The sequence below is a fragment of the Urocitellus parryii genome, chromosome 3 (genome assembly GCF_045843805.1).
Source record: "Urocitellus parryii isolate mUroPar1 chromosome 3, mUroPar1.hap1, whole genome shotgun sequence".
Classification (NCBI taxonomy): domain Eukaryota; kingdom Metazoa; phylum Chordata; class Mammalia; order Rodentia; family Sciuridae; genus Urocitellus; species Urocitellus parryii.
The window spans coordinates 159,677,294-159,821,472 of record NC_135533.1 but is presented as its reverse complement, the minus strand read 5'-3'; the positions used below and the strand labels follow the sequence as shown (position 1 = coordinate 159,821,472).

The 144,179-nt window shown below is 36.5% G+C and overlaps 1 protein-coding gene across 1 annotated transcript; it reads left to right on the top strand.

The window, feature by feature from the left end:
• Positions 1–47,034: 47,034 nt before the first annotated feature.
• LOC144253807 (uncharacterized) lies at positions 47,035–120,833 on the top strand. Its single transcript, XM_077796470.1, is given in 7 exon segments — positions 47,035–47,174; positions 58,411–58,532; positions 63,094–63,275; positions 109,029–109,155; positions 113,949–114,027; positions 118,074–118,784; positions 118,786–120,833. Coding segments are annotated over 7 exon segments (1,584 nt in total). The 3' UTR covers positions 119,009–120,833.
• Positions 120,834–144,179: the final 23,346 nt, after the last annotated feature.

Here is a 144,179-nt window from a genome sequence, read left to right as displayed (position 1 = left end):
CCTTTCTTCTCTACTTTTGTTCAATTTAAATGTGAAAAAAACAAACTTCTGTTGTTTTGAGCCATCTTGTTTGTGGTCATCTGTTATGTCAGTTCTAGGAAAACAATACAACATACGTTACCATATTGCTATGGTTCAGTTTATAATTTCGTGGTTGCTTTTATGAATCAATGTGACTATGTTAAGAAATGCCCTAATATCTTGCAAGGTATTATTTTAGAAAGTTTCTGTGAGGATGTTTCCTGAAGTGATTAACAATTGAATCCATAGTCTTAATAAATATAATGTGCTTTAATAAAAATGGAAACAGAGAAGCCAGTTAAAAGATAATGTAAATTGTCAGAAGAGAGATGATGGGAAAGATTCATTTGTTTGTTAAGGGAAGTGAGAGAGTATGAGGATTGAAAGGATAGTAGAATCAGTAAGACATTATTACCCTGTATGTACATATGATTACATGACCAGTGGAATTCTTCATCATGTACGACTTAAAAAAAGAATAGTTATACTCCACTTGTATATGATGTGTCAAAGTGCTTTCTACTGTCATGTATATCTAATTTGAACAAATAAAAAACTAAATAAAATGATTGTTTGAACTCCTATTAAAGTCTGTCTTAAAAGTTCATCTGAATCAGGTAATGTTGTTAAGTGAGCAGTATCAAACCACAAGATAAAAGAATAGTTTTTCTGTGTTTACAACATGGCAGACCTGTCTGAGGTGTGATAAATCATATTTTCCTCAAGAGCTGAAGAAAAGTGGTAGAAGGAAACAGAGAAAGGCTTAAAGTCCCTTGAGAAAGGCTTAAGCCCTCCTGTGTCTGACTACTCTAATTAGCCTGGGCAAGCTTTAGGTGAATGGTTCCAAATATAATGCATCTATTTGGTGTTTGGCAATAGCTCATTTCATGTTTTCTTTACTTGGAAAAGTAATTCCTGAAGTGTTTGGGTAAAATAAAAATGGTAACAATGAAGAAGACTTTAATAGTTTTTGAAAGAAAAATCTAAACCTTTTAATGTTTGCTGCCCTTTTATTTTAAAAATCAGAACATGTACCCCCACTGAGTTTCTTTTCGGAAATTCCCTTCAGCTGCCTTCAGTCACAGAAAGGTGATAGTGGACAGAGGGGAATAAGAAAAGAATGCAACACTGTGCCATGCCCCCAAATAAGAATTAACCTGGTAGAGATAGCCTAATCATTCTGAATTCAAGACTCTTTTTGTAGTATAGCAACCAAGTTGCCCTACATGTCTGAGTAGCCCTACTGACCCCAAATCCCATATTCAAGGATGTAAAAAAGGTTAGCACCAGCCTCTTAACAATCAGTAGACACAAATCGTGTCTTGCTGCTTGTAGACAGAGTATTTGCTACACCGGAACACCACAAAGTACAAACTAGCTGAGAACCTACTGTTATGTAACAGCCACAGTGGCATGTGTTGGAGATACAGTTTTTAACAACAAAATGATGTGTGTCTGGACCCCTAGAACTCATTTTCCAGCATGAAGAACTTGAGAAGAAAAAATCCTCCACAAGCAATCTCATACAAGCTCTTACACCCCCTGCAGATGAAACCACCTCATAATGTCTAACCCTGACACAGTTTGTGAGGTTATATCCTGATCATCCTGTCCCCCAGCACTAACTGGCCTATTGCCTTTAGTATGCAGTGCCTAGAACCCAAAGCCACTGCCAACCTTACTCATCTTCTCTACTGGGTTGTTCCCAAAATATCCAAAGCTGGTCTAAATTCTTTCCATGTTTTCTCAGACCCTTGGCCCACCTAGGTGTTGCTTAATTCAGGGCACCTCATCCTTACTCTGCCAGTTTCTGACTGGATATCAGAAAACTCAGGCTGTACAATGCTTTCCACTTGAGCTTACATTAAACTAGTTTTGGAAATTAATTACCATTTGTCTTAACTTGACCATAAATCACCCACCCACCCTTTGTTGCTTAAAATACTAATAGTCTATCTATGGTTTTCTTTGTAACAGCGCTTCTTTTCCTAAATGAAATTTGAATAGGTACTTCAGCTTTCCCAGCAGTATGTCAAATCTGGCAAGATATTTAAAACACCTGGTGAATATTATAGAATAGTGATTCTTAGACTCTACCACAGAGTGATTGAGGATTGCTGGGTGTGAAGAGGATCCAAGATTTTTGTAGTGCTCCCAAGAGGATCTAATATGCACCAGCCTACTGAACCACCACCTGAAGATCCCAACTTCAAAAAGTGAAGGGTGAAGGCTATCAAAAATGTTGAGTACAGACCAGCCATGGATTGTATAAGTGCACCAGAAAGAAACCAGCAATATAGCCCAGAGCCTGAGTTTATAAAGGAAAATATGTTATCTTATTGATAGTGATTTGTTTGGGGCAAAGATATTATAGAAATGCAAGCATAAGAAATCATTAAATTCTATACAAGAAAAGTAGAGCTTTTCTCTGTGATCTAGGCCAGGGTCCTCACACATCAGAAAGCTCCAGAATGTATAAACATGAAGTGAGAAAGAGGAAAATGAACTCCTTTCTTCTCCAACATTTTCCACACCCCAAAAGATGATCAGCTTTTTTATGTAGAGAGAAAAGGTTTCAAATATACCACAAATGATTTCATAGTTATTCTGTATTTTAGAGATGGAATGACCTCAGCTGTGATAGCCTGGTATGTGAGAATTATGTCAGCACCTGATCATGAAACACTTAGTCAAAACAAACAGACGCAAACCAGGTTTTAAAGGGCAGAGATTTTTTTAAAATCTGAATGTATGTGATAGAAATTCCAAATGTTTCATTGACTATTGGATAAGTTTAGGATTTAGATACCATGCATCTTTTATAAAAGAGGGCACTAATTGTTGTTATTGCATGTATGAAACCTGAATATCTTTTACTCTAATGACTTTTGCATAAATTTAGACAGTGTTTAGACACACAGCATAGTGCATTTGCTCTCAGAGGTACACAAAATTCTAGTGACAGATATATAGGCTCGAATTTTGGAATTATAGTTCTTATTCCAGTTGTCAAAAATAAAACCATGCCTTATGTTCTTATATTCTAATATGCATGTATTTTTCCCTTCTTTCTGTGTTTTCCTGTGTCTACCATTGAGTGCTTTGCTGTTTTGTTTAAACACTCAATTTTGTTAAATTTCAATTAAGTTATAAAATATGCGTTCATTTATTATTTAGTAATTCTAATGTGCAATTTTATTGTCTCTTTAGCATTATCTTGGCCATAGTTACCAGTAATTATTTGTGATAAATATTTTTATTATATTTTTTTTCAATGCTGAAGATTGACAATAAAGCTTTCTTTCAAACACATAGCAAAATGTCATATGTGAGGTCTAATTTTGTGAGATCTAATTTTGTTCTTTTTTTAATTATATGTTTCAATAACAAAATGATGATTGTAGAGTTATTTGTAACACAATTTTTTTGGTTGTTATTTATTTGGAGGGTGCACTGGGTATTGAACCCTGGGGCATTTTATATCATTTTTTAAATTTATTTTTACTTTGAGACAGGTTTCACTAAGTTGCTGATATTTTTATTAAGTTGATGAGGCTGGCTTTGAACTTGTGATCCTCCTGCTTTATTCATCAATTGCTGAGATTTCAGGTCATAACCATTATACCTGGTAACTAAACATTTTTATAATTATATAAATGTGGCAGAGAAACCACATTAGATTAAGGTAGTTAAAAATAAATTCATAAAGCTTTTTGTTGTTGTTGTTGTTGTTGATATATGTATGTAACTAAAGGCATCAGGAAGAATAAATATTTCAAGGAGAATATTTCTTGGTAGATACAAATCATTTAAAATATTTTAAATATTTTAAATTTAAAATATTTTATTTTGTTCAAACATAAAAAAATTGGTCACATAAAAGGTCTGAATTCTAGAAAAGGAATAAAAGGGAAAAAATTTAATAATAATGCCATTTTGTAATCTCAAATTTTAAAAATTGCACTTAAATATATTTGAAAAATGTGGCATAATACAAATTGGGATATATTTACAAAGGATTAAGAGATGTAAATAAGGTGGCTTTAAAATGATTTGCTGCATTAGCAGGAACTTAGATGGAGTGCAAGAATGAGGAAATGAATGTCTGTAGGACAATCCAAATCATGGACATATTTGTAAATGCTATCACCATTTTGGTTTTTCAGTTATAGCTTATTGATGCTAGATATCAACCTCAGGGATATCTATGTGTAATCATGGTAGGCAATCACTCTACCATGACTCTAATAATAATTTGAAATATGTTCACACTCATTGTGTATAACAAATTTCAGACTATAGCCACCAAAATTCATTGCTCCCCAATCCCTAACATGAATAAAGTTATTGTTCTCCACTTTTAACTTTTATTGATATCTCAATGCAATTTTAAGATATTGACATTTTCCCCCAATATCTCTGGTTTTCTAAGTGAATAATTTCAAGATTGATAATAAAGTACTTTTCATCATTTCTAGTAAATATGTAATTTATCTTTATTTTTCCTTTCTTAAATATTTCTTTTTTCCATTTAAGTAGATTTGAATAGTGAATTTTAACTTAATTACTTTTGAATATAAACAGCAATAGCTGACATGCTTCAGGTTTATGATTTTAATTGAAAAAATAAGTGTTGTTCCATCTAAAAACAGTTCTGTCTCTTGCTTTGCAGAAGTGGTACTCATTCTTTCAACATTCATTGCTGTTTTAATTAGAAATACTTACTAAAGTGTTCCTTCATCTATATTACTTTTTAAACATGAATTCTCTGAAAGGGATATCTTTAACTTCTGGATTTGTATATCTAGAAAGTATTTTTCTTATTTGTAGATTCTTTTTACAGATGTTCTAATTAGATTTTTTTTACTTCCATTCATTTTTGCTATTTTTGTGCCATTTTTGAGATTTTAGTATTAATTTTTTATAATTAATAGAATGAAACCCTAAGATATTCATGTTAGGTTCCTGTAGTCCAGAATATTTTTAAAGTCTTAGAATCTAATGATCTGGTTCTTAAAGTTAGCTAGGACCCAGCTATTAGCCTATGTAATCTGCTTGTCTTTCTAATAGTAGCTTATAGTACACTTGCTGATATGATAATTCATTCATTCACATTTGTCACCTACTGAGTAACTTTTAGCAGTATGAAATTCATTTAAAGAATAGTCCTTCTTCTTGATTCTCAAATGAAATGCTATTAATCACTGATGTCATCTTTTCTGATTTTTTATTAATTTACTTAATAGTATAGGACATTGAACTGAGGGGTACTTTTCTGCCAAACTCCATTCTTATGTTTTTTTTATATTTTAATTTGACGCAAAATCTCATTAGGTTGCTTAGGGTCTTGCTACATTACTGCAATTGGCCCTGAATTTGTGATCCTTCTGATTCAGTCTTCCAAGTGAAGTCTCTTGGAGAAAATGCACATGTCAATTCTCTAGCCTTTTTGTATGTTAATTTTTTTTAACTGGGCTATGGTTATTATTCTTTCTTATTACTAGTATTATAGTTCAACTTGCCTTCTTTTTTTCCCCTTGATTTGATATTGAGAAGCTGGGCAAAGTGGCTCTTGCTCATAATTCCCGCCCTTTGGAAGTGGAAGGAAGCAAGAGAATCCCAAATTTGAAGACAGACTGGGTACTTTAGTTTCTCAAAATTAAAACTTTTCATTTAAAAAATACTGTGTGTACAGCTCAGTTATGGAATATCCCAGTATTATATTCCCTGTACTGTGAGTAAGGGTGATTGACATCCTCAACTTAATAGTCACTTGTATTTTCAATTATATATTTGATAGATTTATCCCCAATAATTAGATTTACTAAGTCATTATTCTTTCATTATTATTAGTATATCAGAATACTTTTAAAACTGCAGTGTTTTTGTTGTAAGAAAAATAAAGGGAGACACTGAGACAAGATGCAGAGGCAGGAAAAGAAAGAAAGAATGGCTGGCTCTTCAAGCAGCCTCATTTATTTGTCACAAAAAGTTACATTGGATCATCAGTGCAATCATTACATTAATATTTTGTTTTACTTTAATCCCAGGTGTTCAAAGTTCTGAGTGATAAAACACAGAACCTCTTCTTGAAGGATATTACCATAGTAAATAGATATTGAACATGTGTTAGTTATCTTAATAGCTTCACAGAGAAACTGCTGAGCATTCCAAGCATGGGAAACAGAGTGCCAGTTACCCCCCATGAGTTTTCTCACCAGAGGAACATTTCCCTGTACAATTCCACAGTCAGAATACTTACACTTTGTCATTCTTTATTTCTTAACAGAAAAACTAAATAGTCTCATTTTCCAGGTCTTTCAATTTTTAAAGGATAGCACAGCTCTGTTTTCTTCTTTTTATTGGAGTACTCCTTAAACAAATTTTTCTGTGGCTGAGAATTTCAGTCTCTCTCCTGAGTGGCTTCATACAGTGGAAAAATTTCACCAGTTAAATCATTTATGTATTTAAGAGCCTCTGTGACATTTGCGTGGATTTATTTTCTCTAGACACTTAGCTTTCCAGGCAGAGAGCTGTGTGTTTCTCTCAGAAGTGTATAACTTCTTCCTCCACCTGGTATTCAATGGTTCTTCCTCATTCTCAGTGTGCCTAATTATCCAAACTAAAATCCAGAATGTTGGAGTTGCAATCTCCTCTTTTCTCTGACCCCCCCCCCCACCATAAAAACTGAGAATTGGGCAGTTTCTTCTGATCATACAACAGTGTTTCCTCTGACACCCCCCCCCACCATAAAAACTGAGAATTGGGCAGTTTCTTCTGATCACACAACAGTGTTTCAACTTGGGAGAAAAGCTCATCTGCAGGAAAGATAACAGCTTTTCTTCCCCATTCATTTAGGCTGTCCTTCGTTTTGCCCTCTATTCCCAGTTTTTATTAGTTTTACTACAACTAATTAGATAAATTCGGAGGCTGTGTATATATTTAAGTGAGGTTGTGGAAAAGAGAGCCATTTTGTATAATTTTTTGTGCAGAGTCTAAACTCTCTTCAGCAGGTTGGACATTCTTGTTTTTAAAGTGGAAATATTTCATTGCTCAATGACTATTTGTAAAATTCAGTGCACTAAATTACATTTAGATGTGCTAATTTGAAGATTAGTGGTAATTTTGGGAATACCAATTCTTTGAGGTGTGTAGGAAGAAAATCATGAGTGATCTTCAGGAATAAGTGTAGTGCCTGGGATATGGCTTAGTGGTAAAGCATGACCTGTGTTAGATCCATATCACCAAAAAGAAAAGGGAAATGTATTTTTAAGGGAGAACAGACCATCCTTTGAAGGACATGATATCTAAGTGACATAATAGAGAATGCTGTGACTTTGTTCTTCTTTAATTCATTTTTTAATTTTTACAAAATGATCATAGGTTTAGAGCATTTTGAAATTGCATATATAGAACAAAAAAACTAAAGAAAATATAAAATAATAAATTTTAAAAAAATGAATCTAAGGTAAAACAAGGCTCCTTGAACATTTCTTCTTGATTTATTAGATAAGCAATTATCAGTTTCCTCATACTTACAAATAACACCAAGAATAAGTTTCAAGGGCAGCTACTTCATGCTGCATAAAAATCCTCTAATTCTTGTATATTGTTATCTATTAAATATATGCAAAGTAATTTTTCATATTGAAATGGTGACTTAAGTAACAATAATAAAACAAATAAAGGTAAATTCAGAAAACAAAATTATTTAATAAACATAATTGTATAGAAAGTCCTTGTAGAAAAGTGGTGTGGTGCATAATAAAGTGTATTGTATAAAGAAAAATTACATGCATGCAAGAAACCACTGAAGATTCCCTACACTAGTAGACATTAGGTTTAACATGGAGATTGTTAAATAAGGGATTATGGGTCAACAATAGCACCACAGCCTGTTTTTCAAATGAAGTGTTTGCATTATTGTTGTTGTTTTGCAGTGCTGAGATTGTATCCCAGGCTTCATAAATGCTAGACAAGTACTCTACTGCTGAGTTACACCCCCATCTCCTGAAAACATAGTTTTACTGGAATGTCAACTGGCATACAGTTATTATGTATTGTAGATTTCAGGCTATGATCACAGAGAACTTTTGGTTGACAAAGCCTAAAGTCTTTATGATCTGACCCTCTGAAGAAAAATTTTGCAAATTCAATTGATAACCTCTTTTTTAAGAGAGGAGGAAGAGAGAGAGAGAGAGAGAGAGAGAGAGAGAGAGAGAGAGAGAGAGAGAATTTTTTATATTTATTTTTCAGTTTTTGGCAGGCACAACATCTTTGTTTGTATGTGGTGCTAAGGATCGAACCCGGGCTGCACGCATACCAGGCGAGCACCCTACCGCTTGAGCCACATCCTCAGACCTCAATTGATATAATCTTAATGCCACCAAATATATTGAGGTTAGTGGAATATGAATCCCTATGCACAATCTACCAGCAGCATTCAGGTTAATTTAATTTTTTTTAAGAGAGAGAGAGAGAGAGAATTTTTAATATTTATTTTTTAGTTTTTGGCAGAAACAACATCTTTGTTTGTGTGTGGTGCTGAGGATCGAACCTAGGCCGCACGCATGCCAGGTGAGCGTGCTACCACTTGAGACACGTCCCCAGCCCTCAGGTTAATTTAAGAGTCAAATGTCACAGCATTTACCCACTAGGAATTAAAATAAAAATTTAATCATTAGTAATTTCCTTGTAACCAGGTAGAGTGCCAATGTGGAAGGCAGTTTTCTTCTGCAATTTAGCAGGGGCTAGATGTATTAAAAATAATGAAGTTAAGATATATTTTCAAACTAAATGCTTTAAATATACTTTATGTGTGAAATAATAAGTACACTAAAGATCTCACCTCATTCTCAAAAATTATTGCATACTAGTTTTCAGATATAGAAATACAATTTTGGGGGGCTACTGGAGATTGAACTTAGGGATACTTGACCCCTGACACACATCCTCAGTCCTGTTTCATATTTTATTTACAGACAGGGTTTCACTGAGTTGCTTAGTGCCTCACTTTTGCTGAGGATGGTTTTCAATTATCAATGCTCTTGCCTTAGCTTCCTGAGTTGCTGGGATTACAGGCTTGTACCAGAGCACCTTCTGGAAGATAGAATTATTAATAAGGAGTATTTAGAATATTTCTACTTTATAAGACAATTTTATAATAAATATACTTAAAGTACATATGTGTATATGTAATATATCAGTATAAGTATCCTATACACACACCAAAAAAAAAAAAAACTCAACAGTTTATATAAACTATTTTTCAATATGCATTGTGTGTGTGTGTGTGTGTGTGTGTGTGTGTGTGGCCTGAACAGACCCCTGTGAATCCATTAAAAAAGTAATTCATGGGCTGGGGATATGGTTCAAGCGGTAGCGCGCTCGCCTGGCATGCATGCGGCCCGGGTTCGATCCTCAGCACCACATACAAAGATGTTGTGTCCCCCGAGAACTAAAAAATAAATATTAAAAATTTTTATTTATTTATTTTTTTTTATTGGTTATTCAAAACATTACAAAGATTGCAGAATCACATCGGTTACACATCCACATTTTTACATAATGCCATAATAGTAACTGTTGTATTCTGCTACCTTTCCTATCCTCTACTATCCCTCCTCCCATCCCCTCCCATCTTCTCTCTCTACCCCATCTACTGTAATTCATTTCTCTCCTCATTTTTTCCCATTCCCCTCACAACCTCTTATATGTAATTTTGTATAACAATGAGGGTCTCCTTCCATTTCCATGCAATTTCCCTTTTCTCTCCCTTTCCCTCCCACCTCATGACTCTGTTTAATGTTAATCTTTTCCTCATGCTCTTCCTCCCTGCTCTGTTCTTAGTTGCTCTCATTATATCAAAGAAGACATTTGGCATTTGTTTTTTAGGGATTGGCTAGCTTCACTTAGCATAATCTGCTCTAATGCCATCCATTTCCCTGCAAATTCCATGATTTCATCATTTCTTAGTGCTGCGTAGTTCTCCATTGTGTATAAATGCCATATTTTTTTTTATCCATTCATCTATTGAGGGGCATTGGGGTTGGTTCTCTATAGGTTCAATGCAATGCCAATCAAAATCCCAATAGCATTTCTTGTAGAAATAAATAAAGCAATCATGAAATTCAAATGGAAAAATAAAAGACCCAGAATAGCAAAAGCAATTCTAAGCAGGAAGTGTGAATCAGGAGGTGTAGCGATACCAGATTTCAAACTGTACTACAAAGCAATAGTAACAAAAACAGCATGGTACTGGTACCAAAATAGGCAGGTAGACCAATGGTATAGAATAGAGGACACAGAAACCAATCCACAAAATTACAACTATCTTATATTCGATAAAGGGGCTAAAAGCATGCAATGGAGGAAGGATAGCATCTTCAACAAATGGTGCTGGGAAAACTGGAAATCCATATGCAACAAAATGAAACTGAATCCCCTCCTCTCGCCATGCACAGAGGTCAACTCAAAATGGATCAAGGACCTTGATATCAAATCAGAGACTATGTGTATGATAGAAGAAAAGGTTTGCTCCGATCTACATATTGTGGAGTCGGGCTCCAAATTCCTTAATAGGACACCCATAACACAAGAGTTAATAACAAGAATCAACAAATGGGACTTACTTAAACTAAAAAGTTTTTTCTCAGCAAGAGAAACAATAAGAGAGGTAAACAGGGAGCCTACATCATGGGAACAAATTTTTACTCCTCACACTTTGATAGAGCCCTAATATCCAGAGTATACAAAGAACTCAAAAAATTAAACAATAAGAAAACAAATAACCCAATCAACAAATGGGCCAAAGACCTGAACAGACACTTCTCAGAGGAGGATATACAATCAATCAACAAGTACATGAAAAAATGCTCACCATCTCTAGCAGTCATGGAAATGCAAATCAAAACCACCCTAAGATACCATCTCACTCCAGTAAGATTGGCAGCCATTATGAAGTCAAACAACAACAAGTGCTGGCAAGGATGTGGGGAAAAGGGTACTCTTGTACATTGCTGGTGGGACTGCAAATTGGTGCGGCCAATATGGAAAGCAGTATGGAGATTCCTGGGAAAGTTGGGAATGGAACCACTATTTGACCCAGCTATTGCCCTTCTCAGACTATTCCCTGAAGACCTTAAAAGAGCGTACTACAGGGATACTGCCACATCAATGTTCATAGCAGCACAATTCACAATAGCTAGACTGTGGAACCAACCCCGATGCCCCTCAATAAAAAAAAAATTCTAAAAAAAAAAGTAATTCATTAGAAAGTAATCCAGAGCCTAATTCCATATTGTCTTTTTATTTATTTTTTAAAATATTTTATTTTACAATATTTTTAGTTGTAGATGGACACAATACACAATACCTTTATTTTATTTGTTTATATTTATGTGGTGCCATGGATCGACCTCAGTGCCTCATGCATGCTAGGCAAACCCTCTGCCACTGAGCCACAACTTTGGGCCCCAAATGTCTTTTTCTCAGTACAGAATTCAGCTATATATTTTTTAAAAAATAATAAAAATGCATTTGGACAGATGTGTTTTCAGAAAAAGTTATTTAATAAAAGAACTGGAATGGGCAGAGCTCTTAGCACTGAGAAGAATGAATTACAATTCCATGACCTGCTGTCAAATTTGATCTCATTGCTTAGCAATTATTACCCTTCTGGAGCCTGAGAAGAAAAAAAATGAGTTGAGAAGATTACATTTGAAATCATAACCACTTGAAAGAGCCAAGAAAGAGGTATGCCATCTGTGGAACATGTGAATTTTAGGTTTTATTTACATGCACTTTTCCAGAATAAAAAAATATATATACAATTTTTCAGATTATAGTCTAAGCCCCAGCCACTAAAAATAGGGCAAAAAACTTTAAGTGACTGCAACTGAATAAATTCACTTATATTTAAATGAACACTGTTGCTACATGTGTATGACAGTTGACTATTCTTTTTTTCAGTGCTTATTTTATGTTATTTGATAACTAAATGAATTGTCTATATCTTGACTAATATTTGAAACTTCTGAGGTTTTTACTATATTTACATAATTCAATGTATTTAAATATATATATATATACACACACACACATACACATATATTTATTTATTTGTATGTTTGTTTGTTTATTTATTTATTTTGCACAGAGCTAGGGCTCTAGCACAAGGCTGTACACAAGCATGGTAAGTCCTTTACCACTGAGCCACACCCAGATTTAATCTATCTATATCTCTATTCCTGATTTCTTATCTCTTTTTGAAATGTCATCTAATGCCACATTTTTCATTTTTAGTGTGTGTATTTCTTATAGTTGAAGTGAACCTATGTCACCTCCTAGTAACATTTTATGTTGATGGTGATGACTGCTTCTGTGGCTCTTTCCTTGAGGGAATTGAAATTTCAGTCACCATGACCTTGCACTAATTCACATGTGAATTTTGCTGTCTCTGTATTTTCTCCATAGTTTCCCCCACAAATCAGGGTGCTCACAGCTCACACTCACCAGCAGCTCAGTTTCCTGGCTACCTTGCACTCCTGGCTTCTGCCCTTGCTCTCTTACTTGCACTAGTGCACAGGACATGTGATTGCATCGAGCACACCAGACATGGGACTTTCTTTGGAATGATGAGAATCCATCTTCTTCTCATAACTGTGTTTTCACAGAGAAGCAACTGAGACAAAGGACAGTCAGATGCATAAAAAAGGAGCAACAGGGCACTCACTGTGAGATAAATACAATCTGAGAATAAAAACCTGAACGTAAATAAGACCCAGCACTTATATCACCTTAATACTTTTTTATTTTATTTCCAATTCTGCTCTCTTAAAATCCAATATCTTTATCAGGTAAGATGGAACACACCTGTAATCCTAGCATCTCAGGGGGCTGAGGCAGGAAGATAGCAAGTTTAATGCCAGCCTCAGCAATGTAGTGAGGCCCTAAGCAATTTAGCAAAATCCTGTCTCCATGCCAGATTCTCCTGGTTCTCTAGGCTCACTTTAGATTTCTTCCTCTGTGTGACTGGCTAATTTTGCCTTTTTAAGTAAAAGTTTATTTGGCCATATAGCCTCTGGGTCACCCCAAGACAGTCTGTGTGTGGGGCCACCCCTGAGCTATTCAGCATCTTCTCTCAGCCTTGGGCCAAGGAGGTTTTAGTCTGGCATTGCATGGTGTTTTGTGGTCCCTCATACTTGATAGATTGCATGATGCACATGGCCTCTACCTTTACTTAGCTAAGAAGCCTGCTTTCTCATAGATCCAGACTGTTGTGATGGGCAAAAGGTGTGACTTATGCAGTCCAGGGAGAGAAATAAAGAACCTCCATATGCTTCTGACCTTTCCAATGCTTTGTGAACTCAAATCACTCAATACAATTTTTCACTCTATAGGTTCTTAATTAACAAAATGACAATTCTTAATGCTAGGCACTGCAATAGACAAAATCAATTCACAGCAAAAATTCTAGATTAATTCTAAAAACTGCAAACACACTTAATCATGACAGGCTCATGACAGATATTCCCTCTGTATGCTAAGTTCAAGTGTCAGATCAAAAGTCTCAAGCCTTAGGTTTTAAGTCCAGCAGATGCACACTCACTCAGACCACTCATCTGGTTCCTCAGATCAGGAACCAAGGCAGGCTTCTCCTGCAGTGGAGCAGATGGCTAGCTGAGAGAGTTGTAGGGAGAAGTTGCAGCTCTCACCAGGGTCAAGATGTGGATGTAGAGTTTGAGAGTAGTGAGGAAGATGTAGAGGAATCAGCAAATGATGGCAAGTGATGGGATGTCAGTCCAGGTCCAGTCAGGCCCTTCAGCTTGTGTATATCAGTATCAGCTGGCTGAATGTCTGTTCATTTGCTCTATTATGTGTACTAAATTTTGGGGCTTTTGACCCCCCTCTTTCAATCCTTATCGGCTGCCATGGGATTTCTCAGTGGCATCTTCTGGTCTGGTGGTCCCCACCCTGATCTTTTCACTTTTCCCTCTTATTAGGCAGAGGCTTCAGTATGAGTTTATCAGGGTCAGAAAACTTGTTTGTGCCTTAGGGCCATACTGGAGGGCCCCCTTAGGTGTGCCTGGGGTGACTGAAGGTTTCAAACTGGAATTTTTAAAATGGAGTTGCTTAGGCTCAAGCCTAAGACCATTCTTACAATCTCTTATCTTTATTTGCTTCTTCTTAATTTCCTCATGTCCTAACTTTCTTCTTTTCTTCCCTCCTTTTTTGACTCCTGTATTGTAAGATGAATCTTACTGTGTACATTTGGATATATAACATGATGTTATAAGGTATGGATTGAGAAAGTAAAATAATTACTATAGAGAAACAAATTAGAATATGCATTGTCTCACATAAGAGGTTTATTTTGGGCACCAAGAATTGAACAAAGAGGCACCTAACCATTGAGAAATATCCCCAGTTCTTTTCAATTTATTTATTTATTTATTTATTGACAGGATCTTGCTTAGTTTTAGACACTTGTTGTGTTGATTTGGAATCTGGTGTTGCTTGATGTCTCTTAAGCCTTCTCAATGGGAATATTTTTATGGTTTCAAAGATTTCCAAAAGATGACATTGCTTGTCATAGATATCCAAAGGATGGCATTGCTTGTTGTAGCAAAAGCTGATCAATCAGGTAGCATTTTCTGAGCCTTCAATGTTCTTTATCTCAGCCTTGGCCACATTGCCTCAGCCTGTTTCTGCAATCAGGTTGGTTAATATAAAATTTCATCTTTTTGTGTAGAGGGTGAGCTGCAGCTGCAGAGCCAGCCAGAATGCTGACAGCATCCCAGATGTCTGTACTTCAGGGATGATGCTCCCTCCTCAGCTCAAATATCCTCCTCCAATTTTTCTGCAAATCCAAGCTTACAGCAACCCTTCTGAGGAACTGTTGGCTCCAGAGAATCATTTGCTGGCACTCTGGGTGACAGCAGCAGATATAAGAGGACAGAGAATGGCAGCTGGATTCAACACCCACAATTCAACACCCACACTGAAGCAGAAAGGGTTAACTTGTTTACTCACTGATTTCCTTGCTGAGCATGGGTGTTATTCAAATGTACTCTTTGCAGAGTTTATTGAGCTCTGGAGCAACTTTTAAGCATACTGGTCACTTGGTCTACTATGCTTTTAATGATTTAAAGAATTTCCTCTCACAGAAAATCACCAAGTAGCATTACCAAATGCCCAGAGCTGCAGGAAAGCTTGTCTCTCATTTGGAAAACCTCATTGAAGAGCTCAAAGAGAAAAGAGCAGTTCCCTCACTACAGATAGCAAATTGGGTTTTCTGGAAACAAACAAAAAAGTTTTATGTTGTTGTTTTGTTTTTGTTTGTTTGTTTGTTTGTTTCCTGTTTGGAGAAGAGCACAGGGAGAGCCCCATGAAGGTAATTACTAAAGTGCAGCATTTTGAATTCTGGGAAATGAAGCCATCAAGTGTCCCTGCTGAGAGTGCATTCTACTGAAAAACCTGCTTTTCTTCATAATAACTCCCAATGTAGCAGTAATTAAGAATATTATAAAGTTTAGAAAGACCTGCTGGAATTCCTCAACTGCAGGCTTGAAATTGGATTAAGGTGAAGATCAACTTAAACATTAAATCTGTTGAGAAAATCAAGAATTGTGTAGCAATGCACACATTGTGGGCTATTTGAGTGGGCCAGGTTGACGCCCTGAGGCTAATCTTGCTCTATATATTTGGGAACAGTGGTCCACTTCACCTGTTGAATATAGGCCCAGTTGCTTAAAGGGATGTTTTTGTTTTTGTTATTTAATATGTATTTTTAGTTGTAGTTGGACACAATACCTTTATTTTATTTATTTATTTTTATATGGTGCTAAGGGTTGACCCAGGGCCTTGCACATGCTAGGCAAGTGCTCTACCATTGAGCCAAAACCCCAGCCCCCCCCCCCCACCATATGTTTTTATCTTTTCCAATTTTTCCTCTCTCTCTCCCTAACCTGGGGGCAAAAATCAAGATTACCTTGAGTTATCTGTCCAAGAGAAGAATCTGTCACGAGAAAGAAGTAGGGGGTGACTATCTCCCAAATTAATAAGTGAATATTAATACTCCAAAAGGCCTCACAAGGGATCCACTTTAAGTCACCACTTTAAAAGCCCTCTTTTCCTGCAGCTGGACAGAATCACAGCTTTTGATACAGAAGTCACCTATGTTTTTCCTTTGCTAGCAAAGCAATGAACCTTTTTTTTTTTTCCTCAAAAACCATGTCCTTGTTATTGGTGTGTCTGGCAGGGTGATAAACCCAGTCTAATCCCCTCTGAAGATTGGGCAGCATCTCATCAGAAAGGCATGAAAACTAAATTTCTGCTTTGCTAAATATTACTGTGATTTCTAAACTTGCTTGGAATGCCTGACTGTGCCTTGAACTCACTTATGCCTGGTTTTCCCTGACCAGATAACAACCCTCTATGAATCCTTAGTGGTGCCTCATAAATTCTGATGTTGGAATCTAAATTTATTCCCTAAGTGCTGAACAATTTAGACAATTAACCTACTACCTGCCTTTGTGTTATGCTTACCAAAATCCTGTTATCTGTAAGTTCTAAAGAGAACCCCTTTTACACAATTTTTGTGCTGTAAAACTACACTCCTAGAGAGCCGGGATGCTGTCTTCTATTCCCATGGGGTTTGGTAGAGACAGCCCCAGCCAGTCAGAATTTACAAGCTTGCTTTTATTTGATTTAAATTGGAGTCAGTGGTTATTTCTTCATGTCATGTTTTAACACAAGGCACAACTAGAATGTAGTCTTTAAATAGCTTCTTTAAAAGCCCTCTGATTTCTTTTTTGTAAACTTATTTGTATTTGTAGATGAACAAAATGCCTTTATTTTTGTTTATTTCTGTATGGTACTGAGGATCAAACCCAGTTATTCATGAATGCTAGGCAATCACTCTGCCTTTGAGCTACAGCCCCAGTAAGCCATCTGTTTTCTATGTCAAAGTACATTCTACTATTATTACTGCTATTTACAGTGATGAGTCCTTGCTTCCCTGAATGCTGAAGTATAACACCAGAGAAGCACTCTGAGAGAAGTGTAGAGTGGAAAGTGGAAGGCTTTATTAAAGAATGGCAGAAAAAGGCTTCCTCCCATAGGGAGGAGACCTGAAAGAATCCATGAAAAGAGGAGGTCTTCCCTATTTTATATCTAAGGTTTTCTTTTGTCCTCCCACATTTCTGTTCTTTATTTTCCTCTATCTTTCCCCCCATGTGATGGGGGATGCAGGTGGGAAGGCCAAAAGGTGGGAAACAGGTGAACTGATGGGGCAGGGTGGAGTGATCTGGGCTGGAAATGTCTAGGGTGGTTTGATTAACGTCTCCCTGTTTTTCTGGGAGATACTACATTAACAGTCCTTTAGGACAGGCTGGGGCCTTGGGGACATTAACTTTTTTATTCCTCAGGTGTACTTCTGGTATCTCTGGCTCAGATCAAACACCATTTTCTTTATGGACTCCATTTTTTATATGGTCTCCATTTTCTTTATTGGACCCATATTAGATCTGATTTACCGAACCACACTAACTACCTTTCTGTAAATTTAGCTTCACTATCAAAAACCTAAGAAGAACAAATACAACATTTTAAAAAAAGGAAAGAAAAAAAGCTTTCTGTATTCCCTGTTTGGCAGACTCACAGCCTCTGGGATAGGAGTCTCTTGTGATTCTCTTTTGCTAACAAAGCAATAAATTTTCTTTTTTCTTATTTCTCAAAACCTTATTATTTAATTGGTATCGAGGACAAGGACTAAGCTCTTGGTAACACAATGACTAAACTTTCAATAACATTCAGTTAAGCTGAGCTGTTAGAAAAGGTTGCTAAATGGCATCAAATATATCTTAACCCTATTCCAGATTTATTTATTTGTTTTTCCTAAATGAATTTCTGTCATCCATTTAGGCACATGCTGTGACTATCTCTGTGAGATACTTACCTAATATTTATTTCTCCTTTTTCACTAAAAGCATTTATTTTTTAAGGGAGACAATATACAGACCAAACAACATCTAGACATATATTGGCATCTGAGGGGGGATGTTTACAGTGTTAAAGAACTGGGGCTGCTGCTGAAGGCTGGGTCATTTTCCCTAACACCAGTCCAATAACAAGAACATAGTTTTTAGGAAAAAATGAAAGGGTTTATTGTTTTGGTAGTAAAGGAGAAACACAGGAGACTCCTGTCTCAAAAGCTGTGATTCTGCCTGTTTTCAGGAAGAGGGAGTTTTTAAAGTGGTGACTCAAAGTCTACCTTACCTATGTTCTCTGTCTGGAGTTATAATTCACTTGCCAATTTGGGAGATAATCATTTCTGAGATTTTATGGTGTCATGCCCATAGTCTGGATTACTTCATTACTATGGTGGGTGTGTATTCAGGGACAAGTGACTCTGCCTAGGATGGGGAGGAAAGTTACCCTATTTCTCCTGAAATCATGGAGCAGCAGAGAGAGAGGAAGAAAAATATGTCCACTACATCCTGGGAACAAATTTTTACTCCTCACACTTCAGATAGAGCCCTAATATCCAGAGTATACAAAGAACTCAAAAAATTAGACAATAAGATAGCAAATAACCCAATCAACAAATGGGCCAAGGACCTGAACAGACACTTCTCAGAGGAGGATATACAATCAATCAACAAGTACATGAAAAAATGCTCACCATCTCTAGCAGTCAGAGAAATGCAAATCAAAACCACCCTAAGATACCATCTTACTCCAGTAAGATTGGCAGCCACTATGAAGTCAAACAACAACAAGTGCTGGCGAGGATGTGGAGAAAAGGGTACTCTTGTACATTGCTGGTGGGACTGCAAATTGGTGCGGCCAATTTGGAAAGCAGTTTGGAGATTCCTGGGAAAGCTGGGAATGGAACCACCATTTGACCCTGCTATTGCCCTTCTCGGACTATTCCCTGAAGACCTTAAAAGAGCATGCTACAGGGATGCTGCCACATCGATGTTCATAGCAGCACAATTCACAATAGCTAGACTGTGGAACCAACCCAGATGCCCTTCAATAGATGAATGGATAAAAAAAAATGTGGCATTTATACCCAATGGAGTACTATGCAGCAATAAAAAATGACAAAATCATAGAATTTGCAGGGAAATGGATGGCACTAGAGCAGATTATGCTTAGTGAAGCTAGTCAATCCCTAAAAAACAAATACCAAATGTCTTCTTTGATATAATGAGAGCAACTATGAACAGAGCAGGGAGGAAGATCAGGAAGAAAAGATTAACATTAAACAGAGACATGAGATGGGAGGGAAAGGGAGAGAAAAGGGAAATTGCATGGAAATGAAGGGAGACCCTCATTGCTATACAATATTACATATAAGAGGTTGTGAGGGCAATGGGAAAATTAACAAGGAGAGAAATGAATTACAATAGATGGGGTAGAGAGAGAAGATGGGAGGGGAGGGGAGGGGGGATAGTAGGGGATAGGAAAAGTAGCAGAATACAACAATTACTAATAGGGCATTATGTAAAATTGTGGATGTGTAACCGACGTGATTCTGCAATCTGCATTTGGGGTAAAATTGGGAGTTCATAACCCACTTCAATCTAATGTATGAAATATGATATGTCATGAGCTTTGTAATGTTGTGAACAACCAATAAAAAATAAATAAAAAAAAAGAAAAAAAAACAACAACAACAAAGCAAGTTGCAGCAGCAGAGCAGTAAGGACTATATTCAAAGCATAAAGTGCAAGGTAGAATATGGTGAGGGAGTTGCAAAGAGAGACTATGAGGGTGAAAGAAGAAGCTAGAAAGCAACCAGGGAGAAAAGAAAATTAACAAATGTGGGATCTCCATCTCCAGAGAGATGAAGGTTTTTGTGTTACCTGCAAAAATAGCATTCTATAATTATATTTGTAGAAGGAAAGGGGAGAGATCTCAGGCAGAGAGAGAGGAGAGGTTGTATTTCCTGAAAGAATAGCATACAGCAACTGTGGTGCTGGGACAAGAAGAAGGGTAAGAGATGGCAAAAGGAGCCCAGGGACGAGCACTTCAGGAAGGAGGCCTAGGGATGTGGGTGTCTTGAGCATGAGAACAGGGGTCTATAGCAGGCAGGACAGAGGGAGAATGTGGATGAAGAAGAAATACGGAGAAATATATGGAGTTTGGGAACAATCTGGAGAATTGGAAGAAAGACTGACAAGAGGTGAATAAAGTTGCAAGGATGGGTAAGATCAGGTGGAGATAAGGAACTGAGGGGAGAAAGGGAGAAAAGCAGGAGAGAAGAGGGAAGCAAAATGAGCAGGAATCCAGCTGGGATAAAGAAACAGAATAGAGGTGAGGAAGGAAATTGCAAAACTGCTGTCTATGAGCCTTATACATGTTTATGTTATTGGTTTAAGAGTATAGCTCTCTTATCCAGCAGTGGATACACTCCTTTTGTCAAGGACTGCACTCATTGTGTTGAGTGTCACCATACTTCATTTTCCTGAATTGTGGTGGTTTTTTTTTTGTTTTGTTTGTTTGTTTGTTTGTTTGTTTTATACTGAATGCACCAGTGGCTACTCAGCAAAGAGTAGTACTACTTCACCCCTTGCCACCTAAATATGCGTGAATTTTCCATATCAGCAAAAGGTTTCTGTGTTACCTGCAAAAATAACATTCTATATTTATATTTGAAAGGTGAGTGACTCACCTGAGATGGAGATTTGACCAAGAGATTTTGTTGGGGGGCTGCCCAAAGGAGAGGCAGAGAACAGAGAGGAGAGGAGAGGAGAGGAGAGGAGAGGAGAGGAGAGGAGGAGAGGAAGGAGAGGAGAGGAAGAGGGAAGAGAGCAGAGAGAGGAGAGAAAGAAGAGGAAGAGAGTAGAGGGCACACAGGAAGAGGGCAGAGAGGAGAGAGAGAGAGAGAGAGAGAGAGAGAGAGAGAGAGAGAGAGAGCGAGCTTACAAGCTTGGGCTTAAGAAGGGTTAACCTAGGCAACATGGGTGGTGCTGATTGGCAGGGTGACTCAGGAACTGCAAGCAGACACTGTGTCTTGTGGGGATTGGTTGAGGAAACCTTTGAATTTGGTGTATTTCTTCTTGGAACCCTTTAGAAAGGAGGAGGAGGGTAAGGGATTCCATGATGTTCTCTGGAGAAGGAAGAGTCTCCCACACACCCAACAATATTAATATCTGGCAGTCATGACCTAGAGATAGCATGCCACAGCATGCCACAGGCAGAGAGTATTCTACAATGCTGCCCCCACTAGGTATGCAAGTCTCATGAAGAACTTGGAACCCCCTACTAGTTAATTTGCCAGAGGGGTTCACAACCATCACGGTAATATTGTACTTTTGTTTCTGGGGTTATTATGAAGAAAGTGGTAAAGGTTACAGAGAAACAGGTGGATGGAAGAGCCATCATAAAGATTATTTTAACCCAAGAAGGGGGTTTTGGGAACCATGAGATATAAGAGAGGATTCTGTCAGAGAACTGGTCATTACTGGTAAAACCCCACATGCATTTTGGTGAAGGGAGAGAGGGTATTGTGTGTTGAATGTCAGAGCAGTTAAAAGAGGGTGGCTTGTTCTTGAATTAGTAAAGGAAAGAAATCCTGTCCAACCTGCCTTCCTCTCCCTCAAGGCCTGTGTTCTCACTCACTGCTGCCTGAATTAGATGTGCCTTTGCCCCTGGCTGTAGCAGAACCTGTGGGCCTGCCCCTGCCAAACCCTCTTGCACTCAGTGTGAATGAAGATAATGTGGCATCCCTTCCTCTCTGTACCATGAGTATTCCCACAACAGAATTACTTTGGTCATTATCAAAAGACACTGGTATTGAGCATTTATACACATGCAAAATAAAGCCTTCTTTTGTTTCTATTCTTCTGTCTGTGGAAAATAAAATACTCTATTAATTACATTTCTCTCAATAATAGATATGTCCATTGAAAACAACAAACAACAACAAAACAAGTTGCAGCAGCAGAGCAGCAAGGACATATTCAAAGCATAAAGTGCAAGGTAGAATATGGTGAGAAAGTTGCAAAGAGAGACTATGAGTGTGAAAGAAGAAGCTAGAAAGCACCACGGAGAAAAGCAAATTAAGAAATGTGGAATCTCAGTCTCCAGAGAGGTGAAGTAGAGGGAAGGAGTAGTTAAAAGAGGGTGGATTGTTCTTGTATTAGTAAAGGAAAGAGATCCTGTCCAACCTGCCTTCCTCTCTCTCAAGGCCCACCCTGTTAGTCAGTTTACCTGCTGAAAACTTGTTTATACAGTATCTTCTAATTCTGGAGTAATCTCCTACAATCAAGCTTTCTCCCACAGCCTAAGCAGATGGTTTAATTTTCATAGTCTTTGTAATCTCAGAATTTCTAAATACATTTTAAATGTCTTGTCTTCATATCTCTTTTTCTGTCCATAGCATATTACCCAGTTGATGACTCCTTCTTTTTTCTTAGCTCTGAGGACATCCTACCTATCTAAAAAAATCTCCTTGCTTTCATTTTTTCTCCTTCCTGATTTGCATGGCAATGCCTCTGTTGGTGGGCCCCACACCCTCTTCTGTGAATGAAGGACAGCCTTCCATTTGAGCCTTGTAACTCTTCTCACCCTGTCTGTGCTCTCTGTCTCTCCCTATTATTTCTCTCTTGGCTTTGACATCATTTAAGTCTCCATTTTCAAGAGACCTCTCCAATAAACTTTAGAGTCCCATGTCTAGTTTTATTCTCAATACTATGCTGAGGGGCTGGGGATATAGCTCAGCTGGTAAAGTGCTTGCCTCAAATGCACAAGACACCAGGTTTAATCCCAAGCACCACACACACTCACACACACACCAAAAAAAAAAAAAAAAGCCCACCATACTGGGATGTTTAAGAGGCCTTTTCATATCCATGGTCCACCTATGACCTCCTGAACTTCCCAGAAAACTTTTCCTGTGGTTTTCAGCATCTCAAGTAGGGTAATACTGTACTTGGGGACTTAGGTGGACACCTTCACACATCTTGAAAGTGTATAATAAATTATGACATTGGTAAGTTTTATATTTTAAAGAATAAAGAAAAAATCACATAATATTATTATATAAATTATTATATAATTTATTAAATGTTATATAAATAGCATATAAATTATTAGATGGTCAAGGAAATTAGTCTACACTGATCTTTTTTTTAAATGTATTTTTTATTTATAGGTGGACACAATATGTTTATTTAATTGTTTTAATTGGTTTTATTTTTTTTTAAATTCATGACAGTGGAATGCATCACAATTCTTATTACCCATATAGAAGAATTTTTCATACCTGTTTGTATATAAAGTATGTTCATGACTTCATACATGTACTTTGGATAATGATGTCCATCACTTTCCTCCATTATTGCTAACCCCCTCCCCCCTCCCTTGTTTATTTAATTTTTATGTAGTGCTAAGTATCAAACCCAGTGCCTCTCGCATGCTAGGTGAGCACTCTACCTTTGAGCCACAACCCCTGCTCAGTTTACACTGCTCTTTAGGCTTGGGTGAAAGGTGTGGAAAGACTTGGGTCCTGATCAATTTTCTACCCCAGGGCCTCTGCTCTCATCTCCTGTGACTTCTCTACTCACTCACCTCTAGACACACAGGCCTCTCTCCTTTTCCCAGTACTAATTTGCTCTAGCCTCAGGGCCTTCACTGGGTCTTGTTCCTCTTCAGAGCCATCTGTGCACCTGCGCTTCAGGTGACTCATACATCAGGCTTTTCTTCTGTCATCACCTGCTCCATGGAGACTCCTGTGACCTCCCCAGCTCCTGTGAAAACTCCCACCACACCCTGCCCCACCTCTGCAATACCTCTTCACCACCCACTGTCTGGATTCTGTGAGAACAAGATCCCAATAAGGGGGCAGAGCAAGGTGGGATGAGCCTGGTTCTCTGGGAGCTGCCCAACTGTGGCTTTCCATTAGCATTCTGAGGCTTTTTGCAGTAAGTCTGTTTCTCCTTACTGGACATTACATTCATGGGGTGATGTTAGTACTTCACGTTAATATTATTTAAGGTCTGTGTGTAGCTTGAGTAACCTACTCTGTATCATCCATCCTGAGGCTTGAGAATAGCCTCAGATCCCAGGAGAGGTGAGGAGGGCTTTGCTTGTAGTTCATTCTGGTAGGAGCAAGGCTGTGCCCTGAAGGGGAGACCATCACACCCAGCTTCCCACTGCTGCAGCCTGTGTGTGGGCTTCATAAAGCAAAACAAATCTAAAATGAGTCATAGAAGTCTCCTGTGGGCCTTCCTACAGGAGTTTACTCTCCCTTTCTTATCTTGGTGCAGTGGGTTGGTGAGGACCATCTTCCTACATGCTGAGGTCCCTGTTGTGGCAGGTTGTGGCTGTGGTACATGAAGGGGGTATGTTTCCACCATCCAGGAATAATTTCAATGACTCATGTGACATAAGGAAGCAGCCCTGAATAGGAAGAGGAAAGAAATGTGGTTAAGAATGGCTGTCACTGAGTCAAAGTGATGTTCTCAGGTGATCCTGAGTCTCCTTCATTTTGCAGTGCTGGGTGTGGGAGTGCCTGGCCTCCTGTGACTGACCCTGAAGCCTTTCTCTTGACAGGTGTGTCTGCACTCTCCTTGTAACTAATAAAAAAAAAGAACTCAAAACTCAAAAACCTTAACACCAAAAAAATAAAAGTAACCCAATCAATAAATGGGCTAAGGAATTGAAGAGACACTTCTTTTTCTTAAAACTTATACAAAGGCTCAACAAATATATGGAAAAAAATGTTCAACATCTCTAGCAATTAGAAATGCAAATAAAAACCACTCTATGATTTCATCTTACTTCATTCAGAATGTCAGATATTAAGTATACAAGCAACAATAAGTGTTGGTGAGAATGTGGGGAAGAAGGCACACTCTTAGATTGCTAATGGGACTACAAATTGGTGCAACCTATTTGGAAAGCAGTATGGAAATTTCTTAGAAAACTTGAAATGGAATCACCATTTGGCTCAGCTATGCCACTCCTTGGTTTATACCCAAAGGATTTAAAACATGCATTCTACAGTGAAGCAGTCACATCGATGTTTATAACCACACAATTCACATTAGCTAACTGTGGAACCAAATTAGATGTCCTTTGTTAGAAGAATGGATAAAGAAACTGGCATATAGACACAATGGGAATATTACTCAGAATTAGAAGAGAAAAAAATCATGGCATTTACTGGTAAATTGATGAAGTTGGAGAACATTATGCTAAGTGAATTAAGCCAATCTCCAAAAGCCAAAGGCTGAATATTTTCTCTGCTAAGTGAGTGCTGATCCATAATGGGTGTAGGAGGAAGGAGCATGGGAGAAATGGAGAAACTTTGGATAGGGCAAAGGGAAGAGAGGGGAATGAAGAGTGTATGGGGGTGAAAGATGTTGGAACAAGGTGGATACATTACCTAAGTACAGGTATAAAGACACTAGTGGTGTGACTGTACTTTATGTACAATGAGAGAAAAGAAGAATTGTGCTCTGAGTACTGTGAATTGAAATGCATTCTGCTACCATGTGTAACAAATTAGAATGCATATTTATTAATTTAAAAAATGCAGACTAGATATTTATGTTCCCCTACTTCTCTCTTCTCTCTCTCTCCTCTCTCTTTCTCTCTCTCTCTCTCTCTCTCTCTCTCTATATATATATATATATATATATATATATATATATATATATATATTCAATATATAACAAGCACACACACACACACACACACACACACACACACATATATATATATATATTACATAAACAAAACTTTTTCATATACCTGATTGGTTATGAGGCTCCCTTTCAAGGACCCAGCAAAGTTCTGGTTCAGTTTCTATCAAGGACAGATATCAGTCAAAAGTATTCTCAACCCTTCTTTACAAATCAGTCATTTTCTAAACATAGCTAAACAAGGGCAATAGAGGCATAAAGCAGAGAATTATATTATTGGGCACACAGTGTAAAAGGAAGACAAAGAAAAACATAATTATTTGCACCACCTTGAATCCCAAGAGAACTAAAATCTGGAATTCAGAAAAGGAAAATTCAACAATTTACATTTGCAAATGTGAATAACATGGATGCCTACAGTGAAAAGATTATTACAAGCTTTTAGGAGAAAATTTATTAGAGTGGCAGATAATGGCTAAACAATTAGTATCAGCATAGTGTCTTCCAGGTGCTTTGTCAGCTGTGTACTACAGCACCTGCAGGTATTAATGGCCTCCATGAAGACCATTATTCATCTGTGTCCTCTAAAATTATTCTCATTGTAGAGATGAGAAAACATGGGTTTCTGAACACTAAATGGCAATTCAGCAGCACCCAGAGAACTACCCAGAGACAGAACTGAATAAGATCCCTTGAGGGCCTCTCAAAGGCTGATTTGCTTCTGATACAGGGATGTCAGTCTGGAGAAATATTATTTTCTCTCCATTTTGAAGCGAAAGCATGGAAAAGACATTCCAAGAAAAACACAAATGTGTTTTAATTCTTTCATGTTAAGGAACTCTTCAGGAACAGAGCTCTCAAGCCAGATTCCACAGGAGGCTACATGCTTGAAGATAACAGGGTGCAAAAAACACATCAGAGGTCTTGAGTGACTCAGTAAAGAAATTAATCTAAAGGGCTTATCAGAATTTGAAAAAAAAATTACATAACTATTTCTAAAAATTAATGTCTTTTAGTTGCTATCTCCACAACATTTCATTAAGTAAGCAATAAATTATGTATGAGTATTTCTAGAATTTGCCAAAACATATAAACATAAATATATATATAAACATAAAATATACATATACAACACTATATATATATATATATATATATATATATATATATATATAATTAATAACTAAGAGTAAAAACTTTTTTTGCTTGAAATCAAACTCTCTCTGCCTATTTGGATCTATTTTCTTCTCCTTGTAGCCAGAAACCACACACAGAAACACACACACACACACACACACACACACACACACACACACACACACACAAATGCAGGCAAGAGCCTTGAACTGCCCATTTATAAAGGAGATATCTAAATGTTTATTTATCATAAAAAATTCAACATCATTAGAAATTAGAGAAATATAAAATAAGCCACCATCATAGACAAAATTAAGTAGTACTGATGAAGATATAAAACAAATGAATACTCATAAACTTAAGAGGAGTTTAAGTTATCTATTTGTGGAAACTATTTTGCTATTGAAGATACATGATACTAGCCATCACAGACTTACTAAAATTACAGCATGTGTGACCATGATAATATGTAAGAACACAACAGTATTCATCTAAACAATTAAAATCCAGGGGAATAATTCAAAAGAATGTACATCTTAGAGGAGACAAATGATAATCTTTGAGAAAAATGGTCACTAGGTCCAATCACATTTTGGATCATAGTATATCCAGTTAAAAATTAGTATAAACACTATGTATAAGTTTTATATATGTGCCATTTTCATGTGGTATTTTACATGTATACATGTTTAGAAAAAATATATAGAACTTATGAAATAATATAAATAATCAGAAGCAAATAAAAGGCTCAATTACACATCCCATGTGTAGATGATAAAACTTCTCATTACAAAGATGACAATTTCTCCCAAATTAACCTATAATTTATTCCACCAAAATTTTCATGTACATATATGAATATATACAGTGAAGTCTATATTTATGTGTATTCTATAAAGAAGTAATTTAAAAAATCTATAAATAAATGGCAGAGATGTGAAGGTAGAAACTTTTGGGTACTGAAGTGGAGCAAATTATATTTTATATTTGTATGGTTATGTTAAAATAAACCTGAATATTAAGTATAAGTATATTGCAATAATTAAAAAAAAATTCAACATGCTTTACTTTAAATGAAATAAGGAACCAAATTTTCTAATAAGTCTACACAATACACTCACACACACAAAAAAAAACTTATATATAACTTTAGCTAAAAAAACTTTTAAATTATAAGAAGTAATTAAAAGTATTTTTATAATTTATTTTAAATTAATTATTTAAAGTAATTAAAAGAAGTAACTATAATTATCTGGAATTTGTGTATATTGCAAGGTTATACTATTACAATAATCATGAAAGCATCACAATATACACAAAATCCACATATAAATCCATTATATAGTTCATTGCAATAGAAAAGTCTGGATAAATCAAATATAATAAGTTCAATCTCTGCAACTTAGCTGGAACCAGTCTCAAAATAAAAATAAAAGCACCAGGGATATAGTTCAGTAAAGTATCCCTTGGTTCAACTTCCATTAACAAAATAAATAAATAATAAACAAGTTAAAAAATAAAAATAAAAAAGAAAGTAAGGAAACAATATAGAAAAATGAAAATTAGCTAGCTCAGGAGAATGTGAGGTCCCTCTAGACCTCAGCTCCTCACCTGCAGGAAAAATGCCTGTGAAGATTTGATTATGATAATCATCCCACCTGTCAATCACCAGCATCTGGTAATACACTGGGCTACAGATACATACTTGCCAGATAGTATTTTAGGCAGGGGATGAGGATGTTTTCTGAGGATAAGGCAGTGAGAAGTCTCTTTCACTGACATGCTCCCCACTTGGATGGCCAATAGAACTGAGGGCATACTGTCCCATTGGAGGGCTTAGGTGTGAAGTCTCCAGAGACTCCTCAAAGTCCCATGTGCTAGCTTCTGTTCCCACCAGAGCCACTTTTGCAGTTCCAAAAGTATTCCTCCCACAGCCTTCTTTCCCAGGACACTGCACCCTCACCATTTCCTGGTGCTCAAGAACCAATCCTTCTCCCAAGGAAGGTTCACACCTGCACAGCAAAGCAACCCTGGACTCCAAAGAATGAGAGTGAAGTCCAAAGCTGAATAGCAGAAATGGTAGACTCAGTAGAAAAACAGTGATTGAGGAAACCTGCCTCTTTCTCTCTGGCATCACACAAGATGGGACTGTTCTCACTAAGTGTTGCTGATTGGACATTGCCCCTCAAATGTGAGGCCAGTGAGCCTTCTTTTTAAGTGACAGGGAATAGTATCCAATGCAGGCATGAATAAGGTTATGACAGGTTGTTTGTTGCATTTATTTTTTTCCTTTGAGGTCTGGGAATTGCACCCCAGAGGCTCAGGCTATTCCTATTTTAAGGCAAGATTTTCTTCCAGAAGTGAGATCTAGCCCAAATAGCAGAACATTTACATTTAATCTTTCATACAAGGTAATTTCAATTTATAGATTATATATGCCTGCATATTTCAGAAATAAACATAACATAATGACAATTATTATAAAATTTCATTTAACATTTTTCTGCTCTCTGTTCCTGTTTATTTGTTTATTTATTTATTTAGGTACTAGAGATTCAACTCAGAGGAACTTTTCACTGAGCCACATCCCTAGCACTCCCAATTTTATTTTTTTAATTTTAGTTAAACACAAGGTGTCGCTGTGTTCCTTAGCACCTCGCTTTTGCTGAGGCTGGATTTGAACTTATGATCCTTCTGTCTCAGCCTCCTGAGCTTCTGGGATTACAGGCATGTACCAACATGAGTGAATGCTCTCTGTTCTTGTTAGGGGAGAGATTGATCATTGAGCTATGAAGAAATACCCTAAAGCAAAAATTTGCACTGAAAACAACACATAATGCACAAGGGTAATTTAAATATTTCTAATAGTCACATTAACAACATAAAAAGAAACTTATATTAACAGCATAACCCAGCCTATCTAGAATAATTTTTATGTTACTAATAAAATACTACACACTCAAGTTTGACTGTCTTCATCACAGTACCCATATTCTCTCAGTTCACAATACCCACATTCCAGTTTTGAGAGCCATGGTAACCTGATATTAGGGACTTAAAGGGCTTGGTCTCTCTCTTTATATGCTAGATTTGGCAGATAATGCTTTCCATCAACCTTTCTTCTCAAGCCCCCAAAGTATGAGAACTGAGTGAGAGGAGGAAGCTCCAAACAGGAAGTGCCCCCAAACAGATTATTCTTTCCATCTTCATGCTGGTTATGTAGTTTCCTTTGTTTGTTTGTTTGCTGTTTTCCATTGCAAATATCAGATAGAACAAAAAAAGATGAGGTCCCAGTAGATTATGGACACATAGCCTATAATCTCCCCCAGCCTTGACTCTATTGTTTAAATGCACAAAATACAAACCTATTTGGCAATTTGGGCTTAGCCATAATAGCCAGGCTGTAGTATCCGTTTCCTCCTATGAACAAACTCCCACAACTAATAAGCAGATGAACTGGTATTAGGATTAGCTATGTCTGATTCCAAAGCAAAAACACCTCTACCAGATCACAGAACTCTTGCAACATTTCTTATTCACCTCAGACTTGGAAAGTAAAAATTATTCATGAAAGCATAATTTGTGGTATATGTATATAAATACAGTCCTATAAATTACATAGTAAAACACATATAGAACACTCATTTATCTGTGTGATCTTGGAGCTCCAATTCCAGTATCCAGGAAATCCTGGTTCCAATGTTAGGACAAATGAAACACACATGAAAAAGGCACATGAGAGGAAGAAAATCTGGGATCAGCAAGTTTTACTTTAGTCAGTATTTAGCAGTGGAGTCAATGGGTGGAACACTGGTGAGGCTACTTTTTTGGGACAGGAAAAGGTGGTGGGCTGAGGCAAGGTCTGGGTTCTTTTTCTTTTCTTTTCTTTTGCAACATTCATCTATAAGTTTTTAAGTATTTTTAAAATTTATTTTATTTTTTAAAAACACATGACAGTGGAATTCATTCCAATTCTTATTACATATATTACATATAGAATGCAATTTTTTATATCTTTATATATAGAGTATGTTCATGCCAATTCATGCCTTTATACATGTACTTTTTGCATTACAATACTTATTACACATATATACCACAATTTTTCATCTCTCTGTTTATATATAAAGTATGTTGACACCCAATTCGAGTCTTCATACATGTACTTTGGATAATTATGTCTATCACACTTCACAACCCTTGTTAATCTGCTGCCTCCTGTTTCCCTCCCACCCCTCTTTCCTATCTAGAATTCATCTAATTCTCTCATGCTCCCCCTCCCTATCCCACTATGATTCAGCCTCCTTATATCTGAAAAAAAATTCAGCATTTTTTGGGGGGGATTGGCTAATTTCACTTAGTATTATCTTCTCCAACTCCATCCATTTTCCTGCAAATACCATGATTTTATTGTTTTTTAATCTGATTAAAATTTCATTGTGTATATATTTCACATTTTTTTATCCACTCATCTACTGAAGGATATATAGGTTGGCTCCACAGTTTAGCTATTGTGAATTGTGCTACTATAAACATTGAAGTGGCTCTGTCCCTGTAGTATGTTGTTTTTAAGTCCTTTGGGTACAGTCCAAGGAGAAGAAGAGTTGGGTCAAATAGTAGTTTCATTCCCACATTTTCAAGGAATCTCCTTACTACTTTCCATAGTGGCTGTACTAATTTGCAGTCCCACCAGCAATGTATGAGTGTACCTTTTCCCCACATCCTCTCCAACACTTATTTTTGTTTGTCTTCATAATAGTTGCCATTCTGACAGGAGTAAGATGATATCTTAGAGTAGTTTCAATTTGCATTTCTCTGATTGCTAGAGACGATGAGCATTTTTTTTCATATATTTGTTGATTGATTGTATATCCTCTTCTGAGAAATGTCTGCTCAGGTCCTTGGCCCATTTGTTGATTGGGTTATTTTTTTTGTGTGTGCTTAGCTATTTGAGTTCTTTATATATTCTAGAGATTAGTGCTCTATCTGATATGTGAGGGGTAAAAATTTGCTCCCAAGATGTAGGCTCTCTGTTCACCTCACAGATTGTTTCTTTTACTGAGAAGAAACTTTTTAGTTTGATTCCATCCCATTTATTGATTCTTGGTATTAATTCTTATGCTTTAGAAGTCTTATTAAGGAAGTTGGGGCCTAATCCCACATGAAGAAGATTAGGGCCTACTATTTTTATTTCTATTAGACTCAGAGTCTCTGTTTTAATTCCTAGGTCCTTGATCCATTTTGAGTTATGTTTTGGGTATGTTGAGAGATACGGGTTTAATTTCATTTTGCTGCATATGGATTTTCAGTTTTCCCAGCACCATTTGCTGAAGATGCTATCTTTTCTCCAGTGCATGTTTTTGGCACCTTTGCCTAACATAATTATAATTTTGTGGGTTAGTCTCTGTGTCCTCTCTTCTGTACCATTGGTCTACCAGTGTGTTTTGGTGCCGATACCATGCTGTTTTTGTTACTATTGCTCTATAGTATAATTTAAGGTGTGGTGTAGTGGTGCCACCTGCTTCACTCTTCCCACTAAGGATTGCTTTAGCTATTCTGGGTCTCTCATTTTTCCAGATAAATTTCATGATTGCTTTTTCTATTTCTATGACAAATGCCATTGAGATTTTTATCAGAATTGCATTAAATCTGTATAGTGCTTTTGGTATTATGGTCATTTTGATAATATTAATTCTGCCTATCCATGAGCAAGGTAGACCTTTCCATCTTCTAAGGTCTTCTTTGATTTCTCTCTTTAGAGTTCTGTAGTTTTCATTCTATAGATAATTTCACATCTTTTATTAAGCTGATTCCCAAATATCTTATTATTTTTTGAGATTATTGTTGTTTCTATGTTCTCTGTGAAGGGGGTAGTTTTCCTCATTTCCTTCTCAGAGGCTTTGTCACTGATATACAGAAATGCCCTTTATTTATGGGTGTTGATTTATATCCTGCTACTTTGATGAATTTATTTAGTAGTACTAGAAGTTTTCTGGTGGAGTTTTCTGGGTCTTCTAGGTTTAGAATCATATCATCAGCAAATAGTGCTAATTTAAGTTCTTTTTTTTTTCCTATACATATCCCTTTTATTTTTTTCGACTGTCTAATTGCTCCGGCCACTTCTTCAAGAACAACATTGAATGGAAGTGGTGAAAGTGGGCATCCCTGTCTTGGTCCAGTTTTGAGGGAATGCCTTCAATTTTGCTCCATTTATAATGGTGTTGGCCTGAGGCTTAGCATAGATAGCCTTTACGATGTTGAGATATGTTTTTATTATCGCTAGTTTTTCTAGGGTTTTGAACATAAACTGTATGTTCAAAATATGTGGCTGTATTTTGTCAAATACTTTTTTTGTGTCTATTGAGATAATCATATGATTCTTATCTTTAAATCTATTGGTGTGATGAATTACATTTATTAATTTCCTTATGTTGAACCAACCTTGCATCCCTGGGATGAATCCCACTTGATCATGGTGCAAAATCTTTTTGATATGTTTTTGTACTCAATTTGCCAAAACTTTATTGAGAATTTTTGGATTTATGTTTCTTAGAGATATTGTTCTGAAGTTTTCTTTCTTTGATGTGTCTTTGCTTGGTTTTGGGAACAGGGTGATATTGGCCTCATAGAATGAGTTTGGAATTACTGCCTCTTTTTCCTGAAATAAATGGAAGAATATTGGTATTAGTTCTTCTTTAAAGGTCTTGTAGAACTTGGCTGTGTATCCATCTAGTCCTGGCCTTTACTTGGTTGGTAAGCTTTTGATGGCTTCTTCTATTTCCTCACTTTAAATTGGTCTGTTTAAATTGTGTATATCTTCCTGACTCAATCTGGGCAAATGGTATGACTTAAGAAATTTGTCTATGCCTTCAATGTCTTCTATTTTATTGGAGTATAAAATCTCAAAATAATTCCTAAATATCCTCTGTATTTCTGTAGTGTCTGTTGTAATATAACCTTTTTCATCTTGCATGCTGATAATTTGAGTTCTCTCTCTCCTTCTTTTTGTTAGCATTGCTAAGGGTCTGTTAATTTTATTTATTTTTTCAAAGAACCAACTTTTTGTTTTGTCAATTTTTCCATTTTTTTTGTTTCAATTTTATTGATTTCAGCTCTAATTTTAATTATGTATTGTCTTCTACTGCTTTTGATGCTGATTCCCAGCTCCCACCTCCACCCCTAGGGCTTTAAGATGTAGTGTGAGGTCATTTATTTGTTAAGTTTTTCTTCTTTTAAGGAATAAACTCCATGTAATGAATTTTTCTTTTGGTACTGATTTAATAGTGTCCCAGAGATTTTTTTATGTTGTAATTATGTTCTCATTTACCTCTAAGAATTTTTTAATCTCCTCCTTGAAGTCTTTTGTGATCCATTATTCATTCAGTAGCATATTGTTTAGTCTCCAGGTGATGGAGAGATTTTTATTTTTTATTTTTCATTGATTTCCAATTTCATTCCATTATGATCTGATAAAAAATGAATGGTAGTATTTCTACTTCTTTGTATTTGCTAAGAATTGCTTTGTGGCATAAAATAAATGGTCTCTGTTTTGTAGGCTTTCTTTTTTAATTAATTAATTAATAAATAATTTACTTATTTATTTATTCTTTTAGTTTTAGGTGGACACAAGATCTTTATTTTATATTATGGTGCTGAGGATCAAACTCAGTGCCTCACACATGCCAGGAGTGCATGCTGCCACTTGAGCCACATCTCCAACCCCTCTGTAGGTTTTTTTTAGGTTGTGAAGGCAATTTCTGGGGTTTATTGTATTGGAGTCCTGCTGAGTCATTAGGATGGGAGAGGAATGCAAACGGGTATTCCCTGGTGCTTATCAAATTGGGGTCAACAGACTCATTAGTGTTCAGGGTCAGGGACCAGTCAGGTACTTGTTCCTTCTGTGTTCCTTTCTCCGGCTGAGTCCTGTAATTTTAAATGACAAAAACTTAGGGAAAATGTGCTTGGACTTATTTTACATATCTTTCACAGTTTATGTCAATGGCAAACACCAGCTAGAGTTTGTCTCAACACCACTTTACATATCAAAATATTGGTTAATGTTGAATATGTGAGAAATTTAATTAAGATTTATTAATTAGAGAACAGCCTGATCTAAAGAGATTTAAAGTACCACCACATTATCTATAGAGGCATGAATCAGATTTTTTTTAATAGAGGGTGTAGAGAAAAAGGAAATTAAGGTGGGACATATAATTACTGGCAATACCATGAAAATTCAGAGAATTGGAATCTGGATTTCAGATGAGAAAGAGTGGACATATTATACTTAGGCATGTGGTGACATGAGTGCCCATGATAAGGTTATAGGCTTCTGAGAGAAAATTGATATGGTGAATGAAGCCTAAGTAACCCAGACTCTTGCTTTAGCCAACCACCATTTTCTGCCCCCAAAACAAACCATTCCCAGTTGTGATAGTAAAAGCAAATGTGACTCCATTTTCTTTTGTGACTCCATTCTGTAAAACAACCATGCCAAGTAGAAGGGTCATGACTGGGGCAAGATGTTCTTTTCCTTTTGCTATAGAAACCTTTAAGAACATGTAACTCCCTAATGTAGCATTGTTTCTGTTACTAGGATAACAGGGCTCTGTTTCTGTAACTGGGGTGACTGGGGTAACTGTGATTGGTTAGGCTTCATCACTTGACTGTACTCTCCCGCTTCTGTAACCTGGCTTGCATGCATTGGCTAGACCCCTGAACATCCCTTTTGTGGTTTTCAGGCTTATAAGAAGCACCCTTGCAATTGTTCAGGGCTGATCAGGGGAACAGCTTTGTGTTCAGGTCAGCCACCACCAGTGTGCTTTAATAAAGGCTTGATTTGATTATACATGAGTGGTCTGGAAGTTAGTTTATGAAACCCCGGGATGAAGCTTTAACTATAACAAGGTGTTCCACTGATGGACTCTGATGCTGAATCCTGAAGAAAGAAAAGCTTGCCAATGAGAGGTTTTCTTCCCATCTCTCAACTTTGTCATGTTTATGTCACTTGTATTAATGCGAATCAATACAAAATTATGCATACAGGAAAGGTATTTCAGCCTCTTGAAAATTTGTCAATGAATTTTTGCCCATTTTGGTGGAGGCTCATAGCAGGCCTGGCAGGTGCCTGGAGAAGACTTGGACCTGAATTGCAGCATTAGAATCTTATTTTTTTTTCAACTGAGATTAATCAACATCTTAAGCCTGCATTCTAGCTAGAGGCAGAAAATGGCAATCATTACAGAAGATATGAATCAGAGAGTTTAGACAGTGTAAAACCCAACTGGACATCTGGGATCCATAGCTCACTGGTGAGAAATATATGCAGTGGCCACATGATGACAGACTTGCACAAACCAAGGTCAACCTGGGTGGTTGCCCTGATTTCAGGCCAGTCACCTGGGTCCCATGCACTAGGCACTCACCTGACTTCCTACAAAACCTGCAGAGGCAATGTCCAGGTGTTCATTTTTAATTGTAGCTGAATACTCTGTGCTTTTCAAGAGAAAAATAATTAAATAAATGAATAAAGCAGCATCATGAACTGCTCACCCCAACCTGCTTGTTTTTATGCAAACAGAGCTCATCTGTTTCAAAAGGTAGCTAAGTGTTCTGGCTTGCTCCCCAGGTTTCAATGATGAAAAAAGTCACATAATACAGAGAAGACTTATTGTTAAGATGGGCTCAAGTGTCTCTCTCTTATCTTTTCTTTTTTGAGAGAGAGAGAGAGAGAGAGAGAGAGAGAGAGAGAGAAAATATTTTAATATTTATTTTTAGTTTTAGTTTTCAGCCGACACAACATCTCCATTTGTATGTGGTGCTGAGGATCGAACCCAGGCCGCATGCATGCTAGGCGAGCGCACTACCGCTTGAGCCACATCCCCAGCCCCCAAATGTCATTTTTCAAAATGGAGATCAAGGGACTGTTAGAAAGATCCACCAGCTGCACCAGGGGTATACCAAGAGGAAATGAGGCAAAGATATATATGATGAAGGATCAGAGATCCAGCTGCACCAGGGATAAACTAAGAGGAAATGAGGCAAAGATATATGTGATGAAGAACCAGAGACAAGACAATGGAAAAGCCCTCTGTCAAATGCACTTTCAGGTTTAATGCCAAAGTATTCATTGCATGCCAATTGACTTCAGACAGGAATAATGGGGCTTATTGTACAATTGCAGAAAGCACACCTAGACTATCTTTTCCCCAGTGAATCTGTCAACAAATTTATTAAACTCCTCTATTATATAAATCAGGCTGTGATGTGCTGTGGGTTGTAGAAAAGGAAGTCAAACCTGAGTTTTTCTTAAGACAGAGATGTATTCTTATTACTGTTGAGCTTAGTTCCTATTTCATGTAAATTCATGGGCTGAACATCCAGGGCCATTTAAAAAAGTAAGTACTTCTCTCTTCTCTAAGCAGGGACAGGGTACAGTTATGGCCCTGACCATATAGCTATACTCGAAATGGCAAAAAACACATCACTGGTGTAATATAACCTTTCTCAAGTGTGGGAAAACCCTGTGGAAATCTTTGTTGACAAGTTGACACATCATACAGAAAATGGAAATGGGATCAACACAGCAGCCTGGGGCCATATGTACTCAGCTTGTAGAGAACAGAAGGTGGAGGTAGATTCTGCAATCTGTATATGGGGTTAAAATGGGAGTTCATAACCCACTTGAATCAAATGTATGAAATATGATATGTCAAGAGCTTTGTAATGATTTGAACAACTAATAAAAAAAGAAACAAAAAATTAAAATAAAATAAAGATGTTGTGTTCACTGAGAACTAAAATAAAATAAAATAAAATAAATATTAAAAAAAAGGTGGAGGCAGAAATGAGTGAGAACCTGTGGATCCTGCCTGCCCAGAGCCAGGAGGTGTCCTGGAGTCCCCCAAGAAATAGGGCATTACAACAGGGGCTGACGTCCATGATCCGTCTTCAAAGCTTTCCCTCAAAGTGGGGCATCAAAGAGATCAGTGAGAAGCCTGCTTAGGGCCCTTGCATTTTAGCACACAGTGGAGTATTTCTAACCAGTGCCCAAAGTATCTGAAGGAGAGAATCTGGACCAGACCCAACCTGCAGCACACTCTCCCATCCATAAGATGGAGAATTGAAAATTTCTCCAACTTGATCCATAAGCCAACTTGATGCTTCAGCATCAATTTAGGGAAGATTGCACACTTTACTCACTACAGAAAAAGAAAATAATCTGGAAGATTGTTAAAATTTATGCAGATGATAGGGTCTTTCCTGGCAAAGAGACATTGACTGATGCAGCAAGTATGAGGTCTATTTCAGGACTTTTAAGTTGCCTGGATTCCTCTAATCCAACCTGTAAAGTATATTTATTAGATGACTAAAAGGGCACATGGTTGAAACTATTATTTAACAACTGTTTGATGTTCTACAATGCACAAAATGTGTTTTTGTCCTTTTTTTTAAGTTCTTACAGCAGTTGTAAAATTTTTGTTCATTGTATCCTCTTTATAATAGTGAGGTCAAGGGGTTAATACCTGGGAGCTAATGAGAATGGCAGTCTGTGGCCACTGACTCCCAGCCCAGGGCTCCTTCCTACACCACAGAACTTGTTCCTGAGGTGACACCTATGGCTGATCCAATTTTAGGATACTAGGGGCCAAACTTGGCAATTGAAATCACTCAGCATGGGGTATTAAAGGAGAGAGAGGTGACCTAATCCACCAGGAATGGACAATATAATCAAGAGAGGGGTGAATGGCTGGTATTAAAATCAGGTAATATATAAACCTTTTCCCATTAAGTTGACACAAATGTCAGCTACAGTATCCACTGAAAAACTTATGTGAAATTTGGTTGTCAGCGTGACAGTGTGTAGAGGTGCCTGCACTGTGGTTTCATTATCTTGAGAGTGATTCCTTATAAAGCAATTCCTGTCCCTCCCACTTTCTCTTTTCCCTGCACTTCCTGTCCTTTTGCTGTGGCATGAAACAGCATGAAAGCTTCACCATTTGCTGACCCCTGGACCTTGGGCTTTCCATCCTCTTGTCCTATGAGCTAAGAAAACCTCTATTCTGTATAAATTTCCTTTTCTATCTCTGAAATTCAGTCATAGCAATTTAAGACAAGAGCTAAATAGACTAACTCTGTCATGGTTGTGTCACCACAAACCTTGTTGTGGGGAAAATATTCAGAGGTAAGCACCACTTTGCTGAGATGAGCTCCCCAAACAGCAGAGTGGGTGCCATAGGACAGAAACTGCTGTGACAATGAAGAGACAAGATCATCTTGAGCCTCCTTCTCCGTGGTTTTCACTTCTCCGTGGTTTTCACTTTTTATCCCACAAAATTAATCCAACACTGATCTAGGTGCTATGAGGAAGGAATTTCACAGAAGTATTACGGTCCCTGAACAGCTGACCTTAAGGAAGGAAATTGTCCAGTGTGAGACTGGCCTATTCCTCTGGACATTTGAGGGGACTGTGCTCTTCTCAGCAAAAAATATTCCAAATATGAAGAGATTCAGAGCTTTGAAGATGGAGGTGGCCACATGTGGCAAGAAATGTGGGTGTTCTTCAGGAGATAAGTGCACTCCCCAGCTGAAAATCAGCAAACACTAGATACAGAGCACAGAAGGTGACTCTTCCCAGATGCAGGGAGGCTGCCTGGCAAAGTGCCTGAGCAGAGAGTCCCTCCATGCCACACCCAGACTTCTGAGCTACAGCATCGTGCCCCCTCAGAATCCTCAGGAAATTGATTTCAGGACCCACCTAAGTCACCAAAATTCACAGATGCTCAAGTTGCTTATATAAAGTGACATAGTGTTTACATAATATTTACATAGGTCCTCCCATATATTTTAAATCATTTCTGAACTCCTTATAATAAATAAAATGACATATATTACATACAAATAGTTTTATACTATATGGTTTATGGGATACTGACAAGAAAAAAGTGGGTATATGTTTAGCAGAGAGGCAGATTTTTTTTCCAAATATTTGTGACACATGGTAGGTTGTTTGAATCCATTGATGATCAACCCCTTATATGATGGGTGACATAAATGGGTCATTTGAAACCACCAGTGTGTGTCTATCTTCATACAGCCACAGTCAATGAATAAAACTGATCATACTTGGTGCTTTTTCAGGAAGCTGCAAGTTCAGTGAATTTAATTGCTTCTCACAACCCTTTGAAGGCACACTCTGATCATCTCTGGCATACTGTGAGGGAGCAAGAGGAGCCACTGACCATCTTGCTAGTCCTTAGCCATTTTTTCTAATCATTAGTGGACATTAGGGGCTGGTCTCCCTGCTGTAAGCCAAGGGCCACTTTAATCACTGTTCATCTTTCTGTTCAAAATAAGTCTGAGGGTTCCTTCTTCCCTTCTCTGCTGTAAACACTCAGCCTATCCTTTAAGGTTCACAGAGAGGTAAAGAGGGAGGTATATTTTACTTATGAACTAGGACTGCCTTAAGAAATCACCACAATCTGAGCTCTTCAAGCAACTAAAATTTATTTTCCTACTCTTCTGAAAGCTTTGACTCCAAAGCCAAGAATTTAGCAGAGAGTCATCTCCCTGGCTTCCCCATGTCCCTTTTTACTTCTCCCTGTTTCTTCTTGTCTTCTGTACATGTCTTTGCCAAAACTCTCTCTTCTTAGAAGGACACAAGTAATATTGAATTAGAGTTCAACTATTTAGCATTAATTTTTTAAAGCCCTCACCTTCAACACAGCTATCTTTTGCGATGATGAGTGTTCAGAAGTTGAAGTAAGACTTTTTTTAAACCAGGGAATAAACCTAGGGGCACTAACCACTGAGAAATTTTCCATATATATATATATATATATATATATATATATGTGTGTTTTGCTTATGATACTCATGATATGTATAACAGGACATATGTTGGTCTATAATAAAAGTAAATGTTGCTTGTGACTGTAGAAAAATTCCCAGAATGAGAATAAGGACATGATTAAGACATGCCCCAAGGTGTGTTTCAATATCTCTCAAGACACAAACTGTAGTGTTATTTCTCAAGAAATTCACAGGGAAAAGACTGCAAATCAATGTTCCTGAGAAAAGCCTAAGCAACAAGAATTTTTTATTCCAAGCTTAACAATTTACATTAAGCCCCCCATTCTAAAGCAACAACCTATGCAATAGCCTAGTTACAGAAAAACAATTGCTGTGCCAACAGTACAAGGACCACGGTATGTAGCTTGCTTACTTAAAAGAAGATTATGGTATCCCCCTCAAGGACAAGAGGCTAATAAATATACATTTCCCCCCCCACTAACAGACCCTTTTTGTCTTACACAGAAATTTATGATGAAAATGGAAAATACATAGTTCATATTAATGGCAAATGGGTTGAGGTGTAGAGCCTGCCCTTTAGTTAAAGATTACAAAGATATAAGACTTGGGGTTCTTTAACCAAAGATCAAAGAAACTCTTTAAGAAAGCAGTATAGGTTATTTGAAAAAAAGGAAATTATCTTGGAGATTAAAAACAGAATAATGTAAAATTAACAAAGATATATTTTAGAGGCACTTCAGAGTAACAGGTTTTCAGTATTTTAAATGTGTTTTAGTGGGACTTAGATTAGAAGCAAGAAAGCTTACCAGTAGTCATAGGTATGCTTTAAAGTTAAAGGTTAATGAAATAACCATAGATATGCTTTAAAGTTAAAAGTTAATAATAGGTAGGAAGAAGAGATATATTCTAGTGGCATAGTCTAGCACCTAGTGATTGAGGTAAAAATGTAAAAGGTTAATCACGATTGGCAAAGGTTAGAGAAAAATATTTTAAACAATGTACTCAATATCTTAAGTAATCAATATATGTCATAAAAGATTGTAACTCTTGAAAATTATGTAAACCAAAGAATTTTCAGGCCTTGAGGCTATCCATTAACCAACTCAAATAACACCTGCAAAAAATGTATAAAAATAAAGGCCCCCACAAGATTCAGCAGACCCTTTTGAAGGCTGTAAAAAACTTGCAACCTGTTGTTCATTTCTTCTGTCCTGATACACTAATCCTTCAGGACTCCCTGAATTCTTGCTGGGGCAGGACCCAATCACACTAAATTGCTGAGGGCCTTACTAAATTGCTGAGGGCCTTACTAAATGCTGAGATTGGTTTGAACTCAATATCCTCCTGTGTCAGCTTCCCAAGCCACTGGGATTATAGGCATGCCCCACCTAACCTGGTATGCAACATATTAATTTTAAGAGCATACAATTCAGTGCTCACAACAGACTCCAAATTCAAAGTTGAAGACATGACCAAACTTGCCTGAGCCCAGATAAAAATTACTCTCAATGCTTTCACCAGCACTTCATGGACTAATTCACATGAGAGTCACAGGCTGCCTGAGTCAATTGCCAGTGTCTCCCCAAACAACCCCCATCAGTTCCCAGAACCCTAGTACTGGCCATCATTTTCTGCCCTGAATTCCCAGATATAACACCTGCCCCCACAGAATATAAAGTAACACACCAAAATCAGTTCATTCCAGGATAAATTCAAAGAACACTATTTAGCAGTTCAAAGAAGGTCAATGGCTAACATTAGGGAAATTTCAAGGGTTAGTTGAAGTTAATTGAGTCTAATCATATAATAATTCTATTACTCATCATAGTATTCTACTGCATGAATGGACCCAAGCTCTAAAAAACAGAACTGCATTGGGTAGGAAATGGGCTGTCCAGCAGGGGGTTGATGGTTACAAGGGAAAGGAGGAGAACCTAGGTATTAATTATGATCCAAAAGAAATTCTTGGGTGCTCTGGACCCCAGATGTTTGCATTAGGTGAGCCGTAGCTTCTACTAGATGCCCTGGTGCTTTCTGGGTTGTTGGTGCTTTCCTTACTTGACAGTATGTCCCACATGTATTGAGATGGAGCCTTGTTTCCAGTGGGTAGCCATGAGGGCATTTTGAAGGTGAACAATTTCTTCATAAACCGTGCAAAAGCTACTTCCTGGCCAACTGTAAAATTGGTAAGGATGCCAGTCCAAAACACTGGTTTAACCTGATCCAACAATGACATTGAACTCATGGACAATAATTAGTACTGTTTTCTTGGCAGGATTAAACTCATGCAGGTCTTAAAACTGCGTGATAGATGTTGAGATGTCAACCAACCAGACTTGGGGTTATAGGTATGCTTCCAATGCCACAAGATTTAGTCACATGGGACCTCATTGCACTCCTGAATAATGTAATTAGAAGTGATACACAGAAGTCCCATGACTACTTTTTGAGGGACAGCCCAACTTTCTGGATAATGTGAGGGGGAGATAGACTATCCAGAGTGATAAGGTCCAATGTTCGTCATGTGTGTGAATCTCCCAAATCAGGTAATATTTTCTCTTAACCTTATGACTATAATCTGGAGGACAGTGAAGAAAACTGGCATTTAAGGAGTGCTTATGATTGGTCAGACTCTCTGTTGGCTATGTATTTCTCATGGTTACCTTCTGAAGATCGAAAATGAGGAGGGGCTGAGAGAAGTCAAGTTTCATGCCTAAGGCCACACTTCAGTGCCAGGCTATCTAACTCCAGCATCTATGAACATTCCCTGAATCTAATTGTGTATACAAGAAAAGCATGGTGGGAAAGCTGAGAGAATTTATGTAGAAGCAGCCACTCACTAGATAGGGGCCTCAGATGCTATCAACATGAAATATCACTTACTATCCTCTTAGGAGGGAAGACCAAGGTTCTGCCTCAGGCATAATGCCCCAGGATTACATCATAGGCACAACAAATCTTTTCTTTGCACAACAATCCCTTTCTCACAGGGAGGTCAATTAGCCTTTCAAATAGTATTCTAGGATATGATTCAATGAGACAGAAGCATATAAGCTGTGTCTCAGGGGTCTAGTTTATAAGGAACAGAAAACCCAATAACATCTGGTTTTAAATACAGAATTTTATTACCACCATTACAAGGCATCCCAGGAGGGTATTGATCTGTCAACCCAACATTGTCTCAAAGGATAGTATTCTGCCAACAATTGTCTTAACTTTGCAATAATTCTGATGCCCTGGATGTACAACAAGAGTTGTCAAAAGCAGCCTCAACATCTAACAGGTGTGCTGCACCATCCAGTTGGGCAAGCAGGTAAACTACTCTCACCTCAAAGAACATAGAACCCCACCCACATCCAGAGACTTTCAGGACTTTTCTGATTGCACCTGAGCAGAAAATATGCTCACCCTGGACTCAGTTTAACACAGACTGCAATGTGCAGATTTTTCTAGTTATATTTTCTGTCTCCCAGAGTTGAACCATTGGAGAATTGACAAAAATCAGGTTCTTTAAAAAAAAAAAAAAGAAAGGGCAACTGGATACTGCATTGATGTCCCTGGGAGCTATTGCAGCTCTCAAGACAGACACTGTTGCTAATGCAAACCTCACACAAGACCATGCAGCAGATACAAGTAGAAGGTAGCAAGCACAGTGTGATAGCTCTGTAGAAAGAGGTTCATAAGGGGAGCTTCATAAGCAGATCCATCTGGGCAACAGCAGCCTCCTACATCATGAGAACTTTTATCAGTCATGTGGATTCTCAGAATTTTTCTCAAGTGCTCTGCTCTAAGCACCCAATTAAACATTAATATCAGGTCAAGGTTATGATCCTTAAGACCACCTGACAGAATTGCTTGCTCTATTCCTCAGGAAATCTCTTGTCATAATACCCCTTTCCTATCTTTTCTTTGCCCTCTTTCATGTCCCACTTTCAAGGCTGAGAAAAACCATGGAAAATCTACCTTTGTTTCCTTTCAAGTCAGAAATTTCCAAAGACTTGGCTTGTAGAAACACCATAAGCATTTGGGGAACCTGTGGGTCTAGTTGACTTTGGCTTCCTCACAGAAGGCTTATAGACTATAGAACTGGATGGTGAATATCATGGAGTTCCTTCATTGGAGGCACCTTTCCTGTAGGTTAGTAGGGTTAATCACCTACCCTCAGGCCTGACAGATACTCAATAGACACTCCGACTCATACAATGGCTTGCTGTGAGGACTTTGAAAATGAAGTGACTACAGCAACTCTGGCTTACACTTTTCACACATAAGACATGTGCTTATTTTAATCCCCAGAGCTGTAGAGCTGTTTCCACTCAAATTATCCATCTTAGGAGCACATAATAAAAGAGTTCTTTTCACCATTTCCCTGCTGTACAGTCCTGTAAACAACCACAGGTTCTGAAGAGCAAGTAATAGGCCCAAATTTGAGGAATTCTGATTATGCCCTTCAAAGACCTAGGATTTTATCTCACTATTTTTAGGAGGGACCACTAATCTGATGGGTAAGAAAAATTGGAAAGATGACTTCACAGGGACAGAGGAGAACAAAAATATGGGAGTACCCTATAGGAAAGAGGATAGAAGATTGAAGCCATGACACTTACCTTAAGAAATAAGGACTATGGCAGGTATAACGGCATTTACCCCCAGACTGTGGGTTTAGTGGGATGGGGGAGGGGGGTTGTGTTTAAGATTCTCAATAAGAAATAGAAGGCATAAACCTCTAGAATTCACTCTACTACCATTCCACATCCTGTATTCAGCAGAAGTTACCTCCTCAGTTTGCAATATTTCCCTAGAAATACACTTAACATGTGTTTGTGAGTGTCTCTGTGTGTTGCTCCACCCCTCAATGTTATAAATCTATTAAAGATGAAAGCAGGAATCATAACAGGTTCACATCTAAATCCAGTGCCAAACAAAATTCAAAATCTAATAGATTCTCAACAAGGCCTTCTGAAGGACTGAATGACTATAAGAATGAGTGCATTTTGGAATAATGAAATGAACGAATAAAAGTGTGAAATCTAAACAAACACAGAATATAGTTTCTAACTGTTTCAAGGATAATATCCAGCAGGAAAATTTTGTCCCATTCCTTGAAATTTGCAAAGGAGAATTGGTTTGGATCAATAGAAATAACATGGAATTTTGCAATCTAGATTTGAGTTCAGAACTTGGCTCCACTTGCAAGGTGACTTTAGGCAATTTAGCCCTTTGTGCTCAGTTTTATCCTCTGAAAATAGAAATATTATATAGCTAACCCTATAGAGTTATAGTCATTATCAAAATTAGGGTATACTCAATTTCTGTCACATAGTTGGTGCTCAGTAAGGTTGTGGCTATTACCAAGTCCTGAAACTAAATACTGTGGTCCAAGATTAGGCACCCATTTTCAAGGCAGGAAGTATTGATTTCACTAAATTTACCATGTCATTCTCAGATATCAGAAAACTGGGCTAAGCTGCCAAAACTATTGGACCACAACTGCATTCATCCCAACATTGACATTAAAATATATATTCTGTCCCCTCATTAAACTGTTATAGTTAAAGCTTCATCCAGGGGTTTCATAAACTGACTTCCAGACCACTCATGTATAATCAAATCAAGCCATTATTGAAACACACTAATGGCCACTGACCAGAGCATAAAGCTGTTCCCCTGCTCAGCCCTGAACAATTGCAAGGGCTCTCTTTATAAGCCTGAAAACTACCAAAGAGATATTCAGGGGGTCTAGCCAATGCAAGCAAGCCAGGTTACAGAAGCAGGAGAGTACAGTCAAGCAGCGGGAAGCCTAACCAATCACAGTTAGTCCAATTACCCCAGTTACAGAAATAGAGCCCCGTTACCCTAGTTACAGAAACAATGCCCCATTAGATAGTTCCATGTTCTTAAAGGTTTCTATAGCAAAAGAAAAAGAACATCTTGCCCCAGTCATGACCCTTCTACTTAGCATGTTTGTTTTACAGGATGAAGTCATAAAACAAAATGGAGTCACATTTGCTTCCACTATCACAAAGCTAATAGTAATAAAAAATTTCTCAAGGAAGGTGGAATGATTACTCATGTAAGGCAATTTCTCTGCTTCTTAGTAAGTAACATTATGGTAAATATTAAGCTACAAAAAATGACACCACCAGGTATGCCAGGTGATGCTGTAGAAACAAGCAACTCCCAAATCTCTAAGGGCTGAAAAGCATGTTACATGCCATTTGATGGTCAGCAAGGGGACATCCCTGAGAGATTCTGGTTAACTGAACAATGTTCATCTTGAATGGCACCAAACACCAGTGGTATGGGGAAATGTTTTATTATTGGTGGTGAAATGGCCATTGTGTTGGTGAGATGGTCCAGGCATAGTGACTAGCCTGAACTTATCAGTTAGCACCACCCAATCATGAGGAAGCCTGGAAATGCAATGCCACTTTTTGACCAGAATGAGAAGAAAGGTCTGCCAACACCACTAGACAAAGAGACATCCATGAAGCTCTATGCAAAGCATCCTGGGAAAACAGTGGCCATGAGAATGAAGGAAAGGTAAAGAAGTCACACCGCAAGTTCTAGTGGCTCAGAATACAAGAGAGGTCACTTCAGAAGACAGCTTTGCTTTGAATGTATCAAAGCATGAGAATCTCAAATTTCCTCCTGTTCTCTTTAGTGGTCAACTATATTCATATTATAATTGATCATTGATATCACTAGTCCTGCATCCACAGATATAACCAGCCAGAAACTGAATTTTTTCAGAAAAAATAAAATTATACTGGATTCTGTAGTGGGATGGTATGTGTCTTCAGTTGCCATGGAAACACACGTATATGTATTCAACAAGTGTCAGGAAAAATCAAACATTTGGCAAAAGCTGAGGCTGTCCCAAGTATCAGGCACAAAGAAAGCCATTCACACTATTTACTTTGCCTCATCTTTAAGGGGCCACAAAGACACAAAGGGGATTGGAGTTTTATTTGAAAAGAAGAAAAACTTCAGGATGCAGACCTGCCACCAAACCCACTTATTCTCCCATGCTCAAGTTATCTCAAGGTGAAAAAATGGCTGAAAGGGAGTAACAGAGAAGGCCATTTTAATCTTTAATTTATTTGCAGATACCTCCACTGACTATTGCTAATTTTTGCTGTCACTGAAATAACTTCATGATAATCCCAACATATTAAGATGGTGCCTCTCTTAACCAGGGTTTTATTTGGTAGTGTCTGGTCAATTGCTGTCTCACAACACGCATGTATTAATAGCCCCTGAAAGTCCCACTACCTCAGATTCTGTGAGCAGTAGAAGACCCTGAGAAAACGCCAAGCAGGCAAAGAGACATCCATGCAAACTCCACTGCAGGCATGGACTTACTTGTCTGCCTCACTCTCAGCAGTTTTCAGCCAGAAAAATGGTCATGCTCAGGAGACACTGGGCCTCTCTAGAGGCATTTTTGATTGTCAAAAAATGCAGGGAGTGGTCCTAGAACATCTAGTAGGTAGGATACAGGATGGCTACACATAATCTTGATGGACAAGCCCCTTGTGTTGGTCCCTTGTATTGCTTATGTTGAGGCACAGGAATCCTGGGCTAGATCATACATGCTGCATAGGAAAGCACTGGGTCTTTTCTAGTTCATCCCTTTGTCCCCAGTGCTTTAAGCACATTGATTATCTCATAGTAAGTGAGTAAAGGAGGAAAGAAACAAAAAAAGGGGGAGAGGGAGACACACAGCATATTATCAGAAGAAAGCTAAAACCTGCAGGAGGAGAATTACTAATTTGGGCATGATCATGGTGCTACATTCTCTCTGTCAAGAGTTCTACCATTCTTCCCCAAATTCTCCAGCTCAAGGTCAGTTGTGGATGTCAAGCCAGATGCTGCTCCTTGAATATCAGGCAAGATTCCTCCCAAGAAGCAACCGTCAATTCAGAAAGTATTCTTTTCTCCTTCTCTGTCCCAAGCATGCACAATTAGTCACTGAGCACTTGACACTTCATGCACATGTACACACACACACACACACCCACAAAAAAAAAAAAAAAAAAAAAAAACTAACATGAGGCATCAAAATCCATGGCCCCATGACAAAGCTGCTGGCCTGGAAAGGTCTCATGCCAGCTGCAGTGAAAACCTGTTGACTTCTGGTCCTTTGCACTCCAGAGTGTTCTGTGCCATGCTTCACTTCCCCTTTTAAAGTGCTATCAGAGAGAGTAAAAGCCCCAGTGAAATACAATGTCATGCAAAGCTAGGCCACTGCCCTTTCCAGGAACAGAGGAGAGGCTGTTGACTTACTGAATTCTCTGTTCTGCTGGCCAAACTTTATGTCACACTGGGAGATACTTCATTAAAACAAGAAGTCCCACTGTTCTGCTGTCACCTACAAGGCTGCTTAGTGTTTATGAAGCATGTGACCTGTAATACCATAAACACAGGCCCTGGCCTGAGGGATCAGAGATCAGGCTGCTAGAAGAATCTGCAGAGTGACTTTCTCACTTTCTGGGGACAGAAAATGCTTGTATTGCCGAGGCTTTTTACTGTTGGGACTCTGTTTTTTTTTTTGTTGTTGTTGTTGTTTTGTTTTGTTTTTTTGACAATGGTGCTTTACTGACCCTAAAGTGCATGACTTCCTAGGCTGTGTGTGTGTGTGTGTGTGTGTGTGTGTGTGTATGTTGGGTGGGGGGAGGTACTGGTGATTGAACTCAGGAGTATTCTATAGCTGATCTACACCTAAACAAGATCTCTAGCTCCTTTTTGAATTTTATTGTGTGACAAGGTCTCACTAAATTGCCGAGCCTGACCTTAAACTTGCAATCTTCCTGCCTCAGCCCTTGAGTCACTTGGATTACAGGCATGTATCTCTGAACCCAGGCATGCCCTCCTGGAAATAGCTAACTCCTACAGGTATTCAGCCATCTCCCCATCATGTTCACATTATGTAAATTAACCAATCTAGTTCCCACACTATCAATCCCCTCCCTCTTGGGCTCCCACCCTCCCAGTCTATTCTCTGCCTGTTCTAATTACAGCAAGAAGGGGTACCAGAGAATCAGGGATGGCCCCTGTCCCCTAGAGCCCACTGAAATGATTAAAAAATACTAATGCTAACCCTGCTTATGCTGCCTCATCTTTTCTTTCTGTACAAATACAGTAAAGCCTCTTTCCCATGTTCTCCCTGACCTTTTATACCCTAGGCCTCCTGACCAACCCTGTGCTTCCCACATGGTGCTGCACTACTGGTTATAGAAAACATAGCTCTCTATGAAAATCTGTTTCTGTGAGCCTCCCATACCTGAGTAAAACAAACCCAAGACACTCTTACAACAACACAAAACCTGTAAAGCTTCTCAAAAGGGCCAGGGCAACTGGATCCATAGCCTGCACCACTGGGCCTGAGTCATGAGGATGAAACCAGCCCTCTGCTTTCTGTTAGACCCTCTGCATCTTAATGCTGAGGAAAGGAAAGGGCTGTCAGAGGAGGTATGGGAAGAAGTCTGCTGAACTTGGGAAGTAGAAAGTGTGCAAGCACTATTCCAGTTGCACACACTCTCTTCTGCCATGGCTGTAAATGTGAATCACAGAAGAGACCCAGGAGCAGACAAAAGCCCACAATAGTCAAGAGTAGAGCTAGAATTGGACCCAAGATTCAAATACTAGTTCTTGTCCCACCTTTCCAGATATCTTCCCAATGAACACTTTAAAGCTTCAAAAGCATGCTCACCCTTTAGTAGTCTCACCCGGCAACTTCGGGGATCTGCACACCATGATCCAGAATGTCATAAAAGAAATTCATGGTCATCTGAACAGTGATCAAGACTCATGTGACATGGGTTTCAGAGCTTCTTAAATAATAGATTGGGTATTGCTTCCATCTCCAGAAGACAAATAAAGGTCAAAAGATTTACAGGGTTTTGACTATTAGCTATAGGTGTTGTGGTTGAAGGTCTTAAAGGGGACATTGCAACAGGATTCACTGAGCTCCTGAATACTACGAAATGTGGTGTCCCAGCCTCTTGGATCTCAGGGTCTTTCCATCTGGGCTGAAATTGGTTAATTCTGGATTCCTGTATGCTGTGGGTGTCAATCAGTGAGGTCATCATAGAAGGAATTTTTGTAAAGTTGTGAAAAAGATCTTATTCTTGGTGGAGAGACCAAATCAGGGCATCAGTGATCAGCTCCAAGCATGGACTTGAAGGTATTATTACAATTAAGTTTCCTGAGCCACTCTGAGCCTAATGTTGAAGGTCTTGGGTGTGGCCTGTGAATCTGCATTGCTTTCCAGTTCTCTAGTGAAACTGGTATTGGTCAGGGGCACACTCTTTGGAACCCAGGCTCAGCAATAGTATGACTTAGGCTGGACTGCTTCTTCCTAAATGATAGGGAACAGATGTGAGTGGTGGGAGCATGAGGTTCAGGGAATAATTCTATAATGTGGGCCCACTTTGTGTTTCTTTTCCAAGAAACAATTTATGTGCAGCTCTGCCTGGCTTTAGTGGACAGGGTATGTCTCATACCTCACCAAACTATCTGTTATCTGCAGGAGAAAAGCAGGCCTGAAATAATGCTGCTAAGAGGAATCCAAGTTACACTGAAAAGGGAGATTTTGTGACTCTTTCCATGCACCAGATTCGAAAACTCTGGGACAAAAAATAATTTTTTCTAACCATAAAATCTGTGATAATTTATTGTTAAGAATCCAATGAGAACTTGTCATTAAGGGTCAAAGTGACCTAGAGTTATAATGGCAGTGGGGACTTGATAGTCTGATGTCATCCAGGTGTCAGTTCAAATTCAAATGGTAGAACTGGAATCTCTGGAATCTTCTCTGGGATCCCCAATAAAAGTACAGGGCAGGAAAGGCACACTGTTTCTTTTTTCTATGTGAGGACCCATTATTTCTTTTGAGAGTGTCCCCTTTTCCTGTTTATTCTGTCAATAAACTCCTGTCTATACGTCTGAAGTCTTTCTGACCTGATTACAAGAATTGGAGTTAGAAGTGGGAAGTTTTCTTGCTGTCTCATTTTTCCAGAAAGCATAAGCCCTGTGCCGCAGTCCGGCTGCAGCAAAATAACTGGGGGGTGACGAGCAACTTGTGTACATTGATACTGCAGGAGTGGGAGCCGTTTATTGTAGGACAGGAGTGGTATATATACATTCCACACAGCTTATCTAATTAACATAAACTAGATAAGCAGTCAACCAGTAAGGAATCTCCACACTTAATGGCTCGCTGGTGTTACTTCACAAACCACTCCCTCTGCAAAATGCCAGGCGCCATCCTGACTTGTTTACAGACTCTAACACCCTGTATCACTAAACATTTGAAATGTTCTTGTGATCTACATTGAGTTTGCTCCAGCTACACTGTCCATATTCGCAAGGCCTTTCTCTCCAGCTCTTCAGGACAAGCCAATATACAGAGCTAAGATAAGCTAAAATAGATCTAAACACTGTGAATGTCATTCTCCTCACACTCTAGTGGGTAGGTCCACTAGGAAATAAAGTCGTATCTGGTTCCTGAGCAGCAAAGGCCCTTGGTTCCTACTGCAGCATCCAAACAGGTCAGGATGGTCATCATCCACAGTCGGTGAGGCCAGGTTTTAAATATCTCCACAGGATAGATGTAAATTTCCATCACTTTTACACAAAAACTTGCATGTGATGTGTTTCATACTAGAGATTTACCAACACAAATTGAAAGCCTCTGTACTGGACAAACAGCAGGATTTCATAAGAGGACCATTTCCAGCCTACAGTCTCCAGGATTTTGGTATATGCTTGGCCCGATAAGACCACCCTTAGATTAGCCAATTAGAAATGAACAGTGCTCCTCCCTCCTCCCTCCTATCCTGTTCAGCCTAATAAAACCACAAGTACATTAGCCAATCAAAAGTGATCACTGCTTTGACAATCCATCAACTGGAATCCACAACCTGGCTCTACTTGTTATACTCATTCAAGAAATATACCTCAGTTGATGTGATTCATAACAAGCATTGTAGATCTAGTAAAAAATAATTTGCCTGCATCTATAAACAAATTATTGGTTACAAATGCATGTCAACTGACAAAAATGTGTATATAACACAGCAAAAAAGCAAGAAATTTCAGAGTTAATTTATCGATTGGACATGATAGACAGAGTGTCTTTTTTTTTTTTTTCATGGAAATGTTTTACTTTGGAATCCTAAGAAAAAATAAATAAATACAATCTGTCCTAGAGTACCTTAATCTTCATACCAACCCAGGAGCAAAATGTAACTTTCAAACTTCTTTTCATAGCAATGGTCCCATGAAGGCAAAATCAACTCTCTAGGCCTCTCAAAAGTCATGCTCTAAATTATGGCCACAATTAAGTCATCCTCAAGGCTTGTATGGACTTAATTTTTTTCTCCATGTTTTTTATTGATACATTAGAGTTGTACATAATGCTGGGATTTGTTGTTACATAATTATAGATATATACAGTATGCACAACATAGCAATATAATTTGGCCAGTATCATCCCCAGCATTCCCCCCTTCCTCCCCACCTTCCACCCTTTGATCCCTCTACTGATCTCTTTGATTTTTAGGAGATCCACCTTCAGCTTTGTTTTCCTCTCTAGCTCCATATATGATCTGCAACCATTAACCCTGTAAGTTTGACTAATTTCCCTTAACTGATGGTCTCTAGTTCCATTAATTGTCTGCAAATAACACAATTTCTTTTTTCTTTATGGCTGAATACAATTCCCTTGCGTATCTCTACCATATTTTCTTTATCAATTCATCCTTTGATGGACACCTAGGCTGGTTCCATAGTTCAGTGATTTTGAATTATGCTGCTATAAACATGGGTATGGATATATCCCTGTAATATGACAACTTTCATCCTTCAGTATATATATTGAGGAGTTGTATAGTTGGATGATGTGGTGGTTCCATGCCTAGTGTTTTGACAAGTCTTCATATTGATTTCCATAGCAGTTATACTAAATTACATTCACACCAACAGTATAAAAGTGTTCCTTATTTTTCTCCACATCATCTCCAGCATATATTATTATTATTTATATTCTTGATTACTGCCTTTCTGACTGTTGTAAAATGAAATCTCAGTGCAGTTTTGATTTACATTTCCCTAATTGGTAATGATGTTGAACGTTTTTTTTATATATTTGTTGGCCATTTGTATTTCTTGTTTTGAGAAGGGTCTGTTTAATTCATTGTCCCATTATTAATTGGATTGTTTGACATTTTTGGAGATTTAATATTCAGGTGTTGCTTGTTACCATTTCCTGTCACACCACAACTACAAATTAAAGGAAATTGAGAAAAAGAATAGGTCAGAGCACAGTACTCTTGGTTCCAAGTGACAAAACCAACTCAAACTAACTTAGGAAAACCTGGTGGTGGTGTTTTTGTGTGTGTGTGTGTGTGCTGAGGGTACTGGGGGTTGAACTCAGGGGCACTCAACCACTGAGCCCCATCCCCAGCCCTATTATGTATTTAATTTAGAGACAGGGTATCACTGAGTTGCTTAGCAAACCTCACCATTGCTGTGACTGGCTTTGAATGCACAATCCTCCTGTCTCAGCCTCCTGAGCTACTGTGGCATTATAGGCGTGGGCCACTGCATCCAGCTGGGTAAGATATTTATGTTTTACAGATTATTTTTATAATAGCTAAAGACTGGTAGGAATGCAAATATTCAAAAGGAGCAAAGTGGCTGGGTCACCATGGTACAGCTGTTCTACAAGCTTTTATGCAGTCTTAAGAATAATGATTTAAAACATGCAATGTTTTGTTCCAAAAATGCTAACAAGCAACACCTGAATATTAAATACAGATAATTCTTAAATTAAAAAAATAGTAAATTGCATGTGTGATGAGATTACGAGTGTGCTATGTGATGCAGCATTTCCTGAGCAAACTGTTTCAACCCATATACAACTATAGTGGTGCTAGTGAACTTCTGGGGCAGTGTGTAGAAATAGTAAGGATGGAGGTATATGATGGTCATCATTATACAAAATATATGTATGAAGATTTGAATTTGGTGTCAGCATACCTTATATACAAACAGAGGTATGAAAAAAATGTAGTATATATGCGTATTAAGAATTGTAATGCAAAAAAAATGAGTACATGTATAATGGAATAATTTTGGCGTAAACATACTTTATATGCAGAGTTATGAAAACTTATGCTGTAAATGGGTCATAATGAATGTAAGACATTCCACTATTGTCATGTATGTAATAATAAATAAACAAATACCCAAATACACTCTCTGTCCCCATGCAGAGTCTCAGAGGTGCCTGGGGCACCCATCTCTGGCCTGCATGCCCTACACAGCTGTCCCTGCAATGTCAGGTTAGGAAGCTCATCCAGGTATGCCTAGTCTGTAGGAGTTCTGTATTTAGGATTGGGTCTCTGATAGTCTTCGTGATTGTGGCATGCTTGGTGGCTAGGAAGTTTCTTTGCAAAGGTTCAGAATGTCTGGCTGCTGGGATGTTTCTGTGAAAAGGTGCAGAATGCCTGGTTATGGGGAAACTCCCATGTAAAAGACATGGGAAGCCTGACCACTGTAGCAGTGCTTTTCACCAGGGTTTCAACCTTGATCTTAGGCACAAAGCTCCTGGAAATAGAAGAATTTGTTTGACAGATAAATACAATATTTCATCAAGCTCCAGTGCTCCTGGAGCTGCCTGCCTAATAGTAACTTCAGAAAATGGACTGTTTTTTTGAGAACTGCACATTGCATATTGTAACTGTGAAATGTAACTGCAGCATAAGCAACTTTGCCGATAAACAATAATGTGGTTATGGTACTAATAACCTAATGTAACCTATTCATATAATTACATAACATTTCCACTTGGACAAAGAGTCACTCTGCCACCTTCCCTGCCCCTGTACCTTGTCTGTGTTTCCTCTTTATTATAATTCTTTACACTAGCCATTCCTGCTTCATGGGAGGTGCCACATGAGAGGAAGAACACTGAATTTTACAGAATATGTGCAGTCTTGAGGAATTTTTCCCTAAATTTTAAGGCTTGTAATGGACATTCATATTGGACTGAATGTGTCAATTTTGCCTGGATTATTGAGACCCTGACCTCAGCGAATTTAAAATTTAGGGTAAATATTCACAAGTGAAGTCTTTACATCTTGCTCCTCCTCTAGTATTGTAAGGAAACTCAAAGTCACCAGACTCTTCCACCAACAATGGTTACAGGTCTCTATGTCTCTTTCTTTGTCTCTCTCCCTTCTGCCCACCCCTCATCAGCAGGATCCTATAAGAGGGGATCATTCATCAGCACTGATTAAGACCATAAGTTGACATGCTGCTTGTTAACAGTAGGATGAAACTATATCCCTGGTCCACTTCCTTGTTTGGGCTGCTACCTGCACTGGCCTGAAAATCCTAGGAGAACATGGGCCATGTCTACTATGAAAGAATCAGTGTCAACATTGAGCACAGTATCTGGTCCTCTATGCCCAAAGGGACAGCTGCATTAATTTAACCTCGATAATCCCAGAGTATACTAATCTCAAGTTGGGACTCCCACAGACAAATGGCACACCATAGCTGGGAGCATCTTGGGCACATTGGTACCAGTCAAAGCCTTGCTTAGATAGGGAATTGGCCTTTAGGGAAATGCCCATCCCTCTTACCAAGATCTAAGGACACAGTCTGGTTCCCATTCACCTATACTTCATGGGGGAAAGGTGTAGCTTTGGTCCCAATATGTTTTATTCCTTTCCTGATCCCTGGATCTCTTCTCTCACCTAATCCCATATCCATTTCTCTCATCATCATGGGCAGGACAATTGGGTACTGAGCATCCCTGGACTCATGGGCATGTGCCTTAAGCTTCCCAGTCATTCTTCAAGAGAAATATTGTTTCGACTTCATATATAGAGCAAAATGGATCCCAAAAATGCCACGAATACTGTTGTTGAAAGGGAAAAATAAAAAACACAAAAAAGGCAACATATTTTGGAGTTAGAGAAATGCAAATTAAAACTACACTTAGATTACATCTCACTCCAATCATCATGGCCATTATCAAGAATACAAGTAACAGCAAATTTTGAGGAGAATGTGGGAAAGAGGAAACACACATTATTGGTTGGAATGCATATTGGTGCAACATCTCTAGAAAGCAGTATGGAAATTTATCAAAAAAAAACTAGGAATAAAACAAGCTTTTTAAATCAACTATCACACTCTTCAGCATATATCCAAAGGACTTAAAAATCAGCATACTGCAGTGACACAGCCACATCAGTATTTATAGTAGCTCAATTCACAATAGCTAAGCTATGGAACCAATCTAGATGCTCATCAACAGATGAATGGATAAATAAATTGTTATATATATATATATATATATATATATATATACACTATGGATAAATTGTTTTATATATATATACACACACACACAATAATAATAAATAAATTGTTTTATATATATATATATATATATATATATATATATATATATATATATATAATTACTCAGCCATAAAGACGAATGGCTTTACTTTTTCCCAGTAAATTGATGGAGATGAAGACTATCATGCTGTTTGGTGCTGGGGATTTAACCCAGGTCCTTGTGCATATGAGGTAAGCACTCTACCAGCTGAGCTATATCCCCAGCTCGCTTGATGACATTTGGAGGCTAGACCACCATGAAGGAGGGAGGGAAAAAGGAGAAGTTCAGTAGATAAGCCAAATGAGCATGAAAGGAAGGGAGCAGAGAAAGGAAAGACAGTAGAATGAATTTAACATAATTTTCCTATGTATGCAAGTGAAAATACATAAGTGATTTCCACCATCATGCCCGACACAAAAATGGGATTCCTACATAGAATAAAATATATCCTATGCTTGTATGATTTTATCAAAATGGATTCTACATCATGTATAATTAATAAGAACCAATAAAATAAAATATAAAAATACTGAATAGGAACAGGCAACCAAATTGATGGCATCATAGCCTAATGATGAAATGTCTTCAAGGTGCATTCCAGTATTTTCTGCATCTCTCTTCAGTGGTGGCTGCCAAAGGTATTGGAGCCTGAGAGAAAGGTAGAGGTCCAGGGCACTGCACAGAAGCGCAGAAAAAAACCCACACCTGTAGCATTCACCTGCAGGTGAAGGAATCCAAGGGAGCAGGCCTCCCATGTATAACTAGGACAGAGAGAAGCAGGGTGCATTTTAGTGGATTAGTGAGTATATATATTTATTGGCATGTCTATGGAGTTATTTATAGAATTAAGAAAATGTGGAGTCAGCTTTCCTAGACTCACAATGAAAACCAAGTGTTTTTTTCTTGAAGAGGCAGACCCTTTAGCCCCTCTTAACAAGTCTTCTCTGTATTATGTGACTTCTGGTTCCACTGATATTTGGAGAGCAAGAAACATAGCTCTCTTGAATCAGATCTGCTCAGTTTGTATCAAGACAAGCAGGCAGGGGTGAGCAGTTAGTTATGCTGGGTTTTTTTTCTTGTAAAATGAGAGTGTCCAGCTGCAATTAAGGATGCACACCTGAAAAGGGCCTTTAAGACTTTTGTAAAACAGGAGGTGAGCACCCACTGCCTGGAATTCAGGCGAGGGGCGGAAATCAGGGAGAACTCCCAGGTTGGCCTTGGTTTGGGAAAGGCCACCACAGATACTTCTCTCAAAAAATGTCTTGCCAGTGAGCAAAGGAGCCCAGGTGCTCCTGGGTTTTACGCAGGTCAGTGCTCTCTGTTATTTCTTTTGTGCTGATCCTCTTATTTTGCCTCCAGGTGGAATTCAGGCTCAAAATGTAGATTAAACGTAGTTCAAGGAAAATTAGGCTCTAATGTTACCATATACATCTGCATCTTCTCCAGGGCACCTGCTAAGCCTGCTGTGAGCCTCCACAGAAGTGGGCAGCAATACACTGACAACTTCCCAAGAGTCTGAAAGTTTATTTCTTTTTGTATAATATAGCACAGATAAAGATATGATAAGTCAGCACCCTAAAGAATGCTTTGGGGAGGTCTTATTATAGGAAGAGACTCAGGTAATGAAACTTTGAAGAATTAACCTCAATTTCTTAGCATTAGAACTCAACAGAACTTAGAACTCTGGTAACCAGGCACACACATTCCAGAAAGAGTGCCTTATTGAGTTCATTTAAAGGGAGATATGCAAGATAAAAAGATGTTTTCATGATGTAGCCAAAACTTCCAAGGTTCTAGGTACAAAAATGTACAGAGCACATTTACATGTTGGCTCAGCCCTCACACCAGACCCTTATGGCCATTTATCAGGAGACATCTACAGGTAAAAGGGAGCAGCCCAGAGAAGACCAATCCAGGCAAGTCCTCATCTGGGATCACATCTGGAATGTATTTTGACCTTCCTGTTCTGTGTATGTGTGTGTGTTGGGGTGTGGGGGGGAGTGGCAGTAATTGCAGGGGACCTAAAATGGCAGAATTAGGTTATTTCAGAAAATGGGTAATAGGGTGGATATTTAAATATTGGATTCTAGTTTTTCTACTCAAATATTTATCCAAAGACATTATTCTCTAATCTAGTATATGGAGGCCTATACATATGTTTATCTATATCTGATCTGTGCATAAAAATTTTCAATGGGAGTATCCTTTGTGGAAAGAGCGATTTATCACATGTTAATTATTGCCTACATTTAAGACAATCACTTTGCTGAGCTCCATGTATATCATCAAGGAGCTACTTGTTAATTCCATCTTCTTGGGGAAATAGCAAGTGCACCACACAACCCACAACGGTATCTCTAGTCTGAGGTTAGATGAGCTTACTGGAGAAGGGTCTCCACAGGAAAGAACTGGAGATGGCTGGAATATGCCAGAACAAATACCCAGATTGGAGACTCCATTATAATTTCATTTAGCCAAAGTGCAGGAACAGTGTATGTGTATCATAATGGGCTGTATCAGTGTCACAGGGCTATCATAAGACAATGCCACAGATGGAATTAAACAAAAATTTATTTGTTCTATTTCTAGATTCTTATATCAAGGTGCTTGCTGGAATGATTTCCTTTGAGGCCCACTCTTTGATATGTAGATTGCCATCTTCTGTCTCCATGTTTCCATGACATTTTCATGGGCTTCTGTGTGTCTTTATTGCTGCTGTTTATAAGGAGAAAAAGTTCATTGGATTAGACTTTACACCAATTAACTGAGTTAATATTAATCATGCCTTTAAGAATCATATATTCAGAGTCATTTTCTGAGGCACTTTGTATCTAGAATATCAACACATGTGATTTGGGGAGGGGACACAATCAGCTGAAAACATAAACTAGTCTCCTGCTGAATACATACTCTTAGGAAAGGAAATAGTGAGTAAAGACACACACACACACATGTAACATTTTAATAGCTACCATCAGATTATATCACAGAAAGGCTGCTAAAGTTACATTATCACACGGAATTTCTGGTTGTAGCTGCTTCTCTGCCACCAGGATTCCCTAGGGGTTGGATTTAAGAAAATAAAATTGGTTAATATCTTGTACTTGTAGCAAATAAAATCACACTGTTCCATTTTTTTCCAGTTTTCCAAATGACAAGTTTGATTTACCTTTCAGTTCATTATCAGCCATTTAGATTTTTTCTTCCCTGAGCCATACTCAGATTTTGGGCCCTGTGATGTGCTTTCTTGCAACCTGTAGTCTCCAAACATTTGCCCCTGTGAGGAACCTGGTTTGACATGTAGGGGAAATTTAGGATCTGATCACTTCTGAGATCTGAGAAAACTGCTTTATTAGTATGACCACCATCCCAGAGAGATGATTCCCAAAGTCTGAGCCCTGAGCACTTTGGAACTTCTACTTTTATACAAAAGCAAGTTTGAGGTACATCAAGGCAACAGAGTTGGTGCAATACCATTGGATGGTGCAGTCTACATTCCTTACATGGATGCAAACTTGTGAACAATGTAGGAGACTCTTAGCTCATAGAGCTTAGGTACTTTTACTGCATTAAAACTAAAGGGGATTGTTCTGTCCCCATTGCTTTATTTCCTGCTTCTGGTATTGTGATTACCTCTTATAGGTACTTATTAGCCACTGCACTCCTCTATGGTTAAATGTCAGTAAAAAGAGCTGCTGTTAGAAAACATAAAAAAACACAGTCTGAGTTAAACTGCTGAGTTTCCATTTTCCTCTACCACAGACACCTCTTTCTGAAGACTTCTCTCACATGAAAGAAGGATAACCAATATCTTCAAGTCAAAGGACTTCCTGGGTTGTCTTCTCTAGGCTTTGTCTTTAAAATGGGGAAGGAATCATATTTCTCCAGATGGGCATCCTCTATATTAGGAACAACCCAGACTTTGAGGAGCTTTGAAGGAATTTTATACAGTTCTGTCCTGGACAGTTCTCAGTTGTGACACATGCTGTTGAGAAGCCATTTGGTATCTAGAAGCCTGTGTTTTCTCACCTCTACAATTGGATGCTTTTGGAGGACTCAGGTGGATAATGGATTCATGAGTTCTCTTGATATATATAGATTCTGTGCTTCCACAGCTGACAGAACAACTTGAAGATACTCTGAAGTTACTGCTTTACCATTATCTGGCATTCCACAACAATTTTCAGAAGATTATAACCTTGACACCATGGATACTCATGTCATTCACATGCCCAAATACACTATGTCACCTCTTCCTTGTTTGAAATTCAAATGCAAATTACCTGATGATTCATGTTACTATCAAAATTATTTATTTCTATGTGGCCTCCTTTTTCCCTATGTCTTCAATAATACAATTTTCTGCTACTTCCCTTTTTAGCCCATGTCCATCTTTATTTTGAAAACATAGGACTTAGTGGTCCTTTATATCCTTCTAAATCACCTGTTTCTATAATTGATAAACCCTGATTAAACTGACCTCATTTTTGATATCAAATATATTTTTGATGTGTACAAAGGGGGCATGATGAATTAGAGTTGTTTTTTTGCCCTTGTGTAAACTGAACCAGGATTCCCTGGATCCTGAAATGAGAGGCCCAAGATGACTCAGATGTATGAGAATGTTCTGTTCATATTGTACTAAATAATTCACTGGACTGGAATATATATATATCACAAATCCTGCTTTTCAGTTTCCAAATTGGAAGAGAATAAGAAATATTGTGTCTTGTGATCTGGTGGAGATGTTTTGGCTTTGCAATCAGACACAGCTCATCCTAAGTCCCAGCCCAGGTGCTTATTAGTTGTGGGGCTTTGTCCACTGAAGGAAACAGATATTACAACCTGGCTATTAGGTCTAAGGCCCAATTGTCAAATAAGGTGTTTGCCTTTAATGTATTTAAACAATAGAGTCAAGGCTGTGGACAGATTACAAGATATGTGTCCCTAAACCCCTGGGAACCCATCTTCTTTTATTTGCTGATATCTGCAATGGGAAAGAGCCTCTGACCAGCACCAAGTGGGAAAGCCTTTCCTTGTTAAAGTTCCCTGCTCTCACTCAGGACATTGTCTCTACTGCTAGTTGAGCCTGAGGAGAAATATTAGCAAGGAACTGTAGCCCTCTACTCTAGCACATAAAAGGTTAGACCAGGTCCCTTACCTCTTTGATGTAAGGGCTTCCACAGATCACAAATTTGGAACTTGGCTGCTATGCTTCCATATGTTGGAGAGAAAAGATTTGAATGTATCATTCCCAAAATACATATACTTCATTACTATAGTCATGTAAAGGTTATATTATGGATATATTGGGTTATGTTATTAAAAAAATTTTCAACTTCTTTTTTTTGTGTGTGTATTTGTGTGTTGCTGGGGATCGAACCCAGGGCTTTGTGTATACGTGGCAAGCACTCTACCAACTGAAATATATATATATATATATATATATATATATATATATATATATATAATTTTCATTTTTTAATGTGCATACTAGAAAATTTTAAATTACTCTTGCCTTATGTATTGTTTCATTGGACATTGTTGCTTTATTTATTTTTTTATTAATTTGTTTTATTGACTTTGTTGCTTTAGAGGTTGCTTCCCAGCTCAAAGTTCAGTCTGTCTCCCAAGAAGACCAAAGAACAGAAAAATTAAATGAAAACCTTTACAGTAATTGTCATTTTTTCATTTACAAATAATATACAGGTGTATATAACCCATAAACTGAAATTACCTTATATACAAGGTTAAATGCAAATATTCTGTAGTTGGGCTAGATCCCACTTCTGAGAGAAAATCTTGCCTTAAAATAGCAGCAGCCTGAGGCTCTGGGGTGCAATTCCCAAGTCTAAAATGAAAAAGAAAAAAGAAAAGAAAAGAAAACCTGTCATTCTGGCCTCATTCTTGCCCGGAGTGGATATCATCCCCTGGCACTCAAAAAGAAGGCTCACTGGCTCAGGCTGGGGAAACTTCAGTCAGTTTCCTAACTGACTGAAGCCTCGTCCAATCAGGAGTCTTGCTGAGCATTGTCCAATCCAGAGCGCAGCCAGCGAGGAGGGGGCGGGCTTCTGCGCTTCCGGTACAGGCTTTTCCTCCGGAGTCCGCCATTCCTGCGGTTCAGCTCCAGGTTTTGGTCCGGTACTGAGGATCCCGGGTTGTTCTGCGGCGCAGGTGCTGAAGGTCCCCAGGGAGCATGTCTGACTACTGAGCACCAGGAAATGGTGAGTGTGCTGCGGTACCTGGAGCCTTGGCAGGGAGGCTGGGGAAGGAGCCTTCAGGCAGTACTGGCTGTGGAGGGAACCGGAGCTGGTAGAACCGGACTCCGGGCAGCTTCTGCCCCGCAGGCCTTAGCCCTCCTTGGGGGCATCGCCTCACAGTCCCACTGGCTAGCCAGATGGGGAACTTGTCAGTGGCGGAGACCCCCCCGCAGCCTCCCACCCGCTCCTGACGTCCTCAGCCCCAGCTCAAGTCCTACGTGGCTGAGGAGCGCGGCGGCTCTCCGCAGCCCAGCTTCTGCCCCGGGACTCTGGTGCTTGACACGTGTGATGAGCATCTGAATCCTATCTCCAAATGGTGTTTTCCACTAGGAGGAGAGCTGTGGTGTACAGGGTCCTTGATTATTCCCAAGCTAGGTACTTTTCAATTTTTGTTTTTGTTGTTTGTTTTGTTTTGGTACTGGAGGTTGAACAGAAGGGTGCTTTACCACTGAGCCAAATCTCTGGTATCTTTTATTTTTATTTTTTTAATTTTGAGACAGATTGCAGCTAAGTTGCTGAGATTGGCCTTGTTAATTTAATAGTTGTAGATGGACAGAATGCCTTTATTTTATTTGTTCATTTTTATGGGGTGCTGAGGATCCAACCCAGTGTCTGATGCATGCTAGGCAAGCACTCTACCATTGAGCTACAGCCCCAGCCCAGCATGCTTTTTTTTTTTTTTTTTTAAAGAAATTAGTGCATTATAGTTATACATAATATTTAGGTTCATTTTGGTATAATTATACAAGCGTGAAATATAATTTGTTCCTCTTCAGTACCCAGTACTTCCCTTTTCCCTCTCCTATCTTCCCCTGTTTTCAATTTATTTGTAGAGTTTTTAAAATTACTGCTTTATAGATGCACATAAATGTAAAATTCACTTTGATATATTCATATATGTACATAGAAATTTTGATGGGAAAATATTGTAAGTTAATTTTGGAAAAAATTATCATCTTTGTAGTGATGAGTTTTATCATCTACACATGGGGTGTGTAATTGAGTCTTTTATGTACTTCTGATGATTCAATTTTTTTCATAAGTTCTATATACTTTCTTTTTAAACCTGTTTACATGGGAATCACCACATGCATATGGAGCCTATGTAAAACCTAAACATGGTGTGTTATACTATTTTATTTTTTAATGGATGTACTGTGACCAAAAATGTGACTTGCCCCTAGTGACCAGTTTCCCCACAGTTTATTACTCATCACTTCCATTCTTTTGAACCATCACTCTGGGTTTCAAGTGTTTGAATGTGTACTGTTTTCCTACATATTATCAAGGTCAGATGTACTATAATTTCAGTATGTTTCTGTGGGTGAGTATTATGTATCTTTATTAGCAAAAGAATTTCCACCAATAGATAATAATTCTAAAGAAGTTTAGGGGAATAAATTTGTTTCATATCTTCATCAATACTAATTTTGTCTAGGATGGGATTTCATTTTACATTTCTCTAATTTCTAAAAATGTTGCATTTTTTATGTTTACTGAATACTTAGATGTCTCCTGTATAAATTGGCAGTTTGTTTCTTGCCTGCATTTCCTTTGTGATTTCTTGTTTAAAAAGATAAGAAAATAGATTGAAAGAGGCAGCTGGAGTTTGATTTCAGGAAAAAAAATGAATTTACTTTTAATTATTAAAAATTTTTATTTCCATTTTTTCCTTCTCTTGTGTATGTATTGTAGGTTTCTTGTCTTTATTTTTGGAGGTTATTTCAGATGGAATTCTAGGGCTTTTCTTTGGAAATTCTAACAAGAAAAAGAAATAAGGCAAATCTCTCTTCCCTATGACTGCAGAAAAATGAATATATTTTCCCCAAAACACCTGATAAGTAAATTTTTGAATGACACAGTCACTAAAACATCCACTTTTCTTTCTTGAAGGTTTTTTTTTTTTTTTTCCTTGAATGTTTTTGACAGTGAATCTTGTATCCTATTACTTTGATTTTGGAGTTTAATACAAATCATATGGGATAAGATTTGGCCAATCCTAGAAATATTCAGACATGATTTTATTTTTAGAAATAGTTACATTTTTTCCCCCCAATATCTTATAAGCCCTTTAGATTATTTTCTTCCTTGTGTCTTACTCAGACTCTGGGACTTCAGTGTGCTTTTTTGTACCCTGTAATCTCTAAGCATTTGCCCCCATCAGGAGTCTGGGTTGATAGGTCCTGTTTCTCCAAAGTTCCTTTAACATGAAGGAAGATAATACAGTTGTGTCGCTCCTGGGACATTTTCTCTAGGCACTCTCTTCAAAATGGGGGAGGAAATAATATTTATCTGGACTAACTTCCCCTATATCAGGAGCAAACTAGTCTTTGTGGAGCTTTGAAGGCATTTCATATAGTTCTGTTTCTGGGTAGTTCTCTATGTGCTGCTGAGTTGTCATTAGATGTTCAGAAACTTATGTTCTCTCATGTCTACAATGGGAATGATTTTAGAAGACACAGATGGATTATGCACTTCAGGGAGCCTAGTAATACATGTGTATGCCGTGGCCCAGAGCTGACAAAGCATCTGGAAGACACTTTGCAGATACTAACAGTTTAACCATCATCTGCCAGTCACATGGATTTTCTTTCAAAAGATTGTGGTAACCTTTTCATTATAGGCTCCCATGTCATCCACATGACTAAATATAAAATGTTGAGTCCTCCTCATCTGAATTCCAGATTCCATTTCTCAGGTGATTCAAGGTGGTGCAACTAATTGCATGTTTCTCCTTGCCCTCCATTTGCTCTATGTCCTCCATAAAAGATTTTTATGCTTAGAGGCATAAAATAACATATATATATATATATATATATATATATATATATATATATATTACATAGTATATAAACATATACTTAGTATATAAAAATATATACTATGTATATGTGTATGCATAGTACATATATACTATGTATAGAATATGTGTGTATATACTATGAATTATATGTACATATTATATATACTAGTGTACATACATATATAATACATAGTAATACACACAAACACATACACACACACAGAAATCCTGCTGTTTTGAATATGTTCACCTATGTTTAGAAAATGACAGAAACCTGGATCATTTTCTGATTTTAAAGGAGGACTGAGATTATGTCTGAAGTGGAATTTCTCTGGGTCCTGCAATGGGAGCCCCATGACAAATTAGCTATGAGAATGTTTGTCATAAAATATATTTGTGTATATAATAGCATAGATGTTATATAATGCTAGAAGTGAGGGATACAGTTCCACACCAATATTTCTTCTCAGATTCAAAAAACAGTAGAGACACTGTCCTGAGTGAGAGTAGGGAACTTTTTAACAAGAAAGTTTCTAGAAGTAGACTTTTTCCACCAAATTCTGGCCATGGTCTTTTCCACTCCAGATATCAGGGCTGGAGATATAACTCAGTTGGTAGAGTGCTTGCCTTACATGCAGAAGCCCCTGGGTTCAATATCTAGCACCACACTCACATACACAAAAAGACTTAAGATATCAGACAGGACTGGGGTTGAGACTCAGTGGTAGAGTGCTCGCCTAGCACACAGGAGGTATTGGGTTCGATCCTCAGCACCACATAAATGTAAAATTAAGATATTGTGTCAACCTAAAACTAAAAAATAAATATTAAAAAAAAAAGATATCAGACAGCAAGCAAAAAAATAAACACACACACATATATAAATAATATATTTAATATGTAGTGTAAATATATTGTAAAAGATATACATAGATTGATAGATGTATTACACTATATATGCACACACATTACATTATATATGCATACACACACATAGAAATCTTGTTTTTTTTAATATATATCACTAACCAGGTCCTAAAATTAAAAAAAAAAAAAAGTTATATGAGTTATGTAATGTGGTGGAGGTATTTGGGCTTTCAAATTAAATACAATTCGTTTCTATTTGTAATTTATTTTGGGGTACCACCGAATGAACCCAGCGGCACTCGGATACATCCTCAACCCTTGTTTGTATTTTATTTAATGACAGGGTCTCAATTACGTTGCTTAGGGCCTCATTACATTTCTGAGGCTCACTTTGAACTTGTGTTTCTCCTGCCTCAGCCTCTGGAGGAAAAAAGTCTACTTCTAGAAACTTTCTTGTTAACTGAAGTTTCAAGCATATGCCACCACACCTGGTGATACTTGCTTATTAATTGAAGGGGCTTTGGTCATTGGAGGAAAAAGGAATGTCACAGACTGGCCATTAGGTCTAATGTAGGTGGACACAATACTTTTTTTTTTAAAAAAATTATTTATTTATTTTTATATGGTGCTGAGGATTGAACCCAGGTTTGCATGTGCTAGGCGAGTGCTCAGGCTGAGCCACAGCTCCAGCCCCAAGGAGTTTACCTTTAATGCATTTAAATAATAGACTCAAGGCTGTGGATAGATCTGAAGACATGGGCCCCACCTTCTGGAACTTCACCTTTTGCTTGCTATCTGATATCTGGAATGGAAGGGACCATGGCCAGCATTTGGTGAGAAAAAAAATCTACTTTTGGAAATATTCTGGTTAAAGTTTTCTGCTTTCACCCAGGGCAGTGTCTCTTCTATTTTTTTGGACTTGAGGAGAAATATTGTTGAGGAATTGAATCCCTCACCTGTAGCATAAAAAGGAGCAGTAAGGACCTTCGTCTCCTTGAGGTCAGAAGAATTATAGCTCTGAAATCTGAAATATGGTTCTGTGAACTGAGATATTCAGGAGGCTTGACATCAGTTTTGAGAGTGTAGTCCCCAAAATACATACATTTCTTTAGTAATATTTTATTGGTTCCATAACTGTAATATTCCCATAATGAATATATTGGGTTGTGTTATTAAAATCAATTTCTACTATTTATTTATTATTTTTAAAAGTTGTCGATGGACCTTTATTTTATTTGTTATTTATATGCAGTGCTGAGAATTGAACTCAGTGCTGGTAAGTGCTCTACCACTGAGCCACAACTCTAGTCCTACAATTTATTTTTTTATGTGAATACTAGAACAATTTTGATTAGGCTTGTGACTCACATATTCTTATCATTGGAAAGTGCTGCCTTATGGGATTGCTTCCCAGTTCAATGTTCAGTCTGTTTCCTCAGAAGAGGAGAGAGCAGATTGAAAAGGTCTTCTGTGAAAGGTTAAATGCAAATGCCCTCTTGACTGGGCTGGGTCCCTCTACTACAAGGAAACCTTGCCTTAAATCAGCTGCATCCTGAGGCTCTGGATTTCAATTCCCAATACCTAAAAAAAAAAAAAAAAAAAAAAAAAAATTGCAGCCAAGAGGTCATTCTGACCTCATTCTTTTCAGCATTTGGTGTCACCTCCTGTAACTCAAACATAAGACTCACTATGCTTAGCCTGAGAGGGTGAAGATATAAGCCCTGTTACTTAGGAGTCCTTAGGTCAAATCAAGCACATGGCCAATGACTAGGAGCAGGCTTTGACCATCTGGTGTGGCTTTTGTCTCTTGAGTCAGCCAGCATTGTTATTCATCTCGAGTCTTCTTATTTATGTTCCTTTTTCATGTTTGCTCTGCTGTGCAGATACTGAAAGATCTACTGAGAGAACACTGGGCACCTCAAAAACCATTAAGTGGTGAGTGTACAGTGACTTCCTGAGACAAGGGGCATGGCTACTTGAAATTGGCTGGATTACAGTGGGAACTGATGATTGTGGACTGGAATTCCTTTGGTAGTTTCTTGAATCTGCAGGCCTAGGTCCTCCCTGGGCCAGGTTAGCCCTGAGTCCTTACTGGCCAGTCAAGTGGGGCATGTATCAGCAATGAGGAACCTGAGAGTCCTGTCTTATTCCTGCAGAGAAATCCTATCTGAAAGTGCAGCATTCCAGCACCTTCCCAGAATGTGTATTGAATTGAATTGAGCAGTGGGATGATCATCAGTCACAGCTCCATGTGTGTCTTCTTGCATGAGGGGGGCTATGGTTCTGCAGGAGTCTCAGTTCTTCCTTCCTCTTGAGCTTTCTATTCTTTCTTTTTTTTGTGTGAGGGTGGGGTTACTGTGGATTAAATCCAGAGGTCCTATATCACTGAGCTATATACTTTTTACTTTTCATTATTATTATTTTTATTTTGAGACAGATGCTGAGTCTGGCCTTGAACTTGTTCTTCAGTTTCCTGAGTTTCTGGAATTACAGGTGTGTGCCATCCTGCCTGGATTCTCCTGAATATTCTAAATTTATGGGAAGCAAAGTATCAAATCCAGAACCCCATCTCCCAGCCTAAACCTCTGTACATCTGTCAGTACATTCCTAAACTGCCAGCTTCATGTCCATATTCTCAATTACACTGTTCCTTTCTCCACAGTACTGAAATTATTTTTTCCCCATGCTACATTTCAAATGGGTACAGTATTTTTTAATTGTTTTACCAAGAACTGGATGGACCTTTTTAAGGGATTTTTTTTTTTTTCCTGGCTATATGCAGTAGCACATGCCTATATTTCCATAGACTGGTGGTTAAGGCAGGGAGATTGCAATTTCAATGTCAACCTCGAAATTTTAGGTAGACTGTGGGCAAGTGAGCAAGACCTGTCTCAAAATATTTAAACAAGGTCTGGGGATATAGCTCATATTTAACATGCTTTTGTGTTAAATCCCCAGTACCACAGAAAAATAAAAAGCAAAAGATTTGTTTTCTGTTTATGAGCATTTCACATAAGAGAAAAGTAGAGAAGAATCACTTGACCTTTGTAAAAATGTGCTTATATATATCCTATCTTTGTCTCTCCCAGGCCAGAAACCTTGACAGGATGTCTTTGGGCTGAGAGTACCCTTATGGAATTTATGTCTTTGTTATTTTCCTGGTGCTGTGTTTCAGAACTGCCTGACATGAGGATCCCACACCTGCTACAACTGAGGTCTCTTAGAGTGACTAATGAATGTCAGTATTTGGGTCCTATCTTGTTAAACAGCAGTCTAAGTTTAGGAAGTACAATTTATTAAGGAAGTAGCTGAGTGGCCTCCTGCTGAAAGGAGTCTCCTGAATTTCCTGTTGTGTCCTTAATCCAAAAGGCACTTCAGTTGTTTCCTTATCTTGGCTTCTATGAATACTGCTATAATGAATATGACAATGTAGCCATTTTTTAACATACTGATTCCAATTCCATTGGAAATAGTGTGTTAGCTTTTAAAGAACTCTAATTCTATTTAAAAAAAAAAATGACTGTTATTGAATTTATATTCTAGCCCAGTGTGAAAGTGTTTCTTTCTTCCGTATCCATATAATTGGAGTACTAGTTATCCTTCAACTCTTTGATAGTAGCCATTCTAATAGCTGTGCTCAGGATGCAGAAGTTCTCATACTTGGCTGGTGACTAAATTCCTGATGCAAGTTTGTTAGAATCTAGGCTGCTATGTACTCACTAGAAGAAGGTGGTGTAAACCTATTCTAGAAAGAAACAGAGATCTGTGATTTTTAGCCCTTTTTCTTTACTCCTGGTGGGGATTGTAGCCCATGGAAATACTCATACATCAATGTGAAGCCCCTCATTTGTTATCTAGGGAGATTTGCACATGCACAGTTGCCATTTCTCCAAAAATTTGGAGGTTTAGGATGTAGTGCATTGAATGAAAAAAGTTATAAAGTTTTTAACTTTAACTCTGAGTGCAAGAGCAAATTCCTGTATGAACAATTGATTAGGACTGGAGTTATTATTGAAGTGAGACAGGAGAGAGGGCTCAGGCAGTGCTGAACTCCCACTTGGGTTGCCAATGGTGGACTGTGTTTTCCATATTAACTCTTTGGTACTGGCAGGATAGAGGCTCAACTGTTAGCATTAGCATTTTGCAGAGTATGCTGGCAAATTCATTCCAGGGATGAAGTGGGACCCTTGAGATTTCAGTCCTTCTCTCCTCTGGTCCCAGGGAATGTAGCCCATTCATTGATCTTGCATGGACATGTAAAGACACCATTTTCCTTTCCTCTGGTCTTGATACTTGTATACATATAGTCCTTTCCTCTCTATGCACCAGATAAACTAAGATTCAACCTATAAGAAATCTAGCATTAAATGTGTTATATTTATCATCCCAATCAATCTTCCTCTACTCAGAGTGACAGGATTTAATGTCCAAATTGTGTGGCACATTTCTTAAGGCAGGACTAGTGTCCAGGTGTCCATCAACTTTTTCTACTCATCTGATGGTAGATATTTTCTCAGTTGTCCAATGTACACAAGTCTCTCAATTTATTTATGCCTTTATTTGAGAGAGACTTAAAACAAGAGTAAGTGTTTATTTGGTGTATCCATGAATGGAGGGAGAGTCAGGAGCCTCCTTTTCTGCTATATTTTGAAAATCATCCCTTTTAACATCTGCTTTTTGGGGGGACTGGGTTATAATTCTAGTACCAAACATAATCTGCACCCAAACCCTACCAATGATCTGTTCCTCCGGTTCTAACATCTATATTTATGTTGGGTTGTATCATTCACTCATATCAAATATTTTTTGTCATAAGGTTGCATTTGTACAGACTCTTTTATTGCACTTAACCATAACAATGATTTATTCATACATATGAGTTTATGAAATTTTCTGCATTATAATTTCTTGGTCTTCAAATTATTGCAATATTAGAGTTTTATAATGTACACTAGTGTCAGGTAATGAGAGCTGCTGCTTTTTCTCTCACGTTCAGAGTTCAGGGCTAATTTCATATATATTTAAGCTTCCAGCAGAATTTTAGAACTTTTTGATTTGGTCTCTTATTCAATTTAAAGTAAAGCATGTTGAAATTTTTATGAGGTATTATTATAGAATAACCTGGGGGAAATGGTCATCTTTATAATGACAGACAGGTTTTGTCATCTACAAATGGGGTGTGTAACTGAGTCTTTTCTGTGCTTCTATGTATTTTTATTTTCTCAAATTCTAAAGATTTTCTTTTAAAATATGCTTACCTTATAAGTAATATATAACATGTCACTTATAACCTTATAAATGACATATAACATTCATGTGACACATATAAAAAGTTACACGGTGCTTTATACTATTTTTTTCCACTAGATTTAATATGAAAAAAATGTGACTTCTTCTAGAAATCATTATTTCCCATAGTTTATTATTTATCAATTTCTAATGTTCATTCTCTTTAATCAGGAAATACTGCTGTATTCTTATATATACATGTGCTGTAGTTTTAGTTTATTTCTGGTGTGGATATATCAGATTCTTCAATAGCAAAACAGTTTGCACACATGGATAGCAACAACTCAAACTCCATCTTCCCTTCATGATTATTCATTTATTCCATATGTTCATTCACAATCTTTAATTTGGGGTATATAATTTTATTTTATTTTACATTACCCATGTTGGGTTTTTTATGATTATTTAACACTTAGATATCTCATGGAAATTGGCTATTCATTTTCTTGCATGCATTTTCTTTGCAATCTTCTACCCCCGCCCCTGCCACTGGTAGTATTTTTTCCCACTGATAGTTTGATCATATGTGAGGAAAATTAGTTACTTTTGCTCTTTCACTTCATTTTGCACCCTTTAATCGTATTGGATCAACAGAATTTTCATTTTAATACTATGTAATTAATTAATTTAAAAATATTTTGTGTAACTTTGAAAATAAATAACTGTATAATTTTTCGTTCTTTTTCCCTTTTGTGATTCTGGGAATTGAAACCAGGATGTCCTATGGCTTAGCTATATCTTCACCCTTTTTTAAACGTTATTATTATTATTTGTTGTTATTATTATTATTATTAATTTATTTTTTTTACAAGGGTTTGAACTTAGGGGCGCTTAACCACGGAGCCACACCACCAGCCCCATTTTTGTATTTAGAGACAGGGTCTTACTGAGTTGCTTAACACCCTGCCATTGCTGAGGCTGCCTTTGAACTCACAATCCTGCTGCTTCAGCCTCTCAATTAAAAGTTATTTGAGATAGTTTTGCTCAGTTGATAGGATTAGTCTCAAAATTGTTCCTCCTGCCTCAGCCTGCAGACTATTGGATATTTCAGGTGTGCACCACCACATGCACCCTAACTCACCCTTTCTTACATCAACATTTGAATGCTTTATGTTTTATTTTATATTTTAGTATCATTTATTCATTATTTTTGTATTCAGTATTTAGAATGTGAAAATGAGGTGTTATATGGTTTGAGTGAAGAGTACCATATCATTTTTATTATCACACAGATGTCCCTTTATCCTGAAATCTTTCTTTGGAAAGATAGCCATTTTTCTTCTCTGCATTGCAATCTCTATCATTTACTTATTATTGTCTAAATAGCAAGGGATAGACTTATTAAGTGTTTTTTCTTGAGTGAGTTCCACAGTTTATGCATTTCATTGTGAGTACTACACTGATTGTTACAAACCATAACATCAGTTATGTTGGTATTATGGTGTTTTGGTCAGTGGTAGACTTCATTAACAACAAAGCCTATAGCACATAGCCTAGCCATGTAGTAGTCTGTGCCATCTAGATTTTTATCATTATACTCAGTTGTTTGGAAAATGACGGAATTATCTTAGAGTGAATTTTCTATAATGTATTCCCATCAAGGGAGACATCATTGTATACATACATATATATGTCATTATATAGTATATAAATGACATGATTTTTACTTGTCAAGTTTACCAGTGCTCTTTCAATTTTATTTGCTTTTTAAAAGCACCAGCATTGACATTGGTGATTCTTTTTTGTGGTATGTTCGTTTTCAATATTTGCTAAATTTTCTCTTTTTCTTAGGATTTTTTTTCTCTAGTCTTATTTTTATAAAGTATACTTTTTCCAAACTATTATGGCTTACTGATCTAAGACTGCATGTTTTCTTTTTAACCTCAGCTTTAGATGCATCTCCCTTTTTTACATTTATGGCAGTTTGACAGACACACATTAACCTGTATACATCTTAGGAATATATCTATCTATCTTTTGGCTTATGTACATATCCAAGAAACCAATACCACAATCAAAAAATTATCATATCCGTTATTACAAACTAGTTCCCTTTTACATTCTTTTTTTCTGCTCTTCCCCACAACCTTTTACATAATAAATTTGATCTTACTTAGCACAACAAGAAGAGGATATTGACATTATATAGATTCTTGAATTATCATTAAAAAAAAAAAAACATTCCATGTTCTATTGCTTACAAGAAAAAGAACATTAATGGTACTCCAATAACCCCTTCATGCCCTCTTCCTCTTACTACTACTCCATGATCCCCAGTGGTAAGTATTTTTTTTTCCTATCTAATACTCTTAAAGCATTAAAAAAAAATGAGCAAACTTATAATAAAACAGAAGTGTGACTCCCTCTTTACTCATTAATCCAAAAAAGGGAGGACAAGGAGCAACTGAGGGTCGTGGTGCCAACATTGACCCAACCCCAGCCTGCTTCTCGCTTATTGGAGGGGATGTGAGGCAAATCCAGAGATGAAGGAGAGGGCTGAGGCAGGATGTGAGGCGGGGGCTACTAAGAGAGGTTACCAGAGTGCAAGAGGGAGGAGGGAAGAAAAAGGAAATGAAGAGGAGGGGGCAAATGGGGACCAGTGGTAAGCTCAGATGAAGCAGAAAAGAAGGTGTAACAATGGCACAGTGAGGGGGGAGTGTTAGCATCTGGAGAGGTGAAAATATGAAGGCAGGGGTGAAAAAAGAGAGTGACATCCTTGGTGCAGTTCTCCAAGCTACAAGCAGGTGAAAGGTTCACACCCTAGTTTTTTCCTCCCACTCTCACTTCCCAAGTGACATCCCATCCCAAGTTCATTGGAAAGATTTTCCTTCTGTCACCCCAATTTCTGTCTTCTTCCAATTGGGGTTCACTTTATCTTCTTCCTCATCTTCTGCATCCTGTTTATTCACTCTCCATCCTTTGCAAGTTCTTTTTCCCCCTCAGCCCCCTCTCATCCTCCTCTTCCACGTCTTTATTTTGCTCTTTCCAGCTAGCCTTATACTTTTCTTTCTTTTTATTTTTCAGAGCATTGGCACTAAATGTGGTCTCACTGCCTCCTGGTCTTCTCTGAGTTGGTACTGGGACAAAGTTGGGACAGGTGTGAAAACTGGGTCCCAGTGTCCAGACTGAAAGGTCCTGCACTTCAGAGTGTGGTGGCAGCTGGAGGGACCTTTCCCAGTGATAAAGGCAGCAGTGATGGGGGCAGTTAGAGCATTGTCCCAGAATCTTGTTTTCCACTTCTCTTCTCTTTAGGGGTAGAATTAATGGTTCATAGTGTATGCGTGAATAGATAGCACCACACCATGTTCCAGGTGGCTTTATCTTTTACCTTGCCATGGCAGGCTTGGTAATTCCTATCAATTATCATCTCTGTGGCCTTTAGTCACATATATATTTATTTGTCATTTGAATGTTTTCTCCTTTGTGAAATCTATTTTTGAAACTTCTCATCTGTGCTGTACTCTGTTGGCATGTCTTTCTTCCCCCTAAAAAATGAATAACACTTCATATATTCTGCACTATAAACACTTTACAAAAAATGTTAACTAAAACACCTTTGACTTTCAACTTTGGAGACACACTGACTTAAAATGACAAAAGTAGGGTTTTTTTTTTTTTTGGTACTGGGGATTAAACTCAGGGGCCCTTGACCACCGAGCCCCATTCCCAGCCCTAATTTGTGTTTTATGTAGAGATAGGGTCTCACCGAGTTGCTTAGCCCATAGCTATTTCTGAAAGCTGGCCTCCAACTCATGATCCTCCTGCCTCAGTCTTGTAAGCTGCTGGGATTACAGGTGTGCGCTCAGAAAACTAACAATATTCAGGATTTATCAGTTGTTTATGTACAAAAGAAAATATTCAAATTGGAAATTAAAAGCAATTCTAGTGGCAATTATGACAAAAGCAAAATACTTAGGAATATTTTTTAGAAAGTTGTGAAGACTTGAACATTAAAATATAGAGTATATGGCTTGTTTTTAGAAGATCTAGTATCATTCCTAAGTCCCTTCCTTCTTTTTGAGGGTTTTAAATTTATAGAAAGAGAATAGAAATTGTGTTTTATTTCTGTGGTACTAAGGAGTGGTCTTAAGTATGCTTTACTCGTGAACTACATCATCATCACTTATTATTTTATTTTGAGGTAGGGTCTTGCTAAGTTACTGAGAAGGGACTCTAAGTTGTGATCCTTCAGACTCAGCCTCCCAAGTAACTGGGATTATGTATGTGTGCCACAAACGTGGCAGGGATTTTGTTCTTGACTTTAAAATTATTACACATTGGCTCAGAATAAAATTTAGGCAGTTCTTTTGCCATTTTTATGGCAGAAGATGGAGGCCACAGAGAGAAGATATGGCTTTCCACATCTTTGGAACAGGAATACCAAGTATTAATTCACCCTCTTCCCCTTATTCAACATTTAAAGTTTCCACGGATACTACAGAATCCTTTGAGAAAGATCAAGGGCTGTGAGGAAGGGGAACCAGTATTTCAAAGTGTCCGGAAGAGTACTCTAAGAAACAGTGCTGAGCTACCGCGGTATGAAGAATAGAGTCCCTGAGATTTAATTGTAGAAGCCACAGAACATATATAAGAATGTAAACAATACAGTGATACATTTTTAAAAGATGATCATGGGTAGAACTTGGTCAGTTGTACTCACTCTCCCACCCCATCCACATACCCACAAATATCATACCCCTTTCACCTCAACTTGCATCACACCTTGCTTGAAGAGAAATGTGTGTGTTAGTGGTACTCTGCTGTTCACCATGGGCAGAACTCTTTGCCTAGCCTAAGGTAGAAATCAGAATGGATCACAAAGTTCAGGACCATCTCTGTCTTTGCATCTCCCCTGCCCTCTCTCTCTCACACACACAAATAACTGAAGATTTTAATTATAAATATTTTGATGGATGACATGAACTTGGGAGTATTGGGCCAAATAATTGGAACTTTGAAAGTATACATGTGCAGAAAGAGTATGAATGACACATTTCCTATCACACTGATGTTTTATTTCATTATTTTCACAAAAGCAGTTTTTTTCTGTGTAATGTAATATAATGTACTGAACACTGCAAAATTAGTTTAGTGTGTTACAGATACAAAGAGGATTAATATTTTTATCTTGTTGTTTACTAATAAATTTAAAAGAGACATGTATTTTTTTCCCCATACTTTCGATTGCTTCTTTTCAGTTTGATAAAATTGGGCCAAAGGACAGTTTCTTATATTTTATTGCTGTTGCTTCTTTCCTTTGTTGTATAAATTTAAGTTGTATAACTGTGCTTAGTATTACATATAAAGAGAAATATTAGTGATATAGCAGAGCAACTTAATAATCAAAAAGTATATTATATATTCATACTCTGTATGTCGGTGGTACTGGGTGTATTACCCAGACATGAATAGAAAAAAATCCTTTAATGTTAAGGAAAATAGATGAAATTGGATGATGTGATGCTGAGTAAAAAATGACACAGAGAGGTATATCCTTGGTAGTTTTCATTTTTAAGACAGCACCTTGCTAAATTACTGAGCCTGGCCTTGAAAATCTGCCAGCATTTACACCTACAGCATCTTTCTTTTAAAACCTAGGTATAGTGGCTGCCTCAGCATCATAGTTACAACCTCGCCAACATAAATGATCCTTTCTTAAGATGGTTTTTAAAAATAAACAAAAAATATTTATTTGTATGTATTTATGCAAATATGTCTATACTTATATATAACAAGTGTGTACAAGTGGATTTTATATATAAATTTAGTTTTTTATATCCAGTTTTTTTTTTTTGATGGACATTTATGTTTTCATGAAATGGCTATTGTGGAGGTTAGTGTTGTAGTTAACATGAGAGTGCAGATATTCCTAAAAGTGGATTTTATTTTCTGTCATTATTGTAATGGTTACTTTGGGTGGTCAACCTGAATGGATTGAGGTATGCCTAGAAAATTGGTATACAATACCTCTAGGTTTTTCTGAGTATCTTTCCAGAAGGTTGGGTCATAAAGCAGTAGGGAAGAGCTGTCATGATTGTACACAGGACCATTCAATAGATTTGATTTGAAAAAATGCAGAAGGGAAAGCTGATACTGACTTGTGCTCCAGTCTCCTTGAATGAGTTCCTTTTCTCAGATGGTGTCACCTGTGGACATCTGCCATCAGATTCTTCAGTCTTTGAATATGGACATATACCATTGCTTCGCCAGTGGTCTTTGAAGCCTTCAGTCTTTAACCATAGCTGCTTCATTGAATTCCTTGATTTATGAGGCTTCCCGGTTCTTGGTCATGGCTGTTTTGAGTTTCCCTGTTTTCCCAGCCAACAGTTTTGGGGACTATTCATCCCATGATCATGCGAGTTGATCTAATAAGTCCCCTTCTATATGCATCTATGTATTCTATCAATTCTGTTTTTCTTAAGGACCCTGAATAATAAAGGCATATTCTTAGAAAACTATCTGAGTCATATGGTATTACTACTTATAATTCTTTAAAAAAAATATATTGTTTTTTATTGTTCTTTTTTTGAATTTTTTTAAAAATCATTGACAGACTTTTATTAACTGATCTATATATGGTATTGAGAATTGAACCCAGCGCCTCACACAAGCTAGGCAAGTGCTCTACCATTGAGCCACAATCCCAGCCCCCTCGCCCTATCATGGTGTCTGTACTAGTTAATATTTCTAGCAAGAGTGTCTAAGTGTTTTCTGAAATAAAATTGTGTTTACAGTAATATCAAAACAATAAAATATTACTTGCCCATTGCAGCACATTCTATAGTTTCAGCTATTTGGGAGGTTAATATGGGAGAATCTCTTGAGCCCATGAGTTCAAGACCAGTGTACATAACATAGAGAGAGGTCCACCTAAAAATACAATAAAATGTTTAAGAGTAAATTTAACTAAACAAGTGAAAAAGTTACATGATAAAAATTATGAAACATTTTTAAAAAATTAAAGATCTGGGACTGAGATTATGGCTCAGCGGTAGAGTGCTTGCCTAGCACAGGCGGGACCTGGGTTCGATCTCAGCACCACATAAAAATAAAGGCATTGTGTTGTGTCCATCTACAAAAAAGATTCATATTCTCTCTCTCACTCTCTCTCTCTCTCTCTCTCTCTCTCTCTCTCTTTAAAAAAAATTAAAGATCTGAACAAATGTGAAAAATCTAATATTCATGGATTGGGAAGTCAAATATTGTTAAGATGCCATCATTTCAATATTGATCTAAAATTCCAATGCAAAATTCTTTTTGGGAATTGACAGTCTGATTCTAAAATTCACATGAAATCATAAGGGCCCCAAAATAACCCTAAACAATCTTGAATGGGAAGAGAAAAAAAAAATAACTTGGAGGACTCATGCTTCCAAACTTGCTATTAATCAAGACTGGCAGAAGGATAAAAATGTGGAATGATGGAATAGAGCTGAGAGTCTACAAATAAGCCCATTTGTAAACTAATTTGAATAAATAGTACTTGAACAAGTGGTGCTGGAATATTAGATATCTACATGCAAATAATTAATTTGGAACTTCATTTCAATCCATATTCACAAGCTGAAAATGGATCAAAGTCCTAAATGAAGGAATCAATACTATAAAACTCATAGGAAATATAAACTCAATTTCTGCCGCAGTCTGGCTGGGCGAAATGGCTGGGAGGTGACAACGCAACTTGAAGGTTGATGCAGGAACTGCTTTATTGCAGGGAAACTCAGTGAGAACTGAGCGGGCACTCAAGGTAGTGAGAGAGCCGCTTTATTTCCAGACAGCAGAGGTATATATACCTAACTGATTACACACAGCTTGATTCAATTAGTATCATCTAGATACAGCAGTCAGCCAATAAGGAATCTCCACCATCTTAATGGCTCGGTGGTGTTGGCTCACAAACCACTCCTCCTGCAAACTGCCAGGCACCATCTTAACTTGGTTGTGGCCCTCAACAAATTTCAGAGGATATGGGAAAAGAGAGAGTCAGTGATTTCTGATCTCCCCATTACACTGAAAGCAGGCAATGAAGAAAGAGCTGATCTGAGACGTGAGTGCCAAACCTAAAGGAGATGTCATTGGCCTTGGAATGTGGTAAGACATGGGTGAATTAAAAATTAATGAGGAAGAACACTGTATGCCCTGTGTTTGGTGGTTTGGGCTCTGAAGGCAGACAGATCTGAGTTTGAATTTCTATTCTTCCCTTTAATAGCACTGTGGTCTTGGATAAGTCACTTAACTTTTTTGAGACTCAGTTTCCTTGTTGGTACAGTGGGGATGATAATAATATATACTATATAGGATAGAAATTAAATGGGGATATATAAAGGGCTTACTGCATTGACTGATGCACTCAATGATGCATTCCAGTATATGTTCAATATGATTATTTCTGGTTTTAAAGGTTGTTCCTTTCTTAGTGCATCCCTCTTTCCCCCACATTGTTCTATCATATTTGTTGCCTCTCTTTGTTGATTTGATGCCTCATTAACTTTTTAAGTTTCTTGAGGTTTTATGTTCTGAGCACCTTGCAAGATGTCAATAAATCAGGCAGCTAGCCACCAGAAAGTACAGTTTTGTGAAAGTTTGAAGACTTTCATGCTAAAATATGCATAAAATAAAGTTAGGTATAAAAGCAAAAAATATTGTGTCTAAAGCATGGGTGTAACCACCAAATTTGTGCTTTAATGTGGATATACATTAAAAATGAAGAAGAAAAATTAATATTTTTTAAGGATAGAGGTGGTATGAGTGATTTTTAAATAGTGCAACTACTGTATAACTCTCTCAGAAATCTAAATGTGTGGGTATCATCACAAAAGGCCACTGTTACTTCTCTTAGCCATGGATGACATACAAGTTTGTTGAGTCATTGGTGAACTCTTTGATTATTATATTCAACTCCCAGTATTGATATCAAAGTTTGAAGAGAAAAAGCTTGCCTGTGTCAGTGTCATTGATAATTTTGTCATAAACTACCCAGGTATGGGCAAAATAGTTTTTTTTTTTTAACATTCTCTTTATAAAAATTGAGAGAATAACATAAAAAGAACCTTATAAAATTAATGTGGATGCAGTTATTTCCACATTATAAATTAATACTTATTTCAGGTAATTCATTATCTTACAATTCATTAAGTCAGAGTATGTTAATATAAAATAGTATAAACTTTAATATTATATATGTGCACACACATATATCTATTATGAATAGAATAGTAAGCTAGAAAATCTTCACAGGCCAAAAAGGAGAATGAGGGTCTGGGGTTGTGGCTCGGAGGTACAGCACTCACCTACCATGTGTGAGGCACTGGGTTTGATCCTCAGCACCACATAAAAATAAATAAAGGTATTGTGTCCATTTACAACTTAAAAAAAAAAGAAAGCAGAATGAGGTGGGCTGGGGTTGTGGCTCAGTGGTAAAGCACTTGCCTAGCATTTGTGAGGCACTGGGTTTGACCCTCAGTAAAAATATAAAAATAAATAAAGATATTCTGATCATTTACATCTAAAAAAAAAAAAGCACAACAAATTTTTCAAAATAATCGTTCTAAGCCAACAAAATAAATGAAACTCAACCAGAAAAGGAGAAATGAGGACTGGACTCTGTTCAGGGTGGAGAGAAACAACGTGTTGAGGATGTTCTGTGGTCTCCCACTTACTGAGTTTCCTCATTCCCAAAAGGAATAGTGTGTTGTCAGTCAATGTAATAACTATACACAGTATGAATTGTGGGGTTATGTCTTGTTCATCTCTGAATTCCCAGAGCTAGGTTCATAGTTGCATTAAAAGTGTATTCATTAGCCAGGCATGGTGGCACATACCTATCATCCCATCAGCTCAGGAGGCTGATGAAGGAGAATCTCGAGTTCAGAGTAATTCAAAGCAACTTAATGATGCCCTCAGCAACTCGGCAAGATCCTGTCTCTAATAAAATATGAAAAAAGGCTGAAGATGTTGCTCAGTGTTAAGCACTGCTGAGTTCAATTCCGGTACCAAAAAAACAAAACAAAAAAACAATATTCACTGATCCTACTTGAGAGTCTTCTCTTCTTTGAGCAGAGAAGCATCCTTAGGCCTCACTATGGCCTGAAGGAAGTTATACATAATTTTATATATAATCTACGGTGTGTTTTAACATTTATGGATAACATTTGCTGTAACTCAGAACCCAGTACTTTTCCTTTTCCATCTCTTCCTTCCCTCTGCATATGTGTTTTGTGTTTGTCATCTCTTAAGAAACTTATGTACATCATCATTTGTCCAGAGTTTCCAAGAAGACAGGATTGTTCCAGAGCCTCTAAAGTGAACAATATTCTGAAGTCACAATGGGCAGTGTATATTGATTTTAATCTTAATAGATTCTAAAAATTCTTTTGGTTTGAGCAGGCTATATGTAAGATTTTTAAAACGCAGCATCAGTGAAATTAAAACTTGTAAATAGGGCTGGGGATAGAGCTCAGTTGGTAGAGTGCTTGCCTCGAATGCATAAGGCCTTGTTTCAATCCCCAGCACCACAAACAAACTTTTTTGTTTATAGTTATATAAGCATGGAATATAATTTGCTTCAATTTTGAGGCACAGATTTCCACCTTATCCCATAATAAAGGCTTTTAGGTTTTTTACATGATTTATGAGTGTGGCAAGAATAATTTTGTGTGTGCAAAACTATTGAGTGTACCCCATAAGAGGCAGATTATATCTTTTTGAGATAAAGGCAAGCTGAGTTTGTTGAAATATGCACTGAATGAAACAGTTTAACCAAATTTGATACAGAAAAAATATATACTCATTTATAAAAGGGATCAGTATTGTTAATAATATTAGGTATTGTGTATGGAGTATCCTAATGGATAAGATAGAATGTTACAATTATGATCTTACATGCAATAGCATTTTCCCTCCCAGGTTTGTGAATAGGTAAAATTGGGATGTCAAACAGAGGTAGGGTGGTAGTAATCACTCCTTTTTTAATTAGGTCTTACATAATAGGATTCAATTCTTGAAAGTATAATTTCAAATTATATTGAAGGCCGTGTTATCTATTTCAGCTGAGAGTCTCTGAATTCCCATTTTAACTGCCAGTTTATAACCACGAAAATCTTTAATTATAATTTGTTACTCATTGTGTTAGTTCATATTCTATGGGCTATTTTAGGGCAATGGGTACAATGGGTATAATGCTAATGCTATTATATTGAGGTTATAGGTTATAGGCAAAATGATGTATATATAATAAATAAATTATATTAGTAATTTTATTTATTAAATTTTATTAGCTCATTTGATGTATACATATTAGGGTTCATTTTGATATAGTTATATAAGCATGGAATATAATTTGCTTCAATTTGGTCCCTAGTACTTTCCCTTTTCCTTCATTTCTTATTCTCCCTGTTTCTAGTAATGTCATTACTGTGTATTTTTGGGACATGCCAATGTAGAAATTATTTGAGTTACATTTTGGTTATCTCAGTGAAGCTTTGTTGATAGCTACAGTTCAGCAGATAATAAAATTAATTTAGCATTACAATTCTTAATACACACATATATATAAAAGTACATGTATAATGGCATAAATTGTCGTGAACAAACTTTATATACAGAGATATGAAAAATTGTGCTCTATATGTGTAATAAGGATTGTAATGAATTCCACTGTTGTCGTGTATTTAAAAAATAATAAAATCAATTAAAAACATAAAGTTAATTTAGAAGTTATACAGTACAATCACAAGATGTAATATGTGCCCTTTTATTTTTTCACTACCTAATTATTTAAGACTTTTATTGGAGCATTATAAAAATATACAATAGTCAGATATATTAAACACTATTTCTACATATGCTTAACAATATGTAGAAATACTTAAATCTTCTTTTTCAGCATTTTCTTTCCCTCTCCTTATCCATTTCCCTGATTCACTTCCTCTACTCTGCTGATCTTCCACTATTGTTATTGTTATTTTAATTAGTGGACTAATATGTAAGATTTTTAAAAAAATTCTGGGCTTCCAATTGGATGAAATTATGGCTATTTCAAAAATATATGAAGAGCTGGAGATGTGGCTCAGTAGCAGAGTCTTTGCCTACTATACATAAAGTACTGGGTTTAATTCCCAGTACTGGTGGTGGTGGGGGGGGGATACACACACATATTTCTATGAATTTCTCTCTATATATTTCTCTCTATATATTTCTATACATTTTACTTTCTATTTCCTTGTACATCACGGTTTCGGGGGTCCATTTTCTCTTCTCTTTAACTTTGGCCACCAAAACATAGTTTTGAGTTTTTATTTTGTCTTATAATTCATGGGCCACTTCTGTAGTGGAAGAGTTCATTGGCTTTTTGCCTTGAGGAGGTGAGCCCATATCTTGGGATCTGTTTCTTCAAGAGGACTCTGGTTATTTCTGAAGTCTTTTTCATTCTGGTGAATAAGCTTGATGTACACAGAGAAGGTGTCTGTCAGTACAAGAAAATATCTACAGATTTATATGACACAGGGCATTTGGGTAAAATCCAGTCATCTAACATCAAAAAGCTATATTTTTACATATTAAATCTTTTTTATGGTAGACTGCCTTTTATTTTATTTTTTTTTTTTATTTTTTTTTTTTTAGACTGCCTTTTAATATTTGGATTGTTTTGAGGGTAAATAGCAGTTCTGAATCACTTGCTGAGTAGTGCATTTGAGGCCTGGCCCTCACAAGGGAAGCTTGGTGAAATATACCAATGTACCTTTCACATGGTGAACACTCTCATGGAAGTGTTTCATCAAGACCACACAAATGTTTCGGGCAGAAGAATGAGTCCATGCGATTTCTATCTGCACTTGGCAGTGTTATCCCAGAAGTCAAAACTCCATGATTTGCCTCTTTTATCGTCCTCAGTATGAAAAAGTTTATAATTGCTTTGATTCAAGCTGAGATAGTCAAGGCCCTGATAAACAGTTTTATATTGTTTTGTTTTCTTTCTGGTTCTTTTGGTTGCCCTATCGGCAGCATAATTTTTCTTGACCACATAGGTATCAGTCATCTGCTTACTGGGACTGTGCATGATTGCTGCCTGCTTTGGTGTGGACACAGCCTATATTAACACCACTATTTTCAAGGGTATGCTTATCATGCTTTCTATTCCAAAAAGCAATTTACCTGCACCTTATCTGGCGTACTGTCTGATAGGATATGTCACATTTCTTAATAAACTGTTAGCTACTGGAGAAGTGCAGTTTCAAAAAATATCCAAAAATGTTCAAAAAGAGGAATCCAAGTTACCCTGAAGGTGAGACTTTTGTGCTACTGTTACAGACCAAATTCCAAAACTCGGAATAAGGGTATTCCATACTAACCATAAAATTCACAAGAGTTTATGGTTAAGAAACCAATTAGAAATGGTGAGCATGAGTCTAATTAACCTAGTCATGGCAGTGGATACTTGAGAGTTTGATTTTATCCTGCTGTCAGTCCAAGTCAAGAAGTGTACCTGGGCAGGACTGTTTGGAATTTTTTCTTAGATCCCCAATAAAACTATAGTGCAAGATAGCCATGCTGTTCTTCTCAGAGAGGATCCACTCTCTCCCTTCAGATTGTCCCCTTTTCCCTCTTTCACAAAAATTCTAATGACTCATTCCCTGCCACTCTGAGCAGTAAGTTTGAAAACTTTATTTTTTGATTGAAAAATATCTGCATTTTAAGTGGGGGAGGTGGTCTCCACATAACCTCAGTTCCCCAGAGGGCTTTAAGCCCTCACTAAAAGTTCTGTGCCAGTTGAAGGGCTTCCAGAGACCTCCTGAATACCTTCACTCCATACTTCATACTGCACTCCAGAAGGAAAAGACCCAGAGAAGAATATTCACTAGAAACTCCAGCAGACTTTAGATGTGGTATCTGTTCACACCTTGTATCAGGCGGTTATGAAACCCAGAACTAGGCAAATATGGGAGGTTATAATGAGGACACATCACAGTAAAGTTTTCAAGGAGGAATTTCAAATCAGACATTATGATAAGGTGTCTGTGCCTGGGAAGACAAAAGGAGGAGAGAGAGATATATTGTTGTTATTTTTCAAATTGTCAAGTTATACTTGTCTGTTTTCCTCTCATGTGAAATACAAAGAGAAAACAAAAATTTTAAACTGTCATTTAGTTCTTGGAGAAAAATTAGAAATACTGGTTCCATTTGAAAGGTAGTATGGAAAAAAATAGTTGATAAGGCAAAGAGGGAAATGCTGGCATTAAAAATGAACAAAGCAGAGAGCAGTGGTGCACTCCTATAATCCCAGTGTCTTGGGAGGCTGAGGCAAGAGGATCATGAGTTCAAAGCCAGCCTCAGCAAGGGCAAGGTGCTAAGCAACTTAGTGAGAGTCTTTCTTTAAATAAAATATAAAATAGGACTGGGGATGTGGCTCAGGGGTCAAGTGAACTAATAAGATTTGGAATGACTTGTTATCCAGTAACCAATAACTAATCCACTCACTATAGGCTGGATGCCAGAATTCGATCACATGTTCCACAGAAGTCATATGGAAAACAGCTGGTGTCTTATTTATAGTGATTTAATTTTTCTTTAAATTTAAAGTTGACTCTCTTGATGGGCTGTATTTAATTATAGAAAAAATATGTGTAAACATAAATACCTGTGATTTGTTCTAATATTCTCACAGTATCCCATAACAAAGAAGAAAACAGATATCACAGCCCTGCCATTAGCCTCAAGGCAAAATTGCAAGTAAGTTCTTCTTTATGTTTTTATACTCTATAGAGTCTGGGCTACTGACAGATCTAAAGACCTGGCACATTCCATTTCTTTTTCATTTTGAATGTTAATACTAGTAACTTTAAAATCTTACTTGTGCCTTATTTTTTGTGTGGGGCTGGAGATATTGCGGCCTCAATGAATTGCTTTTGAGTTAAAACCTCAAGTTTTTTCTCATAACACCAGGGAACAAAAATGTTAAATAAAATATTAAAGTAATTGTTATATCTTTTTTTTTAAATAAAAGTGTACACATGGGCTGGGGTTCTAATTCAGTGGTAGAGTGCTTGCCTAGCACATGTGAGGCACCTTGTTCGATTCTCAGCACCACATTAAAAAAAAAAATAAAATAAAGATTTGTGTCTCTCTCTATATATATACATACATACATACAAACATACACACGCACAAACATCACAAATTGATTTAACCTTATCTACAGTGCTAAATGTAAATGCACTTCTGTCTGGGCTAGATCCCAGTGTTGGGAGGAAACTGTCATAAAATAACTCCATTCTGAGACACTTGCTGTAATTTACAGCAACTAAAACAACAACAAATTCCAGGGCTGTGGAGCATGCCTTTAATATCAGTTACTTGAAAAGCCATCGCAGAAGAATTTGAGACCCTGTTCCATGAATTCATTTATCTATCTATATATCTATCTATCTATCCATTCATCTATGTATCTGTGGTCCTGGGGCTCTATAGTGAGTGTCTATAGGTCTGATCCCCAGTCTTTTGTCAACAAAAAGGGAGCAAGCAGCCAAGAACCTGTCTTTCTGACCTTATTTATTTCTGGGTTGGATGCAATCTACTGACTCTCAGGCCCACTAGGCTCAGTTTGGGGGAGGCAGTGCCTGAAGCCATTTCCAATCAGTCTCTTAGGTGAGAACGCTCCACTACACACACAGCCAATGATGAGGGCAGGCTTTTATAATCTTCTGTTCCTTTTTGTGTCTGGAACCTGCCATTCTTTAAATCTGTTTCTAGGCTTCCAGTCCTTCATCAAGAGCCCCAGTTTTTTGTGCTACTTAGGAGCTGAAAAAACTATAGGGAGAACACTCAGCACCCTGAAAGCCAGGAAGTGGTAAGTGTATGTTCTTATCTTGAGACTGTGTTAGGGAAACTGTTTGAAGCCAGTGTGACTGGCAGTGGCAGGAACTGTAATTGGTGGCCAGGGACTCCTCATATGTCTCTCCAGAGTCTGCTGACCAGAGGACCCCTCTATGGCAGCTCAGGCTTCAGTCCTTTCTGAATAGTCTAGTGGAACTTAGATCAGCAAATGAGACCCTGGACATTCTGTTCCATCATTGTATGGTTTTTTCACCCCCTTCCTGAAGCCCTTTGTGGGCATCCATGTGCCATTAGCTCACCATGTCCCCTGATTTTGTGGTGAAGACTGGGTAATTTTCAGGAGAGAATCCCAGCTCCATTAGTTATGTTCCTGCATGAAAGAAGCTGTGTTTTTTAGGAACTCCTGTTCTAGCTCTTGCTCAGGTTTTTTGTTTATTTGTTTGGTTTGGTTTTGTACCAGCAATTCAATCCAGGTGTGTTTACTTACTAATCTACATCCCTAGCTCATTCATTCATTCATATATATATATATATATATATATATAATTATTATTATTATTATTATTTTTTAGAGCCAGGGTCTACCTGAGTTGCTTTGGACCTCACTAAGTTGCTGAGGCTAGCTTTGAACTTGCCTCTTGAGATTTTTAAATGTAGGATAAGTAGTATCTCAAATTTGATTTGATACCTGAGATCCAGAAATCCAGCTTAGCTCTCCATAGTTCTGAGTGTAAATCCCTAAATTTCCAGCTCTCTGTTTATATTCCCAAAGTCAGGGTCCCCTGCTCATTTTGAATGAGGATAAAATAGGATAGTAAAATGAGGAGAGACAGCAGTATAATGGACAGCTTTCAACCACACCTGGAGGCTAATGGATTTATATGTTAATAAGCTTATATTTATATATTAATAAGGCTTATTTCAAATGTTAAAAACCCTTGAGGTTCAATTTTGGGAAAACCTTCAACCAAATTCTTTTTCCTAAGGTGAACCCAGATGAAAGTTACAGGAAGGAGGTTGGAATACTGAAAAGATGGAAGTGAAACCAGATGGTACCCAGGATGCCTTCTTAATACTTATTTTTTTTAAAATATTTTTTAGTTGTCAATAGATCTTTTATTTATTCATATGCAGTGCTGAGGATTCAACCCAAGGCCTCACATATGCCAGGCAAGCACTTCACAACTTCAGCCCTCAATACTTATTTTAAATAGATTTTGCTTTATACTCTACAAACCATATATAAACTCAGAAGCTGGCACACCAAAATGTGTTTTTTTTGCTATCATGTCCTCTCCCACATGGTCAGAGTTCTAGCTCCTCTTGCTTAAATAAATTCTATTATGTTCACTCTTACCTTCCCTGAGTGTTCTTAAATTTTATTCTTCAAAATTTGTGAGACAAGAGAAAATTAGCAAAGTGGGGAATTTGATTTTATCTCAAAACTCCAGTTTCAACATTATCAATTACTATTTCCTCATGTTTCATTTCAAACAGATACATAATTGCAATTTTTTTTTCTCCAAGAACTGGAGTGCAGTTTTAAAAGACTTTGGTTTATTTTTGTGAGTCTTATTTTTGTGAGTCTTTCACATGAGAAGAAAGCAGGGAATAATTAGGTGACATTTACAAAAAGGACTGTCTTCTAAATAAAGTAGTATAATGTCTCCCAATTAAAGATTTTTTTTAATGTAATTGGTCCTTAATTGAGTTTTTTTTTGTTATTGTTGTTTTGTTTTTTGTGTTTTTTTCCCATATATAAGACCACTTTATTCAAATGACCCATAGAAACATTCCAGTCATTCTAGTAAACAACTTTGTCCTGATGTGGCAGAAAAAAAAAAAAAAAAAGAGAGAGATTGGACATGAATTAGTTAATGGAAGTTCAATCACAAGGGCTAAAGTACATAGTGAATCTGAATGTCAAAAGCCACTGAATAACCTGGTACAGTCTTAATACTTGTTTTACATAGATTTTAACCAGTAGTCTTAACATTTTTCCAATATCTGTTTGGATTAAGTCAATAACCCAGAAATCAGTAAAGCAGAAAATCTAGTTTTATATCCAACTCTGGTTTCAGTTATCACAATGTCTGAGTTAAGATTCTTCATTGAAGAATTTGCTGTGTGTTGTGTTCTCATTCCAACCTCCATATTACCCAGTCCTCACTTTTAGAACAGTATGTGGACTCTCTCTCTCATCTAGAGAGGAGGTCCATAGAACAGTGTAGAGGGGAGTTTGGCTGCGGAATTGTTACTCAAGACCTCCAAAGACCAGTCTGGAAGCAGGTCTGACTTTATTGTGAAGTTTATATATATATACATACATATGTATGTATGTGTGTGTATATATATATATATATGTATATATGTGTATATATATATATATATATATATATACACATACATACATACATATGTGTGTGTGTGTGTGTGTGTGTGTGTATTTTCAGACAGTAGCTAGTGACAAATTGAGGAGTGGGCCATGGAGCAAGCACCAGGACTACAATATATGGCCTCACGTCCAGGACTGTGCCTACAGGGTAAGCAGTTTGCCGCTCACACCCCTAGCATGAGGGGAGTGGCCTGCCACTCAGGTGCCCTTAACATATGCCATGTATGCAGACTCCATGCACTTGTCCCCACAGAACAGTCTGAGACAAAGTGCCCACAGATATCAAAGTTTCTTGGAATATTTAGAAAATATCAGTATCTGAACCTTGCCTCTTAGGGAACAGTTTGAACTCTTAGTGTGTAGCATCTAAGGGGAACAGTTGTTTGCTCTGCAAGGTGGAAGGAATCTTCTGATATAACTTTCATCTAAAATGTAGTTTAACTGGGATTATAGCTCAGTGGCAGAGCACTTGCCTCTAAAATGTGAGGCACTAGGCTCAGTTTGGGGGAGGCAGTGCATAAAAATAAATAAATAAAATAAAGATATTGTGTTCTTCTGTAATTAAGAAAGTATTTTTTAAAATGCAGTTCATTGCGGTGGAGGGTACCAGGAATTGAACTCAGGGGTACTTGATCACTTAGCCACATCCCCAGCCTTATTTTGTATTTTATTTAGAGAGAGGATCTCACTCAGTTGCTTAGAAGCTTTGAATTCCTCCTCCTGCCTCAGCTTCCTCAGCCCCTGAGATTCCTGGCGTCTGCCACCACTGCCACCTGGCAATTTATTTTATTTTTTTTCTTTTATTAGATACTGTGAATAAAGCTACAATGAAAATGGAAGTGCAGTAATTTTTTTTGACAAAAGTTTTCCAATTCATTTAGATATATAGCCAGAAATAATATTACTGGATTTTATGACTTTTTCTTATCCAGAATTATTATTTATCTATTTTTATTTACTTAGGTACTAGAGATGAACCCATGTGCACTTTACCACTGTGCTACACCCCAGCCACATACATACCCTTTTTATGAGACAGGGAAGGTCTCACTGATTTCCTTAGGACCTTGCCAATTTGCTGAGACTTGTCTTGAAGTTTTAAGATTCTACTGTCTCCTCCTTCTAAGCCACTGGGAGCACAGGCATGTACAGACTTATTATTAGGGGATTATATGTCATTTTTATTTTGAGTTTGAAAACCCTTAACACTTTTTTTTCCAAAATATATTTATTAATTTTATAATGTTACCAACAGACATTCCTATTATCTTTCAAATATTAATTGCTTTAGTTGGATTGATACTGGGAAATGAACTCAGTGGTATTCACCACTGAGCCACATCCCCAGTTTTTTATATGTTTTATTTTCAGATAGGATCTCACTAAGTTGTTTAGAGACTTGCTAAGGTTTTGAGTCTGTCTTTTAAAACACAGTTCTAAGCCTCTGGGATTACAGGCATGTGCCACCTGACCTTGGTCTCAATTTTTTATAATAGGCATTCTAAAACCACTGCACAGTCTGCAGGAAATCTATTTGACTAATGCATTAAATCTGAGAGGCAAGTTTATATGAAGGAGCCAGTGTAGGAATGTTATGTAAACATCTGTTGGAATAAACAGGGATCTGTGGTTTCTAATCCTTTTTCTGAAACACTGTTGGGTATCATAGTTCATAAAAGTTTTGGAAAAGCAATGTAAATTTATTTGTTTGCAATCTCAGGAGATCTGCACATGCTAAGTCACCTTTGCTTCCAGAGCTTGGAACTTCAGGAGATAGTAACTTGAACAAAAATATGTTATAGTTGAGACGCTCAGTGCAGAAACTCCTTCTAGGAGCAATTGGTAGTTCTGGCCTTATTACTGGGGTGAGCAGATGTGGGGTGGTAGTCAGGAATTGGTAACATCTCACTCAGTATATTAGTGGTCTACTGTATTTCTGTCTATTACACCCATACTACAAGCTAGTGAGAAGCTCATTTGCCAGCAACAGCAGCTGGGAAAATATGCTGGCAAATGTCTTCTTCAGAGAAACTGAAAGCCTTGATATTTGACTATTTCTCTGCCTTGATCCCAGCTGATGGAACACTTGCAAAGACTTTCATGGTCCCTAAAAATCACCACATTTCTGTGGTGTAGATACTTGTGTATCACTTCTCCCACATTTTTGTTTACTGTGGGTGATGTTAGGCCATAGGGATTTGGTTCCAAATGTGGTACTTTGCTCAAGACAGGACTAATGACATTGTACCCCAATTTTTTCGGCTGATGGAAGGTAACTATTTTCTAAATTGTCAAATGTATCTAACTAAGTCTCTGTACTTATTTATAAGTTTGTCAAAGAAACACTCATGAGTAGCTTTATATTAACTGTATTTATAGATGGAGAGGTAGTCCAGAATTTTAGATTTCTGCATTATCTTCAACATCATCTCCCCTTTTATTGTGTTGCTAAGGTTGGAAACAAGTACATTGCATATTCTCCACACACACTCTACCAGTGAACTGTGCTACTAGTTCCAAATTCTAAGTTTAGATTGGATAGTTTCCCCACTATATTTTTCATATGGTTGCTTTTATGTAGGCTTTTTTATTGCTCAAATGTCAAAAATTGACATACATATGGTTTCAGATTTGGTTCATGTTATGATGCATTGGTTTGTAGTATTGCCATATAGTTTCAAAATACATATAAATGTCACATAAAAATAACTACTTTGTTTGGGCTTCTAAATTAGAGGTTTGAGGGTATTTTACATATATTGCTTCCCAAGTTAAAAAATTATAGAAAAAATTATTTTAGCATGCTAAAATTCTCATGCAGGAATATTATACTTAAACTGAGGTAAATGGTTGTCTTTGAAACTTTATGAATTTTATTCATATATGGTGTGTATAATGAAGTATTTTATGTTCTCTGTTAATTTTTATTTTGTGATAAGTTCTACATATTTTTTGTAAAGCCTCTATGCCTGTTATGTGTTACACAGTTATCAATTGTATATAATACTCATCTGATATTTTGTTCTGTTAAACTAGATGTAATGAAACTAAAAACATGTCTGGTCCCTAGAATCCAGTTTTTTTTCAAAATTGAGTATTTATTTCATTTTGAATGTACCTCCACTTTCCTCCTATCACTCAAATTTCTATTACATGGACCAACCTAACTGTAGCAGTTATATGACAGCATAAGGCTACAGTTATGTTGGTCCATGTAGTAGAAATTTAGGTCCATGTATTTGGCTCAAAAGAACAGTAATTTCTATAACCTATGCTACTGGTTGAGGAGTATCATATATATAGTCTCTCTAAGTCTCTCTATGTATTTATGACTTTGTCAAAGAAACACTGATAACATGAATAGCTTTTTATTAACTATATTTATAGATTCAGGGAGAGTCCATAATTTTAGTATTCTGTATTATTTTCAACATCATTCCCCCTTAATATTGGCCTTTTATTGTGTTGCTAAAGTTGGAACTGAGTACCTTACATTCTGCGCTCTCGCTCGCGCGCGCGCTCTCTCTCTCCTCTCTCTCTCTCTCTCTCTCTCTCTCTCTCTCTCTCTATATATATATATATATATATATAATATTCCTAAACCAGTAGCATAGCCCATATATATATATATATATATATATACACACATATGTATATGTATGTAAGTATATATATGTATATATGTATTTGGCATTGCTGAACCTTTTATTGTATCCATTTATTTATATTCTCATATATTTATATTTTATATGAGAATCAAACCCAGTGCCTCACACATGCTTGGCAAGTGCTCTACCACTGAGCCAAAACCCCAACTCATATCATACATATTAAATAAACAATTTTCACAAATATATAGTAGAAATTTACGTTTCATCTTTATTCATGAGAATTTGTTTCATGTCATCATCAATACTATGTAAATTTTTTATCTGTACTTTTTAATAGTATAATTTATGAATAAAGTTTTTTATTTTAGTGTTGCCCAATTTATAATTTTTAACATATTTGTGTAACTTTTTTAAAGTAAATAACTACTGTGCTTGTGGTTCTTGAGATTTAAACTGAGGATGCCATTTCACTGATCTACATTTACAGCCATTTTGTTACTCTTATGTAGAAACAAGTTTTTCAGTAAGCATCCCAGGTTGACTTTGAAATTTCAATCCCCCTGTATCAATCTCTCAAAAATGGCATTAGATGCATATACTATGACATTTTTGCTAGAATCCCTTTTTTTGGTGCTGAGGATTTATCTCAGTGAAATGTCACCACTGAGCAATATCCCCAGCCCTTTTTTATACATTTTTTTTTTTTTTTTAGAGAAAGTGTGTCTGAGTTGCTTAGCAATGCATCTTGCTTAGACTGCCATTGAACTCCCAATCTTCCTGTCTCAGCCTTCAGAGCTATTGGGATAAAAGGCATGTACAAATGCACCTAGCATAAATTCCTTGTTATGTAACTTTTGACAGATAGATATCAGGGTTTGAACTTAGGGGTGACTACTCTTAAGACACAGCCATATCCCCAGACCATTTAATGTTTTTTTTTTTTTTTGTTCTTGTTTGTTTGTTTTTTTTTTGATACAGACATTTCCTCAAGGTGCTTAGCGCCTTGCAAAGTTGCTGAGGCTGTCTTTGCACTCCTGAGCCTTCAGTCTCTGCCTCCCAAGTCTTTTGAATTACAAGCATAATACCCTTTCCAGCTGTATTCTGTCTTTACATTGAAGAATATATTATTTCTGAAAATAATTTATATCTGATGTTAAGAAAATATATAGCTGGATATGGTGGTGCACACTTGTAATCCCATAGGCTTGGGGGGCTGAAACTTGAGGAGCCAGAGTTCAAAGCCAGCCTCAGCAATGGTAAAGTATTGAGCAACTCACAAAGACCCTGACTCTAAATAAAATACAAAATAGGTCTGGGGATGTGGCTTAGGTGATGAGTGCTCCTGAGTTCAATCCCTGGTCAAAAAAAAAAAAAAAAGCATATAATAATATTTTCCACAAATATTCCTTTGTCTCAGCACTATTCTTTGGAAAGAATGTCATTCTTTCCAATTTATAAATTGGGCAACATTAAAATAAAAATTGTATTTCTAAATGATACTATTAAAAGGTACAAAGAGAAGTGACAAGGTGGGACAACTAATAACCTCACATATAATTAAACACTTTTAATAAAAAGAAAATAATAGAGGTACCAAGTGAAAAGGAAGAAACTTGAATAACCAGTTTTGGTAGAAGAAATATTCAAAAATCAAATTATTCTATTTCCACACAGTGTGCAAACTCTATAGTTTGTCTAAATGGCAAGTGTTTTTTTTTAAATATATAAATGTTCTGTGTTACTTATACAGGTCTATTTCTTCATATTATTATTAGGTATATACTTATTTCTATAATTTCATAGTATACAGCAATGTGTGGTAAAATTATCTGTTGGTCAGTGATGAACTTCAAGTAACTATAATATGCATCCTAAGCTTTTTGTAATACAAAAATTATCAGTATTCACTATGGCATTAAAAAAAATAGAGTATACATTTCTTGCAATGTATACCCATCATTAAATAAGGCACATTTTGTACAGATACATATATATTACTGTTATGTGCAATTAAAATTTGATTGCTACATCTCAAATTTATCGTATCTGTTTCAATTTAATTTGTCTTCAGAAGCACCAACATATGACACTCTGTGTATATGTACATTTTGTATGTCTTGAAAATTTTCACTTTAACTTAGGATGCTCTGTTCTTTACTCTTTTTTACAGAATTGCCTTTTCCAAATTATTGAAATTTATGAGTTCTAGATGCTTTAGTTTAACTAGTGAAGTGTGTAGATTTACTTTTAACCTCAGCTTTAGATGGATTATTCTTTTATAGATTTATTATTATGGAATGGACTTATAATATTCTGCATATTTAACCCCCAACCCTGACCACTCTGGACTATTAATGTATGAGTGGAGGGGATCTCAAACTGATCCATGCACAAGACAGGAAATGGATGGAGCAGGATGCAAGACTAGTGGATAGTGAGTATGTAGGAGCCACTGTTCTTGAAAAACTATTGGTGGAATACATGGGAGGAAGGAGGAAAAGAGTAATGAAGGAAAAAGGAAAAACATGAGCAGTAGAGGAGTTCAGATGCAATGAATCTAAAATGGCAGCATGAGGGTAGAATAGCAGTGTCTTTGGATGTAGAAATAAGATTTAGGGAGAAAGAAAAATGTAACTGTGGCACAGTTCCCAATTGAGACAGCCAGGTGAATGAATGGGTTCTTTGTTTATCTCTTCACACCTAGGAATAGAATTTATACTTCATATGGTATGCCTCAATAGGTAGTAAAACACCATTTCCAAGTACCTTTACACTTTTGCATGGCTACAAGCTATCTTTGAAAATTTCAGTTTGTTATTCATTCATTCATTCTATTTTTTTTTCATTCACTTTTGATTTAGGTGTCATTGATTTTACATTCCTGCTTTATTAAGTCTTAATCCTGGTTTATGAAGATTTGATGGAAACATACCATTTCAAACAGCTCAAGAATCTATCACTTTGGCATAACCCCAATCAACCACTAAAGTGGACCTCTAGGTCAAATATAACCACTGTTGAAACTTCTGTGTCTTAGGGGACACCTTAAATTAGGCATCTCTCTTTTCTATGTTAGAGAGCAGACTAACTTTCCAAACATTAGTTAATAAACCTCAATGAGTTTTCCATAGACTCACTACTGATTTTAAATTGTTTACATTCTTGACCCTGAGATTGTCACTGATTACCTTTTTTTTTATTCTCTCTCTCTCTCTCTCTCTCTCTCTCTCTCTCTCTCTCTCTCTCTCTCTCTCCCTCCCTCCCTCCCTCCCTCCCTCCCTCCCTCCCTCCCTCGTGTTACAGATTGAAACCAGGAATGCTTTGCCACTAAGACACATCTTCAACACATTAAAAAAAATGTTTTATAAATTTAGAAACAGGGTTTTACTGAGTTTCTTAGAGCCTCACTAAGCTGCTGAGGCTGGTTGGCTTTGTACTAGTGACCCTCCACCCACAGCCTCCCAAGACTCTAGGATTACAGGCATGTACCACTGTACCCAGCTTTTTATATTCTCTTTAAAGCAATCAGTCACAGATGTAAAAATTAAAATCACATTTACATCACTCTTTCCTAATGTAGTAATGCATTACCAACTAAAATATTTTTTTAAAACCTATTTAATGAATGACTGCTGTTTTTTTGTTTGTTTGTTTGTTTGTTTTCCTCAGGGTTTATTTTGTCTACTCTTTAGGGCTTGATGAGGTGTCTTTTTCCTTGTTTCCAGAATATCAGTGTCTTCTGTTATCAAATGGGTCTATGCTAAGTGTGTTCAAAATTATGATTCTAAACATATCATCCATTCCTCACATTTCCAAGACTATTGGAGGCAGGGAAGGAATGATATTCATAACCAACAAATCACTTTCAATGCATGAATAGTACTAGTGTCCAACTTTGAATGTAATCCAGATGCTTCAATGGTAAAGTGGTGTCAGAACCACCAACCTAGGTTTTGAGGACCCTCTAAAGCACCATCTATGGCTCTGAATCTTTTACTCTTCTTTAAATAAATTCTTGCTGCTTGTTTATGCAATAAAGCATTAGGTATGAATTTTTCTGTGTTTTGAAGCATAACTAAGAATCCACTGGTAAATCTTATTCATAAATATGTTATAGTTTTCTTCTTAATATTTACAACTTTAGCTCTCATATTATTGTGTAATATTCAATTCATGTTAACTATTGTACATAATTTCATGTATAACTAATATCACTTCTTTATACATGAATTTGCAATTATACCAATCTTATTGTGGAAGAGACTACTTATTATTATTGTGGAAGAGTCTACTTATTATTCTTGTGCAAGAATCTACTTATTCTTCATTTAATTTCTCTTGACAAACTTGTCAAAATTAAATTGACCAAAAAGGTGAGCTTTACTTTTATACTTTCACTTTTCTTCCATTGTTCTATTGGTAGATCTTATTCTCATATACACTAACTGAATATTCAAATAATCATCATACTTAAGGTGATAGGATATGTCAATATCACTGACATATTCTATGTCACAATAGAAAGTTTTTTACTTAATTTTATGAGACAATCAAAAACAACTAGTTAGACAAACATGAAATTTTTAATGAAAAAAAAAAAAAAAAGGGAGGGTTTTGTTTTTTAACCTGATTGAACCCAGGGACACTTCTCCACTGATCCACCTTCTTAACCCTTTTTAATGTTTCTTTAGAAACAGAATGCCTTGGTGTTGCTTAGGACCTCACAGAGTTGCTGAGGTTGTCTTTGAACTTCCTAAGCCAATGGAATTATAAATTTATGCCACCATGATCAGTTAGCTAAAGTATTTTTTGTGTGTGTGTTTGAGGTGCTGGGTATTGAACCCAAGGCCTTGAGCATGAAAGGCAAGCACTCTATCAACTGAATTATATCTCTATCCCTAATTAATGCATTTTTAAGGATGAAGATATTGTTCATTCAAGTTACTGGAAATTATTCTCAATTATTAATAGAGATGCTAGCTATCAGAAGAGTTTATTTTCATTCTAAAATTATCATTTAATAGTTTATGGTTTCTTTTTAACTTCAACTTAAACACATAACACATTTTCAGATTTATTGATATAATTACTATACATATTTAAGGTGCATAATTTTATCTTTTGACATATGAACACATCCATAAACTAGCTCAATAATCAATTAATATATCCATTGCCCCCAAAGTATTTTCTAGTACCATTTTAATGTCTCTATCTTCTGCTCTTTTATACCACCTTTTATTTAATGTATTTGATCTTATTTACCAATGTTAATACTCAACCAGAATTAAAACTATACAGATCAATGAATTATTACAAAGGGAATATACTATATAACTACTAATTTTATCAAGAGTTAGAACATTAATGATGCTACAGAAAAGTGCACTAGCCTCCTGTCTCCCTAGTGGTAACTATAACTGTTCTGTTTAAAGTATCATTTCTTTTAAAATAAAACAAATAAAAAACAGAAGTGGGTTTGTTTGTTTGTTTGTTTATACAAAAAAGGGGGATGATAAAATAAAGTAGCTCATTATTTGGGAAACCAAACCTGACCCTAGTCTTGCTTAATGCTTTGCTGGTGAAGCAAATTTGAGGCATCAGAATGAAGATAGCTCACAATAAAAAGGGATAGCTCAGAATGTCAGGGTTGATGTATTAAGAGTGCACTTATAAGAGGTTACCTGGGAAAAAAGGATTGGTTTAATGGGTTGAAAGAAAAAAGAGTGGATATGTGTTACTGGTGACAAGCTGGAGAGCTCAGATAGAACAGATCAGAAAGAACAACAACAGGTTTAAGTTGCATGAGCAGTGCCTAGAGAGAAAGAAATTATAATGCTTGGGAGAAAAAAACAAAAAGTGTGCACCTCTGGTAGATCTCTAAGAGTAGAGAGCCAAATGTGTGGCATAGTTGTTTGATTGTACCATTAACTTTTGGTTCTTAGGGATTTCTAAATATAAGACCAGTGGTGTCAGTGTTATGCTGTCACAATATTTCCTGTCTTCTCTCGCTTGGGATCCATCTTTATCTCATCTCTGCATCTTATATTTCCTTAGCAGTTTTTTCTTCCTCCTCATATCCATTCTCCTTCTCCTTCACCAGTTTTTCTTCTACTTTGTCCATTTTGCCTATTCTTCCACTGTGTCCTTCAGATTTTTGATTTTCAAGTGTGCCACTTTTTTCTATGCTGTTTACTGACATAGGCTTGTGGGAATCTTAGGTACCAGAACCTTGATGTAGGAGGCCTGTATTTTGGAAGGTGGTGGCAAATGCAGTCTAGTTTGATGATAAAAGCAGCAGTGGCAGCTACCTGTTGGAGCATTCTAAGAATATTATGGTATATGTCTATTCTATCAAAGATTAGAATTGATGGCTTATAAGGTATAAGTAAGTAGATAGTACCAAACCAATTTTCAAAGTGGCTAAAGAATTTTGCATAGCCTACAGAAGGGTTTGACAATTCATTCACTAAACATGTTTGTAATTTTTAATCTTTTTAAAAATTGAGACATTTTGCCTTTTTATTTGCTGTATTTCTTCCTGATGACTATGCAGCAGTGTACTGCCTTTAGAATTAACTTATCTAAGTTGTATTGATTTATACTTCTATTTATATATTTATGTGGCAGTTAAATATTTACTCATGTGAAGTGGATTTAGAAACACATTGACTGTGCTTTATTCTTTTGGTATGTCCTTTTTCCTCAGTAATGTAACACTTCATTGATTCTGCCTTGTAAACCTTTTGTTACGTATGTAGTTTCCCACTTAATGATCTACCTTTGATCACTGGATATACATTGATCTAAAATTTTAAAAAGTGGCCTTCAAAGATATCAGTACAAAAAACGTACAGGGAAATATCTTAGAAATTGAATAAATGAGATAACTGACATTTGTAGATTCCCCATTCACAGTATTCAGATAAGCACAACCATATGTATTGTAAAGGGATGACCGAGGATATGCACAAAGGTTGAATGAAGTAGTAGTTGGAAAAATCCAAAGCTCCATGGGCTTGGGATACTTTTCATGGTTTGAGGCAAAAACCAGATAAGACCTGCTCTCTGGACATGGCTCACAGCTGGGTTTGACTCTGTCTAATGAGCTTGCTTACATTTGGTTGTCCACGAATTTTGTTTCTTCAGGATTTTGGAGACAGTGCATGATGCCACTCTTTATCCATCTCACATTTGTGAATCTTTAACCTTTATTCATCTGGCCCAGGGTCCCTTCTATTTCTTTATTCTTCTGTGAATGAAATTTCCTTTTCTGTGATTCTGTCAAATACAGTGTGTAAGGATAAGCTCATTAGAGGATTGGCCATCTTTTGTGCTATGGTTCCCAGATTCTGTGGTGTTTGGAACTTACAATCTGTTGCAATATCACCATGTTCTATAAAAAAAGTTATTTTGTCTATCATTATGCTTTTGAAAGCTATATCACCATTAGAAGAGAAACAGTTGTGATCACAAGGCAAGGAATACCAGCAGCCACCAGAAGATAGAATAATTCTTTTTAAGAGCCTCTGGAGGGAGTGTGGTTTTGCTAATACTTTGATATTAATCCTTTGTCATGATAATGAAAACACCTATAATTATGTAAGAATGTGTTTCTATTGTTTTAAGCTGTTATTTAGTAGCAATAAGAATCCAGGTTTTTTTTTTTTTTTATTGTTGTTGTTTTGTAAGTTGAATTGACCATATGACCGAACTGAATCATGCTAAGGTGGTAGGTTTTTATGAAATCTTTTTTTCTAAAACTAAGTGGAATACATTTTATTATTTGAAGTGAGCAGAAGAGTAGGGCTGACCTGATTGAAATTTATCAGACTTTTATTTATTTATTTGTTTTAGATTGGCAGATTTCTTTTTGGCTTCATGTTCTACTTGATCGAGAACATAAAATTTGCTGGCTTATGTTTCTTTCACCTCTTGTTATGAGTGAAAGTGTTAGTATGTTTTGGTGGTTTTGTCTTTTTGTTTCTAAATTGTAGGTACTGCTATTTGAGATTTCCTCCAATGTTTTTAACTTGGTCAAAGTAAGGGGTACCTTAGCTTTCTTATATCTCTTGCTGTATTAATTTTTTTCTTTTCCCAAATGAGAAATAACAGTTTGAAGAGTGGATATTTTCAAGGTCACAAAAAAATGAACTGTGTAAAAGTAGGAAAAATGTGAAGAATGAAAAAGCCACCCAAGTGTGTGTTCTTGGTCTTGTGGCCAATTGAATAAGGTGGTGAGTTTCTACTTGAATGATCTCTAAGGTGAGCTGTCATTTGTGTAGATAAAAACTTGATTCAAGTATTAATTTGTCTGTGTCCATATAGAACTGTTTTTCATTTCTAATTTGTCTGAGTATTGTCACTGTGGGTATTCATGGATCTCTGCACTTTTTACTGTGTAGTGTTCAGTGACATTGAAACCACAGTAAAATTTTCCTGTAACTTTAAAAAGATGTAACCAAAATATTCAGTAGAACATAATACAGTCAGTATAATCAATAATATATCCCACTGTTTAAATGGTTTCTAACCCTGTAAATAATGATATTTAAAATTTATTCTAAGGAATATTTGACATATAGGATAGAAAATCTTCTCCAAAGTACCCATCTAATATTGTAGCAAAAACATCACTAATACATTTTTATAGTTATTTCTCAGTATTATTTATTAAATTCGTTCCTGGCATATCATTGTCACAGTTTTACTTCCCTGCCTAAGTTTTATAATATGTTAGCATTTTTTTTTTCTTTTTTGATACCAAGGATTGAACCAAGGGATGCTTAACCACTATGCCACATCCCCAGCCCCTTTTATATTTTTATTAAAGATAGGGTTTGCTGAGTTTCTTAGTGCTTCACAAAGTTACTGAGGCTGGGTTTATACTCATGATCCTCCTCCCTTCTTAGTCACTGGGATCTTACACATGTGCCGCCATGCCTGACATATATTAGCAATCTTATGATTAGTACTTTTACCTCTTAGATTTTTTAATATATATTTTAGTTGCAGATGGACAAAATACCTTTATTTTGTTTATTTCCATGTGGTGCTGGGGATCAAACCCAGTGCGTCATGCATGCTAGGCAAGTGTTCTACCACTGAGCCACAACCCTAGCCCTTCTCTTAGGATTTTTTTTTTTTTATAACCTACGATTAATTTGAACACAAATTTTAGATATTATTTTGGGACTTACAATGCATAGATAAATGTAGACATTTATAGTAGTTGCACAAAGGATACAAGAAAATAAACAGTCTGTGGTAAGGTTTTTTATTTTTTGTATTTAGAAAACTCATATAATATTGACTCTAATCAAATTGAAGTGTTAAGATGCAAATTATAATCCTCATAGCAACAACTAAAAATAGAATAGAGTGTCACTGAAAGACTAGTAAAGAATGAACTGAGTAGGATAGTTATTTGTTTAAGAAGTTTCATAGGCCCTGTAGTCCTAATAGTCCAAAATAAGAAATAGTTCAAATGTTCTTGAATGTTGAAATGAACAATTTGTAGTGCATCCATAAAATATAATAGTAGTAATCAATACAAAGGAACACATTATTGAAACACACACCCCAATTGATTCTTGTAGATACAGTATAATTTAGCAGCTGGATTTAAAATTATACTACATGGTTTCAGGCAGAATGAAGGTATGGTAAAATATCCACTATAGTAACTTGCTTCTAGGGAACAAAAAGTTTTGTTGGAAAGAATATGGTTTTCTTGAGATGATGTAAATATTCTGTGCTAAAAAGCAGTGAAGGTTTTTATTAATGTGTTTGTCAAAACTGTACAGTTGATATCTGCAACATTCAAGATATGTACATATGATCTCACCAAAGAATGAATATACAAGGAGTGGGACTGGTCTAGGTTGGGGAATGATTAGAAGCATAGAAGAAATAAATATGTCATTGTAATAAGCAGATGTTGAATCTAGATAACTGTTATAACATTCACTTTATTTATATACATTTTATATTTATGTGAGAAAACATTTCTGTGCTGGTTCTTAAGATCCTGTTTGATTTTGGATATCATAGATGGAGAAAGTGATTTATTCTGTCTTTTCAAAATATGTTTAATTTTAGATAATTTCTGAACCTTTACATAAATGCTTTGTATGTTTTTTATATGTATGTCATATTTCAGTGAAAATTTTGAATGTTATATTTGTTAAATAATTAGGTATATCAGAATAACAGCAACAATTTGTGATTTGTTTCAAATCTCAAGTTGTATATATTTATTCTTATTTGGTGCCGAGGATGGAACCCAGTGCCTCACACATGTTAGGCAAGCACTCTACCACTGAGCCAGAACCCCAGCCCTCACTTTAGATTTTAATATTTTAATATTCTCAGGCATTTATCCGTGTTCTAACACTTGGATGTAAGTCTTTTTATTTCAGTCACAATTTGGTAAGCATTCTATTATTTATTTATTTGTTTGTTTGTTGATTGTTTGTTTGTTTATTCTTCTCCATACTGGAAATGGAATCAAGTGGTGCTTTAACCACCGAGTTATAGCTTTATTTACTTATTTATTCATTTTATTTTGAGACAGGGTCTCATTAAGTACCAAGCCTGTCTTGAACTTTCAATTCTCCTGTATCAGCCTTCTCAGTTTCCAGAATTACGGGCATGCATCATAACACATCACTTAAAACACTTTCTGTAATAATTTTCTCCAATAAAATTCTTTTCTGCTATATTATTGTTCATGAAAGGCATTAAGGACTGCATCCTGTGCATGGTATATTCTCACCCCGCCCAAACACATATCTTTTGGTACCAGTGATTGAACTCAGTGCACTTGACCTTTGAGTAACATCCCCAGCCTTATTTTTTATTTTATTTAGGTACAGGGTCTCACCAGGTTGCTTAGTGTTTCACTGTTGCTGAGGCTGGCTTTCAAATCATGATCCTCCCTAGCCACTGGGATTACAGGCATATGCCTCTGTGCTCAGCCTCAATAAGTTTTAACTGGGTTTAATGAGAAAAAAAAATGACTATCAAAGATCAATTTATGCAAAGGATATCAGTTAGACAATGAAGATCATTTGGTTTGGATAACTGACCCCTAATGGTTCATGTATTATAGCTTGGTCCACAGGGTGTTGGATGTGGTGGAAATTTACAGGTAAGGCATAGTGAGTGTTGTTTAGTTCATTGTAGAGTAAGGACTTGAAGGAAATTGTGGGTCCCTTGTGGTATTTAAGTTTAGTCTTTCCATGTTCTCCTGCCGTAATGTGCTGCCTCACCTCAGGCATAAATTTTAAATACCAATTACTTATCAACAAAAATCTCCAGAACTTTCACTCAAAATAAGATTTTTCTTTTTATTAGTTGAATATCACAGGTACATTTTAAAGTTAGAAAACCCTGACTAACAAATTGGGTGAGTCTGAAAGCCAAAGTCATGACCAAGTATCTTACATGTATTTGCAATACATTCATTAAAAGATGTTTGTTCAAAGAATTGGATTTTAGTTTTGCTACACATGCTAATTTCTTCCAAATTAAAATAAAACAAACAAACAAACAACAACAACAAAAAAAATTCACTGAATCCTAAGTCCCTCTCTCCAGGAATATAGATTAAATTATTTGAATGAAATTTGGATTAGGGGAATTTGAAGAGCCTTTCAGGTGACTGTACACTTCAACCAGACTAGGAACCATTGGTTCAGAGTTGAAAATTTGCGCATTTTAGCCCTTTTAGGTGGTGGTTCATAAAAAAGGGGTTTTCCATTTTGGAAAATAAATAAATAAATAAAAGGATGATTTTCTTACATACCCAGCTATTAAAACAAACGGCCGATGGAGGAAATTTCTTCTCAGTAGATCTATCTTGATCTCTTGTTTTCATACTAAGAAATTATTCCATGCAAAGAATTTGTAGGTTTAGCATAGTTTAAAAATTATAAGTAGACTGCAAATAAAAAAAAAGAATGAAAGAAGATGCAGATATATTATGTGTGTTATGTACATTTTAACTATTATTCCATAATGAGAAATAAACAAGTGAATCATTTACCTTCATTTCCTAAACATAGCCCAAATCTATTTACCTAAACTTTTCCCTATTGTAAAAGAGTCTTCAATGTTCTCTTGAAAGTTTTTTAATATTAAAAAGTAGTAAAGGATTTGAAGCTAAAAAGAATTGTGCTTCTATTACAAAGTTGTTGTTCTTCAGTTCCACAAATTCCTAGAAAAGTTGCATGATTATTGTGGCCTAGCAAAATCTTTGAGTTTTTGAGTCAGGCTGTAGTGATTCTGAATCTCAAACCTGGCTAGCTTCTTAGAACATATGGTCTTATAAAATTTTATGAATTTAGAATAGTTACATAAATGTCATCTGAAAGAAAAGGAAAGGGCTGGGGATGTGGCTCAAGTGGTAGTGTGCTCGCCTGGCATGCGTGCGGTTCAGGTTCTATCCTCAGCACCACATACAAATAAAGATATTGTGTCTGCCGAAAACTAAAAAAATAAATATTAAAAATTCTCTCTCTCTCTCAAGAAAAAAAAAAAAGAAAAGGAAAAAGGATATGAACTGCAAAAATAGCTCCAATTTTTCATCCTCCCCTTTATCCAGGCCATTGACAATGTTCTTTTTTATTTGTTCTTATTGACAAGTATATGTTTGCCAAGACTTGAATCTAGAATGGCTTATGCATTTCAGCCAGCAAAATAGAGCAAGTATGTAAATGTACTGGTATAATGCCTATGCCTAAAATTTCTTGAATTCTCCCTGATTTTTTATTGTAAAGCCTAACATCTCAAGGTGAAGAAGCTCAGATTAGGCTTAAGAAGGAGAAGATCTCACATGAATGAGAATGAAAATGCCACAGTGGACCACAGGGCTACCATATTTAGTAGCAGAGTATATGCCTAAAGGAGCCTAGATGAAATCAGAAGTATAGCCCAGCTAAACCCAAGTCTAAATTGGGCTTACCCACTTACTGATCATTTTAATCCTGAATTATTCTATTTGGGATAAATTCTAATATTTGATAGCTCATCAACAAATATACCCAATGGAAAAAAGGGTGCCAGAATTTAATACATGCTGATTTCAAATTAACTGAGTAGAAATAGGAATGTAAGAAATACTAATTTTATTTTTCCTGATTTAATGTTGAAAGTCCTATTAAATGATTTTTAATTATGTAGACATGCGTATATACATGAAAATATGTTACTGGTATTTAAACTCACATCATACTCTATAACAAAACAAACAAACAAGCAGCAACAACAACAACAACAAAAACAGACAACCATAGCACACATCTAGGGTGAAGGCCCAATGGCAAAGTAAGAAATTTTAATCTCTTCTTTCACATCTAAATTTTAGTGTCAAGTCATAGACAGATCTAAAGACATGAGAGTCCTTTCCCTTGGGTTCACATCACACATTGTTTATAGTTTAATATCTGGAAGGAGTTGAATCTTACCAGGCAGCAGTTGGGATACTTTGCCTGCCATTGGAGACTTCATGTCATAGCACCCTGCTGTGTCTAATACAAAGTATTTACTTAAAATTTGGTTCAAAGAAGGGGATTTGGGAAGGAAGACATGTTTTCTCACCTCTGATAGGAATGGAGGTTTCATTTCATTTTCTGAGGTCATGGGAACCAGAATGCTCAGATACACATTTGCAATGTGGCAGTCATTTGCCACATGTGTTTAATCAGTTCAATCAATCTGATTTCCTGCTTTTTTTTTTAACGTGTATCCATTTCCTTTCTTAGTTAAAATAACTGACCACCCTGCTCTGAAATTTCTTTTAATTTCACACTTTATTTTAACCTTTGTATTACTTTTTTGATAAATTATAGGTCAGATAAACTTGGGCAAACCCAAGGAACTACTATATACTGGAGGTTTGAAAAAAAAATGTCCTCAAAAATTAAAAGTATTCCTGGTTTCATAGATTTTTTTTTTCTTACCAGGGATTGAACCAGGGATGCTTAAATATTAAGTCATATCCTCAGCCCTTTTTTATATTTTATCTAGAGACAGGATCTTGCTAAATTACTTAATGCTTCACTAAGTTCCTGAGGATGGCTTTGAACTTGCCATCTTGATGCCTCATCCTCTCATGTTGGAATTATAGGCATGTGTTTCATTGCTTATTTTGCGTTTTATGCATGAAGGTATGAAAAACTCTTGTATTGTTATGTGTATATTTGAATGCAGAAAGAATTCTTATTGCAACATGCTATAATAATAAAATGCATAAATTCTTTAAAATTTTGAATTTATGAGCAATATTTTTTCTTCAGTGTTCTACTTCAGTAGTATTCATCAGCTTTTTTTGGACCATTGGCATTTGCATCACTAGAGAGCTTGATGCATATTCAAACCTAGACTGCACCCCAGAAATACAGAATCACAGTCTGTTCTTTAATAAATTCTTCAATTCATGATTGTACACATTAAAATTGAGAAGCACTCTTCTAACGCAGTATAAAATTATCTTCTAAGAAATATGCATAATTTATCTTATAAAATATAAACATAACAATTAAGATATATATTCTGATGTTTGCCTTAATTTTGCATTTTATTTCATGGAAGTGTAGTATATACACTGATGTTTTTGTTGCTTGTTTATTTTGTACTTATTTCATTCTCTTTTGAATGCATTTTCTTTCCTCAAAGATAGGTAATACATTAGAGTATACCACTCTGTTGAAAAGTATATTGAATTTTGAGGTCACTCTCCTATGTTAGAGCCAGTTCTTCTAACTCTCATTACAACTTGTGTCAAATTAAAATCATCAATTTATCACAACTTGTGACAAGTTAAAACTGTCAATTTATTACAACTTTTGTCAAATTAAAACTCTGCCAACCATGATCATAAGGTTGATGTTATATGTGTTTATTCATTTTTATTTCAGGAACCATTAACATTTAGGGATGTGGCCATTGATTTCTCTGAAGAGGAATGGAAATACCTGAATCCTGCTCAGCAGAATTTATATAGAGATGTGATGTTAGAGATTTATAGAAGCCTGGTCTTTCTGGGTGAGTATAAATTTCCTTCTGAATCCTTAATTTCATTATCAATAGGTATTTTTCTTCCTTTGTAGAATATATCTTGGCAGCTTCCATTCCACATGATAAAATGTCAGATCCTTCTTTTTAGAATAAAGATCAGGCATTGGTGTAGAAAAGAAAATGTTAAAGATTTTTTTTTATGTTTAATCTATATTTTCTTTACAGTTTTGATAGTTCAAAGCAGTCCTCACAATCTAGAGACTGAAAATGCTTCCAAAGTATATTAGTGCTTCTCCCAGGAAAAACATTATAAATAAATAATTTTCTGGAATCTCCTTTTTTCTTTTTTTTATTCCTAATGAGGACAACATTAAGACCCATCAGTAGTTACAATGAGATTACCAAAATGTGTCATATTCCATTTTCCAATAAAGCCATCTTGCTATATTTCAGTCTGCCTTGGTCACTGTTCTGTCCCAAGAAGTAACTGTAGAATTTGAAAGAAAATTGACACGATATATCCAAGTGGGTAGAAATCAATGAAAAAAATAATAAACTGTCAAAGAGGAAGCCACAGTTTAAAATGTTAATTGAGAAGCTAAAGTTCAACAGAAATGCTTTATACAAACCTTGGTTTATTTATTTACTTTTTTTGCAATCAGTTTAGAACATACCCTGCCTTGTATTTACCATGCTTCCTAATTCTAGAAGCTCCTCTTGTTCTCCAATAATATCACTACATTAAAATTAACAAAGTACTCCCTAATGCCTTTGAGGATTTGCATAATCTGACAGAAGTTTATTGATCTTCCCGGGGTGGGGGTGTGCACAGGGGTATCACTTGAAAATCTGTGCATATGTCTGAATACTTCTAAGTTAATCCATTGTAATACATAATATTGTAGAACAGTTTCTCTAATATTGTTTATCCAAATTTTTTTATCAGATATTTTTATACAGGCTTATACTGCATTTTCTTTGAAATATTTTTGCCATTTTATTAATAGCAATGATTCACAATGCCTGTTCCTTGTGGCTATATAAATATAGCTGAGAATTGTAATTTAAAGAGATTTTTTTAAGTAGTAGTTATTATCCCTGTTTTGTTTATGATTTATATATAGTACTTTGTTTACTTTGTTTATTTGACTATTCATATAATTTATCTAAATTTTATTATATAAATACATATAAATGTGTATGGATACTGCAGATTGAAATCAGGGTTGCTATAATACTGAGATACATCTCCAGTTTTATAGTTTTATTTTGAAACAGATTCTTGCAAAGTTGCTGAAGCTGGTTTTATATTTCCATTTCCATTTCCCTGCCTCAGCCTTCCCAGCAGCTAGAATTACTAGCATATTCATCATCTCTACATAAATGAATTTGTTCTTTTATGTAGGAGTAAAACTTAAGCATTTGAAAGGTAGCTTACAAAGATTTCCACAATTCTGTTTATCTTTTATATATTTTTCAAATTTTAATTTTGATCAAAACCATTAACTAACTTACTTATACTTAAACCTACAGTCTTACATTCAAATTGTTTTGTAACATATTTCTAGAAAGTTTATTTTTACACAAAAATAAAATTCGTTTATACCCAAAACAAGTGCTCCCGTGTCTGTCACCCTTCCATCTCAGACACCATTCCTTCTTGCTTGCCCTAAAATTGACGGCTCTCAGTTTTGTTACATATGTCTTACTCATCTAACTTCATGTTGAAATAAAACTATTGAATATTGTAGCTTTCATTATTTTTATATCAGGATACATTTTCTTTATTTTGAATGGTTAGTTATTTATGTACCCTGGATACTCCATACAACTTTTAAAGTAACTTATTTTTTCCTGCTAAAATAATATTGAGTGTTTGATAGTTGTTTTGTGTTAGTCTTAGCTTATTAAATCACTTTGTGTGGTATAGGGCCTTTTTTCTTCTACCATGGATGCTTAACAACTGAGTCACATGCACAACCCATTTTAATTTTTATTTTTGAGACAGAGTCTTGCTAAGTTTCTAAATCTGGCTTTGAAGTCACATTGATGAATTTTTGGTTACAAATTTCCTTTGGAGTCCCAACTAATTATAGTAGAAAAAAATTTCAGTATTTAATAATTATTAACATTTTTTTGTTGTTGTTCTTTTTACCTGGTCCCTTTGGGAGTATATTTCCATAAACTATTGAAAAGATTCTCGTTCTCTCTTTTTTTTTTTTTTTTTTTTTTTGGTGGTATAATGAATTCAACTTGGGGGCACTCAAACACTGAGGCATATTGCCAGCCCTATTTTGTACTTTATTTAGAAACAAGGTCTCACGGAGTTGTTTAGCACCTCACTATGGTTGAAGCTGGCTTTGGACTCACATTCCTCCTATCTCACCCACCTAAGCCACTGGGATTACAGGCATGCACCACCACACCCAGCAAGATTGACTCTTAATGTAATTGACTCTTAATGTAAATAATACTTTTTTAAATTTTCTATTCCCTGTTTACTATTCCAATACTATTTTGTTCCTTTGCATTAATTGGGGATGGATGTCCCCTAGTATTACTTGGTTGCTTTCAATCATGTTGAATTCTTTCAGTGTTTGCCTTCTATATTTGGAAAATATGATTTGTGCTACACGTGTACTTACTACTATTGTATTCTACAAATTGACCACATTTACCATTATATAATATTCTACTTTGCCTCTAATTATTTCTTATATTATCATCTGCATAATTTTGAATGTAATATTCTTTTCATCCTTTTGGTTTTAGTATATCTGTGACCTTATATCTAAAGGAAAACTCCTGTAGACATAGATCTGACATAAGTACATATATTTAGGTTTAATCTTATTGGTTACATTATGTGTTCTGATTAGTTTTTTATAATAGATTATTTGTACTTAAATTACTGATGAGGAAGAACTTACTACTTTAAGCTTTTGAAGTTTGGGTTATTTCTTATAGTTTTTCCTACTTTTAAAAAAACACTTTAATTTGTGGTTTATATATTTTTTTAGAGTAATGTTTTGATACCTCCCTATTTTTCTTTATATCTTCTATGACAATTTTTTTATAAATTTGAAGTCACATAAAAGTTCTTCAAAGATGGTAGAATGAGTTGAGCATAATGTTTTCATGTTCATGTATGAATTATGACCAGTGTAACTCTACATCATGTACAACCAAAAGATTAGTAAATTATTCTCCATGTATGTATGATATGTCAAGATACATTACACTGTCATATTAACAAAAATGAACAAATAAGAAATAAAACTACTTAGTTTGCACTTTATTCTAAACTGAACTAACTTTGGTTTCTTATAAAAATCAGTGACTTTATATGTCTTGTCATGATTTGTTATTGATATCATAGCTGTTTTTTATAATCTATACCAATTAACAGAGATTTATGATAATTTTTATCCTTTAGTCTTTCAAATTCTGTAGCAGAATTGAATGTTTTATGCACTACCATGACAGTAAAATGGAATTTACATTTGTGTATACTTTGCTTTTCTCCCTTTCAAATTTTTATGATTTATACTGTTGTGTAACTTTATTTTATTGAAAGAATTTCCTTTAGTGTTTCTCTTAGAACAGGTCTAAAAGTGAGGAAATTTTTGAGCATTTACATATCTTGATAACATGTATGTTTCTTTAGCTTCAAAAAATAGTATTTGTGTATACAGAATTCTAGATTAGTGTCTTTTGTCTTTAAACACACATGACTAAATGCTCCAATTCCTTTCTGGAAGACGTCTGCTAAGAATTCAACTATTAAACAAATAGAAGTATTTTTACAGATGACATTTATTTTTCTGGGTTCTATCAAAAATTTTTCTTGAAGAGTTTTAAAAAGTTGAGTATAAATGCTTTATCTTGAATCTTTTAATTAAGATTGTTAAATTTGATATTTTTTTCTCCCACATTTCTAATTTATCAGACATTGTTTCTTAAAGAATATTTCTAATACACAATTTTCCATTTTTCTATTGCTAATTTTTTTAAACTAAATTTCAGTCACTTTTCTTCATTGTTAATTAGTTCAATAATTATCAATCAGTTGGTTACTTGGCATTCTTTAGATAATTAACAATTTTCAATTTCCCAAGTGTCAATTTATAGTGTCATATAGGGTCTCTGGTTGAGTCAATTTTCTCTTTTTGTGTGTGTGTTGTTAGTTTCATTGATGTTTTTCCACTTAAAATCCCTTTAAAAATACATGATTATAGTAGTTTTGCAAAAGGTTTGAAAGTTACTAAATAAACAAAAATTGGTTAGATGCAATGATACATAACTGTAATTTTAGATAATTTGGAGGCTAAGGCAATAGAATTGCAACTTTAAAATGAGCTTCTGCATTTTTGTGACATCCTGTCTCAAAACATATAAAAATGTATATATAGAAAGTCTATGAATGTAGTTCAGTGATAAAACACCCCTGTGTTTTATTTTAAGTTACATTTCCCCCAAACATAAAAGAAAAGAAATAAAGGAGAAAGTCGTTTTCTGCAACATTTGAGTCACATGTGGAATCTGAAAAAGTTGGGCTGAGAGGCTGTAATTTGACAGTGTTATCACAGCATAGTCAAAGTTTGAGTGTTGTGTTCCTGTGAAATCTCAAGATCATTTTGGAAGTGCTCACAAGTTTGTTACCATTTCAGTGTGGATTTTGTATATTTCTTTAGTAATAATGGGCTTAGATTATACTGCTTATGGATATTTTCCTGACCTTGGTAAAATTTTATATATTTGCAGAGTATATTCACCACAGTCTAATAAGTGGAATAATTTGTTATTTTAATTTCTTTCAGGAATGTCTCCTCATCAAATACTAGAAATTTCAGCAGATCAAGGAATAAACTATTTATGGCAAACCATGAAAAATGGAAGGTATGGAAACTATGACAATAAAAATTTACTTTTAAAGAAGAAATGGAAAATTGTGGGACAGAGGGAAGGTCAGTAATTTATCTTAATGAACGTAACAAATGCATGATGATTATTTAAAATGAAGTCAGTTTATTTATTATATAACATCTTAGAAGACTCCTCAGAGTGACAATATGTGTCAATCTACGTATATAAGCAACATTTTAGGCCATTATGAAACTATCTTCAAAATACCTTCAAAAAAATAATCATTCAGCCAGTTCTCTCAGCTTTAAAAATATGATTAGAAATATTTATTTAAATAAAATCAAAACAATGATTAAATACTGATTAATTAGTTATTTTTTTAAATGATTACTAATCTGTACATGAGTTCACATTAGACTAATGTCTGCAAATTATTAATATAATACTGCAGTACTCCAATCTGAAAATTCTATGGTGTGATAAAAAAGTAATTTTCTACATAGTATAGGTGAATTGTTTCTGTTTTAAACACACCTATAGTATTTCCACTTACGGACGTGGAAAACACTCAGATTATGGAAAAATGGAAGAATAACAGCGAGTTTCACTAGTTCATTTCAGTTGACAAGAACTGTTCAGTAATTAAATATTTTTTTAGGTGGAAGTTTGATAATCATTGCTTTTTAAATGAAACGAGAATTAAAAAAAAAAAAAGACGAGGAAGAGGAGGAGGAGAAGCAACTAGGTCTTTCTAGAAAAGACCAAATAGTGCACTCCTTATCTGTCATGGATGGCAATTCAAGCAAAGGAAAGACTCAAGGAATTCTTGGCACAAGGCTCCCAGAATATCCAGAGTCCCTGTGGCCTACAGGTCTGCATCAAGCCCCAAAAGCAGACTTGGGGGCCTTATTAAAATACTGGGAAGGCTTCTGAGATAAGTCTGGGTGCAAGCGAAGAGGTAGAAAACACTTCTGGGTAAGGAGTAGCAGGATGGGTGTTGGGGCAGATTAGGGGAGGTGAAAGACTAAAGGTTGTAAATCAGAAAATTCTGCAGAAAATTAAAACCACCATACTTAGCAGGTAAGGTGACCTTTGAAGGAGGCATGGCTCACCATCAACCATCTCCCCTGTAGGGAACAGTGTTCTAGTCTCTCTTTGGCATATCATGAGTGTTTCTACACTTTCAGAAGCACATTTTTAAAGACACTTCATTCTGGGACTCTCCCGGACTTTTGATAATTTGAGTCAAGTGCATGTATAAATTCATTTCTAATTTTAATTCCACTGGAAATGATCTTGGTGTACATTCAGTGCTATTTAAAGGCTCATAAGTTAGCAAAATCCTCCATTTGATTGCTTCACTTTCCATAGCAACAACATCTTCAATAGAACTCCAAGTTGGAATCTGAAAAGATTTGCATATTTTGTGGGTTTTTTTGTTGTTGTTGTTTGTTTGTTTTGTAGGATGGGGTTTGCTCTTATACATAGGAAGGAAAATATTTGAAGCGTCAAATCCAGAGACTTCCTGGATCACATCCATGTCTCCAGTAAGCTTAATACTGTTGTTATGAGATTCTTCTGAGTCCATGGCCCTAATTATCTGGCCATCCCAAGGAATGTGCCTTCAACAAATGCAAAGTGACTTCTTTCTCATTTTGGTTAGCTAGTTAAACATAGGGATTTTTAGCAAGAGTCATAGTGATAGTGATTTTTGCTAGAAAGTTAAGAATCCAACACAGAAAGGCAACTGAGAGAAAAGCACTGTGGTTACTAAAGGTTTTGGCCAAGACACCAACTGGCTTGTCCACCAGTAGGGGCCAAAACTTGGCATGAGCCAAGGTGTGCAGCACATGTACTCATTCTGGTAAAGGAAAAAGCCTGATTCAGATGGACATGTGGATTGGCAACAACTGGGGCTAGTTAGGGAGGAGTTGGCCTTTACAAGGGTGGACTTGAGACACAATAGTATATTCCTGGGCATAGCTCAAGGGGTTAACATTGTGTCAGCATGACATAGCAAATGGAGTGTTTCACCTTCCACCCAGATTTTAGGCATTTTATCCTCCAGGGTTAGAAAACTACTGCTTCCTGTGATCTAGTCACCAGAATTTTGAAACTGACTGAATCCTTAGGCACTTAACAGTTACTAGTGTACTCTCTGACAAAAGGCAGAAGAGAGTGCCACCACTGCAAACAACTGAAGTCCAAAAGCAACAACTGTCATTGGGGTGGGTGGCCTCATAGCCTGCTGGGGAAAGAAATGTATATAAAGACACTGGTATCTGACCACTGCCCTCAGTTCCTATCACATTTCTCTTCAAGTAGAAGACTTTATCCTGTCTTACTCCAACTGCAAAAGAAAAGGAAGCTCTGTTCATACAATCCTCCCCATATATTCACCTTGTCTTTGGAAAAAAAGCATTGCCTGGTACTTCCTTCCAATAGAACCTCTCTCCAGGTTGCAGACTAGGACAGGAAAGCATGGTTACCATATAGCAAAACTGCTTAGTCCTTAGGAAAGTAACCAAGATACTTGCAAAACATTCTTTAATTATGGGAACCAGTTTTTTGTTGTTGTTGTTTGTTTGTTTGTTATAGCAGCATATAAACTGTTTCTGTGACTATTGTGCATCACAGACCTGGCTGTGTTCCAGGAGGTTGAAGGCAGGAGGCACTCAACAGTTACTAGTGTAGTGTCTGACAAAAGGCAGAAGTGAGTGCCATCACTGCAAACAATGAAGTCCAAAAGCAACAACTGTCATTGGGACGGCTTTAACCTGATTACTCAGAAATGATAATCCATAGTGGTAAGAAAGACTCTGAAAATTATTGATGTTTTTGTTCTTAAAGCCAATGTAATATGGGATTGTTCTTTCCAGGGGCCAAACCCAACAGTGTGTGTGTGTGTGTGTGTGTGTGTGTGTGTGTGTTCATGCATACAAGAAAACAGTATTTTAATTTTCCTGATTGGGCAACCCAGTCATGCACAGCTTTCCAAAACTTCAGTCCCTAAAGGAAGGGCATGCAATCATCTTCCAGCTCTAAAATCAGTTTTTCTTCCTGATTTGTCTAAAGCTTCCATAAAAGTTTCTCTGACACATTTTTAGTGGCAGTATAATACGAACTATCACTTGGTATTACAACCTGCAACACTGTTTAAATGTGGTTTTCACAGATTCTTGTTTATAAAGCACTCTTTGGTGGAAGACAAGTAGCTTGGGTAGTTCACAGTGATTCTGCTGTAGACAATAACAAAACAAAAGCATTCAGGAATGTCCAGGTACAGGTTGTCCTAGAGTTCTAGGCAATGCAGGTCTTGCAATATGTAGCTGTAGCTCTTCTGTATATTGAGCATGGTTGACCATCAGTGCCATGAACAGGGGGGTACATCAGCCCGACTCAGCAGTGGATCAATACTCTGCTTCATGGAGTTGGCTGTGGCCCTTTATGGGGCCATAACCATGACCCAAAGCATATTCATGCTCAACAAGGCCCCCACCAGCCTGAAGCAGGTGCTAGTGGGTGAGGTGTGTGTGGCAGTGCTGTGGGAACGTGAAACTTCCCCTGAACCCAAGAAAGCGGCTGAAAATATGTTAGTCACTTTTGAGGATATATGTGTACCTTTAAATATTCTCCACAGAGTTACTTAGAATTATACCCTTTCTCTAAATAAATGACAATATTTGCTACTGAGTCCGGTTTATGTTTCATTTAGTTACTGGAATACTTTGAAATATAGCATTGAGTAAATATTCTCTTAAACATTTCTATAGACAAGAGGTTAAAAAATAAAGAACATATTTCTGACTGTGATCAATGTCATTCTTATTTTACAAAAAGACTGATGTGTAGTTTTTCCTTGTGCTAAAACATGGAATTTTAATGAATGTGGGAAGATTTGTACTTACCTACTATTGCTTAAGATAAATTCAGATGTAGATAATTAGATCTCTTCATTTATGATAAATCATTCAAGATCTTTTGACAGGTCTGTACCCTAAGTAATTAGCACTATATTTATTTTTGTGTAAATCAGTATAATTCTGTGAAACTCATCAAAATTTAATACTTTTTTTAAGTCCTAGAAAACATCAGTGTGACCATTTAAAAAAGAAGGTTTATGAACACAATAAAAGTGAGAAAGACTCAAAATGTATCCATCCAAACTTTCATATCCAAGAAAAGAATTATCAATGTAAGGAATGTGAAAGAGCTTTAAATAAACTTGAAAGCATTACTGAACATCACATAATTCATACTGGAGAGAAACCCTACGAATGTAAAGAATGTGGTAAAGCTTTTAATAACAGAGCACACCTTTCTCGTCACCAAAGAATTCATACTGGAGAGAGGCCATACAAATGTGAAGAATGTGGTAAAGATTTTAATCGAAAATCACACCTTATGCATCACCAAAAAATTCATACTGGAGAGAAGCCATATGAATGTAAAGAGTGTGGCAAAGCTTTTAATCAACCATCATCCCTTACCCGTCACCAGAGAATTCACACTGGAGAGAAGCCATACAAATGTACAGAATGCGGCAGAGCTTTTGCTCTCAAGAAAACCCTTACTGATCACCAGAGAATTCATACTGGAGAGAAGCCATACAAATGTAAAGAATGTGGCAAAGCTTTTAATCGAGGATCACATCTTAATAAACACCAGAGTATTCATACTGGAGAGAAGCCACACAATTGTAAAGAATGTGGCAAAGCATTTAATCAAAGATCACGTCTTATACAACACCAGAGAATTCATGCTGGAGAAGACATAGAATGTAAAGATTCTTATATTCCTACATTCTTGGCAAAGCCTTATAGGTCACCAGAGAATTTATACTGGAGGGAACCCATATAAATATAAAGAATGTGGCAAAACTTTTAGTCAAATTTCCAGCGTCAATGTTGACCAGAAAATTTATACTGGGGAAGAGCCATACAAATGTGAAGAATGTGGCAGAGTTTCTAAGTATGTTTCAAGTGTTATGAAGTACCAGAGAATTCATAGTTGAGAATTTTTGGAAATCTATAAAATGAAAAGTCATTCAATGTACAATCACACCTTATTGATCACCAGACATTTTATACTAGAAAGGCAACTTACTATACTAAAAAGAAATGTGGCAAAGTTTTAATCAAAACTCACCATTTAAAAATTATCAAAGATATTATAGTAGTGATTACACCCTACAGATGTAAACAATGTGACAAAGCTTTTAATGAAGGTTCACGTCTTAAAAAAATCTCCACAGATTGAGTATTAAAGAGAAGCCCTATAAACGCCAATGATACATCAGAGCTTTAGTCAAATTTTTTAAAAAAGCATACTCTATCAAAACCTAATGCATACAATGTGTGCAGAAAACCCTGTAACTTGCATGCCTTGCATATCAGGAAAATATACATTATTGAGGAAAATTTTGATCTATGAGAAATATAGCAAGGTGAAGTTGTTTTTTATTGTTGTTGGTTTTTGTTTGTTTGTTTAATGGTAAATTGTTACAAGGTGGGGGGGTGGATTTGTCTACTTTTAAAGAGACTTTTTTTTGTTTTTTCCAGCTGATTTGGGGCACATACAGGGCTTTCACCGCTGCCCCCTGTGGAGCAGCCAGATAATTCTGCCACTTGAAAACCCTAGTTTAACTGGGCACATGTTGCCTTAGAATTTGGTAATGGTGGCATCATCTGCTGAGGGGCCCATTTTTTATGTTAAAAGAGTTTTTGAGGTGCTCCCAGGAGAGTGAGCACTAAGGAAACAAAATGCAGGGAGATGGTCCTTTGAGAGAAGACTATCTGCTTACCCTGGCTGCGCAGTTCACAGAGTGGGAAATGACAAAATTTTGGCATGGCCATCCAAGCACAGGCCCACTAGCACCAGCATAAACTGTTGGCACTTCCCTGGCTGTATCGCAAGCAGGAACAGACCAAGTAAGACCTGGACATCTGGGGAAATTTGGGGAGCAAACACAAGGGCGGGGTCACAGGACAAACCCAAGCTGGAGTCAGCAGCTGCAGCCATGACCATCAGCCCCACTTCTCCTGCCTCATGCCAACTGGCCCATCAGCCAGGGGAACACAAGGTCACTGCTTCAACCTCCCGGACCCTGGGGGAATGGTGAAGTGTTGCAAGATGTGGGTCACAGAGGGACTACAGGTGGGGGAAGGGAGACTGACTGAAGGAAGTATGACCATTGAGGAAGTTTCCAGGGCACTTACCCGGAGCAGGACACTATGGTGGGCAACAAGCCCAGCCCCCACAGGGTGAATGTGGATGCAAAGCCCGCCCCAGTAGGGAGAACCCATGTCTTGCACTGCCACAGTGTCAGGTGCAGCCACAGCTGCTGGCAATGGCCATGCCCACTGGCCATATGCTGTTTTCTCACCATGACAACCACTGGCAAAAGCAGACAGTACACGCCAAGCTACCAGGGGGTTTGGCGAGGACTGCTGGTAATCACACATGCGGATACACAAGGTTTCAAACAGAGCCTCGTGGCACATTGTGGTTACATGCCTTTACACAAAAAATTCTGTAGCCACACAGAGAGAGAAATTTGACAGATAAGTCCTACCTCTAGCAGTCTTCCTATTGTTCATTTCATTGTCACCCAAACAGGGCTTTTTGGTCCTTGCTTGCAACCATTAACCTATACTTTCTGTTTCACACAAGGCTGCTCCGGAAGCTGCACAGAGCCTACATTTTACTTAAGAATGCCCACCTGTAAATACTAACAAAAGATATCCTTTTCAGGCAAAATTTAATTTCATGTTCCTGCCTGTATCCTAATGTGTTCTCAAGCTTAAAAAAAAATAAATAAATCTGATTTTTATCCTTCACCAGGTTCTCTTAGAAACTTTTGATAGCTGTTTTATTAAGAAAAGTTGCGGAGGTACTATAGTAATTATAAGAGGTTATAAGGATTAGTGTTCTCCAAATTAAAGTTGTACATGACACCTACTTAAATGATAGTATTCTGAGATATAGAGATATTTTAAGACATTCTCTCAGAGATTGGGAGGTTCTACTTAAATTGTTAGGATGAATCAGCTAGTCTATATTCTGGGAAATTACAATAATCAATAAAAAGTATCTAATTTTCATATCTAGCCTCAACTACTATCATCAAAAAAGGGCCTAAAAAATTGAAAGATCAAAGGAACCTCTAAAACTTAATATAGACCAAAACAAATTCAGAGAGATTTTTTTAAAAGGTCCAAATAAATGTACTGTAGGGTTTCAGAATGTATGCCAGATGTCTAATCTTACCTAGAGAAATATTATGCTATTACTTGGCTAAACTATGAAATAGAAGGCCATATTAAAAACAGTTTTAGAGGAGATTTATCTTAACCATGTCCCACTAACACAGAATAGGGACAACAAGCCTGACAGTTTGGAGCAGACAGTTCCCCAGGACAAATTGGTATCTAACAGATAAACAAAATGCCTAAAATATAATTTTAGGGGCTGGGGCTGTAGCTCAATGGTAGAGTGCCTGCCTCACACATGTGAGGCACTGGGTTCAGTCTTCAGCACCACATAAAAATAAAAATATTGTGTCCAACTACAACTAAAAAAAAAAAAGTTAGAAGAGTTTTTAAAAATCATAATTTTAGTAAGTCTTTAGGAAAAATCTACTATTTTTCATAGAGAGACTTAAAAAAGACAATACACTACCTTAAAATTATAGGGGGCCACACATTTGAAAAGATGTGTTTATCTCCAGTTAGCCCTAGACATTCCAAGGGATTTACAAAGGTTAAGATAATTCTAGCCACGATTAGATGTTACAGCATAGTTAAATGCAGCACAAATGAAGAAACAGAAAGGCAAACACAGAGATTAAAATGCTAGTCAAAGCTCCAAGAGAAATAAATTTCCTGGGTAAAATGTTTGCTCCTAAGTTACAGATTTTGAAACCCCCTTAACATTAAAACAGGGCCTTCCTTCAAGCACCTGGCAACAGTTTATTACTGAAAAAGAAAGGAAAAAAAAAGTCTGAAAATAGTTATGCAAATAAATCAGCTCAATAGTCAATAGCATATTTCAATAAAAAAACTAACATAATAGACCTTTTCTCAACTTTAATAATATCTGACAATGTCCTACATACATTGATATTTTAAAATGAATAAAACCATAATTATACATAATTATTAGCCAATTTTACTACATTAAAAAAGTTATTAAGGGTGCTCATACAACTGTTTTTTTTAATGCCCAAAGATTGTAATAGATCCCTAAAAATGTTATTGCTAGCTCAATGTCATATAAATTCTAAATTAGATCACTGTCTTAAACCACACTGTGAACTTGTTTTTACCCATTAACATTTGAGATACTAATTCCCCCTACTTAGGTCAACATTAAGTTGATAACCATAATGCCAGTTTTTCATGGATTCATAGATAAAAGACTGTTCATTTCTCTGTTTCATTCTTTATTAATGGTAATAAACAAAATATCTTCTCTAGGCTTATTTAACTTATGTACTTCCTATTTTGGATAGATTTCTATATATTTCTCATGCCCCTAGAAAAGACCACCAATACTACATTAATATCTCTGTCTCTTGCTTCTTTCCAAATTAAGATAAATATTTAAGTTAATCTAGAGCTAATTTCAGCCTGCAAATATTTATATACAACTTATTGTATTCTTTATTTTTGGTAATTCTGTTAAAGTCAAAATCAAGTCATACATTTAGTAAAGGGTAAGTTTCTATTTACCTTGTTCCCATTAAATAACTTCTGTCAAGTTTCACAACCAGCTAAAGATAATAAATCTTTTCTTATTTAAATACTTGTACTCCATTAAACATTGCTTAAAACTAATGATACTATGGCTTATGCCAAGCCTCTACTCAATTTTATTAAATAAAAAGATGGGAAAAGAGAACCCCATGGCACATAATAGATGTTACAAAATATTTTTTAATTTTTTCTTAATTGTGATACTGGGAGTCTTACTGCTACTGAACGTGATTAGTAAGTTAAATCAAATTTCAAAAGAGTTTAAACTGGTCATTGTGGAAAGGTTGAAAAACCTCACACAGGAAGATAAATTTCCAGCTGCATAGTTTACAGCCATGCAGCTTCATGGGCTTGTCAGGTAAGTAAAAATTATGAACAAACATCCATGGACCCATTTCTCAAGTCCACCCTCAAAGAAAAACACACACACACACACACACACACACACACACACACACACACACGTTGTAGTCGGACACAATACTTTTATTTTATTTATCTTTATGTGGTGCTAAGAATTGAACCCGATGCCTTGTACATGCTAAGCAAGTGCTCTACCACTGACCCACAAACACAGCCTCTCAGGTCCACCTTTGATGTTCCTTGCAGTGAAGACTGGAAAGTCTAACCATGCAACTAGATGAATTATACTCACTGTAATGGTCAGTTACAGCTATATGTTGATTTTATGGTAATCAGGCTGTCTGGCAGTATCTTTTGAGAAAAAGACAGTATATGAGAATCCAAAACAAGCCAATTATGCTGATCCTTACAAATTAAGACTATATATATGGATAATTGTCAAAATAGAAAGATAGTTGAAATAGAAATTTTCTATATAGGCCAGTTATTTACATAAAATATTCAACAATGTATTATTGCTCTAATAATTCTGTAATAGAAATTGACACATTTTCTAAATGGATAGGTTTGGCCTATGTATTGTCAATATAACATAAGGTGTCTAGAAATTGTCTCCTACAATTACATGAAGATGACATAACTCTTAGAAACCTGAATTTTCAGTGAGACAGCACTCAAAAGGATGTTTTGATGTTTGACTTCTACCTTCAGAGTGTTTACATTACTGACTAAAAGACTCCTTAAATGTGAGAATTGGAAAGATGGTTAAATATTCTGTAACCTATAAAAGGTACAACTTGCCTAATTTTATCACTGTTTATAGTGGGATAAAAAGGACATTGATCCTCATCAATGTCTCTTTGTCCTGTTGCCAGCTAGCATGCTGAAGTTAAAATTCAGGCCTTGAAACAGGTGCCTGCCAATTAACCAGACCTAGGCAAGTTCTTGATCTCATGATCAATGAATTGACTACTTAAAATATTATTCATTGTTCCTATACTACAGTTTCTGTGGCTATGTTTTAAAACTTACAACATGTAAATTTTCTTAATAATTTGACTTAAATTACTTCCAAGAACCTTCATAGTCAGGTAAGTGCTAATGGAAGGATTGAAACTAAGTTAAATGCTCTAGAAGCCACTGTAATGAGTAATTTAAATGACCCCTTTGCTCTATGGTTTGCGGAAAGGCTTAAATGCTATGCCAAATAAAAATGTCTGTGTTACTGTGGCCAAACAGAATGCTTCCAAATAAAATTGGGAAAAGATTAAGAATCTTCTGATGAGTTTTTGGCAGAGTAATCATAATAGCCTGGATCTTCCAAAGCTAATTAAATTGCCTTAATCCTAAATATGCTGAAACATTCGATATAGTATATTATTGAGATGATATGTTTTCTACTAATTTTATTTATATCTCAAGAGTAGGTCATCGTCTTCTCAGAACAAGAATCCAGTGATTACAACATAAATTCCCAGTTGCTTTTTTTTTTTTAATTTTAAGAAAAGGGAAATATGTCAGGACCTGCCCTGGATACAAGATCCCTTTCAGTCCTGATGCACCAGGTTCTGAACATATTGTCTTTAGTCTGGCACAGTAGTGCCAGGTCACAGTAATTTGGGCATTACCCTAGCTCGGAAAACAAGGTGTGGCTCCAGAATTAGGTGTTATCCACTGAGGTTGAGTTACACTCATCTGTTCCTTTATAATCTTACTCCTTTGCCCTTTGGGGGATAGAATGTTTTGTGGAATCTTCCCTTGTATGTCTCCTATATAAGAATAAACAATTTCAATGCCTCTCTCTTCCCATTGGCCTTTAAGGACAGAGAGCCATCACAGATTTTGAGATGGTACTTTTGTGTGTTTGTATGCTTTCTTTGTTGGTTTCTTAATTTTTTTAATAGATCTTGTGAAGCCAGCATTAGGTCACCAGCTAGGATAGATGGTGATAACAGACATTTTAGACCTAAGAAGATATTTATTACAAATCTAAAATTACATCTTTGTTGTTATTTTTTTATTTGTCAAGTTGCACTTTTCTTTTTTCTTCTCTTGTGAAATGATCACATAGAGAAAGCAAAATCTTTAGGAACTCCATCCAGTTCTTGGAGAAAAGTTAGAAATACTGCAACCATTTAAAAATGTAACATGGGGAAAAATAGTTGATAAAGCAAAGAGGTAATTCTGGTATTCAGAATATGAATAGAGCCAGGTGCAGTGGCCATACCTGAAACCCCATTGTCTTGGGAGGCTGAGGCTGGAGGATAATGATTCAAAGCCAGCCTCAGCAAGGGTGAGGGGCTAAACAACTCCATGAGACCCTGCCTCTAAATGAAATACAAATAAGGCTGGGAATGTGGCTCATGGGTTGAGTGCCCATGAATTCAATTTCTGGTATACCCCTCAAAAAAAAAAAAAGTGAATATAAACAGAAACCTGGAGATGTAGGAATTCATTCTGAGACTGAAGGGCTGCCATATTAATATATTTATAGATTCAATTTTCAACCAAAAATATCAAAAGTTGTACAAAGAAACTGGACATGTGGTACATTCAAAGGCTGAATAAACAATAAACCAACAGAATCCATCTCTCAGGAATGGCACTCCCCAATCATAATATATTCCTGCTGCAGCCCCGAAACATGACAGCAACCACATGGCTTGTACTTTAAAGATGGGGGTGTGGTTTGTATGTGCTTTTATGGCAGAATTAAGGCACATAAGGATTTTTTAAAAATGTTCCAGGACAATAGTGGCCCAAACAAAGAACATTTTTTTTTAGTGTCATTTTACTTTTGAAAGAAAATGATGGGCTTTGTTCAAAGATAATTCTCTTCATTTTCCATGTATGCAAACATAGGAGAATGAATTTGCTGTTTTTGGTCTGGACTGTTGGTTCAAGGTGGTTTATGCTAATGAAGAGCCTTGGATAACATCAACTTTAAGAAAACATTTTAGTGCAGAGGGAATTGAGACTTCAGCAGGGGAAGAGCGACACCCAAAACATCAAAGGTTTTGGAGATCCAAGGAAAATACTGTGCCTGAAGTCTTCAACCTACATGGAGAGAAGCCCTTAAAGCCAATTGTACAGACTTCAAAAGAGAAGTGATGGATGGGCCATTGAGGGGTTTCATTAATCATTCCATGCTTCATCCATGATGAATATTGATTGCCAACATCCTGGATAATTGTTTTCTGAAATACATCATCAAGACTTAAAGCTAAAGCCAACTCTAAACTTGCCCCCCCCCCGCTTTTTTTAACCATGGATTGAACTCAGGGGTACTTAGCCACTGAACAACACACCAAACTATGTTTTGTATTTTATTTAAACAGTGTCTCACTGAGTTTCTTAGGGCCTCACTGAGTTGCTGAGCCTGTGTTCAAATTCAGATCCTTCTGCCTCAGCCTCCTGAGTTGTGGGGATTACAGGTGTGAACCACTGTGCCCAGGAAATTTGTTGCATTCTGATGACCATGTCACAGTCATTGTGCCCTGTAATGTATCACTACCTTATCTCCAGATTGTGCCTGTAGGATTGGTAAAAGGTCTAGGTTCTGTGTGTGTTCATATTGACATTGGGACAGCTGTACCCCAAACTTTATTGTTTAAAAATACAGAATAAGAATGTAGATCAAAGTGAAATAAAATATGATGTGAGGAAGCTGAAATCAGAATCATGGACGGAGTATGGAATTGGGACCTCCTACTGAAGAGGCAAGAGTCTACTCATCTTACTTGAATGTAGGAGAAAGGCTTGTGTATTAGCCTGTTGTCTTCTTCTATGACAAAACCCAGGAGACTGGGTACTTTACAGAAAGAAGAACATTATTTCATAGTTTTGAGCCCTCACAAGTATGCCACCCACATGGGCTCAATTCCTGAGTGGCCCTGTGCTGTCATAAAGGGGTGACTGGCATCATTATAGAAATGTGTGTGAGAGAAATCATATGTGAGTTTGGAAGGTAAAGAGTAGTCTAGGGGAAGTTCTGTCTTTTATAACACCCCTTTCAGAATTAGCCAGGGTTCCAAAAGAATTATCTTGATCACTTCAATTGGCAAACTTCTCAAAGGCCTGTCACCTCCAACAGGCCTCGCCTCATAAGGGCCCCATCACCTCTGAACACTGCAACACTGGACATCAGGATTCCAATAGAAAAACCTTGGGAGACACACCACATCCAATGGGAACTAATGCATTTCTATAACAGGGTCAACACTTTCAAAATTTTATGAAAATGGACATAAAGGCATAGGCAGCAGTGAACTTGACCCATAAAAGAATGAACTAGAAATTCCTTTGCAGAAAACCTAAACACAAACCTCAGCATAGACTAAATTTGCTTCATACAAGTATTTCTGATAAACACAACGTACTGGTACTCAGGAGAATGGGAAGTCACTAGACAAATGCAGGGGGAGAAATAAGGTTGTAGGTTTAGACTGCAAACAGGGGACAACATACCCAGGCAGAAACCATGGAGAAACTTTCTTGTGACAGAAAGTCTTGTGACAGCTTAATCCCAGCTCTGGGATTTGAGTGCTTCTTCAAACATTCGTACTATTAGAGATTTCTCTCCCTATGCATTTTTTTATTCCTGCCCTCAGGTCACATATGACTCCCTGGGCATATGGAGCTGCCTAGGGTACTGCTCAAACATGCACATTTTGGGAATAGTCAAGTTGGCACATAAACTTGGGAAGACTTGACTTTCCTGGAGACATCAATTTCGTAGAAATTGGCTCCACATGAAATCCATATAAAAATCCACCTACCCATGGCTGTAGGTAAAAACACACCAAATAGTAAATACTCAGGGTAAACAATTCAGAAAATCTTATATATGATATATTGACTATGTTAAAGGTACTGTATTCCAGTTACGAGTTTTGTTGCATGATTAGATCGGGACTGTTATTGACATGGGGGAATATATGTATCTATGTGAGATAAGAGATAAATGAGTTTGTTCAATTCTAGTGACAATTTCACTCTATCTTATGGTATTGTTTTGTCTGCCTTAAAATGCACAGTAAAATTTGTTTTCGAAAATTTGGTCAAGTACTTGAGTAGATATATTTTCAAAAAAGACAAAGTGCTCAGTAGATACATTAAATATGCTCATAGTGACAATAATCAGTAAAATGCTCAAAAATATGGGTAGATATTACTTCACTATTTTGGGCAGGTTAAGATTAAAAATACCAGAGATAACAAGTATTGGCAGTAATATGGAGCAAAGAGAACCTTGGGCAGGTTATTTGGGAGATTATGTAAATCGGCACACCCACCATGGAAAACTGCATAAACGTGCCTTGGAAAATTGAGAGTAAAACTTACATGTGATACAGCAATCCCCCTCCCTGGAATGCATCTGAAAGAAAATAATTTATCTCTCACAGAGACATCTGCATCTCCATGTTCCTTGCAGTACTGTTCACAACAAGCAAGACAGAAGCAAGGAAAGACATAGTGTCCACCAGTGGATGACTATGTGTAGGTGATGTGGAACGTCCACTAACGTTCAATGGGATGTTATTGAGCCTTCTAAATAGGTAAATTTTGTTCCCTTACATTTGCTGATGTAAGTGAACACTGAGGGCAGTATTGTGACATAAATCAGACAAGATTACAGTTTGATCTCATGTGACATCTAATAAGTCAACTTCATAGAAATAGAGTGGAATGGTGGTTGTAAAGAGGTGGGTAGTGAGGGACACAGGGAGGTTGTTTAAAGTGCACAAAATTCCATTCTAACATCAATAAATTTGGGGGATCTGCTGTATAACATGGAGAATGAAGTTAATAATACATTTTTGTATACTTGATATTTGCTGTGAGATCTTAAATATCCTCACCATACATACATCTTAAGTGATAGATATGTTAATTAAGAGGCTCTGGTAAGCAGTTTACAATATCTACTTATGTAAGCTCCATGTGTTGTACACCATGTATATGTACAAATGTATTTGTCAGTCACACCTCAGCAGAGCAGGACTGAGTCTGCACATACCCTATTTTTCAGGCATGCTTGGTTCTTCATTCTGAGCTGCAGCCTTCACACTGAACTTCCACCCATCCCTCACAGCCATGAAGACATTCCACATCCCAACTCCCACATGCACAACTGTGTCCTGATATTTAATGTTCATTCTTCTGTGGTGCCTATCCTAGGGACCTCAGGACAGTCCTTCTTCCTCCCATTACCCCAAGACCCATCATCAGTGCTCTTCCTTCTTTTTTATTTGCTTTCAATTCCATTACCTCAGTCCATCCCCATAGCTCCTGGGTCCTACACAACCAAATGTCCAAGATCAACTCTCAGGCATTCTCAACACACAGTTCAAACTCCAAACTGATTGCCACCAACCCCACCATCCTCCACCTTTCTTCTGGTTACATGCCTCTTTATATCACTTCTTTCCTGTGTGCCTGGTTTTAAATCAAGACACTTTTCCTTTTTTCCACTGGTATTGTTTTGTGTCCCTTAGTTATACCACATGGTTGTAAAGACTCATACTTAGTCTTAATATCTAGAAGTTTACATCTTTTAATTTGATTTTCCTGGTGTTTCTCTTGCACTTTGGGCCATCACGGCCTCCTTAGCTCTCTACCTACTTTGTTCCCTCCCTTCTGCCCCCCCTCCCTCAATACTCTTTGTGTCATTTGTCTCTTCCAAGAAATATTGTGTCTCTCTAGATTCACCTCTTTGTCATATTCTGGGCCTGTTTTGGACAAGTACTTAATCCAGGACGTGCTACCCCAGCTTTATTCACAACTTCTCACCACACGTATGTATGAATGCCTCTGAGGCATTGAATCTTCTACAAATTTTACAATCCGGTGAGCTTCAACATTTTTCATGTTCACTCTTCATCCTCAGGACCACCTTAATTCCTGTGAAACCATGTACCCCATGTATCTTATACCTTCTGGGCCCTATGTCTTTATGTTCCTTGGCTTTTTGCCCATGTGTGCCTACACCTAGTCATGCCAATGAGCTTTTCCTGGATACTTAATGAACTTTGTCTGTGTCCTCTACATCACAGGATTTGCACGATCAAATTTCCCAATCCCCCCATTCCCCATGTTCTTATTTAGTACCACTTCAATCTAATACCAGTTTACTGTTACTACACAAAACATACCTGCATTCATACCACAGGTTTTCACCTGTATGATAAATCTCACAGAATTTGTTAAGGTGACATATTGTAAATAGTGTCCTTGCAGGATTGGAGGGATTTATAATAATTGAAAGGGTTTTTGTACTGTGTTCACCCATCATACTTGCTGTAGAATTAATGTTAGCAGCTCTGGTACATCTTAGAGTTACAGATATGTTGGCTTAAGCAGGTCAAACCATCTTATCCTGTTGCTGACATTGGTGAGTGAGAATTTTTCTACATTTTTTTATGGATATTGTTTTGTTTCTCCCTCCTGTAAGAGGTCAATATTGGTAGAGCATAATGATTCACAAAATTATGATATGAATTGACATCCAATTATACAAATGAATCCAATTAATTAACTCATATTTGTGCAGATAAATTCAGTGACTTTCAAAGTGAACAACTAGCATCACCTAAATTTCTCTAAACAACAAATTCTATGTAATATATGAATTCAGATGACTGAAAAAATCCTAGTATCTCAACTTTCAAATGCCACGCATGTTCCAGTTTGCATGAATGTCTCCTGTTATAAATATTATTCACTAACCTTGCTTCCTTGAAGCAAATTTACTTAGGTATTAATTAACTCACATTTTTATCTTCTTAAATCAGTGAATATTTCCTTCTGCCATACAATCTTTCATGTTTTATGTTCCAAAGCTGAGGATATAACCTGGGAATGTGGCACAATTACTGTGATAGCACTTGTTTTCCTGACACAAAAATAAATGAGTCAGGGTATAGCTCTACAGGTGTGGAACCAGTCCTGCCTCATTGCACATAACTTACCATGGGACATGTGCCTTAGAGCTATAGTTCCAACTCAATGCATTTGCAGTTATTAAAATATTTAAATGTTCCTTTATATAATTGATATTGCATATTGTATTAGTCAGGGTTCTCTAGAGGAACAGAATCAACAGGAAGTACAATTATAAAAGGAGAATTTATAAGTTTGGCTTATATTACTGAAAGCTGGATAGTCAACAATGGCCACCTGCAGGTCAGACAGCTGGAAGGAAGAATCAGTAGGTGCAAAGTCCAAGAGGCTGAAGCCTGGGCCTGAACAAGAGAGATTAGCAGTGCTACTCTAGTTTGAAACCAAAGGTTTCTGGAGAATCACCTTTGGAAGAGTAAAGAAGCAAGAGTCTGATATCCTCAGATGATGGTAGCAGCAATCAAGAACCCATTCAAGAAAAAGTCAACCGTGCATCTGCTGCTGCTTCCTTGTTCTTCCAACTTTTATTCCATCCAAGTCCTCATCATATTTGGTGCAGCCCATTCTTGGGGAGGGTCTTCATTTCGGTTGGCTATCCCACATGCTAACCATTTCTAGACACATAGACACACCCATAATCCTCTTAATCCTAGGTATCTCTTAATCTGATGAAGCTGACAATTCAAATTAACCATTACACATGTAGAATAAATATTTATAATCAATGGGAACCTTTTTTTCAATAAAAATTCCCAAATACTACTAGTTTAGAAGATAGTAGGAATATAGAAAAACAAATAGAAAAAAAAAACTTGATTAATAGAAGAACTCCACTTACTAGCTTTAGGGAAACATGGTGGTTCATGGCATCCTCTCTTTAAACACTGACAATTTCAAAACCCCTCTCTGCAGCTAATCAGAGTAAGACTTTGAGACTTAACCTCTGTGTACCCAAATTCTCCTTCTAATCATGAAAGTAATCTCAGCCCCTGCTTCATGTTGAGAAGATTCGAAAATCACCATGTGCTGCATTTAGAGCAGGGATTTTTACACACTTTGTGGTTTAATTCTTAATTTAAGCATCATGAAACCTGCTAGTGAGAATGAAACCTTAAGTTCCATTTTGCAGTTCCCACTTGAGAGAGGGCAATGTTGGATTTTGGTTGACAGGACACAGGTAGCCCAGAACTCCCATTCCCCTGCAGGACCCTCTGGCTAGAACAGCAGGGAACTGGCAGGACGGCAGCCAGTGATGAGGCTGTAGGAATCATCTTCCTGTCACAGACTGTTGTTGGAATTCTGGGCAATTCCTGTCTTCTCTATTACCTGTTATTTTCTTCACTGAGTGCAGGTTAAGGCCTACAAATTTGATTCTTAAGCACTTGATTGTGGTCAATTTGTTTCTGCATAAAGAAAGTCCCCAGACAGGGGCAATTTTCAGTTTGGAAGTTTTCCTTGGTGATTTTGGATGTAAGCTGCTTTTCAATGTTAACAGGATGGGCAGTGATGAGTCCATTGTTACCATATGCCTTCTGAGTGTCTTCCAGGCCACCATCTTCAGCCCAGTGAATTCAGATGGGCAGAGCTTTAAAGTGAAAGCTCCCAGGTACATTGGTACCTCCGTATACCTGAGCCAGATCCTGTAACTCCTTGTAAGTATGCCTTTCTTACTTACATGACTGGGAAAGGGAGCTCCAAAAATGTCAAGATCTTGGTAGATTTTCTGGTGCTCTAATGACAAAGTCCTAGAATCATTGCTTGCAGCAATCCTGTCACTCCCTAATGCTCTGTGTGTGTGTGTGTGTGTGTGTGTGTGTGTGTGTGTGTGTGTGTGTGTAAGCAGGGGTGCTCATGCTCTAGGCCAGCAGCTCCATGGTGCTCATCCTGCACAGGCATTACCAGAGAATGCAGCATGTTTGCCCAGGTCCTCCCCTGAGTACAGAGCCAAAAAAACAATTCTTGTCCTAGTGAGCTCTTTTGTATTTTTATACACTTTCCTGTATCTTAAATAATCCCAAATTGTTCCTGATAGTTTTGGCTGCAATAATCTCTGGGTGCTTCCCAGCTTTCAACCCCTTTTTGCTAATAATCAAAGACACCAGCACATTCAGCATTCAGGCTATTTTGCATGTATAAAAAATCTTAAATTTCTAATTCATGAGGAAAATGTAAAATATGTACTCTGTAAGGTTTTGTACAATTTATAGTTTTTTATTCATTCTTACCTACAGAAATTTAAGCACAGTTAATATCAGTCATATCATTTGTGAGTGATGGTTTAGACACATACCCTTGTATTTATAAATGTGTGTGTATGGTTTTATATGTGTGTTTGTGAACATGAGCATGCACACTTGCATATATCTTGATTGTTATGATCTGTCAATAGTAATTCTGAAAAATTATATGTAAATTTTATACTTAGTTAGAACTATTTCAAACTGATTTCACATAATTTCATATTTTCTTGTTCTTCTGATAGATTAGTCATGTTAAAAATGTGGAAAGAATTTTTCATTTGTCTACTTTCATGTTTATGTCTTAGCTCTGTGTCTTTGAAGAATTTTCCAAGTTAATGTACTCCAATGATATTTGCCTTTAGCAGGTAAAGTTAGTTATTTTTAATATAGTATAAGGAAAGTAAAAAGAGAAACAGAGACAAAATGCAGCGGAAAGGTGGTTGCTCGTCCAAGCACCTGCATTTATTTATACCAATAGGTTACATTAGGTCATTACTGCCATAACTACATTATTGTTTATGGTATCAGTAAAGTGGCTTATTCTGCAGTTACATTCTACAGTTACAATATGCAAAGTTAGGAGCTTTGTGCAGCTCTCAAGAAAGTCCATTGTCTGAAGTTACTGTTAGGTGGGCAGATCCAGGATCAGCAGAGCTTAGTGAAGCATTGTGGTTATCTATCAAGCAAGTTCCTTTATTCACAGGAGCTATGTGCCTGAGATCAAAGTCAAGGCTGATAAGACTATAGAACAGACAATGGCATTGCCATTACAGCTAGATGGTTCACATGTATTAGTTATCTTACTAGTTCCTAGTAAAAAACTGCAGGACATTCTAAGGGTAGTAGTAAGTAGTTTGTTACTCCCCAGGAGTTTGCTCACCAGAGGAATGTTTCTCTATGATATTTCCATGTCAGAATCCCTACAATATAGAAATGGACAGAATGGGAAGCAATTGTCCACTAAAAACCCCTGCTCTGTTTCATATATTTAATGTCCACCTTGATAATATACATTAGGTGTAATGTAATTTTTTATTGTTACAAATGATTTTTAAATCACCTATAAACCATCAAAGCAGCTTTATGTACAAATAAGTCATAAATTACTAAGTAAAATTTTATAAAGTATATACACTTTTGCCTTCAGCTTCTTCTACATCAAAATACAATCTTGTCCATCTCAAAGATTCCTCTTTGTGCCTCTGCCATAATCATATTCAACAGGGACCAGTATGTGACATTAAATACCATAGATCACTTTCATTTGTACTTTCTATAAATGAAAATGATCAGATTCAACTTTTATATTTGACTTAGAAAATTCTATTTTCATCGTAGTTTGTATTTTCATATTTGATTGGTAATAGAATTCAACTGCAGGAATATTAATTACTTCATGCCTTCCTCTCTGGATAAGTCCTCCCCCCCCCCCAAAAAAAAAGTTCCATGTGCTGGAAGCTTTGTACCCAGTGTGAAGGTTTTGGAGGAGGTAGAAACTTTGACGTGTGGATGTAAGTACATGGTGGCTGGGTCATTGGGAGTTCATGCTTAAAGGGATAAGTGGTAATGTCTGGAGTATATCAGTTCCCATGAAATTGGGCTGTCTTACAGAGAGTTCTGGTGTCTCTGCTCTGTCGCTCCCTGTCCTGTCCTGTGGTCTGTTCCGTATGTGCTCCCACTATTGTGATTTCACCTACTCTTAGTTCCTCAAAGAGTTGAGCAGATGCTGGCACCATACTCTTGAATCTCCAGAACTGTATGTCACTAAATTTCTTTGTCAAGTACTCAGTCTTGGGTATTTGGTTATTGCAACAGAAAAAGATAACATGACATGGTCATTTTTTAGTTTGAAGTATCATGATGAGGACTCACCTGTAGTTTCACAGTGTGTTTTTAATGATAATTGTAAGAGTTTCTGCTGCTATGTGTGTAAAGGTGATTGATTCATTGATTATAGGTTTACATCTTCTTGGCTTTAGAATATACTGACTGAGTTTATCAAATGTTTGTATGAGTTTCAACTAAGTAGAAGCTCTTATTTTAATAGAAATACTTCTATATGTCCCTATTTAATGTTAATAACATAGGTTCTGTTAAACATAGATGCATATAGTAAGACATATGCATAGGGAGGTGTCTCCCTTCATTTTCTTCAAAGACATCAATTAATAACTTAAAAATTTACACCAGAAAACCATTCAGAATCAGCTTTTTATATGTGTTGGTAGTTATTTAAGTCTTTTTAAAAAGTAAACAATAAATTTCAATGTTTTCTGAAAATGTACAGTAGATACTTTTTCTCTCATTTATCATCATATATTCTATATTTTAAAACATCTGGGAAAATATTTTGAGAAGTTTTGCCCTAAGACATGGTAGCTATTTGAGAGACAAGTATGCCTAACCTGATTTGGAGATTGCTAATGTGCACATTGTATTCAAATATCTTGTGATACCCTATGAATATGTACAATTTTTAGTATCATTTAATAATAAATACTTTTGGCTGGCCAGAGTGGTGCATGCCTATAATCCCAGTGGCTTGGGAGGCTGAGCTAGAAGGATGCAAGTTTAAGACTAGTCTCAGAAAATAAGTGAAGCCCTAAGCAACTTAGCTAGAGCCTGTCTACAAATAAAAAGGCCTGTGGATCAGTAGTGAACAGCTCCTGGGTCAATCCTTGCTACCAGTAATAACAATAGTAAATTAATCAATTAAAACTTTCCTTTTGTTTCATAGTGTCATTGGCTCACATACTTACTGTCTTCAATTCCAGCAGTAATGTAAAAAGAACCTCTTATACCTTATATCTCTGACTGTGTCCTCTGCTGCATCTCTGTCTTCTGCTTTAAGGGCCCATGTAAATAGAGTAGGACAATCAGACACCAGTGTGTACGCCAGTGTATACGAGAAAAATGTCTCCCTCTCTTAGGATTTGCCAATCAGCAGTCTTAGCATCGTCTTTAAACCCCAGTTAACCCAATGTAACCTCAGGAGTGACTGCAAGAGCATTCTCCAAGTCGTCTTGGAACAACCCTGTTCACAGTCCCACGTTATCCCTTGTAGTTCTCAGGACAACTGCAAAATATACTGAGAAGGTAACACCATAAGCTAGGAAGAAACTAAGTGGAACAACATAACTTCTATTCCAGTTTTCCTAGAATCAGTATGTCCTTTAATGATTTAGAGAGTGTTGTGGTTCTAGGGCATAAAACCCAAGGTGGACATCTTCCTGGGGTCCTTCAGCTTTGGTGTAAGTGGAGCATACTTGGATCAAACTGAATCCTCTGTGTGGAGCCTTCATGACTGCCAGGGACAAGCTTGGAATGAATCCAAAGCTTCTGCATGCCCTTGCTCCCTGTCCGTAAGTAATAAACCTGTTTCATGTACCCAGGGTGTGTGGATGTTCTGTTTCATCAGACTAAAAGAAGTTGATTTCCAGTCCAAAGTGAATTTGCTTTACAATAATATCTGGGGTTGGGAATTTTCTATGGCATGTTTTTGAATTTTAAAAACCATAGAAATTGTAAATATACCTACAAAAAATTTATCCTTAATGAGTATTAGGAAAAATAATAAGAGGACACAGAAACAAGATGTAGAGGCAGGAAGAAAAATGGCTGCTTTTCCAAGTGACAATATTTATTTATACCTATAGGTTACATTAGGTAATTAGGACCATAATTACATTTTTATTGCTTAGAGTACCAGTAACGTACTTTATTCTGCAGTTATATTCCACAGTTACAATATGCAAAGTCAGGAGCTTTTTGCAGCTCTTAAGAAATTCATTGTCTAAAGTAACTTTTAAGCGGGCAGATCCAGGAACAAGGGAGCTTATTGAAACATTGTAGTTATCCCAGCAAGCAAATTCCTTTATTCACAGGAATTATATGCCTAAAATCAAGGTTGAGACTGAACAGACTCTAACACAGAGCTTCTTCATAAAGGACATTGCTACAGCAGAGAGGCATCCCATGGCTTTACACAAAAGTTTTCCAGCAGCCAGGCATTTTGTGTCTTTACAGAGAAACTTCCTAGCAGCCAGGCTTTCTGTGCCTTTGCACAGAAACTTTCTACCCAGCAAGCATGCCGCAATCATGAAGTTTATCAGAGACCCCAATCCCAAACATAGAACCCTCATAGATGAGCCCTGTGATGATTTACTGAAAGAAAGTACAGGGGGGCTGGGGATGTGGCTCAAGTGGTAGTGAGCTCGCCTGGCATGCGTGCAGCCCGGGTTCCATCAGCACCACATACAAACAAAGATGTTGTGTCCGCCGATAACTAAAAAATAAATATTAAAATTCTCTCTCTCTCCCTCTCTCACTCTCTCTTTAAAAAAAAAAAAAGAAAGAACAGAGGCCGTGGATTAGACTTACACTTTTAGCTTGTCTTTTATTTTTATAATAATATTATATATATGTAAATATAGATGGATGGATAGATAGATATTGAAGCTGATAAAGCTTAAATATTGTGTACCATTTTATTTTTTATTCTTTATTGAAATATCATTAACGTGTGTTTAAGGAATGCAATGATATACACACACACACACATATGTGTATACATACATATATACACATATATGTCTATGTTTACATATATATATGTATATATTAAATGATCATCACAGACAAAGTAGTTATCATTTTCACTTCACAGAGATTCCTTTTGGAATCTTCATGTCTTTTTTTTTAACTCTGCATTTTTTCTCCCCCTCTCCTATTTTCTCATCACTCTTTTAATATCTAGAACATTCCATACCACTTGCATATATAGTGAAATAGTGCATGCACAGAGAAAGCACCATCTTAGGAGAGACTGAGAAGACTTTAATTTCAAACCTTGGGTTCATCCTTATCTGTTAGAAGACATACCATAACTATAAAAAATGGAAATAGAAAAATCTAAATTCCAGACCTAGCATATTCAAGTGTCTCATTTCCTATCATTTCAGTTTCTCTGTCTCATACTGTGTGTTTCTTTTTGCCTCATATTGTCTTTATCTGCTGTCTCTTTGTACATGTGTATGCTTTTATATAAAATAAATTTAATCTTAATAAAATCTGTCATCTATACACTTGGTGTATTTTTAAGGAAATGTTAAAATATGATGCTGAGACTACTAAAATTTTCCTTTTAGAAACTTTTCATATTTTCTTCATTATTTCCTTTGAAAATCCATTCTGAATTTACATATCCATGTTGTGGGTGAGGATTGATGTTTTCCTGTTCCAAGTACACATCAGGTTCAAGTAATTCAGGCTAAGTACACTTCAGGTTCCAGTGAAAGTGTCTAGTTGCACTTTCTTTCCCTCTCTCTCATTTCTCCCCCAAGTCTATACCCACATCCTCAGGGACCACTTTCCCATGAAACACTGAGTACACTCTACCTTTGTGCTCATGCTTGGAAATCTCTGGCAATCCCACAAAGCAGCACCTAAATCATTCTTGGGGACAAACTCTACCATGAGCCCCTGTGCTTAGAGGAATCTTTGTTGTCATGATTTACCATGGTGAATGACAGCAGAGCCTGCAGACCTTGGGCAATATCTTGTTCTTCTCAAGACTGCTGTCAGAATCCTGGACATGTATCTCTTCTCTGCCATCATCTCTTCCTCATAACTCACAACAGGGTGTTCTTTCCATATGATTCCCAGGCATCTGTGTACACCAGCTCCTGGTCACATTTTCTAAGGGACTTCTCCAAGCAATGGAAGCATTGCTAGTTCTATTCTCACCCAGTCTTGTCCTGCTACTGGCCCTGTCCTCACCTGACTCTTCTCCTTGGCCAGGTATCCACCATGAAGATCTTCTCACCACAGTAACCCTGAACTCTGGAGGAGGTGGTCTGGGCCTGTGTGAGACCCTTTTTTTAAAAATCTTGGTTCAGTCATTGAGTCCTCTTAATGTCTTTGGGATCCCCTATATGCAGTGTGTACATCACACAGGACATTTTAGGGGCCAGTATGTAAAGAAGCTCAAATCTTCTTCCCACATCATTGGCTCAGGCTCACTGTATTATCCAACACAAAGGAGGCCAAGGGGAAAACAGTTGATAAGCAAATACTAACAACCCATCCAACAGGTCTGTGACTCCTGAGGCTTCACCCAAAGAGAGTATGTATGGAGAGGAGAGAGAAATCAGAGGAAAAAAAATAAAATAAAAAAAGATGGTACCAGTTCAGCCCAGCTCTGCCATGGACTAACATGGCAGTTTACACTCATATGCTGAATCTCCTGAAGCTTTTGTACATCAGGTTACATGAAGCTAAAATGAATAGATCAGTAATTGTGATGAGGACTGATTGAAGAAATGCATAGATGTGTGAACTTTAAATGAATAAATACCAGCTTGCAAAAACTTTAAGCCATGCGAGGACTCTGATAGTGTGAGGCAGGACATGTGACAAAGCTGATTATTCCTGCTTGTGGGAGAAGTGTTCTTCAAGAGGTATCCAGTCTCCTATGGATACCACGCCCGAAGCCAGAAGGATGTGCTCAGCGTGTGGTCCCTGTGTTCCAGCTCTGCAGCTTGAAGGGCCCAGTGTTCCAGCTCCCTCTTTCTCAAAAAAGAGGGAGAATCCCAGTCCAGCTTTGCCCAGATCTAAACAGCTTTCCACACCCTCAAAACAAGGGGAACTGGCAAGGTACGGAGCTGGCCTTGGCTGGACAGAGACCTTGCACTTTTCATGGAAAGGGAGTAAATGTTTGTGGTTGTGAATGTTTCCTATCGGTTCTAACTGGATTCTAGGAGGCCTCCAGTTCAGATCAAAATCAATCCTGGGGGCAAACAGAGCTGAATGTGATCCCTAGAAGCAGACACGTGAAGTACTGAGGATGACTGAGGGGACTCAGAGAGAAGGAGTTCACACTTAGAGAATATTTCACATTGATTTATTCTCATTCTCTGTGACATGCATGTAGTAGAATAAATTTATTTTAAAATTATAATAATTAGCATACCATAGGAATGTGTGGAAAATAGAAGTAGAGGGAAATAATTAAAAAATGTTAAAATGTATTTTTTGTTTTGTTTGGTTTTTTAAGATAGTAGAATTTTAATCAATGACCATGTTTTGAGTTTTCTATGATGAAATAAAATATTATACTGTATATTTGACAATTATTTTACCCTTTGTATTTTAGATTTTAAAAATTATGATTCATATCAGAAAGAATTGGAAATGTACTTGAATTCTTCATATTATTTAATTTTACTGATATTTTAAACGCAGAATTTTATAAAGCAAATATGATGACTTTACCAAAGCATGTAATTATAGTTTGAGGACATTTCTTAGATTAATAAGTGAGAATAATTTCCAGTAACTCGGGAGGAGAACTTCTTCCTGTTTAAAAATAGTTTTCCTAATTCTTCCTTCAAAATGACAAAAACACTATTTCTATAAAGTTGTTACTTGTTAGATGAATGGGAAATAATAACTCTGTTGAACTTTAATAAATTTTATACAAATGTTGTCCTAGTTATGTCAGTTTGGCATCTTCTCTAATATTACCTTGAATGATAAAAAAGCAATGTTAGCTAATTAGGATTTTGAATAACAGACAGAGAAATTAGAAAGTGGGAAGGAGGATTTCATTTCCTTATTCCTACAGAGAGGGCAGCTGAACCCCAGGCTTCCACTGATAGAAACCTAGAGTTAAGTTGCTGAATAGTGTGAGGACAGACACATACAATTGTTGAATCAGTGCTACAATGACCAGTTTGATTTCTTTTTTTTATGTGTGCCATAGCATTTACAGCCTTGAGAGAATTATAGTAAATTTTCAAAATTAATCTCAAAAATTTCCCTTTGTGATACTTTATTTTGGTATCTAACATACTGAAAACTTGCCTATTTTGTTCACAGATTAACAGTGTGGGTTGCCTTGTTATATTTTCTGCAGTCTACCTTAGAGACTCTTTGTAGATTGAAATTCTTATTTGAAGATAGCTGTTAATTCTCAAGAGTTTAATCAAGCCCAAGTTTAATCAAGTACTACTAACTGACCAACTGTCATCAGAGGAGAAAGATTGCTGCTTACTAACAAATTGTTTGATTTCTAAAATCCATTGTTTACATTCATAAAATTTATTTTTCATTTTTTCTCATTCTATTAAAGCTTTGAGTCAATGTTTAAAATGTATGCATTTCGGTATTATAACATATATCACATTATTTATTATATATGCTTTATAATAGATATACTATGTAACATATATGCAATGTATAAAATTCATTGATATTTATTAGATTATATTATACTACATGTAGTATATATTACATATTTTGCTAATATTACATGTGTACATATCATATTTTATATATAATAGTGTCATGTAATATTCAATTCCACTTTTTACTTATATACCCTCAAAAAACTTTACCACAAGAAAATATAGGAATTTCATGCATGCATGCATGCATTTATATGTGTGTGTGTGTATGTGTGTGTGTGTGTGTGTGTGTGTGTATATATATATATATTTATGACTTACAAATAAACATACCAAATTATTTTAATTGTACATTTGAATAATTTTTTACTCACCAATATTTGAACAGTAAGATTAATGAAGCTGTGGGTGTAGTTAAGTGGTAGATCAGTTGCCTAGCCTGTGCAAGGCCCTGAATTTCTCTTTTAGCACAACAAAATTAAATAAATAATAAGATTCAGAGATGAGTGTGACATAATTCATCATTATTTGATGTTAACCACAGTAAAATATTTATAAGAAACTCATATTAATTTCCAAGAAGGCCATAATGATAGCAGTGATATTTAATCATATACTTGAAGAATCTACTCAAAACAATCTTAAGGAAAAAAAATCTTAGGGAAAAAAAATATATATATATATTTCCATAGGCAATAGAAACATTATAAATGTTTAAAAATTTTACTTTTAGTTGTTCTTGCTAATTACTGTTTATTTACAAAACAATGAAATTTGAACTACAATTATAACATATGGTGCAAGTTAGTGACATTAGCATATCTTATCACCTTAAGCACAACAGTTATTTTAACCCTCAGTAAGTGTTTTAAAGAATTGTCTGGCCAGACATGGTGATGCACACCTTTAATCCCAGAGACTCAGGAGGCTGGATAGGAAGATTGCAAGTTTGAGACCAGCCTCAGCAATACAATGAGGCTCTAAGGAACTTATCAAGAACTTCTCTCAAAATAAAACACTAAAAAGATCTGGTAATTTGGCCCCAGTGGTTAAGTGCCTGTGGGTTAAATCCCTGATTAAAAAAAAAAAAAAATCTAGAAATGTATCAGTGGAAGAAAATGGGCAGTGGAAAAATAAGCTGCCTAACTCTGTTATTTTTTTTATACCAGTGATTGAACCCAGAGGAACTTAAACACTGAGTCACATCCCTAGACCCTTTTAATATTTTATTAAGAGACCGGGACTCACTGAGTTTCTTAGGGCCTCACTAAGTTGCTGAGACTAGCTTTGAACACATAATCCTTCTGCTTCAGCCTCCCAAGCCACTAGCATTACAGGCACGCATCACAAAGTACAGCTCTGGCAAATTTATTTTTTGCAAGGTTCTCAAGTTAATTCAAGTGAGAATAGCATCTTCCACAAATAAGATAGGAATAAAATTGCATATTTAATGCAAAAGAGTGATAATGTATTTTACATGGGATTATATAAATAATTAACTCAGAATCATTCTGGACTTAAATATAACAGCTAAAATTATTTTAAAAAATAAAAATAGTACTGAATCAGATGTTCTTGAATTAGACTGACCAGTGGAGCCTCAGATATGCTTCAAAAATACATACACACAAATAAATAAGTAAATTTGACTTTAAAAATTTTCTGTGAAATTTTATACTAAACAATAGAATGCATAGATTTTAAATTAGTTATATGAATCAAAATAGCTGCATATTAAATGATATTAATATAGTTGTTCCTGTAGTACCATCATTGAGGTTTCAGAGAATGAATAAGTTATGTGATTTCCTTGCTTCAGGTTCTCAATTTGTCAAATTGCTATAATTCTCTTCTCTGAAAGATACTGTAGATTGTTCCTACTCTATTTAAAGATACTGTAGATTGTTCCTACTAACAGTTCATTGTATAAAATATAAACTGCAATTATAATTTTATAGGAAAATTTGACACTTAATATTCCATAAGATTCAACTGCTATTTTCTCTTAATCAATTCAGTAGAAAATTGGAATAGCATTACAATTTTATTTGGAGTCCAAAATGACTAGATATTACTTAGAGAATATAATTGAATCATTAGCAGGTCTGTTCTTTTAAGGCTTTTCTGTTTTTCAAATGTTTTGTTTTTAATTGAAATATAACAATTGAACATGCTTATGGCATACAGTTTGATATGTTGGCATAAGTATACATTGTGTAATGATTAAATCAGGGCAATACACAATTTTTTTCTGTGCAGAAAGAAAAAGAAAAGTAAAGACAATTACATTAGGTGTTTTGGTTTGTGTGGTTTTGAAGATCTGTTTATACTCACTTTTTAGCACTCACTGACGTTTTTTGAGAAGCCAGTTGAGTTCAAAGCCCAGCCTCCTCTTTTCTCTGGCTCTTACAGTGCACTGCCACTTTGTACCCACCAGAATCACCCCAGAGCAAGGAACCCTACATACAGGGAAACTGTGTACATCCCAGGACACACAAAATTATTGAGACTGATCAGTCAACAACAAGCCCTACTGACTAGCTGACCTCCTACAAACTATTTCCTCTGCAGGTCTGATTTGTTTTACCCTGTCACTGGCTAAAACCCCCTGGCAGAAATCTTATGTGTTCAATATCATAACTTACAAGTAGGGGTGACTTTTGTCTGTACAAATGTCATTGTGTTGGGTCCTGAGAACAAATAAATTGTCCAATTTAAAAAAAATAAATAAACCTAAGAAA